General features: G+C 44.4%; 1 protein-coding gene across 1 annotated transcript; it reads left to right on the plus strand.

Moving 5' to 3' along the window:
• The first annotated feature begins 43,227 nt into the window (after nucleotides 1–43,227).
• Nucleotides 43,228–98,239, plus strand: LOC143810205 (opsin-5-like). The gene is made up of 4 exons (XM_077293078.1): nucleotides 43,228–43,415; nucleotides 82,104–82,397; nucleotides 85,658–85,989; nucleotides 96,433–98,239. The coding sequence occupies exons 1-4, from the start codon at nucleotides 43,304–43,306 to the stop codon at nucleotides 96,790–96,792; spliced, it is 1,098 nt and encodes a 365-aa protein (XP_077149193.1). The 5' UTR covers nucleotides 43,228–43,303; the 3' UTR covers nucleotides 96,793–98,239.
• The last annotated feature ends 45,940 nt before the right edge of the window (nucleotides 98,240–144,179 follow it).

Consider the following 144,179-nt stretch of genomic DNA (forward strand, 5'->3'; position numbering starts at 1 on the left):
TTCCTTGCCCTGGGCATGCAATAAAATAATGAGGGAAAGTTTATAGGTGACTTAACATGACGCCGCCTGTGGTGTTCGGCAATGGATGGCCGATGCTGCTTAAGGGGACCGCTGGGGCGGATGGTGATACAGCTGGTATGGTTCTGCTCCCCACAGGTGGAGGAGAGGGACCCCAAGGCTACCGGTACTGTTGTAAGGGATCATGGACGTTGGGGTGCAGGACTGAGGGTGCGAGAAATGACTGGAGGACACAAGGGCTGTAGTTTTCTTTACCTTTACTCGATGGCTAAAGGTGCAGTCCAGGGCACGGATAACAGATGGTAATGGAGATCTGAGCAGCCTGGAAGCAATTTAGGATCCACCTAGCCAGGTGGGTTCAGAGGTCTTCCTGCTGCGCTGTCCTGTTAGGTCCTTGCTGCTTTAAGCTCTGCTAAAGTTTCTCTCACTGTCTGACAGTTAAAATAAAACAGTACCCACATGGCAGGCCGCTTGAGCCTATTACAGGTGTCGCTCCTTCGTGGTGGCTCTGGGCTCTGGGATGCTGCTGTGTCGCTGTATGTTAGATGGGCCAGGAGACCTGCAGTCTCCCGCCCTCCGGATTTAGCTGCCGGGACTTCAGTACCCGCACAACCACGGACTCTGGTGTCCGGTTTTTAGTGCTCAGCTCAGGCGGTGAGCTTGGTTACAGCTCCTCTCCCCAGGTTCTCCTCGACTTCAATCCTCTCCTCTCACTCACCCAGACTCACTAACTCCACCTCCAGTCCAGAACTTTTAGGGAAGCTCCCCAGGTGTTAGAAGTGTTTAGGGAAGCTCCCCCTTCTGGTCTGAAGTAAGGAAAAAGTGTTGGATGCTGGTGTTACCTGGTAAGGGGACCCCTCCTTGCTTCCAGGCATGACATCACCCCCTGTGAGGGAGGCAATGCAACTGTGGCAACCGGGCTCCTGGGGTGCCGCACATGCGTAGTGCACCCGCTGAAATCTGCCGGCCGACACCTAGCAACAATAGGGAATTGTTCCTATTGATTCATTTTGATCGCTGTGATAGACTATATCACAGTGATCAAAATAAAAAAAATTGTAAATAAAGCCCCCCTTTATTAGGTAACAATTATGAAATAAAAAAATATATTTATTTCCATTTTTCCATTAGGGTTACAGTTGGGCTAAAGTGAGTTGGGCTAAAGTGAGTTGAGCTAAAGCTAGGGTTAGGGTTGGGATAAAGCTAAGGTAAGGATTGGGCTAAAGCTAGGGTTAGGATTGGGCTAAACCTAGGGTTAGGGTTGGGCTAGGGTTAGGGTTGGGGCTAGGTTTAGGGTTGGGGCTAGGGTTAGGTTTGGGGCTAAAGTTGGGGTTGGTGTAGGGTTAGGGTTGTGGTTGTGTTTGGGATTATGGTTAGAGTTGGTATTAGGGTTTGGGGTGTGCTAGGGTTAGGTTTATAGTTAGGGTTATGGTTAGGGTTGGGATTAGGGATAGTGGTGTGTTGTAGTTAGGGTTGGGATTAGGGTTAGGGGTGTGGTGGGGTTAGGGTTGTAGTTAGAATTGGGGGTTCCACTGTTTAGGTACATCAGGGCTACTCCAAACCAATTTGAGGGAAGGGACGGAAAAGCTATCAAACGTGTTTAGGAACAGATTAACATTGCACAGACACCTCCATGCAGGTGTTGCTCCATAATTAATAAGTGTCCCCCAACCATTGGCTGGGGACTCTTTAGGATGGCGCGCATGGCTTCTTTAAGAAGGAGGGGATGATGGCACCCTAAGCACAGTGCCTGGGGATGTGCACACCAAGCGCGCATCCCAGGAAGGAGCCGATGAGGAAGGAGGAGGAGGAGGTCGGAATGGAGGCCGTTGTGGTGAGTGAGTCTACGTCCCTGCGGTGGGAGAGGAGCAGCATGCAGGGACGTCGTTGTTACAGTAATATTGGTCTTTGTATAGTGTCTTGTTATAATGTGTTTTAGTATGTAAGTAGTATTCATGATAACTATATATGTATATAATTTTATTTTAAGCGGCGGGGTGTGTGTGCATGAGCATACATATACAGGGTCATAACTATAATAGGTGCAGGTGCTGCAGTCAGGCTCTGGAGCCCATGAAGGGCCTAAAAAGTCCCTTTGGCCCATGTGAAAGGACTAGTACTGTTAAATACCCATAAGGCCATGTTCACACTTCGCGGTTTTTACCGCGGATCCGCGGCGATTTTGATGCTGCGGGTCCGCAGCAGTTTCCATAGCGTTTACATTAACATGTAAACCCTATGGAAACCGCAAACCGCTGTGCACATGCTGCGGGAAAAACCGCGCAGAAACGCAGCGGTTTAAAACCCGCAGCATGTCACTTCTTTGTGCAGAATCGCAGCGATTCTGCACCCATAGAAATGCATTGAACCGCTTACTTCCCGCATGGGGCTGTGCCCACGTTGCGGGAAGTAAGCGGTTAATGTGCAGGTGGTACCAGGGGTGGAGGAGAGGAAACTCTCCTCCAGGGCCTGGGAACCATATTAGTGGTAAAAAAAAGAATTAAAATAAAAAATAATGCTATACTCACCTCTCAGCGCTGCCCGCGGCTGTCCGGTCAGAGTTGCTGTGCCGAGCAGGACCTGTGGTGACGTCGCGGTCACATGACCGTGATGATGCCGCGGTCACATGACCGTGATGACGCCGCGGTCACATGACCGTGATGTCACGAAGGTCCTTTTCGGCACAGCAACTTTGGAATCGGAGCGCCGCGTGCAGCGCCGAGGAGATCCGGACATCGGAGGGTGAGTATAACCAATTTTTATTATTTTTATCATTACTATTGATGCTGCATATTGCTGCATATGCAGCTTCAATAGTACAGGAGTAATCCCGCAGCGGAAACCGCGGAACAAACCGCGATAAATCTGCAGGGATAACCGCAGCGGTTTTGCCCTGCAGATTTATCAATTCCGCTGCGGGATAAACCCGCAGAGCAGGCCGCAAAGTGTGAACCTGGCCTAATAGTTGGGGTCCCTGTTGGGGATTTTGCTTTGGGGATCAAGAGGTTGATGTTACTTGGGCCTTTGAACTTTTACGACCCAGTCAATGCCCCTGGTATTCACATAGTTATTGTTCACTGATGTACCTTATTTTGTTCTACTATGTTGTCTTTAAAAGAACTTCAGGATTGTGATTGACAGATCCATTTGGAATGATGGATGACTTTTCAGATAACAATTATAGAAGATTCTAATCCTTGTGTAGTCCGTGTCAAGCTGATGAGCAGCAATTTCAGACAGATTGCTTCTCTCGTGAAGTTCTTTCTATTTTCATGGTTTAGGCTTTTATTTTGACTGAGACGACAAGGTCTTCATCTTATGGATGACAGGACAATGTGTGATGATGGACAATAATGAGCGACTGGAATAACTGGCACATTTTCTTTCAGAATGTGGATTAAACAGGTAATTTGATTCTTCGACAATCTTCAAAAAGCTTCAGTTTTATTATGATGTCAGAAATGTTACTGACTATTTTAAAGGGAAACAAGGAGGTCAGGACATCTCCCTTTTGATCACAATCCCAAGAATAGATGGTGAAGATGACAGGCAGAATTTTCAAGGTTTTCCCGGATAGCTGTAATCGATGTTTGATTGTTGGAGGACCAACTTCTGGGACCCCCGTGGTTCAGCAGATTGGAGGAGGTTATGGCACTTAAAGGATATCTGCACTTTCAATTCACTTTTCAGAATTCTCTATCATGTATGTACTTAAGGAAAACATTTGCTCTGATCTGGTGAGTCGAGATTCGCTCCTATGATGTCTCCCATACACATCATATCTCACAGAAAGGGACTCATGTTCTTTATTCCTTAGCACACAGACAGAAGCATGATGGAGGCATTTATACAGCGAGTTACACATCAGTCTCGGCTCCAGGGCCAGGCTCTGCTCCCTTCATATACTTCCACCGCTCTATGCTGTGCTCCACATTGGTTTCACAAGTTGCTCAGCAAACTACAGTGACATCATCACCTAGATCACCCATCACCTACGGCCGACTCGGACACTCAAGTATGTCTGAATATGATGTGTCTTTGTGTTCCGTTACCTTTTTTCAACTGCAATCATCTTATCAAACTTCTGTTTTGTTCTTTCTTCAACAATCTGCTCTTACTTCCGGTGTCAGACCTAAAAACTAAACCACTGTCTTCTGTAAATATAACAAACTCTTCTCTGGACATGTTCACACATTTGCATTAGAGTGTGTCTTCTCTACAAGTTTGCCTATTCATCCCTGCTGTCTTCAGCCATCTATTTTTTGCTGGGTAATGCTTTGTCTGTTGTAAGAACTCTTCTCTAGACTTGTTCACACTACAAACACTGCTGCAGTCCCTGAGCTGACTATGCATCTTCTGTCCCTGTGTGTGTCACTCTTGACTCGGTGTACTCTGTTATTCCATACTCCACTTGTTTTCCTGCTGTCCTAGTCATCCCTGTTCCACATGCTATCAGGTAAGTCATCAAGAAACTCCTGCCTGCTGTGCCATCACCTTCAATCAATGTTGTTCACACAGATCTGCAGCTTAACCCCTTTCTGACATGGGACGTACTATCCCGTCGAGGTGGGGTGGGCCCGTATGACCACTGACGGGATAGTACGTCCAGCGGGATCGGCCGAACTCATGGGGGGAGTGCGGCCGATCGCGGCCGGGTGTCAGCTGATTATCACAGCTGACATCCGGCACTATGTGCCAGGAGCGGTCACGGACCACCCCAACACATTAACCCCCGGCACACTGCGATCAGACATGATCGCAGTGTTTCAGCGGTATAGGGAAGCATCACGCAGGGAGGGGGCTCCCTGCGTGCTTCCCTGAGACCCTTGGAGCAACGCGATGAAAAAAATATTATTCCCATAAATACATTTCTTTATCTAAATAAAAAAACAAAACAATAAAAGTACACATATTTAGTATCGCCGCGTCCGTAACGACCCAACCTATAAAACTGTCCCACTAGTTAACCCCTTCAGTGAACACCGTAAGAAAAAAAAAATGAGGTAAAAAACAATGCTTTATTATCATACCGCCGAACAAAAAGTGGAATAACACGCGATCAAAAAGACGGATATAAATAACCATGGTACCGCTGAAAACGTCATCTTGTCCCGCAAAAAACTAGAAGCCATACAGCATCATAAGCAAAAAAAATAAAAAAGTTATAGTCCTCAGAATAAAGCGATGCCAAAATAATTATTTTTTCTATAAAATAGCTTTTATCGTATAAAAGCGCCAAAACATAAAAAAAGATATAAATGAGATATCGCTGTAATCATACTGACCCGAAGAATAAAACTGCTTTATCAATTTTACCAAACGTGGAACTGTATAAATGCCTCCCCCAAAAGAAATTCATGAATAGCTGGTTTTTGGTAATTCTGCCTCACAAAAATCGGAATAAAAAGCGAACAAAAACTCGTACATGTCCAAAAATGTTACCAATAGAAACGTCAACTCGTCCCGCAAAAAACAAGACCTCAAATGACTCTGTGGACCAAAATATGGAAAAATTATAGGTCTCAAAATGTGGAGATGCAAAAACTTTTTTGCTATAAAAAGCGTCTTTTAGTGTGTGACGGCTGCCTATCATAAAAATCCGCTATAAAAACGCTATAAAAGTAAATCAACCCCCTCTTCATCACCCGTTTAGTTAGGGGAAAATAATAAAATTAAAAAATGTATTTATTTCCATTTTCCCATTAGGGTTAGGGTTAGGGCTAGGGTTAGGGCTAGGGTTAGGGTTGGGGCTAGGGTTGGAGCTAAACTTAGGGTTAGAGTTGGGGCTAAAGTTAGGGTTAGGGCTGGGGCTAAAGTTAGGGTTAGGGTTGGGGCTAAAGTTAGGATTAGGGTTGGGGCTAAAGTTAGGGTTAGGATTTGGATTACATTTACGGTTGGGATTAGGGTTGGAATTAGAGTTAGGGGTGTGTCAGGGTTAGGGGTGTGGTTAGGGTTACCGTTGGGATTAGGGTTAGGGGTGTGTTTGAATTAGGGTTTCAGGTAGAATTGGGGAGTTTCCACTGTTCAGGCACATCAGGGGATCTCCAAACGCGACATGGCGTCCGATCTCAATTCCAGCCAATTCTGCGTTGAAAAAGTTAAAAAGTGCTCCTTCCCTTCCGAGCTCTCCCATGCGCCCAAACAGGGGTTTACCCCAACATATGGGGTATCAGCGTACTCGGGACAAATTGGACAACAACTTTTGGGGTCCAATTTATCTTGTTATCCTTGGGAAAATAAAAATTGGGGGGGCTAAAAATCATTTTTGTGGAAAAAAAAGATTTTTTATTTTCACAGCTCTGTGTTATAAACTGTAGTGAAACACTTGGGGGTTCAAAGTTCTCACAACACATCTAGATAAGTTCCTTGGGAGGTCTAGTTTCCAATATGGGGTCACTTGTGGGGGGTTTCTACTGTTTGGATACATCAGGGTCTCTGCAAATGCAACGTGACGCCGGCAGACCAATCCATCTAAGTCTGCATTCCAAATGGTGCTCCTTCCCTTCGAAGCTCTGCCATGCGCCCAAACAGTGGTTCCTTCCCACATATGGGGTATCAGCGTACTCAGAACAAATTGGACAACAACTGTTGTGGTCCAATTTATCCTGTTACCCTTGTGAAAATACAAAACGGGGGGCTAAAAAATCATTTTTATGAAAAAAAAATAAATTTATTTTCACGGCTCTGCGTTATAAACTGTAGTGAAACACTTGGGGGTTCAAAGCTCTCAAAACACATCTAGATAAGTTCCTTAGGGGGTCTACTTTCCAAAATGGTGTCACTTGTGGGGGTTTTAATGTTTAGGCACATCAGGGGCTCTCCAAACGCGACATGGTGTCCCATCTCAATTCCAGTCAATTTTGCATTGAAAAGTCAAACGGCGCTCCTTCCCTTCCGAGCTCTGCCATGCGCCCAAACAGTCGTTTACCTCCACATATTGGGTATCAGCGTACTCAGGACAAATTGCACAACAACTTTTGGTGTCCAATTTCTTCTATTACCCTTGGGAAAATAAAAAATTGGGGGCGAAAAGATCATTTTTGTGAAAAAATATGATTTTTTATTTTTACGGCTCTGCATTATAAACTTCTGTGAAGCACTTGGTGGGTCAAAGTGCTCACCACACATCTAGATAAGTTCCTTAAGGGATCTACTTTCCAAAATGGTGTCACTTGTGGGGGGTTTCAATGTTTACGCACATCAGGGTCTCTCCAAACGCAACATGGCGTCCCATCTCAATTCCAGTCAATTTTGCATTGAAAAGTAAAATGGCGCTCCTTCCCTTCTGAGCTCTGTCATGCGCCCAAACAGTGCTTTACACCCACATATGGGGTATCAGCATACTCAGGACAAATTGCACAATATTTGGGGTCCAATTTCTTCTCTTACCCTTTGGAAAATAAAAAATTGGGGGCGAAAAGATCATTTTTGTGAAAAAATATGATTTTTTATTTTTACGGCTCTGCATTATAAACTTCTGTGAAGCACTTGGTGGGTCAAAGTGCTCACCACACATCTAGATAAGTTCCTTAAGGGGTTTATTTTCCAAAATGGTGTCACTTGTGGGGGGTTTCAATGTTTAGGCACATCGGGGGCTCTCCAAACCCAACATGGCGTCCCATCTCAATTCCAGTCAATTTTGCATTGAAAAGTAAAATGGCGCTCCTTTCCTTCCGAGCTCTGCCATGCGCCCAAACAATGGTTTACCCCCACATATGGGGAATCAGCGTACTCAGGACAAATTGTACAACAACTTTTGGGTCCATTTTCTCCTGTTACCCTTGGTAAAATATAACAAATTGGAGCTGAAATAAATTTTGTGTGAAAAAAAGTTAACTGTTCATTTTTATTTAAACATTCCAAAAATTCCTGTGAAACACCTGAAGGGTTAATAAACTTCTTGAATGTGGTTTTGAGCACCTTGAGGGGTGCAATTTTTAGAATGGTGTCACACTTGGGTATTTTCTATCATATAGACCCCTCAAAATGACTTCAAATGAGATGTGGTCCCTAAAAAAAAATGGTGTTGTAAAAATGAGAAATTTCTGGTCAACTTTTAACCCTTATAACTCTCTAACAAAGAAAAAATTTTGTTCCAAAATTGTGCTGATGTAAAGTAGACATGTGGGAATTGTTACTTATTAAGTATTTTGTGTGACATATCTCTGTGTTTTAAGGGCATAAAAATTCAAAGTTGGAAAATTGTGAAATTTTCAAAATTTTCGCCAAATTTCCATTTTTTTTCACAAATAAACGCAGGTAATATCAAAGACATTTTTACCACTATCATGAAGTACAATATGTCACGAGAAAACAATGTCAGAATCACCAGGATCCGTTGAAGCATTCCAGAGTTATAACCTCATAAAGGGACAGTGGTCAGAATTGTAAAAATTTGGGCTGGTCATTAACGTGCAAACCACCCTTGGGGTAAAGGTGTTAAAGTATCCACATCACCATCGCAGCCAACAACACAATATCTCTGAGCAGTGTAGATGTGAATCCAGATATATTACAAAGTTTCTTATGTTCCCTTTTACCATTGATTTATACAAAATTTCTTCCTTTTCATGGGGGCTCTTCTGACATCTGCACCTCATCTGCTTCCAAGCTGATAGTCATTCCCAAGTCTAGCCACTACTTGGCGGTGCCATTGAGTATCATGACCCACAAAAATACATTATTCTGCAAGAAAAAGTAAGAAGTCTATGAGATTACTGCATGTAAATAAGCCACGGAGACACCATCACGTGCGTTGAGAAACACGTGATGGTGTCTCCGCGGTGTTGGATGTTTTGATCTCCCCGAGGTCATTCATCCTTATGTTTATAGTCATTTTACTAGGCACTGCTCCTAATAGCCAGTTTCCTACTCCACACTGATGAGGGGCAAATACCCCGAAACAGCTGTCTGTGGATGGATGCCATGTTTTGGTATAGGTGGTTTTCCTTATTGGATGCTGCCCATCCCGTGGTTGTTCCTTCCCGGTGAAAGACCTGGCTATTCATTGCTTGCGTTGAGAAACACGTGATGGTGTCTCCGTAGTTTATTTACATGCATTCACTATGAGATTACTAACATTCCATATAAAGGAACAGACAACATTTTTAGAAGTGTATGTCCTCAGCCTATGTATTGTATCATCACAGGCTCACGACGTGGAGCATGATTACAGTGAGGAGTGCGAACACCACTAAAAGCGATGATTCCAAAAAGTTGGTGTAACCTGCAGCACAAGGATGTGTATAATGTACATGTAACCCTAGAACGCGTACCTGGGGCCTCGCAGGCCTGCTAGGTTACTTGTTTTCTATTATCTGTAAAACTACATTAGTTAGAATTTTGAAACTCAAGGTAATCCTCAGGTATATAGTTGTTAGTAATATCCAGTTGTTCATATATTTTTATGTTATAGGCATCTCGTATAGCAACGCTTTTTTTGTGACTACCCCAGATTCACGTACCTGGGGCCTTTGAGGCCTGCTTTGGTTTACATGTACTCCTCAGTCTTTTTGTCTGTACTGTTGTTGGGGAAGAACTTATGACTCAGTCTTTATGACTATTGGTCGATGGCTGTTGCTGGGAAGAGTGTGGATTCTGCCTGACATGGTAATGTGATCCTGGAAGGCAGTTTCCCCTCACAAAGTAACGTGATTATGATGTCAGTACAGGTCCTTTAGTCCTAAATCCTAGTTGCTGGAGAGACTTTGGAGGAAGAAGTCAGCTTTCTTTGGTCTGTAACAAAGAACCTTTCTGAGCTCCAAAACCAGAGGCTTCTACTGCACTTACAAGAAAGTGATCTGTTGAAGGTAAGGGTACCGTCACACAGTGGCATTTTTATCGCTACGACGGCACGATTCGTGACGTTCTAGCGATATCGTTACGATCTCGCAGTGTCTGACACGCTACTGCGATCAGACACCCTGCTGAGAATCGTACGTCGTAGCAGATCGTTTGAAACTTTCTTTCGTCGCTGGATCTCCCGCTGTCATCGCTGGATCGTTGTGTGTGACAGCAATCCAGCGATGCGTTCCCTGGTAACCAGGGTAAACATCGGGTTACTAAGCGCAGGGCCGCGCTTAGTAACCCGATGTTTACCGTGGTTACCAGCGTAAAAGTAAAAAAAAACAAACAGTACATACTGACCATCTGATGTCCGTCAGGTCCCTTGCCGTCTGCTTCCCGCTCTGTCTGTCTGCCGGCCGGAAAGTGAGAGCAGATCACAGCGGTGACGTCACCGCTGCGCTCTGCTCTCACTGTACGGCTGCACTCAGTCAGAGCAGGAAGCAGACGGCAAGGGACCTGACGGACATCAGATGGTTAGTATGTACTGTTTGTTTTTTTTTTACTTTTACGCTGGTAACCACGGTAAACATCGGGTTACTAAGCGCGGCCCTGCGCTTAGTAACCCGATGTTTACCCTGGTTACCAGCGAACCTCGGCATCGCTCCAGCGCCGTGATTGCAAAGTGTGACCGCAGTCTACGACGCTGGAGCGATGCTCATACGACGCTGCAACGTCACGGATCGTGCCGTCGTAGCGACGAAAATTGCACGGTGTGACGGTACCCTAAGAGTAGGGGGGCTGTACTTTACCCTAAGCACACAAACACTAACAAAGTCTTAGCACACACAGTGTATAGTGCACAAGCCTGATTGTAATCTTTATTTTTTACTTTTCATTTTAGTTTACTCACATCTAAGATTACAATGGCACAGTCTACATCAAGGGGATTGACTGTCCAAGAAATTGAGGCGATTATTTTCAATAGTGATGAAGACAGTGACATTTCTTTGTCGGATGAAGAGTATATTCCACCAGCTAATGTATCAACTTCATCGTCCAGCGATTCCTCAGATGATGAAGAAGTAATGGATCCAGCAGAATGTGCAAGTAGAACATCTAAAACAAATGTTTTTTGGAACAGTACTGCTGTGGCTCATGCACGCACCCCATCACATAACATTATTAGAGTTCCTCAAGGAGCTGTCGGAATTTCCCAATTCATGTCCAAAAAAGATGTTTTCAGTAAATTTGTTTCAGATGATATTGCAGATGAGGTAGTTTTGTGTACGAATGTGGAAGGTAAACGTATTGCTTCGGAAAAAAAAAAAACTTGAAAAAATTTAACTAAAGAGGAACTATATGCCTATATTGGCCTTACTCTTCTGGCAGGGTCGACTAAATCATATGATGTGCCAATCAGAGAGTTATTTCTGAACCCATTTGCAGATCCACATTACAAAGCCACTATGTCCGTAGATAGATTTGAGGCTATTCGGAGATGCATTCGTTTTGATGAAAAGAGAACTCGGCCTGTGAGGTTGGCAACCGATAAATTAGCGCCTATTAGCTATATATGGAATCTTTTTATCAAGAAACTGTTACATACTTTACAATTCTAGCGAATATGTGACAGTGGACGAACAACTTCTTGCCTTTAGGGGACGTTGCAAATTTATCCAATATATGCCCAGTAAGCCAGCTAAATACGGCATAAAAATTTTCTGGATGTGCGATTCAGCAACTTATTATGGGATGAATGGCATGATTTACTGTGGAAAAGAAGCTGACGCTCCAGTCCAGAAAGATCTATGTTCCAACATAGTGAAAACACTAGCTTTACCAATTTTCCATTCTGGAAAAAATATCACTATGGATAATTATTTTACTAATTTAGAACTGGCCAATTTCTTGCTTCAGAAACAACTAACACTTGTTGGTACAATGAGACCAAACCGCCGCGAAATTCCACCAATAATGAAGCACAATGCACAGCGACCAATCTACGAGAGTGTATTCGGTTTCTGCAATGAGGCAACAATGGTGTCCTATAAAGCCAAGAAAGTAAAATCTGTGATATTACTGAGCACAATGCATCACGATGAAAGTATTGACCCCAATGACAGGAAACAAAAACCTGAAATTATACTTCATTATAATAAGACAAAAGGAGGTGTCGACAAGATGGACGAAATGATTACTGAATATTCGTGTAAAAGGCAGACTAAACGTCGGCCTGTTGCCCTTTTTTCCAATATCCTTGATGTGTCATCCCTCAATAGCTATATTGTTTATTGTCAAACTAATCCAGAATTCCATGCCAACAGGAAGGACAATAGACGTATGTTTTTGACAGAACTTTGTTATGATCTTTTGATGCCTACTACGCTAGAGAGAAGCAGCACAAAATGCTTATCAAGGCAAATTACAGAGGCAATGATCCGATGTGGAATATGCTTTCAGGAACAGCCAGAGCAAAGAGAAAAAAAAAGAAAGCGCTGCTATATTTGTCCAGCAAAGAAAGAAAGAAAATCGGAGCGTTTCTGTTCTACTTGCGGACAAAATGTATGCAGGGAACATTCTGAAGAAAAAATAATATGCAAGAATTGTCGGGGGAATATGTAAAGTGGAAAATAAATATTCCTGCACCAAGTTTGCTACAGACTTTATGTAAAAACTTTTTATAAGAAAAAATGTATCCATCATAAAAAATTGTACTGAGTGAATATATTGGGCGTGCCCGTTTAGTTACATTTTTGTTGTTTTATGTACATAATTTTTTTGGGGAATTATACACATCTTAGGCTATGTTCCAAGTAGCGCTGGGGTTCACCAGAATGTGATCCATAATGGATCTGACCTCCTGGTAACTCCAGCTAAGGCTGATGGAATGCCGGGATTCCACCAGCCTTAGCTGAGGTCACCAGGAGGTCAGATCCATTACGGATCCCCTCCTGGTGGACCCCAGCGCTAGTGGGAATGCATCCTTACTTTGCAAATTTAAAATAAACTTTGAAAAGTATTTTTATTTGAGTTATTCCATGTTATTTGCACACAGGCCTAAAAGGCCCCAGGCACGTGAATATGGGGTAGTCGAAAAAAAAGCGTTGCTATACGAAATGCCTATAACATAAAAATATACGAACAACTGGAAATTACTAACAACTATATAGCTGAGGAATACCTAGAGTTTCAAAATTGTAACTAAAGTAGTTTTACAGAAAATAATAAAAAAGTAACCTGACAGGCCTGCGGGGCCCCAGGTACGCGTTCTACCAGCCTTAGCCGGGGTCACCAGGAGGTCAGATCCATTACGAAATCCCGTCCAGGCGGACCCCAGAGCTAGTGGGAATGCATGTTTACTTTCAAATAACTTTGAAAAAAATTTTTTTTTGAGTTATTCCATGTTATTTGAAAACAGGCCTCAAAGGCCCCAGGTACGTAATAGTGTAGATTTCTATGGTCACGCATTCTAGGGGTAATTGTGCGACTTTAGGAAGGATTTGAATTAATTTTCCAATTTATTTAGATGCTACAATTTCTGCTAATCTGCAAGACATCAACATGGTAATTACTCCCATGACAAGCCTCATGGCCTCGCGTCTCCACAAAATAAAATGACATGCTGCAGTCTACAGAGACGCACCACATGTCTATCTCCGTGGGTGAGCCGCAGGCATCTGTGTACGCATAGTGGACATGGGATTTCTTGAAATCCCATACACAATGCTGTAACATCTGAATGCTGCAGGTTGGACGCTGCACAAGTTGAAGAATGATGGACACAGATAGTCCTCAATACAGGATAATGCAGGTCCCATATAGTACATATAGTAAAATGCACTCCCCATGGTCCTTGATAGAGTATAATGCAGCCCACCTCAGAGTATAATGCAGCCCTGTATACTGCAGCCCTCAGAGTATAATGCAGCCCCTTCAGAGTATAATATAGCCACCCTCAGAGTATACTGCAGCCCCCTCATAGATTATAATGTAGTTCCCTCAGAACATAATGCAGCCCCCTCAGAGTATAATACAGCCCCCCCCCACACACAGTATAATGCAGCCCCCACACACAGTATAGTGCAGCCCCAACACAGTATAGTGCAGTTCCACCACACACAGTATAATGCAGCCCTCACACACAGTATAGTGCAACCTCCACACACAGTATAGTGCAGCCCCACACACAGTATAGTGCAGTCCCCCACACACACAGTATAGTGCAGTGACCCAACAGTGTAGAGTATCCCCATACAAAGTATAATGCAGCCTCCCACACACACAGTATAGTGCAGCCCCCACACACACACACACAGTATAGTGCAGCCCCCCACACACAGTATAGTGCACCCCCCACACAGTATAGTGCAGCCCCCCATACACAGTCTTGTACAGCTCTTACACACAGCATAGTGCAGCCCCCAAAACAGTATAGTGCAGCCCCAACACATACACAGTATAGTGCAGTCCACCCCACACACTATAGTGAAGCCCACACACACACAGTATAATCCAGCCCCCCCCACACAGTATAGTGCACCCCCCACACAAAATGTAATGCAGCCCCCACACTTACACAGTATAGCGCAGCCCCCACAAATACACTGTATAGTGCAGCCCTCAAACATACACAGTATAGTGCAGCCCCCCAAACACAGTATAATGCAGCCCCCCACACAGTATAGTACAGTTGCCACACACACAGAACACAGTATAATGCAGTCTCCCCACACAGTATAGTGCAGCAGACACAGACAGGCAGATAGACAGACACACACACACTATAATGCATACACACAATACTTGCCTCTCCTCCTCATTCCTCCGCTGCTCTGGCTCCTGCAGAGCATCTGAGCATCTCATCAGCTCCACTGCTGGTCCACACTGAGTCAGAAGCAGAGGAGTGATGGGAGAGGGAGCGTCAGCTGACGCTGTCTCCTCCATCATTGCTTTCAATTGTATTGGTGTCTATGATGACGATAAGTTGAATGCACAATGTGGGGGGGGGGGGCAGGCCCGTCTTTCTCAGGGGCCACTTAGCGGCCACTGGCTGGGGCCCCTGGAGGAGCGGGGGCCCTAGGTAGCTGCCTGCCCTCCTCTTCAGTGCAGTATGCAGGTCAGATTCAAAAGAACTTCTTACGGGGACCTGAGTAGTTAAGCACAACGCGAAGCTTGACCGAGCAGTGCCGAGCACGCTCGCCCATCACTAGTAAGTGATGCAATATTGGTTGTCACCTTTGAATGACTGTTAAATTAAATCTCAGGTTAGATATTATTTACATTTAGAGAGGTCCTGTCACTTGCCAATAATATGAATGTTTTTTCACCCAGTGTAAAGGCCGCTGTTCTCCTGAATCTGTCGTTGTTTTCCATTTGTTGTTGCCCTCCTGCGTTCCTGAGATATAGCCTTGTACATATATCTAGTCTCAATACCTAAGGGGGCATTGTCCTTCATTTTTGCAAGAAAGATTAGAAAAAAGTTTTTTGTTCTAAGCCTTTACAGTTGCTTTAAATTAAATTTGGGCAAAGATCTGAAACAAAAGTACAAATACAGAAGAAATCAAGAAGGTGGGAAACACGCTATCATGGCATAATGTATTCTTTTATTTCTCTGCGCCCTTTGCATACTCTACCTTGATGAGCTTTTGTGCCTGAATTAATAGTACACATCAAGGACATTATGTATTGTGTACAGAAGAACGATTGCTGCCCGCAGCAGACACGTGGCGTCCACATTATACTACTACTGAAAGAAGCAGCAGGTGAGTATTCATGGCTACAATAGAGACTCCTGGGGGGTGAAGGGGGAATAATTAAGGAAATTAAAGCAGATGATTTGTAAAGAATAAATATAAATAAATAATCTTTATATAGCGCTAACATATTCCGCAGCGCTTTACAGTTTGCACACATTATCGTCGCTGTCCCCGTTGGGACTCACAATCTAAATTCCCTATCAGTATGTCTTTGGAATGTGGGAGGAAACCGGAGAACCTGGAGGAAACCCACGCAAACACGGAGAGAACATACAAACTCTTTGCAGATGTTGTCCTTAGTGGGGCTTGAACCCAGAACTCCAGCGCTGCAAGGCTGCTGTGCTAACCACTGCGCCACCGTGCTGCCCAAACCAGACCTGTACATAATAACAGTAATAACACATCATAATGTATGAATAATAATCACTCAAGCTTTTATACTTTTGCTCAATCAAAATATTTTAAATATATTTTAAAAAATATAAAAAAATAAAATGAAAATTTTCTCATACACTAGAGCTTCCATCCAGGGTTGGACTCGGCCAAAAATATGAAGGACTTACAGACCAAAACTTTTTCCAAATTTGCAATCCTGATTTTGCCGGGACAATATCACAACTAAGCTACAAATGGAATTTATGTAAAAATGGGTGGTCCTGGTCATTTGGTGGCAGTGCTGCACAGTATCAGGGTTGGAGAATGAACCTGTCATGACTCTGTTGTCGGGTATTCCGGGACCAGGGGCTCTTTCCCTGTCCCTATTCTAGGGGCGTCGTAGCTCACCCTGTTCCCCTGATTACTTCTGATGGTGGAAATGCCGATGCCATGTAGCTTGCCTTAGCTCCTGAATCCACCCTCAGTCTGTACCCTTCCCACACCCAGGGAAAAAGAGAGTAGTCGTGTACCATAATAAACCAACCCGACTAACAAGGTGATACAAACAGGGGTAACGGAAAATTCCAAACATACAAATATACGCACATATAACAGAGGTATACACTAGGGGTGGAGGATGGGGTTAAACCAAAGTGAAAGAAGAAGGGGAGTTATCACACACTCAAAACTTAGCAAAAGTCACAAATAAATCCACCAAACGCCTTACTTCTCCAATAAAAAAACACCTACAACCTCCAGCCATGCAGCATAAGGTAGCTCTGACAATGAGTGCTAGTCAAGGTCTTGTTTATGTAGGTGATGGGAGTGGCTAACAGTGAACAGCTGAGAGACTTAATGCAGGAAAGCTTCTAGGAGCTCTCAATTGAGCAGAAAAATCCCTGCTCTGCTAAAAGGAACCTGCACCATTTAATATGAAGGTAAAGTGCTTCTAATCAGTGCAGGAGTAGGAGAAATCAGATGCTGAGGTCTTCTGGCTCCTCTTTGTCACAGTAAACTCATGACAGAACCCCTTCCCTAACAAATTTTTATTATTGGGTTAAACCTGTGCTGCCTTCAGAAGGATAAAGAGGAGACAGGAATCCAATATATGCGGTTTATTATTAAATGCATTTCACACTTCTTCATCAGAACAAACCATGGCGCTCATCGTGTTTGTTCTGATGAAGAAGTTTTAAACTTCTAAAAACGTTGACTAATAAACCTCATACTTTGGATTCCTTTCTCCTCATCATCCTTCTGAAGGCATTGCAGTTTTATCCCATTTGTTTCCATCTCTCCATGTTTCCTTCTCCGTGGGTCTGCAGCAACCTAAGATTTTTCAATGGTTGTGAGCACACAAACTGACTAAATGAGCACGATTGTCCATTTTTTTTCATCTTATATCCAGATTAAACCCTATTGCACTTTTTGTCCGTCCAGTTTTTTTACTTCAAATTTTTATTTTTGTGCTTTTGTTTTTACCTCCACTTCTTCCAAGGGTCATATTTTTTTCCTATCACCGTAGTCATTTGAAGAATTGATTGTTGTAGTATGACTCCTTCCATTTTCCATGTTATCAGATAAAGTACTGAGAAAACAGAAAAAAAGTCCAAGTTAAGTGAAAAACAAAACTTTTCTTTATGATTCTCCAGGTCCTTATGATTATCACAATACCAAACTTGTATTGCTTTTATTTTTATTATTATTTAAGTGGTCGGAAAAAAAAATGGAACTTTATATAAAAAATGTGCTTTGCGTTGCTGTTATCGTTTTTCTGTCATGAGGGTTTTTACACGGTGAGCTTTTGTTTTCCTTGGTAATATTTTGTAGTATATACAAGGCGGAGAGCCTTAATGCAGGAAGGCTTCTAAGCACTCTCAACTGAGCAGATTAAACCCTGCACTGCTAAAAGAAACCTGCACTGTTTTGTATTGAGGGTGAAGTGCTTCTAATCAGTGCAGGAGTAGGATAAATCAGATACTGCAGTTTTCTGGATCCTCTCTGTCGAGGTAAACCCGTGACATTAACAAAGAAAATCTCTTCCTATTTCACGCTCTCAGCAATGGCACCACATGGAAGAGAAATGTCTCAAGACCTAGAAAAAAAAATTTCTTTACACAAGAAAGCTTAAGGCTGCAAGAAGGTCAGGAAAGCTTTACTTATCAGTCAGATAGTGGAACAAAAGTGATGCAAAAGTGCAACAAAAATGTAACTGTAACCATCTCACAGAGAAGTCCAGGCCGACTATGGAAGTCAAAACCTGAACAGGAGCATCTACTGATGAGAAGGGTTGAAGAAAATGGACATGCAAGTTCACCGCAGGTAGCTCAAGAAGCAGAAAGGAGAGCCGAGGTGAGGGTTTCACGTGACACAACAATGCAGAGGAATGGCCTGCATGGGGATCATCCATAGAGGAAGCCCCTCCTAAAGTCTATGCACAAAAAAGCTGCCTACAACATGCCAGGGCCAGTGCTGAAAAATCTGAAGACTACTTGGACTCTGGTGGATGAGACCAAAACAATTGTTTTTGGAACTGAAGTCTTCAAAACCGTATGGTGTTGCAAAGGTGAGGAATACGAAGAAAAATGGTTGGTGTCTACAGTGAGGCATGATGGTGGTTGTGTGTTTATGTGAGGTTGCATGAGCTACTGGTGTGGAGGGCTACACTTCCTTGCTGGCATCATAAAGTCACAGATGTACTGCTATACAGTGAGAGAGCAGAAGATGCCGCCATCACTCCATGCTCTCCATGCACTTATCCAACATGACGATGACCCATACACACACCTTTTGCATTTATGAAGAAGAAAAGGGTGAACGTGACTCAATGGTCAAGTGTTTCCTGATCTGACCCCCAACTTGACACCCATGGGGAATTCTGAAGAGACAAGTTGTCATGACCAGCGTCCAGCCTCTAAAATAGCTCGTTCTTGAAGAACATAAAAAGATAGATGTTGCAATATGTCACAAACCTTGCCAAGAACATGACATTCCAGGCCAAGAATATTTGATGTTGTCCTTAAAATCATGGAGGTCATACACAATGCTAGATGTAATGAAAACAAGGAGAATAAAGGAGTATAACGGGTATACAAATTTATTTAATATATAGAGTGCAAATACACACATAATCAAGACAGTACATAAGACTAATATGTTTACAAAAATACAAATACAAAGTGCATAAGGATGGAAAAGAGGAACAGGTATCCCACCGGTGTATGGAGCCCAAGAAATGCACCTGTCTGATAAAATCAGCAGGCTAGTAATATACAAAGCCGCAAGCAACCACCTTAATAATAAGTGCAATGAAGTGACACACAGTTACTAGTAATAAGCATGTAAAGTATGGCGCTTACCGAAAGTAGAGTGGGCTAACCAACACACCGGACTGGAACCAGGACACAAAAACCCCCGACGCGCGTTTCGCTTATATCATTTACCGCTTTATCACTTCCCCTTGATAAAGCGGTAAATGATATAAGGAAACGTGCGTCGAGGGTTTTTTGTGTCCTGGTTCCAGTCCGGTGTGTTGGTTAGCCCACTCTACTTTCGGTAAGCGCCATACTTTACATGCTTATTACTAGTAACTGTGTGTCACTTCATTGCACTTATTATTAAGGTGGTTGCTTGCGGCTTTGTATATTACTAGCCTGCTGATTTTATCAGACAGGTGCATTTCTTGGGCTCCATACACCGGTGGGATACCTGTTCCTCTTTTCCATCCTTATGCACTTTGTATTTGTATTTTTGTAAACATATTAGTCTTATGTACTGTCTTGATTATGAGTGTATTTGCACTCTATATATTAAATAAATTTGTATACCCGTTATACTCCTTTATTCTCCTTGTTTTCATTATTAGTATGGAGTGGGTTGCCTCTGTAGCAGGCTTTGGGTGTTTTGTCACTATTTCGTGCTAAATAGCCCTCTCTTTTTCTCTTCAAAACATGTGCTCTGGTTTTGTTGTAACAATGCTAGATGTAGTAGTTTTTGATGTGGGGTGCACTCATTTTTGTGTTAACTGACAAATTGAAGATTTTGTAAGGAAAGTTATATTAACCTTCCTTTCATGTTATGGATAGTGTTGAGCGATACCGTCCGATACTTGAAAGTATCGGTATCGGATAGTATCGGTCGATACCCGAAAAGTATCGGATATCGCCGATACCGATACCCGATACCAATACAAGTCAATGGGACACCAAGTATCGGAAGGTATCCTGATGGTTCCCAGGGTCTGAAGGAGAGGAAACTCTCCTTCAGGCCCTGGGATCCATATTAATGTGTAAAATAAAGAATTAAAATAAAAAATATTGATATACTCACGTCTCCGGAGGCCCCTGCACCTTACCGCTGTTAACCGGCAGCCTGCTTTGCTTAAAATGAGCGCGTTCAGGACCTTCCATAACGTCACGGCTTCTGATTGGTCGCGTGCCGCTCATGTAACCGCCACGCGACCAATCACAAGCCGCGACGTCATTCTCAGGTTCTCAGGTCCTAAATTCCTAGAATGAGGAATTTAGGGCCTGAGAATGACGTCGCGGCTTGTGATTGGTCGCGTGGCGGTCACATGAGCGGCACGTGACCAATCAGAAGCCGTGACGTCATGGAAGGTCCTAAACGCGCTCATTTTAAGCAAAGCAGGCTGCCGGTTAACAGCGGTAAGGTGCAGGGGCCGCCGGAGAGGTGAGTATATCCATATTTATTTTAATTCTTTATTTTACACATTATTATCGATCCTGATACCGATTCCCGATATCACAAAAGTATCGGAACTCGGTATCGGAATTCCGATACCGCAAATATCCGCCGATACCCGATACTTGCGGTATCGGAATGCTCAACACTAGTTATGGATTAAAAAATGTTCTATGAAACTCAGTCTTGTCAAAATGTTGGAACTTATACATGTGTTCAGTGAGATATTGATTCAAATCTTTCTATTCAAGGGAGGTGTACTCATTTATGCTGAAACCGTACTTGTGCACATGCGCTCGGGGCCCCAGAACAACCTTATTAAAGGGACACTGTCACCTGAATTTGGAGGGAACAATCTTTAGACCTAGGGGCGGGGTTTTCGGGTGTTTGATGCACCCTTTCCTTACCCGCCGGCTGCATGCTGGCTGCAATATTGGATTGAAGTTCATTCTCTGTCCTCCGTAGTACATGCCTTCACAAGGGTAACAGGAGAAAATGGAATCTAAAATTTGTCGTGAAAATTCTCCTGAGATACATATGTGGGGTAAAACTACCATTTAGGCACACACCAGAAAGGATGCGGATGTCATATGGTGTTTGAAGAGACCCTGATGTGCCTAAACAGTGTAACCTCCCACAAGTGACTCCAGTTTGGAAACTAGACCCCTCAAGGAATTTATCTAGTTGTGTAAAAAAAATTAGCCCCACATCTTTTCATTTTCACAAGGATAGTAGGAGATATTGGACCCCGGTACACCGATACCCCATATGTGGTTGAAAACTTCTTTAGAGGCACAATGCAAAGCTCAGAAGGGAAGAAGCACAATATTGGAGATCAGATTTTACTTGACTGTTTTGACAGTGCCATGTTACATTGGCAGAGCCACTGAGCTGCCGGTACAGCAGAAAACCCCCATAAGTGACCTCATTTTACAAACTATGCTCCCCAATGAATGAATCTAAGGGTGCAGTCATCATAATGACACCACAGGTGTGTCACAGAATTTCATAGCACTGAGCGATGAAGAAAGAATAATTACATTTTTACCACTAAAATGTTGCTTTAGCCCCAAGTGTTTCATTTTTTTAATGGCTAATAGGAAAAAATGGACTTCAGTTTCTTAGTAGATTTGGTTTCCAGTACCATCTCTATGCTGATGACACCCAATTATACACCTCTACTCCTGATATCACGCCGACCTTTTTAGAAAATACTAGTGATTGTCTTACCGCTGTCTCTAACATCATGTCCTCCCTCTATCTGAAACTGAACCTGTCAAAAACTGAACTCTTTGTGTTCTCTCCCTCTACTAACCTACCTTTGCCTGACATTGCCATTTCCGTGTGTGGTTCCACCATTACTCCCCAGCAACATGCCCGCTGTCTTGGGGCCATACTTGATTCCGAGATTTAATTCACCCCCCACATCCGATCACTGGCTCGCTCTTGTTATCTGCACCTCAAAACCATTTCTAGAATTCGACCTTTTCTTACTTTCGACTCTGCAGCCAGGACCATATTCCTCACCAACCGTTACACCAATGCCTCTACCTTGTGCCAGTCATTACACTGGTTACCCATCCACTCCAGAATCCAGTACAAACCTATTACCCTAACCCACAAAGCACTCCGTTGCTGAGCACCACCCTACATCTCCTCCCTCATCTCAGTCTACCACTCTACTCGTGCCCTCCGTTCTGCTAATGACCTCAGGTTAGCATCCTCAATAATCAGAACCTCCCACTCCCTTCTCCAAGACTTTACACGTGCTGCGCCAGTTCTTTGGCATGCACTACCCAGGTTAATACGATTAATCCCCAATCCCCACAGTTTTAAGCATGCCCTAAAAACGCATTTGTTCAGACTGGCCTACCGCCTCAACGCATTAACCTAACTATCCCTGTGTGGCCGATTCAAAATTTTTACCATAACCAGGTTCCTCGCATCATGTTCTCACATGCCTTATGCATTTAATAGCCCTCTGTCTGTACTTTAGTTTGTAAGCTTGCGAGCAGGGCCCTCATTCCTCTTGGTATCTGTTTTGATCTACAGTATGTGCTTATTGTTATGCTGTAATGTCTGTTGTCTGTACAAGTCCCCTCTAAAATGTAAAGTGCTACGGAATATATCGGCGCTATAGAAATAAAATTATTATTATTATTTGTAAAAATTTCTCCTGAGTGCGCCAATACCCTACAGTGCAAAGCTCAGAAGGGAAGGTGCACCGTATTATAGTGGAGATATTACTGTTATGGTTTGTAGGTGCCATGACCCACTGGAAGAGCCCCTGTGGGGCCAAAACCGCAGAATCCCTCATAAGTGGTGACCCCATTTTACAAACTACACCTCTTGATAAATTCATCTAGGGGTGCAGTGATCATATTGACACCACAGGTGGGGCACAGAATTTTATACCATTGGGCAGTGAAGAAAGAACAGTTACATTTGTACCACCACAATATTGTATTCACATTTTCACAAGGGGAAATGGGTAAAACTGGCACGAAAAATTGTCACACAATTTCTGCTGAAAGTGGAAATACCCAAATGTGCCTGTATAGTACTGCTCAGCCATGCGGAGAGACTCGGGAGGGATGGAGCGCTATTTGCCTCCTAGAGCTCATATTTTCCTAGAATAGTTTACGGACTCAATATACAGAGCCCCTAAGTGCTAATAGAGCAGATTCCCCACTCAAGTGACCCCATTTTGGAAATGACACTCCTTTGGTATCTACTGGTGTAGTGACTCCATGGGTGTTTTCCAGAAAGAAGCAGAAGTGGATGTTGCTGAGTGAAAATTGCAAACCGTTGTTGTAGTGCCCAGTACATTGTAGTCACCAGTACGTTGCAGCGCCCAGTAAGTTATGCCAAGCATGCTTCTGGAGGCAAGCCCCAATAAATTAGGCAGGCTGTCACAGATGCTCAACTTGTGGACACTAAATGTGGTTCAGGCAATCTAGTGCTCAGAAGGGATGGGGCTATTGGATTTGTTAACTGCCAGGTCACTGAGGGATCAGATTACAGTTGACTATTAACTCCTTAATGTCCAGGGGTATTTCAGTTTTTGAATTTATATTTTTTGCTCCCCTTATTCCTAGAGCCATAACTTTTTTATTTTTCTGTCAAAATGGCCATGTGAGGGCTTGTTTTTTGTGGGACAACTTGTACTGTTGAACAGCACCATTGCTTTTAACATTTTGTGCACTGGAAAACAGGAAAAAAATTCCAACTGCAGTGAAGTTGCACTTGGGACTTTTAATATGCATGGATGAAGCCAAACTGCATGCACCAGAGCAGGGTAAGGCTGTGCTTTATGACTGATGAAGGTCATGTTTTGACCGAAACGTCTCTGATTGTTGTCTAGATTTTCTGCAGTAAAAATCATATCCTTATTTATTGAACCACACAAGTGCTTAGTCTACTACACTAACTTTTTTTTTTACAACACATTAGATGACCATAAAGAATCAATAAGATTTTAAGTGATAGATGACTGCATCCCTTAAATCCTTTATCAAGGCCTTAGCTTCATTCACTGGGAACTGTAAAATGCGATAAATACTGTCATAAAAACCTGTGCAATTTTCTCCAGGCTTCAAAAAAACATGGATGCATCATATTTTAATACAGACACAGAAAAAAGTGCCCCATTTTTTGGACTGTCCAGGAGATCTCAGGCTATTGGCAACCATGCTACTGATGCGGCCACTGAATTGGTGGCTATAAATCTTTTTGATTGTGCCAATCACGATGAGCACTTGCCTGTCATAATGTCCAATACATTTGTTACTTGTTCTTTTCAAACCTAGTTTTTCTACATATGCAATCCCTGAAGATTGCTTCAACATGTTACATAGTATCTATGAAGAATTAGTCCAATCCAAGACTTTAGGTTGATACATTGTTGCAAACTATATGAATAAGGAGGAGAATACAGAGCATTGATGAAGATTAGATGACACATTTTTATTAATCCATATAAAAGTTAAAAATATTATACCACAAAATAACGCGCGTCGGGGTCCCACATCACGCCCCTTTACCAGTAATCCTTGCTCATATACAACAGAATTCTTGCACTTGCTATGATATTTAGTGACCCTTAAAGGGAACCTGTCACCTGAATTTGGCGGGACCAGTTTTGGGTCATATGGGCGGGGTTTTCGGGTGTTTGATTCACCCTTTCTTTACCTGCTGGCTGCATGCTGGCCGCAATATTGGATTGAAGTTCATTCTCTGTCCTCCGGAGTACACGCCAGCGCAAGGCAATATTGCCTTGCGCTGGTGTGTACTCCGGAGGACAGAGAATGAACTTCAATCCAATATTGCGGCCAGCATGCAGCCAGCGGGTAAGGAAAGGGTGAATCAAACACCCGAAAACCCCACCCATATGACCCAAAACTGGTCCCGCCAAATTCAGGTGACAGGTTCCCTTTAACTTTTTAGGAAGTCTGTGGTCATGATATATTGTTGTGCTGACTTATGTGGTATAGACTATTAGTTATTTTGACATACACTGGACTATGGGGGTCCCTTTTGGGGGTGTTTTGGGTGGTTTTTCTACATTTTGACTGGCTTCGTCTTGTTATTGCGTTATTTTGTGGTACAATATTTTTAACTTTTATTTGGATTAATAAAAATAAAATGTGTTATCTAATCTTCATCAATGCTCTATATTCTCCTCCTTATTCATATGATTTCATTGGAGCGGATTGAGTTAGTCTGGGGGTGGGTGTTATTACCCGCCGCATTCTCAACTTTCTAATATGCATTTGGGATTTTTGTTATCAATTATTGCAAACTATCAGGAGAGGATAGTGATTTGCACAGCTCTCCGCTATGTCCTACTGTCCCATAGACAATGTGTGGCTATCGCACGATTCTAACGGAACATATTGGAGCCCATATTGGTAGATACCTGATAATTTGCTACATTTTGACAATTTATTTAAGCTTGCAGTGGATTGCCTTAGCTGGGTATAAGAATAGCAAAACCATGAGCTGGGAGAAATGCATCTGTCCTGATATACTGACAGCAAGCAGACATCTTGAAAACAATTAGAAAGTTGCAGAAACTGTGAAAGGGGTTATCCAGGAATATTAAAAGTTTTTACTATGGGCCTAAGCACTAACAGGCAGGTAGTCACTAACTATCGGCCTGTTGTGCCCGGCACCGTTCTTCGCCAGCACAGAGTGGTCACAGACGGCTCCTGCCAGCGATTCTGACTTCAAAATAACAGAGAAGTGGCTTCTCTTCCATTCTTCTCTGTTGACAGGACGGGACTGCTGATGTCGTACTGATTGTCAGCCAGCTCCCCGCTGCCTAACTGCAGGGAGCCAGCAGTCAGTCAGCATGAAGTCGACTGTCATGCCCCATCAACAGAGCAGCCTGAAAGAAGCAGGGCTTCTCTGTTGAGATGGAGCAGCTGAATCGTTGGCAGGAGCGGTTGATGACTGCTCTGAGCCGACGACAGGTAGAACAGGCAGGTAGTTGCCTCTGTTAACAACAAACTGCCTCTTAGATTTTAGGCCCATAGTAAAAAAAATTAAAATAGTACTGGACAACCCCATTAAATAAGAAATCCCTATGGGATTAGAGGCGAGTAGAGATCTGGCACTGAGCTGCTTGCTGTAACGTGGTGGCTTTCTTCACCCATTATTAGAGGAATGTTAGGAGGGATAAAGGGGTATTCATTTATGTCTTGGAGAATTGGTCTCCATCTAATATGCTGTGCATGGACAGGTAGTCATTGTTACATCTCATGTCACATACCCCTTTGTTTGGGTGACCAGCTGTTATGCAGCACAGACTGGTGATGTTGGTGCAGCAGGGTGATAAGTAGGAACAGCGGAGGCTGAAGAGGAAGAGCTGGAACTACGTCAACGGGAGCAGCAGAGGAAAACTGACCATAACTGGTGCTGCAGAGTTGTAATTCACCCAGTAACTGAAGTAGTAGAGTAGGCACGGCAGTGAGGCAGAGTTAGGACACCGATGAGGCATTGGAGAAGCAGAGCTGAGATGCACAGGCAGTGTGATGTTGCAGAGCTACACAGCTCATTGATGAGGATTCAGACTTGCAAAGGAGGCTACTATGATTGTATAACAGCTCACACAGGAAAGTAGGTAAAACGCTAGAAAACTGCAACTGACTCTGTCAGTTCATGTACAGACTAGAGATTCTGGCACCACACTCCCTAGTGGTTCCTACGTGGGCTAGAATATCCCTAACCACAGACTAAACTATGGCACCTCAGACCTAAGCTGCCCGAAAGGCCGTCAAGCGCTTCACATTCCTCCTTAGGACCCGGAGGGCAAAGCAGAGTGCAATTTACCTACAGAAAAGAAGGATTGCTGAGCTGAGAAAAAAAAAGATCCCAGAGTGAGTTAAAATAAACCAAAAAAATACAAAATGAGAAGATAAGGTATATACCACCTACTTCCTAAACAAGAAACAGAAGATTGGTGCAAGGCGAAAAGCATAATCAGCCGACAGATATACCCTAGCTGGTCTTTCACTGACTGGCATAAACAAGAGCAGTCTTGCTGAACATTCCAGCAGGAAATACCAGCAGGAGGAAAGTATATACAGCCGCACCCGAAAGGTGATAGGGCAGACAGACAAATTCATTTTTGAAAACACCTGTCAACCTAAGAAGAATAAAGCAAGGATAACAGACAATAAACACATGAAGAAAAGGTGTGTCTGCTGTGCCTCAGTGTATAGAGAAGTCAAGCACAAACGCAGTCTTAAGGGTTTGAACCCAGACGAATGACAGAGGCTTAATGTAGTAGAGCCAGCCCAATGATGTAGCAGAGCTAACTCCGTAATGTAGCACAACTGAGTTTGCAGCAGAACCCAATTTGCTATAGCTGCAAGTGGAATATAGCAGAGTTTACTCAGTGCTGAGTTTGCATCAGAGTTCAATATGAAATACCTGGTACAATGGCTTAGCAGACATGCAGCAATGAGAGTTTGGTATTGCATTGCCAAGTTTGTAACAGAGTACAAGTAGAAAAGCGTGAACATCAATATAGCAGAGTTACCCTGCGATGTGAGACAAGAGTGCAGAGCTGGATTTGTCATAGAGTTCAAGTGCTGCTACAGTATCAGCGTAGATATGAACTACCTGAATACTCAGGCTGTGTGATGCCTAGGGAAAAAGAGTGATTTGACAAGAGGGTTTCGGGCTGGAGGAGGAGACGCTGGCACCAGGATATGTGAACAACAGCTATGCATGCACTGTTCTTTCTACTGACTGGAGATACCCACATCTATCAGAGATCTATGGCATATCATGTTATAAACCCGTCTGTGTCACCGTCACTCTGTCTCCCTTTGTTGGGCGGTACAAAGTGACCAGAATCAAAACACAATAACCATAACTAGATAATTATAAAATTCACAATCTTTATTACAACAACAAAACATCACAAGAAAATGTAATAAAACAGATGCTTCTTGTGTGAGGGACGCCTGTAAGTAGGGACCCTATTAAACATCCACTCTGATAAAGGAACAATTTGCGCATATCATTGTGTGATCATGGAGGAAAGTATTGATACGAAAGTAATAATTGCAATACTATTACATGAATGTCTGCCCATAGAATGATTACAAAGAATCAATTATATGAAGGTGCAAGTGCTTAAGGGGTGAAATTCATACAATAAAGGCAATAATAGAACCAATTAAGGCATAATTAGATGCATATAAAAGAATCAGAACAATATATACATAGCAGAATAAAAGAATCAGAACAATATATACATAGCAGAATAAAAGAATCAGAACAATATATACATAGCAGAGTCACAATTTTGAAGTATTTGTCAAATGTAAATCCATTCTAGGACCAGGAACTATCAACTACACCTATTGAATATAGAGGTAGTAAAGCCTAGAGCCTTAGAAAGGATGAGCTATAAGTGAAATGTGTCCCTCAATGTATAATTAATATGAATGCGGGTAAGATTATCCTTGCTAGTTTACTTACAGAGTGGTGCTGGGTCCGTGCTCCTTCGTCCACACTTCTTCAGGGGGAGATTTACGCAGCCTATAAATCCTTTATGAAGGCCTTAGCTTCATTCACTGTGAACTGTAAAATGTGATAAATACAGTCATAAAAATTTGTGCAATTCTCTCCAACTTAAAAAAAAATCATGTGAAGCCAGCCTACATAGAGAAAAAGATTGATTTCACAAGAGGGTTTCAGGCTGGAGGAGGAGAGTCTGGCACCTGGACATGTAAACAACAGCTCTGCATGCACTGTTCATTCTACTGACTGTAGAATTAATACCCATCTATCAGACATTTATGGCGTATAAAATGTCTAATATGGGAATACCTCTTTAAGGATAAAAAGATATATATTTGATTCCCCTGCAGCACTCCCACAGGGAAAAGCAAGAATTACACAACACTGAGTGAAATCAGTAGTCTGTTCATGTAATGCAGTGATGGTCCAGATCCTCCAGAGTGAGTTTCCCTCCTGCTATTTAATTGAGGACCCAAATGTCGCCTGATCCTCCATTAACTCTAAGAGGATACTTCATAAAAGATTTTCTAAATCCATTTAAAGTATTAAATGTCTCAGCACAACTGACAAGTGTAAAATAATATGCTGCCTCCTTTGCCAAGAATAAGAGTTGTAATGCCACACTTGGGTTGGGTGTGTTGTAGTGCCACACTGGGTGTGTTGTAGTGCCAAAGTGGGTGTGTTGGTTTGTTGTAGTGCCACACTTGGGTGTGTTGTAGTGCCACACTGGGTATGTTGTAGTATCACACTGGGTGTGTTGTACTGCCAAACTGTGTTTGTTGTAGTGCCACTCTGGGAGAGTTTTAGTGCCACCCTGTATTGTAATACCACACTGGGTGTGTTGTAGTGCCACACTGGGTGTGTTGTAGTGCCAAACTGGGTATGTTGTAGTTCCACACTGGTTGCGTTGTAGTACCACCCTGGGTGTGTTGTAGTGTCACACTGGGTATATTGTAGTACTGTGAGCAGGTTGCTAGATGCAGTGACAGGCAGGAGACAGAGCAAGGGTTAACTGGGTTTTAATCCACAGTGGGATACTCCACGCAGGGAGGTAAAGGGTTAAACAGGGAATAAAACAGTTCAATATTGAAATTGTGGGTAGGGTTAAAGAACAATGCAGACAGTAGGGACAGTTCTTGTGGGGTTAACTTATCCTATCCACTGATCCTCAGTCCATGGGTGTTGTGAAACTGGAATGGCACCAACAAAGGCTGAAGCGACGCTTGTCCACGTAGATCCTGGAGATAAAGTTGGTCCGTCTTCTGGCGGCAGCGGTTGGTCTCCGGTACCTTCCGCTGAGTCCCTAGTCCATGTACCATTGTGGCTGGAAGGATGAAAGCCACCACACGGTCTAAGTCCAATGTGGTCCGGCAAAAGTATACTGGGGAAGCAGAGCGCTGACAGCAGTTCCACTCTCGGTCTCTCTCGAGTGGCACCCGCATGGTACTCATGGGCCAGGAGCGCTCAGCTTCTTGCTTAGTCACGATCTGCAGGTGCACTGCACTTCTTTTCTCACAAGTTCTGCAGGTAGCAGTGGGGATGCTCCGGCACGGGCCTGCTTCTTGTCGGTGCTCGAGGGAAGGCGCGCCTCCCCGTCTCTTCCCGCCAAGTCTGCCTGTTCCCGCGTGCGCTGTTGCCTCAGAGACTTAGCCACGCCCCCTGTTGCTAAGTGCAAAGGTTGGTCCAGCTCTCTAAGCTTTCCCCCGGACAAAAGAGGAGACAGTCCCGACAGTTCTGGACCTGGCACAAAACAGGCACCCCTGGTACAGTCCTTCTTTTTACACTCCCCCTCTCCTTGTGTTCACCATTCCACGGGCGAGAGTTCTTGCAGTAACCATTGACATTCTCCCATCTCTCGGATGACTCGCTGCCAGATAAATTGGCCTTGATTGTATCAGATGGGGGGTATTCCAGCTGTTGTCCGTTCGGTGCAGCGTAAGTCAGGTTGGGTAGTAGAGTCAGGTTGAGTAGTATAGTCAGGTTGAGTGGGCGAGGACAGGGACGTGCCCAGGTCAAGTGGATCAGCCATTTCAGGAGCTTCAGGCTCCTGTTCCTCTGCTGGGCCAATATGTGTCGGGTCGGGAAATTCTTCTTCATCATAATCAACAGCTGCAGGGGGAAGTGTTTCAGGAACAATTTGTGTGTCTTCTATTTGGTCTTGGTCTCATGACAAGCAAGGACGTAGCATGTTCCGATGAATACTCGGGTACGAGCGTCTTCTTCTCCTTCAGGTTGGACTTCATAGACTGGACCTTCAGCGATGACCCTGCATTTCACCTTATACAGGGTTCTTTCCCACCGGTACTCCAACTTGCCTTGGTGGCGTTTGTCTCGAGCCAACACACAGTTTCCAGCCTTGAGAGCTGTCCCACGCAGGGGGGGGTCACTTCAGGATGTTCAAGTTCACAAATTTTGGTCTGCACAAGCCGATGTAAAGTTTGCAAATGGCGATGTTCACAGACCCAGGTAAACACCCCCGTCCGTGAGTATTCCTCCTCTAGGTCCAACTCCAGCTCGGTGATCTCTTATCCTTTTCTATCTTCCTCTAATGTTCTCAGCATTTGAATCAGCGTCCAATTGAAATGCTCACAGGCCCCATTTCCTTGGGGATGGTACAGCATCGTTCTGGACTTCTCGATCTGGTGCAGGTGACGCAGTTCTTTCATAACCTGTCCCTGAAAACAGGCACCCTGGTCAGAGTGAATCCTCTTTGGACAGCCGTACACTCGGATGAAGTCTCTGCAAATGGCCTGTGCTGCCGATTCAGCAGTCTAATCCAGAGTTGAAGTCACCACAGCAAATTTGGTGAAGTGGTCGGTCATCACCAGGCAGTGTTCGAATCCAAGATGAGCTGGGCCTATAGTCAAGAGGGGCGAAGGTCACAATAGTTTGCATAGGGGTCCTCTGCTCTCGAGGCTTCACTAATTCACAGCTCTTGCATTGTTGACAAACTTCTAATGCTGCTTTCAGCCGAGGATGGTAGACCAGTCTCTGCAGTCACCGAAACATCTTCTCTGGGCCAAAAGTGGGCTCCTCTCTCATGGGCTTTGGTAGCCACCTCATGGAGCAATTTTGCTGGGAGCACCTCTTGCCAGGTTGCTCCCCATTCCTGTGTCAACTGCACCTTCCAATACAGTAAGCCATCTTTCAGTTGTAGCCTCTCCCATTGTCGAAGGATTTGGAAGGTTCCTGGGGACAAGGCATCTCCCTCTCTTTGGTTGGGAAGTTGCTTCAGAGCCACCCATTGTCTCATCTGGGTGAGTTCCTTATCTTCCCATTGAAGCCGTACCCAGTCATCACGGGGTCATCCCAGTGTGTGTTCTCTGGTAGCCCCCTTCGATCTGTCCCTGCATTGCAGCCAGCCTCCCGATGGAATTCCGAAACTCAGGGATCTCTTCAGCCTCCAGTTCTTCATCCCGGTTAGGTCCAGGTCACTCATGAGTCACTTGGGATATAGCATTGGCATGGGTCTTTTCGCCTCCCCTCCGATCGGCAATCTTGTACCGGTATTTGGCCATGTGGGCCACCCATCTCTGCTCCAGGGCTCCTAGCTTCACATTTTCCAGATGAGCTAGAGGGTTGTGGTCAGTGCATACTAAGACTTCGGACCCCGACAGGTACTCAGCGAACTTCTCAGTCATGGCCCACACCAACGCCAGCAGTTCTAGCCTGAAAGAGCTGTAGTTATTATGGTTACATTCATAGTCATGGAGAGACCTACTTGCATAGGCAATCACCCGCTCTTTTCCCTCCTGCATTTGTGACAATACAGCTCCCAGTCCATGTTGCCTTCCGTTGGTGTTTAGGATGAAGGGATGAGAGAAGCCTTCATAGGCCAGTACAGGTGCTTCAGTCAGAGCCATCTTCAGGGCTCAGAAGTCTTCTTCCTGACTATCTCCCCACTGTATGGACTGATTTTTCGCACCAGATGGCACTCCTTTCAACAACTCTAACAGCGGCTTAGCAATGCTGGTGAAGTTTTTCACGAACCGTCGATAATACCCGGTGAGTCCCAGGAAAGCCCATTTATCCTTCAGAGTCTTTGGGGTGGGACAGACCTGTACTGCTGCGATCTTCTCATGTGAAGGTCTTACCTCTTCAGCAGATAACATGTCCCAGGAATTCAATGTGCGAAAGAGGTGACACTTCCGAGGCTTCACTTTCAGGCCATGCCTCTGTAAACGACTCAACACTTGTTCCAGCCTTTGCAGGTGTTCCTCAAAAGTGGCTGCATAAACAATGATGTCATCCAAGTAGATGAGAGTGGCCTTGAAGTTTAAGTCTCCTAAACATCTCTCCATCAATCGCTGGAAGGTCCCGGGTGTGTTGGTAAAGCCAAAAGGCATCCGGTTGAATTTGAACAACCCCATAGGCAGTATGAAGGCTGTCTTCGTCCAGTCACGCTCAGACATTGGCACTTGGCAATACCCACTGGCCAGGTCTAAGGGTGAGAAGTACTTTGCTTTTCCAAGAGCAGACAGTGATTCCTCAATCCTCGGCAGCGGGTATGAATCTCGCACGGTGCAAGCATTCAGCTTCTGATAGTCTACACAAAAGCACAGGGTTCCGGCTTTTTTCTGGACTAGAACAATGGGTGCCGCCCAAGGACTTTGGCTCTCTCGGATGACTCAGCTCTGCAGCATATGCGCCAACATCTCTTTCACCTCCTGGTACTTTTGTGGTGAGATCTGTTGATATCATTCCCTAATGAATGCAGCGTTTCCCATTGAAATGTCATGGGTGATAGCTGTGGTACACTGTTGTGAATTCCGTTCTCGGACTCCCTCCTGTGGTCATGAATGGTACTTTGGTGAGTTCGGTCCTTGGACTCCCTCTAGTGGCTTTGAGTGGAACTGCTGGTCCTTGAGGTTGGCTTTCTCAGCTGCCCTCATTTATTGCTATGCTGGCTTTCCTATTTAACTCCACTCAGATCGTTACTTCATGCCAGCTGTCAATGTCTCAGTATTGGTTCAGATCTCTCTTGGACTTCTCAGATGACCTGTCTACTCCAGCAGAAGCTAAGTTCCTGCTAGTTCATTTGTTGTTACTGCTTCTTGAATATATTTCTTAGTATTGCTTGTTCTAGTCCAGCTTGCTATCATGATATTTCCTTGCTAGCTGGAAGCTCTGGGCTGCAGAGTTGCACCTCCACACCGTGAGTCGGTGTGGAGGTCTTTTTGCATACTCTGCGTGGTTTTTGTAGTTTCTTGTGCTGACCGCATAGTTCCCTTTTCTATCCTCTGACTATTTAGTGAAGACTGGCCTCCTTTGCTAAAACCTGTTTCATTCCTGTGTTTGTGACTTTCCTCTAAACTCACAGTCAATATATGTGGGGGGCTGCCTTTTCCTTTGGGGAATTTCTCTGAGGCAAGGTAAGGCTTCTATTTCTATCTTTAGGGGTAGTTAGCTCTTAGGCTGTGAAGAGGCGTCTAGGGAGAGTTAGGTACGCTCCACGGCTATTTCTAGTGTGTGTGATAGGAGTAGGGTTTGCGGTCAGCAGAGTTCCCACTTCCCCAGAGCTGGTCCCGATTACTAGTTTAACCATCAGGTATTTCCGGGTGCTCCTAACCACCAGGTCCATAACAGTACACCCAAAGTCATCATGTTGAGCAAAGACATCCTGTTACCACTCTAGCACCGCTTCTACTTGTTGCACCTGTTGTGATGAGAGTTCTGTGAGATCGGCCTGCATCTGCTCCAGGACTCGGCGACCCTCCTTTAGGTGATTAGATTCAGACTCTGAGGACACCGATAAGGCCACTGTCCAGGGATCTCCCTGCTTTACTGCCAACTGAACGGCCTCTGGAGGTATCAGCTCTTCCAGCATTTCCATAACCTGAGCTACCTCACTGGGCGGAAGCGTGAGAGCACTGTCTCCAAGGTTGACACACCACACTGGTACACTGCCGTCATGAGCAATGGCTAACGTTCATGCAATGAGAAGCCCTGGAGGTAATTGATCCATACAAGCGGGCTCTATCTGTACTTCAACTCCTTCGAGAGGGGTACAGGCTCGGATGGGCAGGGTGACCATAGTCTTACCTGGTGGTAAGATGATGTTGGCAGAAGCCGGGACGATTACTTTGTACAAGGTTTTCCCTTCACACGATGTATATTGTGCCTAGGCTACTCATATCAGCTGTTGGAACACTTTTTTCTAAGGGGTGCGAGGGCTCCATCGATTCAAGAACACATCTGCTGACTCATTGACTAAGATGTTCCCAAGTTCTTTCAGTACATTCATTCCTTAAGTCACAGTGGGGTCAATGCCGGGGTTCCCAGCGGTTAACACGACTCCTTTAAGGCCAACATCTTTACCGTACATGGTGATTTGCATCCAGACCACCCCTGTGACCGGGATGGGTAACTAATTGGCCGCTGTCAACTTGATCACTAGTCCCAATGCAGGCCACATCACTTCAGGGAAGTGTCTTCTGAAATTAATCTCAGGCATAGTAGTTACATGGGAGCCTGTTATGACCCCAATGGCAGGGGGTCTCAAAGACAAATAGCGAAGTCTGCAAACATAAAACCCAGCTCATAGGGCAGTGGTAACTGGGCTGACCATATACCTGAACCTAGCACACAAATAACAGCAGCCGGGGAACGTACCTACGTTGATTCTAGACGTCTCGCGCCAGCCGGAGAACTAACTAACCCTAGCAGGGAAAAGAAAGACCTTTCTTGCCTCCAGAGGAAATACCCCAAAAAGTTGGATACAAGCCCCCAACAAATAATAACGGTGAGGTAAGAAGAAAAGACAAACGCAAGAAATGAACTAGGTTTTAAGCAAAGAGAGGCCCACTAACTAATAGCAGAATATAGGAAGATGACTTATATGGTCAGCAAAAACCCTCACAAAAACTCCATGCGGAATATTCAAGAACCCCCGAACCGTCTAACGGCACGGGGGGAGAACATCCGCCCCCTAGAGCTTCCAGCAGTATCAGGAATCACATTTAGTACAAGCTGGACAAAAATAAGAGCACAGTAAATAACCAAAAACAAGAAAGCAGGACTTAGCTTAATTTTGCAAAGAACCAGGACCAGCAGAAAGGAGCAAACAGAAGGATCTGATTACAACGATGCCAGGCACCAGACTGAAAATCCAGGAAGTTCAAATAGCGACACCCCTGGACTAACGAGGCCAGGTGGGTACCAAGCAAGGGAAGGAATATCAAAGTGTATATCACTAGTGACCACAAGAGGGAGCCAAAAAGTCTAATTCACAACAAAAGCCGGTATCAACTAAACAGCGGATGGCCCGATCATTTATTTCGGCCCATACGAGAGGACTCAGGGAAGCTAAGCTTGTGGAACTTTTCTCTCTCCTTCTCGGCTGCTCAGGCTCCGGGCGGTCGTAGATGGATCTCCCCCGATGTGGGCATCCTCGAGCATAATGTCCAGGGCTCCCACAGTTAAAACAGGTCGGCTATTCTTCCATGCGGGGTGGCCTCTTTTCTTGACGGGGCCCAGTACCAGTTCGGCTTCCGAGGGAATCCAATGATACGGAAGGCTTCTTCTTCAGGTCAGCCTATTCCTCCCGCATTTCCTGGGTTTCCTTCCCAAGCTCTCCCACCCAACTTGGTTCAGTTTCCAACAAAGTGGTTACCTCTCCATCCGGACCTTCCCTGTTGGGACTGTCACTCCCTGCTCTTGCTCATGTGCACTCGCTTTGTCCCCCACCTCTAAAAAGGACATGCGCGGATTTACTCGCAAGTGCTCGGCTTGCTTAAGCAAGGTGTCCCTAAAGCCTGCCAATAGCTGGTCTCTCAAGACTGTCAAGGGGTCCTACGCCTATGCCATCTTGCTTAGCAATCACAGCATAAATCTCCTGGAGCGCATTCATGTATTGGGTCACAGACTCCCCCTCCCTTTGGACATGGCTAAACAAGTGCATGCGCAATTCTCCGATGTCTGTGGGGTGCATTTCTTCTAGGATTTGCAGCACTTTGGTGAAGGTATCTCGCTCATGGGGGGGCTGGAACATGACCTGAGTTTCTGGAGGATGCCTTGACTGACTGCTTTTGCCACCAATGGTGTCTTCTTAACGGCATCCAAGTCTTCAGCATTTCTAGAGACGGCGTAAATATGTGCACTTATGCGAAGTAAGTCATCCTCTTGTTGGCAGGGTTGTGCTTCAAATTTAATGTTCTTTTCTTTCAAATCCACACGTGCTGTGAATTTCGCTGGGATGTTTGTGAGCACTTTGCCATGAAATTCAATTCCGCTCTGGATCAAGGGGGTGTTGATTCCCATTGTTGAAACACCATGGATTAACAAACTGGGGTTGACATCTGCATTGATCTGCAACTGAGATTCCAGCAACTGAGCAATACTGAAGTCCGGTGTGTAAGCTGGGGTCATCTTCACATCAATGTTCACAGGGGCGTTGGCCACAGCGGTAGAGTACCAACTGAACTCTATTGGAATACCAACAGTAGTTGGGGTGATGTGACGAGCTTCAAATGCCACAATAGCCTTGGCGTATTGTCCAACCAGACCATTCAGAAGCTTGTTAAGGATGCTCTTGATGGCAGCATGTCTTTCTACTGGCTCATTCAATGCCTGAAATAATCCAATCTTATAAGTTACGCCTGACATATGCACAAGATTATATACACTCGTTTGTTATAATCTGGTGACCTTGGAGCCGCATGAGACTTTCTCTGGAGTAGGTGGTACCTGTACTGACCGCAAACCCTAAACTGACACCGCAACTAGAAGTAGCCGTGGGGTGTACCTAACACATCCTAGACACCTCGACACTGCCGGAGGACTAAATACCCCTATAGATGGAAATGGGAATTCTATCTTGCCTCAGAGCAGAACCACAAAGGATAGGCAGCCCCCCACAAATATTGACTGTGAATATAAGAGTAAAGACACACACAGGCAGAAAACAGGATTTAGCAAAAGAGGCACCTCTAGCTAAATAGAAAAGGATAAGACAGAGTACTAAGCGGTCAGTATTAAAACCCTAAAAATATCCACAGCAGATAATACAAAAATACCACATCTAACTAAAGACATGGAAAGTATATCTGCATCTCCTGAGAATCCAACATGACTGAAAAATCCAAACACAGTCTAAGCTGGACAAATAAACACAAAGAATTGCACTAAATTGTAAAGCACACAGCATGTGTGCTGCAGAGACAAAAACAGAAACTTATCTTAGCTGAATTGGCAGCAGAGCAGGAGGAACCAGACAGAGATGAAACACCTCCAAGAACAATTGACAACTGGCACTGACTAATGAATCCTGCATACTTAAATAGCCCAGTCAGAGCTGCAATCAGCAGAAACACCTGCCCAGGATTGCAACCCAGAGGCAACTGCACTACCACCAACAACCACCGGAGGGAACCCAAGAGCAGAATTCACAACAGGAAGCCATCACACGGTCTGAACCCAATGTGGTCCGGCAAAAGTATACTGGGGAAGCAGAGCGCTGATAGCAGTTCCACTCTCGGTCTCTTTAAAGCGGCACCCGTATAGTACTGACAGGCCCAAATCACTCAGCTTCTTGTTTAGTCACGGTCAGCGGGCACACTGCATGTCCTTTTCTCACAAGTTCTGCTGGTAGCAGCGGTGATGTTCCAGCGCGAGGGAAGGCGCGCTCACTCCTGTCCACTGCACGCTGTCTCTTCCCATCAAGTCTGCCTGTTCCCACGTGCGCTGTTGCCTCAGAGACTTAGCCACGCCCCCTGCTGCTAAGTGCAAAGGTTGATACGGTTCTCTAAGCTTTCCCCCAGACAACAGAGGAGACAGCCCCAACAGTTCCGGACTCCACGCAAAACAGGCACCCCTTGTCCAGTCGTTCTTCTTACAGTACCCCACTGGGTGTGTTGTAGTGACACCCTGCATGTGTTGTAGTGCCACCCTGGGTGTGTTGTAGTGCCACACTGGGTGCATTGAAGTACCACCCTGGGTGTGTCTAGTGTCACACTGGGTTTGTTGTAGTGCCATCCTGGGTGTGTGGGGTGCTGTAGTGCCACTCTGGGTGTGCTGTAGTGCCACATTGGGTCAGGTGTACTGTAGTGCCACACTGGATGTGCTGTGATGCCACACTGGTTGTATAGTAGTGCCACACTGGGTGTTCTGTAGTGCCACGCTGGGTGTGTTGCATGGTGTACTGTAGTGACACACAGGGTGTGTTGTAGTGTCACACTGGGTATGTTATAGTGACACACAGGGTGTGCTGTAGTGTCACACTGGGTGTGTTTTAGTGTCACACTGGGTGTATTGTAGTGTCACACTGGGTGTGCTGTAGTGTCACACTGGGTGTATTGTAGTGTCACACTGGGTGTGCTGTAGTGTCACACTGGGTGTATTGTAGTGTCACACAGGGTGTGCTGTAGTGTCACACTGGGTGTGTTTTAGTGTCACACTGGGTGTATTGTAGTGTCACACTGGGTGTGCTGTAGTGTGACACTGGGTGTATTGTAGTGTCACACTGGGTGTGCTGTAGTGTCACACTGGGTGTATTGTAGTGTCACACTGGGTGTGTTGCAGTGTCACTCTGGGTGTGGTGTAGTGCCACACTGGGTGTGCTGTAGTGTCACACTGGGTGTGTTATAGTGTCACACTGGGTGTGCTGTAGTGTCACACTGGGTGTGTTATAGTGTCACACTGGGTGTGCTGTAGTGTCACACTGGGTGGGTTATAGTGTCACACTGGGTGTGTTGTAGTGTCACACTGGGTGTGCTGTAGTGTCACACTGGGTGGGTTGTAGTGTCATACTGGATGTGTTGTAGTGTCACACTGGGTGGGTTGTAGTGCCACACTGGGTGCATTGAAGTACCACCCTGGGTGTGTCTGGTGTCACACTGGGTTTATTGTAGTGCCATCCTGGGTGTGTGGTGTGCTGTAGTGCCACTCTGGGTGTGCTGTAGTGCCACATTGGGTCAGGTGTACTGTAGTGCCACACTGGATGTGCTGTGATGCCACACTGGTTGTATAGTAGTGCCACACTGGGTGTTCTGTAGTGCCACGCTGGGTGTGTTGCATGGTGTACTGTAGTGACACACAGGGTGTGTTGTAGTGTCACACTGGGTATGTTATAGTGACACACAGGGTGTGCTGTAGTGTCACACTGGGTGTGTTTTAGTGTCACACTGGGTGTATTGTAGTGTCACACTGGGTGTGCTGTAGTGTCACACTGGGTGTATTGTAGTGTCACACTGGGTGTGCTGTAGTGTCACACTGGGTGTATTGTAGTGTCACACAGGGTGTGCTGTAGTGTCACACTGGGTGTGTTTTAGTGTCACACTGGGTGTATTGTAGTGTCACACTGGGTGTGCTGTAGTGTCACACTGGGTGTATTGTAGTGTCACACTGGGTGTGCTGTAGTGTCACACTGGGTGTATTGTAGTGTCACACTGGGTGTGTTGCAGTGTCACTCTGGGTGTGGTGTAGTGCCACACTGGGTGTGCTGTAGTGTCACACTGGGTGTGTTATAGTGTCACACTGGGTGTGCTGTAGTGTCACACTGGGTGTGTTATAGTGTCACACTGGGTGTGCTGTAGTGTCACACTGGGTGGGTTATAGTGTCACACTGGGTGTGTTGTAGTGTCACACTGGGTGTGCTGTAGTGTCACACTGGGTGGGTTGTAGTGTCATACTGGATGTGTTGTAGTGTCACACTGGGTGGGTTGTAGTGCCACACTGGGTGCATTGAAGTACCACCCTGGGTGTGTCTAGTGTCACACTGGGTTTATTGTAGTGCCATCCTGGGTGTCTGGTGTGCTGTAGTGCCACTCTGGGTGTGCTGTAGTGCCACATTGGGTCAGGTGTACTGTAGTGCCACACTGGATGTGCTGTGATGCCACACTGGTTGTATAGTAGTGCCACACTGGGTGTTCTGTAGTGCCACGCTGGGTGTGTTGCATGGTGTACTGTAGTGACACACAGGGTGTGTTGTAGTGTCACACTGGGTATGTTATAGTGACACACAGGGTGTGCTGTAGTGTCACACTGGGTGTGTTTTAGTGTCACACTGGGTGTATTGTAGTGTCACACTGGGTGTGCTGTAGTGTCACACTGGGTGTATTGTAGTGTCACACTGGGTGTGCTGTAGTGTCACACTGGGTGTATTGTAGTGTCACACTGGGTGTGCTGTAGTGTCACACTGGGTGTATTGTAGTGTCACACAGGGTGTGCTGTAGTGTCACACTGGGTGTGTTTTAGTGTCACACTGGGTGTATTGTAGTGTCACACTGGGTGTGCTGTAGTGTCACACTGGGTGTATTGTAGTGTCACACTGGGTGTGCTGTAGTGTCACACTGGGTGTATTGTAGTGTCACACTGGGTGTATTGTAGTGTCACACTGGGTGTGTTGCAGTGTCACTCTGGGTGTGGTGTAGTGCCACACTGGGTGTGCTGTAGTGTCACACTGGGTGTGTTATAGTGTCACACTGGGTGTGCTGTAGTGTCACACTGGGTGTGTTATAGTGTCACACTGGGTGTGCTGTAGTGTCACACTGGGTGTGTTATAGTGTCACACTGGGTGTGCTGTAGTGTCACACTGGGTGGGTTGTAGTGTCATACTGGATGTGTTGTAGTGTCACCCTGGGTGAGTTGTAGTGCCACACTGGGTGCATTGAAGTACCACCCTGGGTGTGTCTAGTGTCAAACTGGGTTTATTGTAGTGCCATCCTGGGTGTGTGGTGTGCTGTAGTGCCACTCTGGGTGTGCTGTAGTGCCACATTGGGTCAGGTGTACTGTAGTGCCACACTGGATGTGCTGTGATGCCACACTGGTTGTATAGTAGTGCCACACTGGGTGTTCTGTAGTGCCACGCTGGGTGTGTTGCATGGTGTACTGTAGTGACACACAGGGTGTGTTGTAGTGTCACACTGGGTATGTTATAGTGACACACAGGGTGTGCTGTAGTGTCACACTGGGTGTGTTTTAGTGTCACACTGGGTGTATTGTAGTGTCACACTGGGTGTGCTGTAGTGTCACACTGGGTGTATTGTAGTGTCACACTGGGTGTATTGTAGTGTCACACTGGGTGTGCTGTAGTGTCACACTGGGTGTATTGTAGTGTCACACAGGGTGTGCTGTAGTGTCACACTGGGTGTGTTTTAGTGTCACACTGGGTGTATTGTAGTGTCACACTGGGTGTGCTGTAGTGTCACACTGGGTGTATTGTAGTGTCACACTGGGTGTGCTGTAGTGTCACACTGGGTGTATTGTAGTGTCACACTGGGTGTGTTGCAGTGTCACTCTGGGTGTGGTGTAGTGCCACACTGGGTGTGCTGTAGTGTCACACTGGGTGTGTTATAGTGTCACACTGGGTGTGCTGTAGTGTCACACTGGGTGTGTTATAGTGTCACACTGGGTGTGCTGTAGTGTCACACTGGGTGGGTTATAGTGTCACACTGGGTGTGTTGTAGTGTCACACTGGGTGTGCTGTAGTGTCACACTGGGTGTGCTGTAGTGTCACACTGGGTGGGTTATAGTGTCACACTGGGTGTGTTGTAGTGTCACACTAGCTATGTTGTAGTGTCACACTGGGTGTGCTGTAGTGTCACACTGGGCGGGTTGTAGTGTCACACTGGGTGTGCTGTAGTGTCACACTGGGTGTGTTGTAGTGTCACACTGGGTGTGCTGTAGTGTCACACTGGGCGGGTTGTAGTGTCACACTGGGTGTGTTGTAGTGTCACACTGGGTGTGCTGTAGTGTCACACTGGGTGGGTTGTAGTGTCATACTGGATGTGTTGTAGTGTCACACTGGGTGGGTTGTAGTGTTACACTGGGTGTGCTGTAGTGTCACACTGGGTGGGTTGTAGTGTCACACTAGGTGGGTTGTAGTGTCACACTGGGTGGGTTGTAGTGTCACACTGGGTGGGTTGTAGTGTCACACTGGGTGTGCTGTAGTGTCACACTGGGTGGGTTGTAGTGTCACACTGGGTGTGCTGTAGTGTCACACTGGGCGGGTTGTAGTGTCCCACTGGGTGTGTTGTAGTGTCACACTGGGTGGGTTGTAGTGTCACACTGGGTGTATTGTAGTGTCACACTGGGTGGGTTGTAGTGTCACACTGGGTGTGTTGTAGTGTCACACTGGGTGGGTTGTAGTGTCACACTGGGTGTATTGTAGTGTCACACTGGGTGTATTGTAGTGTCACACTGGGTGTGCTGTAGTGTCACACTGGGTGGGTTGTAGTGTCACACTGGGTGGGTTGTAGTGTCACACTGGGTGTATTGTAGTGTCACACTGGGTGGGTTGTAGTGTCACACTGGGTGGGTTGTAGTGTTACACTGGGATGGGTTGTAGTGTCACACTGGGTGGGTTGTAGTGTCACACTGGGTGGGTTGTAGTGTCACACTGGGTGGGTTGTAGTGTCACAATGGGTTGGTTGTAGTGTCACACTGGGTGAGTTGTAGTGTCACACTGGGTGGGTTGTAGTGTCACACTGGGTGGGTTGTAGTGTCACACTGGGTGTGCTGTGATTGGGCACTGACGCTGTCACAGTCCTGCAGTGTGGGGCAGCCCCTCATTCTCTGGTCTTCCCCCTCCTGGAGTGGATTCATTCTTGCCGTCAGATCTCCAGCTCTGCACATCACTCATCTCCTCAGTCTCTGAGCTCACAGACATCACCCAGCAGGATGGAGACGTCCCCATGGCAAACGGCTTAAAGTTTCCTTCTGCTGCCGGGATGATGGAGGACAAGTTTGCTTCTACCTTACACCCTCTGGTGGATTATGGGGCTGGCACCTTCCTACTGATTGTGGGTAAGTTACAGGCGCAGGGCAGCATGATTTATATTATTATCAGTTACATTACTTCACTTTCTATTATAGTTTTAAACTTCGTTATAAATTCTGTCACTATAATAATATTAAAAATGAATTGAACAGTGATATGGAAGATAATTATAGTGGTCGCGAGTGTAATAATGTAAACAGCACATGTAATTATAGTAATACAAGAGTAATTATAATAATACTTCTCAGCAATAATGAAAAAATAAAGTCATAATATAAAATAATTCCATTGTGATTACGCTACAATTTAGAACAAGAAAGATCTCTTTATCTATCATGTATTTAATTCATCTACTGTTTCTCTATCTTTTATCTATCTATTATCTATCCCATGTCTATCTATCTATCTATCTATCTATCTATCTAAAAATAGTAAAAAAGGAACAGCACACTGGTTTTTTTGATCCATATCTATCTATCTATCTATCTATCTATCTATCTATCTATCTATCTATTATCTATCATCTATCTATTATCTATCATCTATCTATTATCTATCTATTATTATCTATTAATCATCTATCTATTATCTTTCTTTCTATTTATCTATCTATTATCTTTCTTTCATTCTATTTATCTATCTATCTATCTATCTATCTATCTATCTATCTATCATATATCTATCTTTCTATTATCTATTAGCTAGAGAAGGTTTTTTTTTATTGTTTATATAAATGGATATTTGTTTGGAGGGCCCTTAACCCTGATTAACTTAACGGTGCTGTTCCATTTTTTTTCTTCTATCTATCTATCTATCTATCTATCTATCTATCTATCTATCTATCTATCTATCTATCTATTATTATTATTATCTATCTATCTATTATCTATCTATTATTATTATTATTATCTATCTATAATCTATCTATCTATTATCTATCTATCTATTATCTATCTATTATTTATCTAATTTCTATTTCTATCATCTATGTCTCATTTCAGACTAATCTCCATTTGTTGGTCTTTCTTTCGCCTTATTATTAATGTCTATTTCCTTCCTTCCTTATCTATTTATTTCTCGTTTCTATCTAATCTCAATCTATTTATGATCTTGATATACAGATCTCTATCCTATTAGCTGACATGAAGCTTCTCATTCAGACTGACAGTCAGTTTATGAAGAGCTGAGTAATAGCCCCAAATGGTCCTGAAATGGTCGGCGAGTCGTCCTCTTCTGTGATCTCCATGTTCTCTAATAGAGGCAGAGACACAATTTTCTCTCTGTAATTCCCTCACCAATAACACTAAAGTGTCATCTTCACTCTTCTACATGTGACTTGTTGCTTCTTATTTCTCCCTGTCTGGGGGATGATGTTCTTCTCTGGAAGCCTGTGTCTATCAGACATGTATAGCAGATCAGTGTGGAAGATGAGAAGCTCCTTTAAATCCTATTGTACGTTGGACCCAAGTAAATAAGTAAGCACCCCCTCCTAATAACCATGGTCTGCATATTGAACTGTATGAATTGATATAAAAGTATACAGCCCCCCATACTAATGAATTTATGACAATGAATGTAGTAGTGTTAGATTGCAAGCTCTTTAGCCAACAAGCTTCCAATGTCGTAGTATGTTCTGTACGTCCTGTATCCATAAGTAATAGAAAGTACATCCTTTACTTAAAGGACCCTGTCAGCACATTGTTACATATGGAAGTAGGAGTATTGTTTTATAGACATTTTTCTCCCAATAACAATGCTACCTTTTGTGCAGAGATCCGATATGCCGGTCATGAGAAATCTAGTGTAGAAGACAAGTGAAAAAATGTCAGGAAGTGCTCTGGGGGCGTGTCACTGAATTTGGAAGCTGAATGCACTGACACGCCCCCAGAGCACTTCCCCCAGAGCATTCATTGGCACACTCCACAAGGAGGGGAAGCCACAAAAGGTAATTGCTAAAGAAGCCGGCTGTTCACAGAGTGCTGTATCCAAGAATATTAATGGAAAGTTGAGTGGAAGGAAAAAGTGTGGTAGAAAAAGGTGCACAAGCAACCGGGATAACCGCAGCCTTGAAAGGATTGTTAAGAAAAGGCCATTCAAAAATTTGAGGGAGATTCACAAGGAGTGGACTGCTGCTGGAGTCATTGCTCCAAGAGCCACCACACACAGACACATCCAGGACATGGACTACAAGTGTCACATTCCTTGTGTCAGCCACTCATGACCAATAGACAACACCAGAAGAGTCTTACCTGGGCCAAGGAGAAGAAGAACTGGACTGTTGTCAGGGGTCCACGGTGTTGATTTCAGACAAAAGTAAATTTTGCATTTCATTTGGAAATCAAGGTCCCAGAGTCTGGATGAAGAGTGGAGAGGCCACAATCCAAGCTGCTGGAGGTCTAGTGTGAGGTCTCCACAATCAGTGATGGTTTGGGGAGCCATGTCATCTGCTGGTGTAGGTCCACTGTGCTTTATCAAGACCAAAGTCAGTGCAGCCGTCTACCCGGAAATGTTAGAGCACTTCACACTTCCCTCTGCCGAAAAGCTTTCATTCATTTCATTCTCCAGCAGGACTTGGCCCCTGCCCACACTGCCAAAAGTACCAATACCTGGTTTATAAACAACAGTATCACTGTGCTTGATTGGCAGCAAACTCGCCTGATCTTTTTGTAGCGCCCCCACTGCCGCAGGGCCGAGGGGTACCCGGTACCGGGCCTCTGAGTCTCTGTTCTGGGGTTGTCACGGTGGCTAGACCCGGCCCGTGACCCTGCTGAGGGGGGCCCAATTAAAGGTGTGGATGGTAGTGTTGTCGTGGTGCGGTGCAGGTCACAGTGAATAACAAGGACACCAGGTTGCAGTCTCTTTACCTCTTTACTGAAGGTTTCAAGGTGGTCAGTCCGGAGCACTGTTAACTGGGCTGCCTGAGACCGGCCGGTCTGAGAGCACATCCGGAGTTTCCTTAACAGGTGGGAATCAGTGCCTTCCTGCTAGCGCTATGTGTTGTAGTCCTTCCCTGCTGAGCTCCCGGGATAGTCCTCACAACTGGTTCTGTCTGTCTCTGATGTTCTGGTTCTCTCCGTCCCCCAGATGATATGGTAGGATGCACCCGTATGACGGGGTAGGCCTGGAGTTCTTCCGGGACCCTAGAGTCGCCCCTCTCCCACAACTGCCTCCGTTGTCTGCTTAGGTGATATATGTGAGACAGCCAACCTATAATTGGCTGTCCGGCCGTGGTTTGCAGTATGGCTTAAAGTCTCTTACTTGCTCGGCGTTCCAGTCACCGACTGCTGCGCCTCAGAAGGATGTTGCCTCGGTCTAACAGCACGACTCCTTCTGGTCCTATTGCCTCTTAACTGTATTCCCGTTGCTCACTGGTTTGTTCTGCTCTAAGGAGTCTGCCAGGATCCCATCCCTGACAGGTCCTCTCTCCAGCTCTCCCCAGTTACTTCTCACTCTCTTCCTGTCCAACCCCCAGTTTTACCAGAGTGTGAGGAGTGGCCTACTAGATAGAACCACCCCCCCTGGTGGCCGGAGTGTGAAGTGTAGTGTGTGTTACCTGATCAGGTGAACTCTTTTAGTGCAATCAGACGTAACATTACTCCCCTTAGTGGCAGAGCGACGTTACTGCAACGACCAGGACTCTGGGGCGCTGCACTCCCCATCGGTTAAATCCAGTACTCCCGGACTGGGAAAAACAAAAACAATAACACATGTTAACAGCAAACACACCACATTTTGAAATGTTGTAAACAATCTAACATAACAGAGCTTCCCTTATGGGAGGTGAGGACTCTTGAACGTTGCAAAAGTTAGGTCATGAACAGTTTATGACTCTCAGTTCAATGATTGAAACAGCGGGGACCCCGGGTAAACAAAGGGGTCCCCCCTTTGGAAAGTTTTTGAGCAATTCACCGTCCATTACTCTATTGTCCATTTTACAACCTGTAACAAAAGATATGTACACAAACATTTTCAACTAAATAGCAGCCCTTATTAATACCTCCAAGTTTTGTAGCGGAGGGGAGTTTGATTCTGAGTGCTGCGCGTGGACCTTCGCAGCGCAGGGGTTGCTATTGACCTAACAGGGCCCGCTATGCTTGCTACCGCTGGTGTAGTGCACTGTCTTCTGGCTACACTTCTAGTGAGTCTGGGTAGCACTGGCAGGCTAGAGCTCTCAGGGCTGCTGCTAGCAACAGTGGGTACGGCAGGCTCACCGATAGCAGAGGGAGGATTTGCCAGTTCGGCGGTCGGCAAAGCATCTTCAGGTAGGGCTTGTTGAGGTTGCGGGGCCGGATGGTCTGGTACTACCATTGTTTCTGGTGGGTCCGGCTGTTGGAACGTTAGAACAGGTACCACGATGGCGTGATTTATCTGAGTCCAGGACTGGGGAAAGTCTCCATGGACGGTGTGGATCATCTTCTCCTTTTCCACCGGTGGGGAGATTTCTGGGGCCGCGTCCCTCTCTCTCAACTTATCGGGGCAGACCTTAAGGTGATCCCTGGATATCGCTGTCGAGGTCTCCCCTCCGTCCTTGCTGATGAGACAGACCTTCGTGTTGTCGAAATCGGATGGCAGGATGGTATACGGTTCCGCTTCCCATTGGTCATCGAGCTTGTGTAGCCTCCTCTTTCGCTTGAGTGCTTGCTCACCAGGTGACAGGGGAATCGCAGGAGCATGCTGGTTGTAGTCCCTTTCTTGTTTCTACCTAGCCTGGGCAAGACTTCTTTCCTCGCACTCCTGTACTTGGTGGTACCTTCGCTGCCTTTCTGCATCCCAATCCGCATCCGACGAGGTATCTTCGGGGACTAGGACCCCCATGTCCAGATCAACAGGTAACTGGCTAGATCTTCCTCGCATCAGGTACGCTGGAGTGCAGTTGGTGGAATTTACTGGGATGTGGTTGTACATATCCACCAAGTCAGGCTACTTGGTCGGCCACATGTTCCGTTCCTCTACAGGTAAGGTCTTCAATAAGTCGATCACCACTTGGTTCATCTTTTCGCACATCCCATTGGTTTGAGGATGGTACGGGGTGGTTCTGATCTTCTTACATCTGTACAGTTGGCAGAACTCTTGGAACACTTCTGCTTCGAATGCTGGTCCCTGATCGGTCAGTACCTTCTCCGGATAGCCGTGGGGCCGACAAAAGTACTGCTGGAAGGCTTTGGCGGCAGTCCTAGCCGTTAGATCCTTAACAGGTACGACCACCAAAAATCTGGAGTAGTGATCTACGATGGTAAGGGCGTAGATATAGCCTGACCGGCTAGGTGTCAGTTTCACATGATCCAGTGCGACCAGTTCGAGCGGCCGTTTGGTGATGATAGGCGACAGGGGAGCCTGTTGACTACCACTGTCCTTCCTGCGTAGACTACATGGACCACACTCCCGACACCACTTCTCAATGGCTCTCTTCATGCCAATCCAATAGAACCTCCCTCGGAGTAGCCTCTCTAGCTTCCTCCATCCGAAGTGTCCGGCTCCATCGTGGTAGGCTCCCAGAACCATGGGCGCATCTCGCCTTGGCACCACTATCTGCCACACCAATTCATGAGTACGTGGGTCGATGCTCCTCCTGCACAGCTTGCCATCATGGATAAACAGTTTGCTTCTCCCCTTCCACAGCTGTTGGGTTTCCTGTGGATCATCTGGGCCAGGGTGCAACTCTGCCTGCGTCAAGAGCTCTTTCACCCGATGGACCGCGGGGTCACCATCCTGGGTTTCCGCCCATCCGTGATGGGGCAGGGGATTCAGCGTGGCATCCGGTTGGTTCTTGTGCCTGTTCTTCACATGATGAGAGTTCTGAGTGGCTTTGGGGCGATGGAATGCAGGCAGCTCCACCTCTTCAAGTGCCTCCGGGTCTTCTCCCATTTCTGGCAAATTGGGCATTCGGGACAAGGCATCGGCATTAGCATTCTTGTGTCCTGCCCGGTACTTGATGGTGAAATCATAGTTGGACAGCCGGGCCATCCACCGCTGTTCCAAGGCCCCGAGTTTGGCAGTGTCCAGATGCGTTAGCGGATTGTTGTCCGTGAAGACGGTCAATTTCGCGGAGGCCAGGTAGTGTTTAAACCTCTCTGTCACTGCCCAGACGATGGCAAGGAATTCCAGCTTAAAGGAACTGTAGTTGTCAGGGTTTCTTTCCATGGGATGGAGTTTCCTGCTGGCGTAAGCGATCACCCTCTCTTTGCCTTTCTGGACCTGGGACAGCACGGCTCCCAATCCCACATTGCTGGCATCCGTGTACAGCACAAACGGTTGGTCGTATTCGGGGTAGGCCAGTACCTCTTCGCCCGTCAGCGCCGACTTCAAACAAGTAAAGGATCCCTCCGGCTCCTCATTCCAATCAAATGGGGTGTTCCTCCCCTTAGTCTTCTTTGGTTGTCCCACCAACAGGTTTTGCAAGGGCGCGGCCTTCTTGGTGAAGTCCTTAATGAACCTACGGTAATAGCCTACCAGCCCGAGGAACTGCCGGACTTCGTGGAGGTCACTGGGCTTTGGCCAGTCCTTGATCACCGTGACCTTGTCTGGGTCTGGGGCCACTCCTTCAGCGCTCACCACATGGCCCAGGTACTGCACTTTAGGTTTCAGCAGATGACACTTGAACGGTTTCACCTTTAAGCCAAAGTTGGACAGAGCTTCAAACACCTCGGCCAGGTGCTTCAGATGGTCTTCGTAGGTCTTAGAGAAAACAATAACATCATCCAAATACAGCAGCACGGTTTCAAAGTTCATGTGTCCCAGGCAGCACTCCATCATCCTCTGGAACGTCCCTGGAGCATTGCACAATCCGAAGGGCATGTAATTGAATTCGCAGAGACCTATTGGTGTCGTGAAGGCCGTCTTCTCTTTGTCCGACTCCGCCACAGGAACCTGCCAGTACCCACTGGTGAGATCTAAGGTAGAGAAATAGTTAGCAGATTTTAAAGCAGCCAGAGACTCCTCTATCCTGGGCAGTGGGTATGCGCCCTTATGTGTAATGCGATTCAACTGCCTGTAATCAACACACATCCTCATTGTTCCATCTTTCTTTTTAACAAGGACTAACGGAGCTGCCCAGGGACTACAGCTGTCTCTCACCACCCCAGCCTCCTTCATTTCCTGCAACATGTCTTTGGCACACTGGTAATGAGCTGGGGGTACAGGACGATATCTCTCTTTTATGGGTCGGTGATCTCCCGTGGGGATATGATGTTGGATCCCTTTCACCTGCCCGAAATCTAAGGGGTGTTTGCTGAATACCTGCTCGTACTCGTGTACCACCCTGTAGGCCCCCTGTTTTTGATAAAATGGGGTAGAATCAGTGCCCACATGCAATTCCCGACACCAGTCTTTCGAGTGCTCTGCAGAAGCGTTGTCCCCTGCCACGTTTGACGGGACCAAGGGTTCAGGTGTCTGTATCACACTATTATTAACAGTGAACAATTTGGCGAGTGTGGCATACTTGGTGAGGTGAACTTCTTCCTCCCCACAATTGAGGACACGTACAGGCACCCTCCCCTGGCGAATGTCGACCACCCCCCTGGCGGTTAGAATAGTAGGCCTATTGTCTGAATATACGGGTTCTACCAAGGCCTGGTAGTCCTTTCCCCTGAGGCCTATGGCTGCCCAACACCATATTAACATTTCACTCCTGGGGGGTATCGCGATGGGGTTTGAATCACTCACAGTGACACGACCAATCTCACCACCAGTCAGCTCTACCTGCTGTCTCTGCATCAGAGCTCTGATTTCCTTCTGCAGGGCACATTGCTCACTGTGGCCAGCAGTTTCTGCCACCTGTTGCAACAAAACAATAACTTCTGCAAGACAATTTTCTATAACATTAGTACCAAGAGTCATCATGGGATTACATTCTCGACGATCAATATCAACAATCACAATCCCTTGGGCTTTCAATTCCACCCGCCCCACTTTGATGGTGACCTCCTTATACCCCACTTGTGGTAACGGCTGACCATTACTGGCTATTATGGTGAAATCATCGTCAGGGCCACGAGTAATATCGGTGTCCTCCCAATACCGTTTATAAAGCACGTAAGGTATAGTCGTCACCTGAGAACCGGTGTCCAGCAAAGCGTTCAAGGGGATTCTATCAACCACTACAGGGAAAACTGGTCGTCCTCCAATGTATTTGGTTCTCCAATGCTGCGGGCCTGACCGTCCTACTCCTGGGGGTTGGCCCTTTGCCCCAGGGGTTGCTCGTTTAAAGGACAGTACCTTGCAAGGTGGCCCACCTGATGACAGCGGCGGCAGATGGGTCGTCCATCCTGATGGAAGCGATCGTCGGCCCGGCCTCTGGTCGGCGGAGTCCTCCTCTGTCGCATCCAAGGAACATCCTCCGGTCTGGAGGCCAGCTGGATCTTCTCCTTGGGGGCCTCCTGTAGGGACTGTACCGTCCGGGCCAGGGCAGCAACGCTCTTGGTCAGCTCCTGCATCTGGAGGCGGAGTCCTGCAGGGGAGTCGTCTTCTAGGCTCTGGGCATCGGCGGCGACTGGAACATCCGACGCCACCTCCTGGTGGTATGTGAGAGCGGAACGCCTGAGAGGTGCTGCAGGGCTAGGCTGTCGCTCCTGCAATGCCTGGATAGCTTTATCCTTGAATTGCGCAAAAGTCAAGTCTGGATTTTGCATGGCCAAGAAGTACAATTGGCCCCGTTGGTGACTGCACAGGAGCCCCTCAATGAACCGCTCCTTCAGGAGTTTATCCTCATCCTGCATGCTGTCGGGGTCACTCTGCTTAATGGCCCGCATCGCCTCCTGGAGATTAAGGGCATAGTCCCGTAAGCTATCCTGCGGTCTCTGTTTACATCCATAGAAAGTCAATTTAATTTCTGTAGCTGTACGGGTATCGAAGGTGGCTTTAAGCTTTGCAAAAACCTGCTGTGCCGTTCCCTTATCCGCGGCGGGCCAGGACTTCACTTCTCTCAGAGCTGCTCCAAAGAGTTGGCCGATTATCATATGAACCTTCTGAGGCTCGGTCAGGGGATAGAACTCGAGCAGGCTGCAGAGCCCTTCTTTAAAGTCAGTGAATGTATGTGACTCCCCGGAGTATCGCGGGAGCCAGGCCACTCCGGGCAGGTATGGCATAGAGAAGGGCATTATGGCCTTTGTGGTAGCGGCGGTGTCCGACTGGCTGATGGGGGGAGCGGGCTCCGGGGCCGCCAGTGGTGGTATTAGGACCGCGGCTTCGCCCGCTGCGGGGACTGGAGCTGCCCCTGCGTCCGCGGCTGCGGCCGCCACCTCCTCTCCTCCCGACTCGGACATGGCTGTCCCTTCCTCCCACTAACCTGCTGGAGGTCGGAGTTCCTCTTCCGGGATTGGCGCCTTACCGCGCTTTCCGTTCCGTGCTTCTTTTGGCCGGTTCTGCCCACGAAGCTAAGGCTCCTCCCTCCGTGCGCAGCAATGGCGAATTTTGGCGGTAAATGGCAATACACAGTCCAAGCACAATAAATCACAGTTCCAAGGCACACATGACCTGATTCTTCAGGCTTAAGTAGATCCTGTTCGTGACGCCAAGTTGTAGCGCCCCCACTGCCGCAGGGCCGAGGGGTACCCGGTACCGGGCCTCTGAGTCTCTGTTCTGGGGTTGTCACGGTGGCTAGACCCGGCCCGTGACCCTGCTGAGGGGCGCCCAATTAAAGGTGTGGATGGTAGTGTTGTCGTGGTGCGGTGCAGGTCACAGTGAATAACAAGGACACCAGGTTGCAGTCTCTTTACCTCTTTACTGAAGGTTTCAAGGTGGTCAATCCGGAGCACTGTTAACTGGGCTGCCTGAGACCGGCCGGTCTGAGAGCACATCCGGAGTTTCCTTAACAGGTGGGAATCAGTGCCTTCCTGCTAGCGCTGGGTGTTGTAGTTCTTCCCTGCTGAGCTCCCGGGATAGTCCTCACAACTGATTCTGTCTGTCTCTGATGTTCGTTCTCTCCGTCCCCCTGATGATATGGTAGGATGCACCCGTATGACGGGGTAGGCCTGGAGTTCTTCCGGGACCCTAGAGTCGCCCCTCTCCCACAACTGCCTCCGTTGTCTGCTTAGGTGATATATGTGAGACAGCCAACCTATAATTGGCTGTCCGGCCGTGGTTTGCAGTATGGCTTAAAGTCTCTTACTTGCTCGGCGTTCCGGTCACCGACTGCTGCGCCTCAGAAGGATGTTGCCTCGGTCTAACAGCACGACTCCTTCTGGTCCTATTGCCTCTTAACTGTATTCCCGTTGCTCACTGGTTTGTTCTGCTCTAAGGAGTCTGCCAGGATCCCATCCCTGACAGGTCCTCTCTCCAGCTCTCCCCAGTTATTTCTCACTCTCTTCCTGTCCAACCCCCAGTTTTACCAGAGTGTGAGGAGTGGCCTACTAGATAGAACCACCCCCCCTGGTGGCCGGAGTGTGAAGTGTAGTGTGTGTTACCTGATCAGGTGAACTCTTTTAGTGCAATCAGACGTAACATTACTCCCCTTAGTGGCAGAGCGACGTTACTGCAACGACCAGGACTCTGGGGCGCTGCATTTTCCCCATAGAGAATCTATGAGGTATTATCAAAAGGAAGATGAGAGACAACAGAGCCAACAATGCAGACAAGCTGAAGGCTGCTATCAAAGCAACCTGGGCTTCCATAACCCCTAAGCAGTGCCACAGGCTGATCGCCTGCATGCCACGCCACATTGATGCAAAAGGAGCCCCGACCAAGTATTGAGTGCATTTACTGAACATACATTTCAGTAGTCCAACATTTCGGAGGTTAAAATAATTTTTCAAGCTGGTGTTATACAGCATTCTAATTTGCTGAGAAAATGACTTTTGGGTTTTCATTGGCTGTAAGCCAAAATCATCAACATTAACAGAAAGAAACACTTGAAATAGATCAGTCTGTTTGTAATGACTCTATATAATATGTGAGTTTCACTTTTTGTAGTGAAGAACTGAAATAAATGAACTTTTTGATGATATTCTAATTTTGTGAGAAGCACCTGTATGCAGCCAGACCATTACTTACTATATCTAATAATGTATGTACATGTTTCCTTTAAAGGGGAACTTTATAAAGACATATCAGCTTCATCGGAATAGCCCACACTCATGGACGTTCAGTTTGGCTGAGTGTTCATGTGTTTCCAATGGTGAGAGTGGAATAGGTGGCTGTCAGACACCTCTGGGAGCCTCTCTTTCCCCTTAGAACAAAGAAGATTGTTTTTTTTTAATTCAAATTGGCAGATTCCTAAGGATTTGTTGGGGTACAGTTGGGTGGTCCCCATATAATTGAGATAGTTAACTGATTCCACAGAATTTAAGGGGTTGTAGAGTTGTGTAGTATAGTGTATGCAACCAGAAAAACATCCTTACAGATTTCACTACCAGTCTTATCTCATGGTACAATATTTTGAAATCATAATTCCCTTTTAACTGGAGTTGAGCGAGATGAAATTTAAATATTTACTCTGTTGTCCAAAAACAGCGCCACATTTGTACGCAGGATATGACTGGTATTACAGCTCATCTCCATTCAAGTGTATACTCGCGCTCTAATCCCAGGCACTGCCAATAAACAAGAGTGGCGCTGTTTTCTTTAAAAGCCTTTAAAATAAAAGACTAAGTCTAGTCTCCTTTATATTCACACCTAACATCTCATTTTTCCCACTTCTCTGACATCTGTTGCTACAAATTCATCATTTAAACATCAGGGGAAATTTAATACTATGAGTGAAGAAATTACGGTGCTCAGCAAGCTGCATAAAAAAACCCCTTTGATTTATTTCCAAATTAAGTGCATATCACAGGGGAGGGGTATAGGGTGTTTTGCCTTCACTTACGTTTCATCAGGCGAGATTTACTAGAACTGCGGCTGCATATTCTAGTCATGTACTGGATTACTTGCATGCCTCCAAATAAATATGTGATTTTTTGCACCAAAAACAGAACTGTACTCCAGCTGTGAAAAGGCATATACAGTACAGACCAAAAGTTTGCACACACCTTCTCATTTAAAGATTTTTCTGTATTTTCATGACTATGAAAATTGTACATTCACACTGAAGGCATCAAAACTATGAATTAACACATGTGGAATTATATACTTAACAAAAAAGTGCGAAACAACGGAAAATATGTCTTATACTCTAGGGTCTTTAAAGTAGCCACCTTTTGCTTTGATGACTGCTTTGCACACTCTTGGCATTCTCTTGATGAGCTTCAAGAGGTAGTCACCGGGATTGGTCTTCCAACAATCTTGAAGGGGTTCCCAGAGATGCTTAGCACTTGTTGGCCCTTTTGCCTTCACTCTGCGGTCCAGCTCACCCAAAACCATCTCGATTGGGTTCAGGTCTGGCGTAGCACCCCATCACTCTCCTTCTTGGTCAAATAGCCCTTACACAGCCTGGAGGTGTGTTTGGAGTCATTGTCCTGTTGAAAAATATGATGCAACTAAACGCAAACCGGATGGAATAGCATGCTGCTGCAAGATGCTGTGGTAGCCATGCTGGTTCAGTATGACTTTAATTTTGAATAAATCCCCAACAGTGTCACCAGCAAAGCACCCCCACACCATCACACCTCCTCCTCCATGCTTCACGGTGGGAACCAGACATGTAGAGTCCATCCGTTCACCTTTTCTGTGTCGCACAAAGACACGGTGGTTGGAACCAAAGCTCTCAAATTTGGACTCATCAGACCAAAGCACAAATTTCCACTGGTCTAATGTCCATTCCTTGAGTTCTTTAGCCCAAACAAGTCTCTTCTGTTTGTTGCCTGTCCTTAGTAGTGGCTTCCTAGCTGCTATTTTACCATGAAGGCCTGCTGCACAAAGTCTCCTCTTAACAGTTGTTGTAGAGATGTGTCTGCTGCTAGAACTCTGTGTGGCATTGACCTGGTCTCTAATCTGAGCTGCTGTTAACCTGCGATTTCTGAGGCTGGTGACTCGGATAAACTTATCCTCAGAAGCAGAGGTGACTCTTGGTCTTCCTTTCCTGGGGCGGTCCTCAGGTGAGCCAGTTTCTTTGTAGCGCTTGAAGGATTTTGCCTCTGCACTTGGGGACACTTTCAAAGTTTTCCCAATTTTTCATAAAAGAAAGAACCTTGCACTCGACTTAATGCTTGTGTAATTTTAATGTAGTACCCAAAACGTTTCGGTCCGTAATCTGAGACCAGCGGGGGAAACCGCGTCTGATTCGGCACATGTCTCAAAGTCCTCCTGATACAGTTAATAATCCCTCAGTCCAGCGCATTAACCAGACGCTGACCATAAGTGTGCCTTGAGACATTCTTGTCTCCTTTACCCAATTTTCATTAAAAGTACGTAACTGATGAAGGTCCAGATTACGGACCGAAACGTTTTGGGTACTACATTAAAATGACACAAGCATTAAGTCGAATGCAAGGTTCTTTCTTTTATTTATATGGTGTGGGAACCTACCTGTGCACCTTCAACAGTAGTGCACACGCTCTTTTTTGTATACTGCATTCCCAATTTTTCAGACTGACTGACCTTCATTTCTTAAAGTAATGATGGCCACTCGTTTTTCTTTACTTAGCTGCTTTTTTCTTGCCACAAATACAAATTCTAACAGTCTATTCAGTAGGACTATCAGCTGTGTATCCACCATACTTCTGCGCAACAAAACTGATGGTCCCAACCCCATTTATAAGGCAAAAAATCCCACTTATTAAACCTGACAGGGCACACCTGTGAAGTGAAAACCATTCCCGGTGACTACCTTTTGAAGCTCATCAAGAGAATGCCAAGAGTGTGCAAAGCAGTCATCAAAGCAAAAGGTGGCTATTTTGAAGAACCTAGAATATAAGACATAATTTCAGTTTTTTCACACTTTTTTGTTAAGTATATAATTCCACATGTGTTAATTCATAGTGTAATAATTATAGGGGATAACTCAGGAGACTCTTTGCGTGGAACAAGACAACTACAGGACACAGTTTTATAAGTGGTAAAGTCTATATTATCACACGGTGATTCAAACAGGTGCAGAGAAAAACTCAAGTCCACAACACTTGGTGCAAATATCAAATGCAGCTCAGCAGTCTATAGGAAACTTCAGAGGAAAATGCAATCACGCAGAAAGTCTATGAAGCACAATTATTCTTGAGGATACTTGACACGAATAAGTCCTTGCTTAGTCCACCACACAGATAGATATGCTTATAAGGCAGTTCAAAAATATCTTAGCTCAACCAGGGAGGTCTGGTTAATAGTCTCAGGTTCTTGCAGAGCAGAAACAGCTTACATGTCCAGCAAATGCAGATGGAAGCAAACACGAGCAGCAGATGAAGGAGGATTACTGGAACTCGTGTATGCAGCAGGAACTCAGAGCAGAGTAGCAGGATAACCCCACAGGTTCACATGAGCAGGTATATAGCCAGGGAGTAACCAGAGGTCAGGAGCTGGATGCAAGGGAGAATACTCTAGCACAGACTGAAGGCTGGGGTGGAGTTTTATAGCAGGAAGACACAGTGCACATGAGACCAAAGACGCCATTTTGGAAAAGGGCAGTAATGCACAAAAAGGTAATAAAAAAATGTTCAGAGTCCTGACATTACTCCCTCCTTAGAAGCGGCCTCAGGACGATCCTGGACTTGGTTTCTCAGGGAATCTCTGATGAAAATGAGAAATCTTCTGTTGGGCATTGATGTTTTCCACAGGTTCCCAAGAGTCTTCCTCAGGGGGACATCCCTGCCATCATATCAGATATTGGAGCCGATTCCTGCGAATCCTGGAATCAACAATTTCCTCCTCCACAAATTGTTCTTGCCCATCAATTACCACAGGCTGCGGAGGTGGCACAACACGTCCCTGTAAGGTATTAGGAGATACAGGCTTTAGTAAAGATACATGAAAAACTGGGTGTACCTTCATAGTCCTAGGCAGCTTCAGCCGGCAGGCCACAGAGCTCACAATACCGTTGATCTTGAAAGGGCAAATGAATTTCTGTCCAAGTTTTTGTGAAGGAACGTTTAACTTCAGATTCTTAGTTGCTAACCACACAGAATCTCCTACCTTGAACATGGGTGCAGGTTTACGGAATCTATCAGCCGATCTCTTATAACGTTCTTGATTCCTTCAGAACCTCCAGATTTTGCCTCATCGCAGTCAGCCTTTCCTCCACTGCCGGAACCGGAGAATTAATTGGAGACCTAGGTAAGATACACGGATGATAACCCAGATTGGCAAAGAAAGGTGTAAATTTAGTGAAGGCGCTCTGAGAATTGTTATATGAAAATTCGGCTAACGGCAGCAACTCCAACCAATCATCCTGGGGATGGCTGACATAGCATCTTAGATATTGTTCCAGTGTCTGGTTGGTAAGCTCAGTCTGACCATTTGTCTGGAGATGGTAAGCGGAAGAGAGACAGACATTAATATTGAGTGCAGAGCAAAACCCCTTCCAGAATCTTGAAGTGAACTGCACTTCACGGTCAGAGATGATCTCATCCAGAACCCCATGCAACCGAAAGACATTCTGTATAACCAAGTTCACTGTATCTTTAGCTGAGGGGAGGCTGGTGCACGGAACAAAATGAGCAGCTTTAGTCAGGCGATCAACTACCACCATGATTGTATTCATGCCCCCCGATGTAGGCAGCTCCACAATAAAGTCCATTGATATAGACCCCCAAGGGCGGGACGGAACAGGTAATAGTTGTAGAAGACCCGTAGGTGCCACATGAGGAGTCTTGTAACGAGCACATACCTCGCAAGAGAGAACATAGTCCTTGGTATCCTTCAGGCAAGTTGGCCACCAGAAGAATCGGCTCAGGAACTCTTGTGTCTTCTGTACCCCCCTGTGACCAGCCAACTTGGAGTCATGTACCAACTTGAGGATCTGCAGACGGACGACCTCAGGGACGTAGATACGTCGATCTCTGAACCACATGCCACCCTTAAAGACAAGATTAATATCCACAGGTGGGTTGGCCAGAAATACATCACCGTCATAGGCCTCCCTGCACTCCTTCCACAAGTCCTGATCGTGGATAACTCCAATGAAATTGGCATCAGATAGAATGGTCTTAGACGGGGCTCCAGGTACGGAATCTGCAGCATGGATTCGGGATAAAGCATCAGCCTTCCCATTATAAGAACCTGGACGGTACGAGATAACAAAGTTAAATTGATTTAAAAATAAGTTCCAACGAGCCTGACGAGGAGAAAGACATTTAGCGGATCTAAGGAACTCTAAATTGCGATGATCAGTTAGCAGTATGATCTGTTGTGCAGCTCCTTGCAGATGATGCTTCCATTCTTTGAAAGCCGCAATAATAGCCAGCAATTCCTTGTCTCCCATGTCGTAATTCTTCTCTGCTGAGGTTAGTCTATGGGAAAAGAAAGCACAAGGATGTAGCAGACCCTTCTCTCCAGTTCTTTGGGAGAGAATAGCCCCCAAAGCATTATCAGAAGCGTCCACCTCCACAATAAAAGAAAGTGTTGGATCTGGGTGTATCAACAGCGGAGCTGATGTGAAACAGATCTTAAGCCGATCAAAAGCTTCTTGAGCCTGTGATGACCACTTAAAGGGCTTTTCCTTCTTTGTCAAGGAAGTAGTGGGACGGACAATATCAGAAAAATTTCGAATGAAGTGTCTGTAGAAATTTGCAAAACCAATAAAACGTTGGACCTCCTTAATGTTCTTGGGTGCCGGCCAGTCAAGGATAGTCTGAATCTTACCAGATTCCATGTTCAGCCCCTGGGGAGAGATGATATAACCTAAGAACTGTATCTCAGAACGATGGAACTCGCATTTCTCCGGCTTAATATACAGATGGTTCTCTTTCAGACATCTTAAAACAGTTTTGACATGTTCTTCATGTTCCTGTAAAAGATTATTATATTGTCCAAATAGATCACTACAAACTGGTCCAACAAATCTCTGAAAATGTCATTAGCAAGGTGTTGAAATGTTGCAGGGGCGTTACAAAGCCTGAAGAGCATCACAAGAGATTCAAAGTGTCCATACCGGCATCTGAATGCTGTCTTCCACTCATCCCCTGGACGAATGCGCACCAAATTATAAGCCCCACGAAGATCCAGTTTAGAGAACACCTTTGCATGGCGGACTCTTTCCAGTAATTCAGGAATCAGAGGCAAAGGGTAACAGTTTTGTACGGTTACCTTATTTAGTTCCCGATAGTCAACACAGGGTCTCAGGGTCCCATCCTTCTTCTTTACAAAAAAGACAGGTGCCCCTGCTGGTGAGGAAGAAGGACATATGAAGCCTTTGGCCAGATTTTCATCAATATACTCCTTTAAGGCTTGAAGCTCAGGTGCCGCCAAAGGGTATACATTACCAAAAGGAATAGCTGCCCCAGGAAGCAACTCAATGGGACAGTCATAATGCCTGTGTGGAGGAAGCTGATCTGCTTCTACTTGTCACAGATGTCAGAGAACTCTTTATATGCTGGAGGTAAAGAAAATACCTGTACATGTGGTTCCATAGCCGTGGACTCAGGGACAGCTTCTGTTAACGCTGAGTTGCTCCTTGTTGGAAAGATAATATCCTTGGTCTCCCAGTTGATAATTGGGTTCTGAGAACGCAACCAAGGAATGCCTAAAATCAAAGGAAAATGAGGAGAAGAAATTAGCAAGAAAGAAAGTTGCTCCTGATGATTAGGCTCCAACAAAATTTCAAGGGGTACGGTCTCCTGATCCACAGGCCCAGAGATTAAAGGTGACCCATCCACTGTTTCCATTGGAAATAATTGGAGAGGCTCTTTGCTGAATTTCAATACCATGTTCCTTGGCAAATGGGATATCCATGAAATTGCCACCTGCACCAGAGTCAATCATAGCTGAACCAGAAATCCACTGTCCTGAACACAGGATCTTAATAGGGAGAGAACAGTGAGAGTTATTTTCCTTCAGCTCCTTGGGGGGTGAAGTCATACTGTAGAAAGTGAATGGAATACAGTGTTTAAAGGCAGGCTACATTCAGAGATGTCAGATTCATCATCACAGTTGTCATACTCCCCTATTGCTGCTAGCACCTTGTTAGGTCGTCTAGGACACTTAGGGCAATTGATCAAGAAGTGGTCAGACTGGCCGCAGTAGAAACATAGACTTTCACGAAGGCGATGCTCCCGCGCCTCTGAACGGAATCAATTTGCATGGGCACCTCCTCCACCTCCCAAGAGGTTTTACCTGCAGGCTCTTTGGAAGGAAGGGAAAAGTTAGAAATACGGTTATATGCAGCAAACTTCTCCTGCCTACGCTCAGTAAGGCGAATGTCAATGCGCACACAATGCTGTATAAATGTCTCTAGCTCTTGTGGTGACTCAGAGCAAGCTAGTTCATCTTTTACAATACTAGACAGACCCCTTTTAAAAATAGACAATTGTGCATAACTGCTAATCTCCTGAATTCAGTAGTATACTCAATAACAGAACGTTTAGCCTGGCGTAAAGACAATAAAGCAGATTCAGTGGTTGCACGGCAATTAGGATCATCAAACATTAATGCCATAGCGGCCAAGAAATCATCCAAGTTATTTAACCGTGGGTCACGAGACTCAATCATCGGATTCACCCAGGCAAGCGCTCGTGAGGTCAGTAGCATTATTACACACAATACTTTGGATCTATCAGTAGGAAAACGGTCAGCATGCACATCAAAATATAGCATACATTGATTCACAAAGCCACGAAATTTGTCGTGATCACCATTAAATCTGAATGGGGGCAACTTAGGTGGGCTAGCTGGTGGCGGTAGCCCAGAGGGAAAAGTCGCTTGTGCAGCTATTTGCGTGCTTATGTCCTGAAAAGCCCGTCCATACTGGGACTCTATGCCAGCAATGTCATGATCTCCATGGCCAGAGAACTAGCATAAGCCTCAATAGGAACAAGCTCTTGGAAGATGTAACTATACTGACCATGAACTAAACCTACCGCATCATCTAGAAGTAGCCAGGTAGCATGTCCTACTTTTTATCCCTATATGCCCAGCGCCGGCCGGAGAACTAAATAATGCTAGCAGAGGGAAATATAAGACCTGACTCACCTCTAGAGAAATGCCCAAAAAGGAGACAGAGGCCCCCCACATATATTGGCGGTGATATGAGATGAAACAACAAACGCAGCAGGAAAATAGTTTTAGCAAATTTGAGGTCCGCTTTCTAGATAGCAGAAGACAGAAAGCATACTTTCATGGTCAGTAGAAAACCCTAACAAAACACATCCAGAAATTACTTTAGGACTCTGGCATTAACTCATAATACCAGAGTGGCAATTCCTGATCAACAAGAGCTTTCCAGACACAGTAACGAAACTGCAGCTGTGAACTGGAACCAAAATACAAAAACAAAACATGGACGAATGTCCAACTTATCTAGTAGATGTCTGGGAGCAGGAACAAGCACAGAGAGGCTTCTGATAACATTGTTGACCGGCAAGCATCTAACAGAGAAGCCAGGTTATATAGCGACACCCAGATCTAATCAGAACAGGTGAACAGGGAAGATGATGTCACAAGTTCAATTCCACCAGTAGCCACCGGGGGAGCCCAGAATCCAAATTCACAACAGTACCCCCCCCTCAAGGAGGGGGCACCGAACCCTCACCAGAACCACCAGGGCGATCAGGATGGGCCCTATGAAAGGCACGAACCAGATCAGAGGCATGAACATCAGATGCAGTGACCCAAGAATTATCCTCCTGGCCGTATCCCTTCCACTTGACCAGATACTGGAGTCTCCGTCTGGAAACACGGGAGTCTAGGATTTTTTCCACAACGTACTCCAACTCACCCTCAACCAACACCGGAGCAGGAGGCTCAACGGAAGGCACAACCGGTGCCTCATACCTGCGCAATAACGACCGATGAAAAACGTTATGAATAGAAAAGGATGCAGGGAGGTCCAAACGGAAGGAAACAGGGTTAAGAATCTCCAATATTTTATACGGACCGATGAACCGAGGCTTAAACTTAGGAGATGAGACCCTCATAGGGACAAAACGAGAAGACAACCACACCAAATCTCCAACACAAAGCCGAGGACCAACACGACGGTGACGGTTGGCAAAAAGCTGAGTCTTCTCCTGGGACAACTTTAAATTGTCCATCACCTGCCCCCAGATATGATGCAATCTCTCCACCACCGCATCCACTCCAGGACAATCCGAGGATTCCATCTGACCGGAGGAAAATCGAGGGTGGAACCCCGAATTACAGAAAAACGGGGACACCAAAGTGGCAGAGCTGGCCCGATTATTGAGGGCGAACTCCGCCAATGGCAAAAAAGCAACCCAATCATCCTGGTCAGCAGACACAAAACACCTCAGATATGTCTCCAGGGTCTGATTAGTCCGCTCGGTCTGGCCATTAGTCTGAGGGTGAAAAGCAGACGAAAAAGACAAATCTATGCCCATCCTAGCACAGAATGCCCGCCAAAATCTAGACACAAATTGGGTTCCTCTGTCAGAAACGATATTCTCAGGAATACCATGCAAACGAACAACATTTTGAAAAAACAGGGGCACCAACTCGGAAGAAGAAGGCAATTTGGGCAGGGGAACCAAATGGACCATCTTAGAAAAACGGTCACACACCACCCAGATGACAGACATCTTCTGAGACACAGGCAGATCTGAAATAAAATCCATCGAGATGTGTGTCCAAGGCCTCTTAGGAATAGGCAAGGGCAACAATAATCCACTAGCCCGAGAACAACAAGGCTTGGCCCGAGCACAAACGTCACAAGACTGCACAAAGCCTCGCACATCTCGTGACAGGGAAGGCCACCAGAAGGATCTTGCCACCAAATCCCTGGTACCAAAAATTCCAGGATGACCTGCCAATGCAGAAGAATGTACCTCAGAGATGACTCTACTGGTCCAATCATCAGGAACAAACAACCTATCAGGCGGACAACGATCCGGTCTATCCGCCTGAAACTCCTGCAAGGCCCGCCGCAGGTCTGGAGAAACGGCTGACAAGATAACTCCCTCCTTAAGAATACCTGTGGGGTCAGAGTTGCCGGGTGAATCAGGCTCAAAACTCCTAGAAAGGGCATCCGCCTTAACATTCTTAGAACCCGGTAGGTACGATACCACAAAATTAAACCGAGAGAAAAATAATGACCAGCGCGCCTGTCTAGGATTCAGGCGCCTGGCGGTCTCAAGATAGATCAAATTTTTGTGGTCAGTCAATACCACCACCTGATGTCTGGCCCCCTCGAGCCAATGGCGCCACTCCTCAAACGCCCACTTCATGGCCAAAAGCTCCCGATTCCCAACATCATAATTCCGCTCAGCGGGCGAAAATTTACGGGAAAAGAAGGCACAAGGCCTCATCACGGCGCAGTCAGAACTTTTCTGCGACAACACTGCCCCAGCCCCGATCTCAGAAGCGTCGACCTCAACCTGAAAAGGAAGAGTCACATCAGGCTGACGCAACACAGGGGCAGAAGAAAAACGGTGCTTAAGCTCCTGAAAGGCCTCCACAGCATCAGGGGACCAATTAGCAACATCAGCACCCTGTCTAGTCAAATCGGTCAATGGCTTAACGACATCCGAAAAACCAGAAATAAATCGACGATAAAAGTTGGCAAAGCCCAAAAATTTCTGAAGACTTTTAAGAGAAGAGGGCTGCGTCCAATCACAAATAGCTTGAACCTTGACAGGATCCATCTCAATGGAAGAGGGAGAAAAAATATATCCCAAAAAGGAAATTCTCTGAACCCCAAAAACGCACTTAGAACCCTTGACACACAGAGAATTAGACCGCAAAACCTGAAAAACCCTCTTAACTTGCCGGACATGAGAGTCCCAATCATCCGAAAAAATCAGAATATCATCCAGATACACTATCATAAATTTATCCAAAAAATCGCGGAAAATATCATGCATAAAGGACTGGAAGACTGAAGGGGCATTAGAAAGACCAAAAGGCATCACCAAATACTCAAAGTGGCCCTCGGGCGTATTAAATGCGGTTTTCCACTCATCCCCCTGCCTGATCCGCACCAAATTATACGCCCCACGGAGATCAATCTTAGAGAACCACTTGGCCCCCTTTATGCGAGCAAACAAATCAGTCAGCAACGGCAATGGGTATTGATATTTAACCGTGATTTTATTCAAAAGCCGATAATCAATACATGGTCTCAAAGAGCCGTCTTTTTTTGACACAAAGAAAAAAACGGCTCCTAAGGGAGATGACGATGGACGAATATGTCCCTTTTCCAAGGACTCCTTTATATATTCTCGCATAGCAGTATGTTCAGGCACAGACAGATTAAATAAACGACCCTTTGGGTATTTACTACCCGGAATTAAATCTATAGCACAATCGCACTCACGGTGCGGAGGTAGTGAACCCAGCTTGGGTTCTTCAAAGACGTCACGATAATCAGACAGGAACTCAGGGATTTCAGAGGGAATAGATGATGAAATGGACACCAAAGGTACGTCCCCATGAGTCCCCTTACATCCCCAGCTCAACACAGACATAGCTCTCCAGTCAAGGACTGGGTTGTGAGACTGCAGCCATGGCAATCCCAGCACCAAATCATCATGTAGATTATACAGCACCAGAAAACGAATAGCCTCCTGGTGATCCGGATTAATACACATAGTCACTTGTGTCCAGTATTGTGGTTTATTATTAGCCAATGGGGTGGAGTCAATCCCCTTCAGAGGAATAAGAGTCTCCAAAGGCTCTAAATCATACCCACAACGATTGGCAAAGGACCAATCCATAAGACTCAAAGCGGCGCCAGAGTCGATATAGGCGTCCGTAGTAATAGATGACAAAGAGCAAATCAGGGTCACAGACAAAATAAATTTAGACTGTAAAGTGCCAATGGGAACGGATTTATCAAGCTTTTTAGTACGCTTAAAGCATGCTGATATAACATGAGTAGAGTCCCCACAATAGAAACACAACCCATTTTTCCGTCTAAAATTCTGCCGCTCGCTTCTGGACAGAATTCTATCACACTGCATGTTTTCTGGCGTCTTCTCAGTGGACACCGCCAGATGGTGCACTGGTTTGCGCTCCCGCAGACGCCTATCGATCTGAATGGCCATTGTCATGGACTCATTCAGACTTGCAGGCACAGGGAACCCCACCATAACATCCTTAATGGCATCAGAAAGACCCTCTCTGAAAGTAGCCGCCAAGGCACACTCATTCCACTGAGTAAGCACAGACCATTTACGGAATTTTTGGCAGTAAATTTCAGCTTCATCTTGCCCCTGCGATAGGGACATCAAAGTTTTTTCTGCCTGAAGTTCCAAATGAGGTTCCTCATACAGCAAGCCCAAGGCCAGAAAAAACGCATCCACATTGCGCAACGCAGGATCCCCTGGTGCCAATGCAAAAGCCCAATCTTGAGGGTCGCCGCGGAGCAAGGAAATCACAATCCCAACCTGCTGTGCAGGGTCTCCAGCAGAACGAGATTTCAGGGACAAAAATAACTTACAATTATTTCTAAAATTCTGAAAGCTAGATCTATTCCCTGAGAAGAATTCCGGCAAAGGAATTCTCGGCTCTGATACCGGAGCATGAACAACAAAATCTTGCAAACTTTGTACTTTCGTGGCGAGATTATTCAAACCTGCAGTTACACTCTGTAGATCCATTATAGACAGGTGAACATAGAGCCATTCAAAGATTAGAAGGAGAGAGAAAAAAAAGAAAGACTGCAGCATAGACAGACTGGCAAGTGATCCAATTAAGAGCACACTAACTACTAGAGAAAAAAAAAAAAAAAAAAAAAAAAAATTTTCAGCAGACTTCTTATTTCTCTCCTTTCTCAGCCAAGGATCTTAACCCTTTAGTGGGCCGGTCAAACTGTCATGATCTCCATGGCCAGAGAACTAGCATAAGCCTCAATAGGAACAAGCTCTTGGAAGATGTAACTATACTGACCATGAACTAAACCTACCGCATCATCTAGAAGTAGCCAGGTAGCATGTCCTACTTTTTATCCCTATATGCCCAGCGCCGGCCGGAGAACTAAATAATGCTAGCAGAGGGAAATATAAGACCTGACTCACCTCTAGAGAAATGCCCAAAAAGGAGACAGAGGCCCCCCACATATATTGGCGGTGATATGAGATGAAACAACAAACGCAGCAGGAAAATAGTTTTAGCAAATTTGAGGTCCGCTTTCTAGATAGCAGAAGACAGAAAGCATACTTTCATGGTCAGTAGAAAACCCTAACAAAACACATCCAGAAATTACTTTAGGACTCTGGCATTAACTCATAATACCAGAGTGGCAATTCCTGATCAACAAGAGCTTTCCAGACACAGTAACGAAACTGCAGCTGTGAACTGGAACCAAAATACAAAAACAAAACATGGACGAATGTCCAACTTATCTAGTAGATGTCTGGGAGCAGGAACAAGCACAGAGAGGCTTCTGATAACATTGTTGACCGGCAAGCATCTAACAGAGAAGCCAGGTTATATAGCGACACCCAGATCTAATCAGAACAGGTGAACAGGGAAGATGATGTCACAAGTTCAATTCCACCAGTAGCCACCGGGGGAGCCCAGAATCCAAATTCACAACACAGCAAGTTTGTTTTCCTGGGCTGCCATGCGGGTGCTTAAGTCCTGCAAAGTCTGTCCAAACAGTTGTTGATTGAGTTCAAAGCTTCCAAACTTCTTTTGCAGACCTTCCACATCTTTCTGCAGTGATCTAATTATGGAAAACTCCTGCTCTAGTGTGCTTTCTGCAGTCATTGTTCCAGCAGTCTCCTTTTTTTTTTTTAGGCTAGAGTATCCTGTAATAATTATAGGGGATAACTCAGGAGACTCTTTGCGTGGAACAAGACAACTACAGGACACAGTTTTATAAGTGGTAAAGTCTATATTATCACACGGTGATTCAAACAGGTGCAGAGAGAAACTCAAGTCCACAACACTTGGTGCAAATATCAAATGCAGCTCAGCAGTCTATATGAAACTTCAGAGGAAAATGCAATCACGCAGAAGATCTATGAAGCACAATTATTCTTGAGGATACTTGACACGAATAAGTCCTTGCTTAGTCCACAACACAGATAGATATGCTTATAAGGCAGTTCAAATAATATCTTAGCTCAACCAGGGAGGTCTGGGTAATAGTCTCAGGTTCTTGCAGAGCAGAAACAGCTTACATGTCCAGCAAATGCAGATGGAAGCAAACACGAGCAGCAGATGAAGGAGGATTACTGGAACTGGTGTATGCAGCAGGAACTCAGAGCAGAGTAGCAGGATAACCCCAATGGTTCACAGGAGCAGGTATATAGCCAGGGAGTCACCAGAGGTCAGGAGCTGGATGCAAGGCAGAATACTCTAGCACAGACTGAAGGATGGGGTGGAGTTTTATAGCAGGAAGACACAGTGCACATGAGACCAAAAACGCCATCTTGGAAAAGGGCAGTAATGCACAAAAAGGTAATAAAAAATGTTCAGAGTCCTGACACATAGTTTTGATGCCTTCAATGTGAATGTACAATTTTCATAGTCATGAAAATACAGAAAAATCTGTGAATGAGAAGGTGTGTCCAAACTTTTGGTCTCTACTGTATTTCCACTACAATATTCCCATATTTAGGATGAAAAGTCTACTGGTGACCAGGCCCTCTTCCCAGTTTTCTCACTTCTGTTGAAAAATAGCATTATGTGGGATGAGGTAACGGTTGTTTCGCATTGTTGACCGGCAAGCATCTAACAGAGAAGCCAGGTTATATAGCGACACCCAGATCTAATCAGAACAGGTGAACAGGGAAGATGATGTCACAAGTTCAATTCCACCAGTAGCCACCGGGGGAGCCCAGAATCCAAATTCACAACACAGCAAGTTTGTTTTCCTGGGCTGCCATGCGGGTGCTTAAGTCCTGCAAAGTCTGTCCAAACAGTTGTTGATTGAGTTCAAAGCTTCCAAACTTCTTTTGCAGACCTTCCACATCTTTCTGCAGTGATCTAATTATGGAAAACTCCTGCTCTAGTGTGCTTTCTGCAGTCATTGTTCCAGCAGTCTCCTTTTTTTTTTTTAGGCTAGAGTATCCTGTAATAATTATAGGGGATAACTCAGGAGACTCTTTGCGTGGAACAAGACAACTACAGGACACAGTTTTATAAGTGGTAAAGTCTATATTATCACACGGTGATTCAAACAGGTGCAGAGAGAAACTCAAGTCCACAACACTTGGTGCAAATATCAAATGCAGCTCAGCAGTCTATATGAAACTTCAGAGGAAAATGCAATCACGCAGAAGATCTATGAAGCACAATTATTCTTGAGGATACTTGACACGAATAAGTCCTTGCTTAGTCCACAACACAGATAGATATGCTTATAAGGCAGTTCAAATAATATCTTAGCTCAACCAGGGAGGTCTGGGTAATAGTCTCAGGTTCTTGCAGAGCAGAAACAGCTTACATGTCCAGCAAATGCAGATGGAAGCAAACACGAGCAGCAGATGAAGGAGGATTACTGGAACTGGTGTATGCAGCAGGAACTCAGAGCAGAGTAGCAGGATAACCCCAATGGTTCACAGGAGCAGGTATATAGCCAGGGAGTCACCAGAGGTCAGGAGCTGGATGCAAGGCAGAATACTCTAGCACAGACTGAAGGATGGGGTGGAGTTTTATAGCAGGAAGACACAGTGCACATGAGACCAAAAACGCCATCTTGGAAAAGGGCAGTAATGCACAAAAAGGTAATAAAAAATGTTCAGAGTCCTGACACATAGTTTTGATGCCTTCAATGTGAATGTACAATTTTCATAGTCATGAAAATACAGAAAAATCTGTGAATGAGAAGGTGTGTCCAAACTTTTGGTCTCTACTGTATTTCCACTACAATATTCCCATATTTAGGATGAAAAGTCTACTGGTGACCAGGCCCTCTTCCCAGTTTTCTCACTTCTGTTGAAAAATAGCATTATGTGGGATGAGGTAACGGTTGTTTCGCATTTACTCACGCTTCATCAGGGGAGATTTACTAGAACTTCTGTTCAATAAACTAGTCATGCACTGGATTACTTGCACACATCCAAATAAATTTGGCATATAATTGCACCACAATTTGAGCCAATTTCTGATGAAAAGTCTACAGGTGACCCGGCTCTCTTCCTACTTTTCTCCACACTTTTGAAAAGTGGCAAGAGTTGGGAAAAGTCACAAATTTTAGCACATACTGCACCTTGGTCTGCTCCATCACTTGACATATCATTGAGAAATCCTTTTCCTCAGGCTTTGTGCACGAAGCAATGAGCTCTATCATAGTGCAGGGCCCCTTCCCATTCTCAGTGTTACCATCTCACTAGGAGTACCCATGTATCCTACATTAGCAGAGAAGAATTTGAAGTTTATGACAAGAAAATTAGATAAAATTAGCTGTAATGAGGGCACAGGAGGATGACACTGAAGCCTCCTGTGAAAGCTGCTATCACGGCTAAGGCCTCTTTCACACTTCAGTTATTTGGCGTCAGTCTAAATCCGCCATCTTCCTCAAAAAACGGATCCGTTTTTTTTTCGACGGATCCGTTTTTTTCCCCATAGACTTGCATTAGCGACGGATTGTGACGGATGGTCTTCCGTTCCATCCGTCATGCGACGGATCTGTCAAAATTTGGCGGACGTCGTCTAGACATTGACGGTCATTGCAACGTTTTTTGTCTGCGTTGAAATGGCGGATCGCGACGGATCCGTCGCGTCCGTCATTTCATAGAATGGCCACCTATGGGCGACGGATCCGTTGCGACCGTCATTTCGGCGGATCCGTCGCCCCAATCCGTTTTTTCAATTTTTTTCAATTGCGCATGCTCCAAAAAGTATATACGACCCCCGAGTAACGGATCCGTCAAAAAAACGGATCCGTTACATCCGTTTTTTCAACTATTGTGACGGATCCGTCGATCCGTCATTATGTCGGAAGTGACTGACGCCAAAAAACTGAAGTGTGAAAGAAGCCTAAGCGGGCACAGATCATCCGGTAATGAGCACTTTCCATTTATCTTGGTGGTGCGGTACAGTTCTCGCCCCATCAAATGCCTGCAAAACAAAGATCAAAGGAAACAATATCACAGTCCCTAGACTCACAGATGAATTGCTTTATTTTTTTCTAGAAAATCTGACAATCCGGCAACTCCTATGACTACCTGATAATTAAAAATATTTTTGCAGCTTTGATTTATTTTTCCATTTGTTTTCTATTGATGCCTGGAAACCATCAGCAGGCTGATATTAAAGGATCCTACTAAAATGACATATTAATGTATATCACGGATCAGAGACAGGATAGAGATACAGGATCCAACATGCCATGCTTTTTGGTGCTGTATTATCTATCCAGATCTATAATACAAACTTGAGCATCAAACCTAAGTTCAATATGCATGCTTTTTGATGTTTTCATTTTATTAATATAAAATTATAATATATATATATATATATAATATAAATTAGAATATCATCAAAAGGTTAATTTATTTCAGTTCTTCAATACAAAAAGTGAAACTCATATTATATAGAGTCATTACAAACAGAGTGATCTATTTCACATGTTTATTTCTGTTAATGTTGATGATTATGGCTTACAGCCAATGAAAACCCAAAAGTCATTATCTCAGGAAATTAGAATAATTAACAAAAACACCTACAAAGGCTTCGTAAGTGTTTAAAGAAAGGTTCCTTAGTCTGTTTCAGTAGCTCCACAATTATGGGGAAGACTGCTGACGTGACAGATGTCCAGAAGGCAGTCATTGACATACTCCACAAGGAGGGTAAACCACAAAAGGTCATTGCTAAAGAAGCCGGCTGTTCACAGAGTCCTGTATCCAAGCAGATTAATGGAAAGTGGAGTGGAAGGAAAATGTGGTTGGAAAAAAGTGCACAAACAACCGGGATAACCGCAGCGTGGAAATGATGGTTAAGAAAAGGCCATTCAAAAATTGGGGGGAGATTCACAAGGAGTGGACTGCTGCTGGAGTCATTGCTTCAAGAGCCATCACACATGGACGTATCCAGGACATGGGCTACAAGTGTCATATTCCTTGTGTTAAGCCACTCATGACCAGTAGACAACGCCAGAAGCGTCTTACCTGGGCCAAGGAGAAAAAGAACTGGACTGCTGCTAATTGGTCCAAAGTGTTGTTTTCAGATAAGTAAATTGTGCATTTCATTTGGAAATCAAGGTCCCAGATTCCGGAGGAAGAGTTGGGAGTAGTGAGAGCGAATAGCATTGTGCTCGGGTTTCCCTGAGCATGCTCGGGTGATCTCCGAGTATTTGAATGTGATCGGAGATTTAGTTTTCATCGCCTCAGCTACATGATTTACGGCTGCTGGACAGTCTGAATACATGTGGGAATTCCCTAACAAACAGGCAATCCTCACATGTATTCAGCCTGGCTAGCAGCCGTAAATCATGCAGCTGAGGCGCTGAAAACTAAATGTCCGAGCACTACAAAATGCTTGGAGATCACCCAAGCATGCTCCGGGAGACCCAAGCACAATGCTATTTGCTCATCACTAGTTGAGAGGCCACAATCCATGCTGCTTGAGGTTTAGTGTGAAGTTTCCACACTCAGTGATGGTTTGGGGAGCCATGTCATCTGCTGGTGTAGGTCCACTGTGTTTTATTAAGACCGAAGTCAGCGCAGCCATCTACCAGGACATTTTAGAGCACTTCATGCTTCCCTCTGCAGCCAAGATTTTTGGAGATGGAAATGTAATTCTCCAGCAGGACTTGGCACTTTTCCACACTGCCAAAAGTATCAATACCTGGTTTAAAAATAACAGTATCACAGTGCTTGATTGGCAGCAAACTCGCCTGACCTTAACCCCATAGAGAATCTATAGGATATTGTCAAGAGGAAGATGAGACACCAGACACAGCAGACGAGCTGAAGGCTGCTATCAAAGCAACCTGGGCTTCCATAACCACTCAGCAGTGCCACAGGCTGATCGCCTCCATGCCACGCCGCATTGATGCAGTAATTGATGCAAATGGAGCCCCGACCAAGTACTGAGTGCATTTACTGAACATACATTTCAGTAGGCCAACATTTCAACATTTAAAATCATTTTTCAAGCTGGTGTTATAAAGTATTGCAATTTACTGAGATAATCGGATTTTCATTGGCTGTAAGCCATAATCATCAACATTAACATAAATAAACACTTGAAATAGATCACTCTGTTTGTAATGACTCTATATAATATATGAGTTTCACCTTTTTTATTGAAGAACTTAAATAAATTAACTTTTTGATGATATTCTAATATTATGAGAAGCACTTGTAGTATAAAACAAACTGAAAAAAGTAAACTGCAAATGTTTGAACTATTGATGTTGGTGTATAACTTTTTTAGTAAGATATTTCTAGGAAAAATGAACATAGCGGGAGTGTTCTTGTGTATTTTCCGTGTGTTCTCCTCAGGGAAAATTTTGACAGGTTGCTTCGAGATTGTGGTTTGTGACTTGGGGACATGTTATTAGTAGGGATGAGTGGAAAGCTCCAAAGTTCGGTTTAGGTACCAGAACTGTACCTGAACTTGAACAAGAACCTGAACCCCATTGAAAACAATGGGGACCTGAACTTTTGAGTTGGAAAATTCTCTTTCTCTCCCCAAACAGACTTCCTCAGAATTCAGAACATTGCAATGGACTTCCGGGAGAAGTCCGTGTTCGGCGATTAACATTGGACAATAACTGTCCGGTACAAACCCCGAATTTCAGTTCGGGTTTGCTCATCTCTAGTCATTAGTCATCAGAACTGGCAGTATCAGTCGTATATACAATGGGGAAAATAAGCATTTCATACACTGCCGATATTGCAAATTTTCCAACCTACAAAGAATGGAGGGTCTATAATTTTTAACGTAGATACACTTCAACTGTGAGAGACAGAATCTTAAAAAAAATCCAGAAAATCACAGTGCATGATTTTTACTTAATTAGTTTGCATTTTATTGCATGACATAAGTATTTGATACAATAGAAAAACAGAACTTAATATTTGGTACAGAAACCTTTGTTTGCAATTACAGAGGTCAAATGTTTCCTGTAGTTATTGTCCAAGTTTGCACACACTGCAGCAGGGATTTTGGCCCACTCCTCCACACAGATCTTCTCCAGATCTTTCAGGTTCGGGGCTGTCGCTGGGCAACATTGAGTTTCAGCTCCCTCCAAAGATATTCTTTTTGGTTTAGATCTGGAGATTGGCTAGGCCACTCTAGGACCTTGAAATACCACTCAATAAGTTGATTACAAGGGGTCCTATTGCTTGGACTCAATTCAGTTAGAAAATCCATGTGTTCAATTTTTCTACAGCGCCACCTAAGGAGAAGTAAAAGTATTACGCGGTTTCACTTAAAATGAATAGGCTCTTTATGCAATCCACAGAGAAGATAAGTCCTCCAAAGTGAGAGGGGCTTTTTATAGCCATTCCAGCAGATAGAAGAGGATTCAGGACAGCGACCACCCCCTGTTTTAACTCACAATTTCCAAATACGGCGTTTAAAATGCATTTTTTACTTCTAAACCAGACAATCGCTTTAATAACACACAATAATTGTAACCATATTACGGATTTATAACCGAGATTTTTTACGATGCTTCTATATTCAAATTCCAAAGTAATAGCTACCATAAGAAGAAATGTATAAGGAATGTAACAAAACAGTGTAAACTGCCATGTGAACCACCAGCAGTACTGGGGCGTCTCAGACTAACGAAAAATACTGATGGCAATATCACAGTTCACAAAGTGTGATTAACAGAAAAATCAACTGATTACTAGAACTGAGCTCACGGAGAGAAGACCCTTAACCACCAGGACTGTTTGGACCTTAAGAATCAAGTTTTTTTTAATTACTGCATATCAAAACCAATACATTTTTATTTTTTTATCTATGTATTTGCTTTACTGTGAAATGAGTTGTATTTTAGGGCACCAGATTAGGCTACATCTAAGAAAAGGGAGTACGTATCTAGGATCCCGGGAGATTCCAAAACGCCATCCAGCACAAGTCTGAGTAAAAATTTCTTATTTATCGGTTAAAATTGGACAATAACAAATCATGGTGAAATATTCAGCAAAAATGTAAACCGAAACCGTTTTGGACAAAATACCGTAAGTCTTAATCATTATTGTTATTCTGCCATGATTAAGAACTAAATTGTTCGAAATGCGTAGGTTTCAAATTTTGCTGAATATATCCCTGTAGTCCTTGATTTGTTATCGTCCTATTTGAACCAATAAATAAGGAATTTTTACTCACACGTTTGCTGTATTGTGTTTTGGAGTCTCCTGGGATCTTGGATGATTCCTCTTTCTTTCTAGCTTCACCTTTGAGCCGGCAGGTTCCTTGCATTGTGCATGAGTGGGACGCCTAAGGAATTATTCTGGAGGGCAACATCATTTTCTTTTGTTTAGGTTACATCTATCTTTATTTATTTTCTTAACAATTTCTGGAGAGGAAGGGAAAAAAACACAACAACTTCATAATTTTTTTTACATTTTCAACGTTGTGCTGATCACTACTAGAGCACTTTTTGGGTGCATTAAGAGGGCAAACATCTAGACCACTGTTCGACCCCCTGGTACAGCAGCACTTTATTGGCACCTTGTGATCAGATGCCAGAGGTGGAGGAAGTGACTGAAGTTCTGTCTAACTGCTTAGATGTGGAATAAAAGTCCAAGACCGGAGCTATCTCTGATCACGGCCAACATTTTGAGGCTAAGAGAAAATATTAGACACTGTGCCGAGCCTAAGGGGTGGACCACCATGAAGGAGAACCTCTGCCTTGCTCTACTCTCTTTTTCCTACCTTTGCCATAACCCATGAATACTTTTTTACTAGGGTGTCCCTTTTTAACTCCATAAATACTGGTGGAGCATCAGACCACAGATACATTTATGGAACATGCCTTAAAGTTACACTCATAATTCACGTTAGAAGAAAGGGTGGCCCTGGCTGTTACCAGCTCCTGTAATTAAGAATGGAATTAATTAATATTTGCAAATGGGTTTCTAAAACCACACATCCCCTTTACGTCCAGACCTCTATTGAACAACACATCGAAAGTATGACCTTTTTTCTTAATTAAAGATAGGAATATAAGCATGTCATCTGCTGGTATTTTATTTATAAGACTTGATGCCTGAGGTGTGAAAGGAAGATGCAGAAATTTTCAGCACAAAAGACACATGAGAAATATAAAAATAACATCTATGAGAGAATATTGCGAGCATGCTCTGTGACCTGTGCAGGTGTCCCTGTGCAAGGAGACGGGAAGAGGGAGAAGGAGCTTTCTTCATCCTCTATTGTGAAATATGTGGTACTGAGCTTTCTGCCCCTAGCTTTACCTTCTATGTTATTTTCCATTATAACCCTACCTGTAGTAATAATAATAATAATAATAATAATAATAGCACCTGGCAATCTACTATATGAGCTGAGTGACAACATTACATAATTTTTTTTTCACATATATAACAACCATTAAAACTTACAGGAGTAGTTATGCTAAAAAGAAAATACTACTAATAATAATGTGCTTAAAATAATTAATAATGCTGATATAGTTCAGGTCTTAAAGGGTTTATCAGACTATTTTTTTTCTATGGGCCTAGATACTAACAGGCTGGTACATGCTAACTACCTGCTTGTTGTGCCCGGCGTCAATCTCTGCCAGCACAGAGTGATCACAGAGATTTCCTGTCGGTGAGGTCCGCTGGCCTCACACTGACCCTGCAGCGACATCTTTTCCACTCTGCTCTGTTGACAGGGTGTGACTGTTGATGTCATGCTGATTAACAGCCGTCTTCCCGCTGCCTAACTGGAGGAAGCCAGCTGTCAATCAGCATGACATCACCAGTCATGCCCCATCCACAGAGCCGAAGAGGAAGAGCTGCTCTGTTGATTTGAGCACCTGAATCGCCAGCGGTAGGAGAGTCTATGACCGTTCTGGTGCCGGATAGAAAAGGCAGGTAATTAGCAACTATGTACCTGTTATTTTTTAAGCCCATTGTAAAAAAAATAAAAATCCTGGATAAACCGTTTAAAAGTACCATGATTTTAGCTACAAGCTCTAGTTCCGGTTTGTGTCTAACATCAGACACCATTTCTAGTGTGGGCATGTGTGAAGGGGACTGGCCGACGGCTCATTTTAATAGCCAAGCCAGCCCGTTTCTTTTTCCCAGTGTATAGACAAAGAAGACGGTTGGCCAATTATTGAATAACCCCCAGACTAAAAATCAGATGTAAACAACATTCATAATTTTCAGTAATTCAATTTTGCTCAAAACAGATGTCAGCTTTGCAATTTTAATGTAAAATTTCAATTGTTATCACCTTGTTACCGTTGTTTCTTGTCAAATAAATTCATCAACTGCAACGAACATAAAGAATAATTTAGCATCCGTCCCGTAAAATATCTCCACGTGGGGCCTCACTTGTAAGGATATTCAGCCTCCTTTTGACAGGCTTCTAATTTCTTTTATTATTTCTTTTTTCTATGGAAACGTCCTGCTGGTCGGCTGATGGTTCGTGCGCAGAACCTCCACCCAAGAATTGTTAATAATGGAAGTCTTTTGATAATGTAGAATACGTCAATGATTACAATGCTTCATACAGTTGCTATTTTTCTTTCTAGTGCATAATTTATTTTTATTTTTTATATACAATCATGGACAAAAGACTCAGAAAATTGTTTTAAATTATCATCACTACCTTTGTAGTAAACCTCTTCTCCTTACTGGAGACATAGTGAAGGGGATGCGGTTGGGGTCTGTAATCTATTTAGAAGGAACCTCTTTAGTGGAGTAATTATGTGTAGTAAATTGAAAAATTCCAAGCTTAATCCTTCAAAGGGTTTACATACAAAATACAATTATAGATTGCAATGAAAAATCTAACAATGATAGACTGGTATAAAGGGGAGAGGGTTCTGCCCTTGTAGGTTTACACAGTAGGCTGGGGGTTTGACAACTCTGGGGGCGGTGATGTGGCAACGGGGTCATTGCTGGCTGTAAGCTTTCTTGAAGAGATTGAGTTTTCGATTAAGTATGAAAATTCCAAATGTGGACATGTTGGGGCACAGAATTCCAGAAGATTGGGAATACTAGGGCAAAGTTTTGAAGGCGATTGGATGAGGAATGTATAAACGTGAAGGAGAGAAGGAGGTCTTGGAAGGACTGGAGATTACATGTTGGAAGATATTGGTTCAGAGATTTATGGCGGACACAGATTATGGACGGCTTTGTAGGTCAGTGTTAGTAAGTTGAACTGGATATATTGGGGAATTGGGAATCAAAGAAGGGATTTGCAGAGGGGCGGAGCAGAGAAGTAGTAAGGAGAGAGGTGGATTAGTCCTTCAGAGTTAAGGATGGACTGGAGAGGTGTGAGAGTGTTAGAAGGTAGGCCACAGAGGAGGATATTGCAGTAGACGACACGGGAGAGACTGAGGGCATGGACTAACATTTTACTAGATTCAGGGTTGAGGAAAGGACAGAATCTGGAAATATTTTTGATTTGGAGCCTGCAAAAGCTTGGATGTGTGGTGTGAAGGACAAGGCAGAGTCGAGGGTTACTCAGAGGCAGCAGACTTCCGGTACAGGAGAAAGTGTGATGTCATTTGTATTGGTAGATACTTCAGGTAGTGGAGTTAGGTGAGATGGAGGAAAGATGATGAGTTCGGTTTTGATGTTAGCCAGATAGTTTGGTGTCTACTTGTTTCTTTGGAAGATGAAAGCCTGACAATGGACCTAGTTAAATCTACTTCTCTCCCTGCAAAAAAAATCCCCTGGCACAGGTACGACTACATTAAAATAAAATTATTAGGGATGAGCTAATGTGTTTGGTGATACTTGGATATCACTTGAGTATCTGGATGCTAGGATGTGCTCGGCACTTGATGAGCTTTGGCTGGTGCTCAGATTTGAAGCTTCAATCCCTGCCCCGCATGCTTGGCACTTGTTACACAACCAATAAGCATGCGGGGATTGCCTGCCAGTCATACAGGCTCTCCATGCATGTGTCGTGACTGTCACACAGCCACCACACATGCAGCTGTGGAGCCGAACAGGTGATCAGCCGGAGATCCAGGAAGCTGCAGCTTATTTGGTAAGCACTATAGTTTGCACTAAATGAATAAGCCCTGACCTGATCATCTTTGCTCATCTCTGCTATCAACATAGCTTATTCAAATGCAGCATGCAGCATGACACATGATTATGGGCTGTTACTCATAGCAAAGGAGTGCATACTAAAGAGCCAGATGACAGCAGCACCTAAAGTGTTTTAAATCAGTTGTTGCCTTCAAAGGTCTATGGATTACTGTATTACCATCCTTATTATTTTTTTCCTGGATTTGTACTTTTTGCAAAGCCTTTATGAGTATAGGAATACATCAACTGTACTTTCAATATATTTTACTGAGGCCAGCAAGTTGTTGCCTTCAAGGGTCTATGGATGACCCTCCTTATAATATTTTTCTGGCTTTGCACTGTGTGCAAAGCCTTTATAAGTATAAGAGTACCACAACTACACTTTCTTATTATTTCAATGAGTCACTACAGTTGGTGCCTTCAAGGGTGTACGGATTACTTATTTTTGGAAGGTTTGTACAGTGTGCAGAGCTATTTGGGACTAGTAGTACCACAACTACACTAAGTTCACAATATTTGAATGAGGAAATACAGTTGTGCTTTCAAGAATGTATGGATGACCCTGCTTGTAATTTTCAGCAGGCTTTGCACTTAGTCCATAGCCTTTATGAGAGTCTAGGAGTACCACTACTTATCGATTTAAACATAATGTGTTTGGGCCCTCATTTATCTAATACAGGGTGTATCTGAGTCCCTAATTTTTGCCACTTCTTGCTTCCTTCATAAATTACACTGAATTTTCCATTTTTTTTTTTAAATTCAATTCTGGTTTACTTTTTTTTAAAATCTTTTTTAAATTTTGCATTATATACAAGTCACTATACAAGAAAGAAATTTTCTTAACATTTTTTTCCTGAATGTTTTATTGTCAGGCTTTAAAGTGGCATAAACATGTTCTCAGTAGCGATCTGAGAGTCAGAGATACTTCCAGAGGTCTTCCTCATGCTGTTCTCCTTCCATTCAACACTTTTTCCATCCATTTCAACACTTTCTCTGCCCCCCCAGACCTCCTTGTAGTGTCTGCCGGAAAAAAGCTTGGCTTTCCCGTGGACTCCCATTATACTTGTTGCTCGAGCATTTTAGTGCTCCCTCATCCCTAAAAATTGAGTCTCACAATATATAGAGACACAGAAATGTTTTTTTTTTTTTTTTTTTTTAACATACTGAGCCAGGATGCAGCTGTGATCTTCTCTGTCTGTCTTTCCTTTTTTCCTCTATGACATAGACGTGTTTTGATTGGCTGTGTCATAGATGAGAAAAAGCAATGCTTGAAGAGAAGTGCTATGCTATACACCAGAGGTGTCAAACTGCATTCCTCGAGGGCCGCCAAAAGGTCATGTTTTCAGGATTTCCTTGTGATGCACAGGTGATAATTTAATCACCTGCACAGAATGATTCCAGCACCTTGTGGACTGCTAAGGAAATCCTGAAAACATGACCTGTTGGCGGCCCTTGAGGAATGCAGTGTGACACCTCTGCTATACACCCAGTTGACTGATTAGAACATTTGCACCTTTATTTCCGGTGGGCATAACTGTGGAACTAAGGGGCACAGAAGGAAAATAAAAACTGGTCCAGAATCAGTGAACCAGCTGTATTCAAATTGCTTCTTCAGAGAAAAAGAGGGCTTGAACTCTATAGCGCCACCTGTTGGAAGTAGCGATCCTACAAGTCACAATCAACCCTTTAACGAGTCTTGTAATATGACTTAGGATAAAAGCCAAATCAGTATCTCAATTCGCAGACACGGTGTTTCGGGCTGTTGGCCCCGTCAGTGCAAAGCATGAGAACTGATTTGGCTAGGTGAGAGGCTCTGGACTGAGGTCTAAGGGGTAACGTTTCTCCTTATGGAGAGTGACATACCATCTCTGGCTTGTCAAGCTAAGGAGGCTTATTCGCCGTGCAATGCTCCTCTGGGAAACTTAATATGCAAATTGCCTATTCAGAGAAAAAGAGGACTTGAATAATTTTAATTATTAAATGAAAAATCCTCTATAAAGGTCACCTATCATTTATTATTTTATGTTTGTTTCATTATATATTGTTCTTTCATTTAACGTATAAAAGTAAACTATTCTGAAAGATATTTTTTCAGGTCTCTATATTGTGCGTTTCCTGTGTTACTCCTTCTAGAAAGGTACGGGAACCCTCTTAGCTCCGTTGACATGTCTGCTATAGTCAAAACTTGTATCTCCAAAATTCTAACTATTATGAGGCATATATATATTTTTTTTATAAAAATCTGCTTTTTGATGTTCCTTGGTTATTCCTCCAAGTAATGTATAAAGAAATACATTGGCTACTGGTTGCCTCCATTCTATTGGTCAGTAAGGGGTGCACTTACGATTTCAGTGCTGATTGGACCCTATTGACATGGAGAATGACAACACCCAGTTGTCAATGTATTAATTAATGCATTTCCAGGAGGAATAACAAAAGGAACGCTTCAATGTAGTTTTTGTAATGCAGATATGTTATAATTTTGGGAATGCAAGTATTTACTAAATCTGACGTGTGAGGGAGCTAAGGGGGTCCCAAACATTCCTACAAGGACTAACAGTGGAACAAACAGCAACTTACGTACAACTTCCATATATTTTCTGTCACTTCCAGCTATACTCAGTGTGGTGGGTAATGTCTCCGTGCTCGCTACAGCAGTGAAATGCTCTTCCCACCTGAAGTCGCACGATCTCCTGTCTATAAACTTGGCTGCCACAGACCTGGGAATGGCAGTGAGCATGTACCCACTGGCCATTGCCTCTGCATGGAACCACTCATGGATCGGGGGGCATCCCACCTGCCTGTATTATGCCCTTATGGGATTCTTTTTTGGAGTAGCAAGTATGATGACTTTAACAGCAATGGCGGTGATCCGGTATCTGGTGTTCAGCACGACTACGACCAACCGTGAGTAACTCAGATTTTATTGAATATATATGGAAAAAAAGGACTTCTCCCCTTAGAGACATCCACCGTACATGTAGGGTGCAAGCTGGTAGCGGTTTTATGAAGCAGGATCATCGGGTGAGCCCACGCCACACCTGGCAGATAATGGCCGTGAGTTACATCCAGGATCTGCCTCTAACAACTGCAGGTGGCGTGAAGATCACTGATGGGTTGCTATCACAGCATTGGGTTGGTTCTAGACCTCCGTGTTTGTCATTACGGAGCTTCCTTGGAACCCACCCTGTGACCGAGCTTCAAAGGACACCGTGATTTTTACTAACTGCAGTAGTACTGTGGTTTCGCTGTATGTAACAGAAGTGATCAGACGGTAGCAGCATCAAGTCCCCTAAGGGGACTAACAAACTCAGTGAAACGTTAAAAAAAAAACCTTTGAAAAATAGGAGTAATTAAAAAATATATATACAAGTTAAAATCCATCTCCTTTTCCCCCATGAAAAGTAAAGATAAAGAAATACAGATATTTGGCATCACCACGTTCACAAAAGTACGATTTGTCGAAATAAAAAAATAATTAACCCATTTGGTAAACACCATAAATGAGAAAATTTCAAGAACGCCAAAAGTAACGTTTTTTTGGTTGTTGCAATACCTCGAAAAATCAAAAAAATCAAAAAAAAGCAACAGATCAAAATGTCATATCTGCAGCGCCCCAGAATCCTGGTCGTTGCAGTACTGATGCTCCGCCGCTAAGGGTGGCTATGGTACGTCTGATGGCACTGAAGGAGTTCACCTGACCAGGTATCACAGACACCAATACATTTCACAGTCTGGCCTCCAGGGGGAGCTGTTGTGAATTCTGCATTTGGGCTCCCTCCGGTGGTTGTTAGTGGTAGTGCTATGGTCTCTGGATTATAGGCCGGGCAGGTGTTTCTGCTTATTGCAGCTCTATTAGGTATTTAGGTTTGTAGGATCCATCAATCCCTGCCAGTTGTCCATTGTATCTTGGAGGGATTGCATCTCTGTCTGGCTCCACTTGTCCTGCAGTCATTTCGGCTAAGATAAGTGTCCTGTTTTTGTTCTCTGTAGCACGCATGCAGTGTGCTTTTATGTGCAGTACAATCTATTGTGTTTTTGTCCAGCTTTGACTTGTTTGGATTTTTCAGTCATGCTGGTTTCTCTGGAGATGCAGATATACATCCTATGTCTTTAGTTAGATGTAGTATATTGTATCTTCTGCTGTGGATTTTTCTAGTGTTTTAATACTGACCGCTTAGAACTCTGTCCTATCCTTTCTATCTAGCTAGAAGGGCCTCTTTTGCTAAACTCTGTCTTTTCTGCCTGTGTACGTATTTCCTCTTAAACTCACAGTCAATATTTGTGGGGGGCTGCCTATCCTTTGGGGCTCTGCTCTGAGGCAAGATAGGATTTCCCATTTCCATCTTTAGGGGTATTTAGTTCTCCGGCTGTGTCGAGGTGTCTAGGCCTGGCTAGGTACATCCCACGGCTACTTCTAGTTGCGGTGTCAGTATTAGGATTGCGGTCAGTACAGGTACCACCTACTCCAGAGATAGTCTCATGCGGTTCCAGTGTCACCGGATCATAACAGGGAGCTAAGGGTAGTATGTATTAGGCCACTCCTCACAGTCTGGTAAAACTGGGGGTTGGATAGGAAGTTAGAGAGAAGTCTAGCCACCGTGACAACCCCAGGACAGAGACTCAGAGGCTCGGTACCGGGTACCCCTCGGCCCTGCGGCAGTGGGGGCGCTACAATATCTAACCTAAAATGGTATGTTTCATCCTGTAAAACATAAGCCGGTACACAGCCGACTGAAAAATTAAAACGTTACCGATCTCGAATTATGGCGACACAACCCCCCAGATTTTTATTTTTTTTTCAGATTTTTTTTCACCACTAAAATAATTAAAAAATACTGGACATGTTTGTTATCGCCGTAATTGTACTGATGAGCAGAATCATATTTCAAGGTCATTTTTATCATAAATTGTAAGATGGAAAAAATACATACCCAAAAACAATGTCAGAATTGCGTTTTTTCACAACACTTGGAATTTTTTTCCTCTTTTAAATATTTTATGTTGGAAAATGAATGGTGTCATTCAAAAGTACAACTCGTCATGTAAAAAAGAAGCCATCACATGTCCAGGTGAACAGAAAAATAAAAAAGTTACGGTTTTGAGAAGGGGAGGAAAAAACTAAGACGTAAAAATGGAAATTAGCCACAATGCAATAGGGGTTAAATTCTCAAGTCAATTCCAGAAAAACCTGTATTTATAGGGAACGTGTCAATTTTTGTGGTAAATATATATTTTTTTACTTTTTTTTCATATCATAATCTGCATAAAAAATCTAAATCAAAACCTTACAATTCTGATAAACTATGTCGATGTTTATCTATGGATTAGCTGCACCAATATAAGGGATATTCTCATCTTAGAATCTGCCATCACTTATTGATTGCTCTGGGTCCTCCACAGATCTGTGAGTTGCAGCTTTCCACCACAGTGATGCTCCCGACCATCTTGAATATGCAGAAAACTGCAATTTGCCCCATTTTCCACAATAGAGCAATACTGCGCAGGGTGGCCAGGAACGCCCCTGAGGGATGGAAAAACTGTGAAGCGGGTGCATCATGGACCTCAAGATCAGAGGAGGTTTCAAAGTTCAGATCTCCACACATTGTCCACATTTGGGGCCATTTGTTTTCTTAAATGCTTATGTGTGGGGCTTCAATTCATTTTTTATGAAAAATGTTGCACCGTTTGGCTTCGAAAATGTCTTGGTTTACCTCAACATTTCACTTTAATGTGGTCTGTGGTCATAATTTAGCTGAAAAAAGCTGAAAAAGGATGCATGAAAGAGATAAAACCTTTCATTGGATCATTAGAATGAGCACACTGATAATTTCTTAGTTCTGTAGCCAACAGTAGACAGAGGAGCAGAGAGGCTATAATGGCAAAATATGCAAAATTTTTAATGAAACCCCATTATAAAAATCATTTTTAGAATTAACTTAAAACATTAAAATTGCCTCCAAAGCAGCACAACCCCTTCAAGTAGCTAGGAGAAATAAGACACCAGAGAAAGAAATATCTCTTTCAGTCAATTTGCGGATACATGGTTTATTAGCAGAATCCTATTGTTGCCTTGATCTGAACATTGTCACCACGCGTTTCGCCATCTCCATTCCTGTGATAGAAACAATTATTAACAATTTCCATAATTTTTTTTGCACTTCCAGGCAATACAATGAATAAAAAAGCAGTATACTTCGTGATCATGTGCATCTGGCTGTACGCATTGCTCTGGGCAATATTCCCTTTGGTCGGATGGGGTCACTACGGCCCAGAACCATTCGGAATTTCTTGCACTATTGCTTGGGCCGAGTTCCAGAATTCCACCAATGGATTCTCGTTCATTGTCACCATGTTCATCCTGTGCACGATTACTCCGGCCATGACAATCATCTCCTGTTATACGGCCATAGCCTGGAAACTTCATAAAGCCTATCAGGAGATACAGCACTACGACAAGATGCCGAATGCAGCCAAAGTGGAGAAGAAGCTGACACTGGTGAGTGACGGCGGATCTTATTTTATTCTTGACCTTTTCTGTGGATGCTTTGCACTTGTCAATCAGAAATCTCAACTTTCCTTCTTAGGACAGAACTGCTTACCTTACTCATACAGACTTTACTCCAGTTGTGGACACTCAAGGTGGCCATATTACGGTTGCAATGAAAATTATTCACCCTACTTGCATATAATTAGTAACATTTCTAAACTTTTCGCTGTTTGCAATAAACCAATCAAACAATTAAAACAGCTGAACAAAACTAATGTAACCAAGTTTTACACAAAATTCCACTTTTACTGAATACTGCAGTCTCATGTTTTGGCAGCGTTCCTGAGGAATCTCCACCCATTCCTCATGGGCAAAGGAACTCAGGTGACTAAAAGTATAGCATTTACATAATGAAACCATCTTCTTCACATCCCACCAAAGATTTTCTATGGATTTCATGTTAGGAGACTGTGATGGCAGCTACAGAATCTTTGAGGACTTCTGAAACAAAGACTTGGTGGACTGTGAGGTGTGCCTGCATGGCATTTCTCCTACAATTTCCAGATAATTGATTAAATATGCAAATTGTTTCTTCAGAAAGGAAGAGGACTAGGACGCTATTGCCACCTATTGGAAGTAGCAATCCAAAGAGTCAATATTGACTTTTTAACGAGCCTTTCCACATGACTTAGGATAAAAGCCAAACCAGAATCTCATGTTGCAGACACTGTTTGGGGTACTGCCCCTCATCAGTGCAAAGTGTGAGATCTGGTTTGGCTTGGTGAGAGGCGTCTGACCAGGATCCAAGGGGTAACTTTTCTCCTTGTGGAGAGTGACATGTCAAGCCAGCCATGCCAAGGTGAGGAGGGCTCCCGGCACATTAACCCCCGGAACACTGCGATCAAACATAATCGCAGCATTCCGGCGGCATAGGGAAGCATAACGCAGGGAGGGGGCTCCCTGCGTGCTTTCCTGAGACCCTCGGAACAACGCGATGTGACCGCGTTGTTCAGAGGGTCTCCTACATCCTCCTCCCTGCTGGCCCTGGATCCAAAATGGCTGCGGGGCTCCTTCCGGGTCCTGCAGGGAGGTGGCTTGCAAGCGTCTGCTCAGAGCAGGCGCCAGCAAGCCTCCCTGCAGTGCCTGTCAGATCCCTGATCTGACACAGTGCATTGCAAAATGTCAGATCAGTGATCTGACCCTAAAACATGATGCCCCCTCCTGTGGGAATGTTATAAAGTAAAAAAAAAAATAATTACATGTGTAAAAAAATAAAAATAAATAAATACTAAATAAAGAAAAAAAAATATTGTTCCAATAAATACATTTTTATAAAAGTACACATATTTAGTATCGCCACGTCCATAACGACCCGACCTATAAAACTGTCCCACTAGTTAACCCCTTCAGTGAACACCGTAAAAAAAAAGGAGGCAAAAAACAACATTTTATTATCATACCGCCAAACAAAAAGTGGAATAACATGCGATCAAAAAGATGGATATAAATAACCATGGTACCTCTGAAAACATCATCTTGTCCCGGAAAAAAAGAGCTGCCATACATCATCATCAGCGAAAAAATAAAAAAGTTATAGTCCTCAGATTAAAGTTATTATTATAGTTTTTATCGTATAAAAGCGCCAAAACATGAAAAAAAATATAAATGAGGTATCGCTGTAATCGTACTGACCCAAAGAATAAAACTGCTTTATCAATTTTACCAAACGCGGAACAATATAAACGCCCCCCACCAAAAGAAATTCATGAATAGCTGGTTTTTGGTCATTCTGTCTCACAAAAATTGGAATAAAAAGCGATCAAAAAATGTCACGTGCCCGAAAATGGTACCTATTTCGTACCATCAACTCGTCCTGCAAAAAACAAGACCTCACATGACTCTGTGGGCCAAAATATAGAAAAATTATAGCTCTCAAAATGTGGAGACGCAAAAACTATTTTTTGCAATAAAAAGCGTCTTTTAGTATGTGACAGCTGCCAATCATAAAAATCCGCTAAAAAACCCTCTATAAAAGTAAATCAACTACCCCTTCATCACCCCCTTAGTTAGGGAAAAATATAACAATTAAAAAAAATGTATTTATTTCCATTTTCCCATTAGGGTTAGGGTTGGGGCTAAAGTTAGGGTTACAGTTAGGGTTGGGGCTAAAGTTAGGGTTAGGGTTGGGGCTACAGTCAGGGTTGGAGCTAAAGTTAGGGTTTGGGTTGGGGCTAAAGTTAGGGTTAGTTTTGGGGCTAAAGATAGGGTTAGGGTTGGGGCTAAAGTTAGGGTTTGGATTACATTTACAGTAGGGATTAGGGTTAGGGGTGTGGTTAGGGTTATGGTTGGGATTAGAATTAGGGGTGTGTTGGAGTTAGGGGTGTGGTTATGGTTGGGATTAGGGTTAGGGGTGTGTTGAGTTTAGGGGTGTGGATGGGATTAGGGTTAGGGGCATGTTCGGGTTAGGGTTTCAGTTAGAATTGGGGGGTTTCCACTGTTTAGGCACATTAGGGGCTCTCCCAACGCGACATGGCGTCCGATCTCAATTCCAGCCAATTCTGCGTTGAAAAAGTAAAACAGTGCTCCTTCTCTTCCGAGCTCTCCCGTGCGCCCAAACAGGGGTTTACCCCAACATAAGGGGTATCAGTGTACTCAGGACAAATTGGACAATAACTTTTGCGGTCCAATTTCTCCTGTTACGCTTGAGAAAATACAAAACCTGGGGCATAAAAATAATTTTTGTGGAAAAAAATGATTTTTTATTTTCACGGCTCTGCGTTATAAACTGTAGTGAAACACTTGGGGGTTCAAAGTTCTCACAACACATCTAGATAAGTTCCTTGGGGGTCTAGTTTCCAATATGGGGTAACTTGTGCGGGGCTTCTACTGTTTAGGTACATTAGGGGCTCTGCAAACGCAATGTGATACTTGCAGACCATTCCATCTAAGTCTGCATTCCAAATGACGCTCCTTCCCTTCCGAGCTCTGTCATGCACCCAAATGGTGGTTCCCCCCACATATGGGGTATCAGTGTACTCAGGACAAATTGTACAACAACTTTTGGGGTCAAATTTCTCCTGTTACCCTTGGGAAAATACAAAACCGGGGGCTAAAAAATAATTTTTGTGGAAAAAAAAAAGATTTTTTATTTTCACGGCTCTGCGTTATAAACTGTAGTGAAACACTTGGGGGTTCAAAGCTCTCACAACTCATCTAGATAAGTTCTTTGGGGGGTCTAGTTTCCAATATGGGGTCACTTGTTGGGGGTTTCTACTCTTTACGTACATCAAGGTCTCTGCAAATGCAACGTGACGCATGCAGACCATTCCATCTAAGTCTGCATTCCAAATGACGCTCCTTCCCTTCCGAGCTCTGTCATGCACCCAAATGGTGGTTCCCCCCACATATGGGGTATCAGTGTACTCAGGACAAATTGTACAACAACTTTTGGGGTCCAATTTCTCCTGTTACCCTTGGGAAAATACAAAACTGGGGGCTAAAAAATAATTTTTGTGGAAAAAAATGAATTTTTATTTTTATGGCTCTGCGTTATAAACTGTAGTGAAACACTTGGAGGTTCAAAGTTCTCACAACACATCTAGATAAGTTCCTTAGGGGTCCACTTTCCAAAATGGTGTCACTTGTAGGGGGTTTCAATGGTTAGGCACATCAGGGGCTCTCCAAACGCGACATGGCGTCCCATCTCAATTCCAGTCAATTTTGCATTGAAAAGTCAAATGGCGCTCCTTCCCTTCCGAGCTCTGCCATGCGCCTAAACAGTGGTTTACCCCCACATATCGAGTATCAGCGTACTCAGGACAAGTTGCACAAAAACATTTGTGGTCCAATTTCTCTTGTTACCCTTGGTAAAATAAAACAAATTGGAGCTGAATTAAACTTTTTGTGAAAAAAAGTTAAATGTTCATTTAATTTCTGCGAATTGAGATACTGATTTGGCTTTTATTCTGTCATATTGCACGACTCGTTAAAGGGTTGATTGTGACTTGTAGGATCGCTACTTCCAACCGGTGGCGCCATAGAGTTAATTCCTCTTTTTCTCAGAAGAGGCAATTTGCATATAGGAGTCTCCAGACACTTCCTGCTCTCCCAGAAGTGAAACCTCCTTAAGTGCAATGATTGCATAAGTATTTTTTTTTTTTTTGCTCCATCATCTTGGTAAGGTGGGGTCCAAGGCATAGGCGAGGAGTGAGGTACAGGGGCATGGATTTGAAAGGAGGCATGGTCATAGTCACACATTTTTAACCCCCGATAGGAGGAGTGATGATGATTTCTCTGTCTCCTTTTAAAACGGATACCAAAATGAATTGGTTTTCATAACGGGATAAACCTTTCCCATTTTCTGTAGATTTTTTTCTGTTATTGATCTCCGAGGCATTTAATACTGAGGTTTCCATGGAAATAATCAAAATTCACTGACAACGATAGTAAGAAGGCAAAAGGGTTCACTGATAAAAAAATGTCAAAAGCACAGGAATATCTCACAAATTATGACCTTTACCTCCATGAGCCCCATCAGTCATACAACAATGTGCGGGTGCTAGAATATCTGTAATCACGTAATCATTATTATTATTTAAAATGGCATTTGTTACATAAGCCACACAATCTAAAGATCTTGTGCAAATTGTAATCAAATTTTATGAGCCCACCTGCCACCATTAAATGACCTCACTCAGTCGGTGAATATTGATGCGACAGCATGGCGTCTAATATTGGCAAGCGGACTGTAACGCTGGTTGGTGTGGACCCACTGAGTCACAGACCGGGCTTACCCTGAAGGAGCATGACTAAATGTCTACCAGGTTTTAACTAGAGCCTCTAATGGTGAAGATATATTGGGCCGGTGGTGGACACCAGGTACTACTCCAGGGACCCGTTGAAGCAATTACTGTGAAACGGCCATCGTCCACCCCTGCATTCACCGCACGCCTCTCTAGCCTGCATGTGCTCATTAAAGTTTTTTGTCGCATAGATGAAATAAAAGAACTTTGATATCCTTCTCAACGTGGTGGGTGCCGCAAGCTTTTTTTCTTTGCATCTACTATTCCAGGGCAGTCCTGGGGACTACAGCAGCTGACCAGATTGTCAGAGACTGAAATATGGGGTACATGTGGGTGAGACAAAAGCGGGGCAAGCAGCACAGGTTAAGAGTTAGTATCTGAAGTCAAGACTCGATTAGCTAACTACTTCAATGCAAATCATGCATAGTGGACAGCGTCTCCCTTCTTCTGCCCTCAGAGACCTCCATCTATACACTTCTCTCCCCTGCACTGTGAGCGGCCAAGTACATTTTCACCCCAGAGATAAGGGGTCTCGCTCAGTCTCCATCTTCAGCAAGGCGGCTGTGTTTCTCCTCTTCAGCAGCTGCTCCAGAGTTCAGCAGAAGACGTCACCAAGAATAATTTTGGCTTCTTTCAGAAGGGACTATATTGTTGAAGTGACAGCAACCATCGAATCTCCTTTTGCACAGGCGAGAAGAATGCAGTCACCACTGCACATGTACAACATAAAATGCCAAGTTAATCAGCAAACCCCAATAAAGTAAAATATATGTAAAAGTTAAAACAATGCTTTGATTGCAATGTAAAATTACATAGATACGGTGACACCCTGCGGGCGCTTGGATATAGTATATGCAGACAGTCCTATAACACAATCCTTTATTTCTCTTCCTAATTTTACTGGGCTCCTTCCACAGGTCTCATTTCTTTTATGGAACTGTCCCACAAAATAGATTTGTGAAAAAACTTGATTGAGGGCAAATGTGACCTCCAAGAGGACATTTATATGTCTATTTGAGCCCTGATTGAATGACTGTAACCCCTAACGTGAACTACAGATCTGCACTGGACAAGAATTTCTCCTAGTGGATGGAGCAGAAGACCTGTCCCAGTCTCAACTTAAAAAAGCTTTGCTCCTCAGAGGCACAGTCTTAAACAACTTTTGCACTTTGACTGTATGACTTTCCCTTGACCACTCACTCTCACGGGACTATCCCAGTCCAATCCTCCAGTCTTTTCTGGTCTCCTCTGCTGGGTCTTCACATTCTTACTTCAGCAGGAACTCTCTCACTCACACCAGATTCATTGTGGTGGTAATCTCTTTATCCACAGATCTTGGCCTTCTTGGCTGTGGCTTAAGTATCTCATCTTCCTGGAGGCTATGAAGGCACTTTCCAACAGGCACTTCCATTTTGAAGCTGTTGATATGATTCCATGTTAAGCCTCTAACTATCCGCAGCGCTTGACTGACTACGGAGGGTGACTGCTCCTGCTTAAGGCACTTTCTACATGTTTCCTCATGAGCAGACACCCGTTCCTATGCCCAGGAAAATTAAGAGAGGCAAACCCTGGTAACTGTGGAATGCCCCAATGGCTAGTGTACCCACCCCCCACTTCACTATATTTCAGCACAACTGATAGCAGTCTACTCTTTGGCCATTTGATACTGATCTGAACTGCTTAACTAACCTGTGACAAATGCCCAGGCATTGCTACACTTCTCCAGGCAAGTGTGCACTCCAACCAGTCTCCTCACCTCCAAATAATAGTGGGAGCAAAGTGTTTTATATAAACAGAACTACAAAAGTGCCTCCAAGAAACAATAGTGCCAGCATAATGCCCCTTGTTAGGTATTGCCAGCGGAATGCTTCAAAGAAAAGTTAGAGCCAGCAGAGTACCTCCGAGAAACAGTAATGCCGACATTATGCCTCCTGTTACATAGTACCAATAGAGTATCTCGGAGAAACAGTAATGCCAACATCATGCCTCTTGTTGCATAGTGCCAGCAGAGCACCTCCGAGAAACAGTAATGTCGACATTATGCCTCATGTTACATAGTGCCCGCATAGTACCTGCGACAAACAGTATTGCCGACATTATGCCTCCTGTTACATAGTACCTCCAAGAAACAACAGTGCTGGCATTATGCTACCTTTTGCATAGTGGCAGTAAAGTGCCTCCTGAATATAATAGTGCCGGTATAATGTTATGCAGTGCCAGCAGAGTGCCCACTTTTTTCTTCCATTTCACTAGACTTTACCTCCCGAGTAATAAGTAGAGTCAATGATTGCAGCCAACTGATTGACTATTGTCCCCACTAGTTCAACTTCAGAAACAAGCAGTAAGAAAACAATATGGAGGGAAGGGGGCACTTAATTCCCCAGCCTCAGGAAAAGGCTAATTATTATTATTGCTATTTCTGATGAATGATTATAACAATGACCCCCCCCCCCACACACACACACACACAATAAAGGGGAAACCAGGTCACGGGGATTTGCTCTCTATCCAGAAATCTAGGAAAATAATTAGTCTTCCATGTAATATAATTATTCATTTGCCAGCATGGAAATATTCTGGGAATTATATCAACTGGGGGCATAAATATTCTGTTTATGTAACAATAATAGAAAAAAAAAAATACAACCAAGACATGAGACGCTGTACAAATGGAGAATTCCTTGCTGCTTTCCATGAGTCGCAGATGCTGATCCATCCATAATGACATCATCTGACTGTGAAACCGTCATCATGGATAAAAACTGTGGAAAACAGATATACGGGCATGTATACGACCAAGAAAGAGGAGGAGAGGCAGCTGCAAGATAAATCTATGAAGGGTCACTCAGGAGCGGCCATCCGACAGGACGTTCCCACAGTCATCACATATTTTCTGCTTCTCTTTTCCATCCGAATATGTGAAAAATAATTTAATAACCTTTAATATCATCAGTGTTTCTGTAATAATAATCTGAGCCCATAACTGTGTTCACAAACTTCTGAAAATCAGAGTTGAAAATCAGCATCAACTCCATATTTCGCAATGTCACCCTAAGGCTACATTCCCACGATCTGGAAGTAGCAGCATTTTGGATGTAGCGTATTTTTGCTGCCGTTTATTGAACCCAGGTAAATCCTCATGTGATCACTGAACTGTGCAGATTTACCACATCCAATACTTTCTATTGATCAAATTTCTGTTGCTGAGACTAGCGTCTCTGCAAGAGAAATTGACCTGTTGCAGTTCTGAAAGACGCGCCACATGTCTCCGAGAGTGAGCCGCTGGCGTCTGTGGATTTCTAGAAATCCCATCCACTATGCTGTAACATCTGGCTGCTGGATAAATAGGCAGCTTCAAAACTGAAGCAATTCCTGTTCGCGGGCATAGATTATCTACAGTGGGTAAGGAAAGTATCCGGAGCCCTTTAAATTTTTCACTCTTCCTTTCATTGCAGTCATTTGATAATTTCAAAAAAGTTATTTTTTTTCTCATTAATGTACTCTGCACCCCATGTTGACTGAAAAAAAACAGAAATGTGGAAATTTTTTGTAAATTTATTAAAAAAAAAAAACTGAAATATCACATGGTCATAAGTCTTCAGCCCCTTTGCTCAGTATTGAGTAGAAGCACCTTTTGAGCTAGTACAGCCATGAGTCTTCTTGGGAATGATGCAACAAGTTTTTCACACCTGGATTTGGGGATCCTCTGCCATTCTTCCTTGCAGATCCTCTCCAGTTCCATCAGGTTGGATGGTGAACGTTGGTGGACAGCCATTTTCAGGTCTCTCCAGAGATGGTCAATTGGGTTTAGGTCAGGGCTCTGGCTGGGCCAGTCAAGAATGGTCACAGAATTGTTCTGAAGCCACTCCTTTGTTATTTTAGCCGTGCGCTTAGGGTCATTGTCTTGTTGGAAGGTGAATCTTCGGGCCACGTCTGAGGTCCAGAGCACTGTGGTAGAGGTTTTCATCCAGGATATCTCTGTCCTTAGCCGCATTCATGTTTCCTTCAATGACAACCAGTCGTCCTGTACCTGTACCCCATAGCATGATGCTGCCACCACCGTGTTTCACTGTTGGGATTGTAGGATTGTATTGGGCAGGTGATGAGCAGTGCCTGGTTTTCTCCACACATACCGCTTAGAATTATCACCAAAAAGGTCTATCTTCATCTCATCAGACCAGAGAATCTTATTTCTCATAGTCTGGGAGTCCTTCATGTGTTTTTTTTAGCAAACTATGCGGGCTTTCATGTGTCTTACACTGAGGAGAGGCTTCCGTTGGGCCACTCTGCCATAAAGGCCTGACTAGTGGATGGCTGCAGTGATAGTTGACTTTGTGGAACTTTCTCCCATCTCCCTTTTGCATCTATGGAGCTCAGCCACAGTGATCTTGGGGTGGTTCTTTACCTCTCTCACCAAGGCTCTTCTCCCACGATTGCTCAGTTTGGCTGGACGGCCAGGTCTAGGAAGACTTCTGATGGTCCCAAGCTTCTTCCATTTAAGGATTATAGAGGCCACTGTGCTCTTAGGAACCTTGAGTACTGCAGAAATTCTGTTGTAACCTTGGCCAGATCTGTGCCTTGCCACAATTCTGTCTCTGAGGTCCTTCGCCAGTTCCTTTGACCTCATGATTCTCATGTCGTCTGACATACACTGTGAGCTGTGAGGTCTTATATAGACAGGTGTGCGCCTTTCCAAATCAAGTCCTATCAGTTTAATTAAACACAGCTGGCCTCCAATGAAGGAGTAGAACCATCTCAAGGAGGATCACAAGGAAATGGACAGCATGTGACTTACATATGAGTGTCTGAGCAAAGGGTCTGAATACTTATTACCATGTGATATTTCCGTTTTTCTTTTTTATTAAATTTGCAAAAATTTCTACATTTTTGTTTTTTAGTCAAGATGGGGAGCAGAGTGTACATTAATGTGAAAAAATGAACTTTTTGAATTTACCAAATGGCTGCAATGAAACAAAGAGTGAAAAATTTAAAGGGTTCTGAATACTTTCCGTACCCACTGTAGTTTCCAAAATAGGGTCACTTGCGTTTGTTTATTTTGCTGCTGTGGCACCTCATTGGCTCTCCTAATTTTGACATGGTGTCTGAAATCTGTTCAAACCAAAATTTTACTGTAAAAGATATGTCACTCCTTCCGTTCGGATTCCTGCTGTGTTTGAGTGAAACTGAGTAACAAGATATGTGGTCCATTTTCCCCTTTTACTTCTCGTGAAATTGAAAAATTTGGGACTAATCAACAGTTTAGTGGAAAAAATTACATTTTCTTTCACGTTGTTCCAGTATATTATTCTGTTAAGCACTTGTGGGTTCAAAATGCTCACTGCAATGGCAGATACATTTTCAAAATGTTATTTACGCATTTTGGTAGGTCGTGAGCTCTGCACATGCAATTTGGGGCCACACTCTATTGCACCCCAAAAGATCTGCTTAGCCTTGTCGTGTACCCAAACTGTAGTTTTTGACCACATAAATTATGTAACAAATTGTGGTTTCCATTTTCTCCTATTTTGAAAATTAATTAAAAAAAAACATTGAGGCTGATGCAACATTTTATTTTAAAAAAATTTTTTTTCACTTCACTTTGCAATAATTCATGTGAAGCACATTGAAGTTTTTATTTTCCTTCTTCTAGATGGCGGTACTGGTGAGTCTTGGATTTCTTGTGGCTTGGACACCCTATGCCATTGTCAGCTTCTGGTCTATTTTCCAATCTAGCGCCAGCATCCCTCCGACTGTCTCTTTACTCCCCTGCCTCTTCGCCAAGTCATCCACAGCCTTCAACCCCATCATCTATTACATCTTCAGCAAAACCTTCCGGCAAAAAGTGAAGCAGCTGAAATGTTGCTGCGGCTGGAGGATCCATTTCTTACAACAGGAAACCTCAGGAGATAACCCAGCCGTGTCTGTCATCTGGTCGGGTAGGGACAACATTCAAATCCCCTCAGTTCTTAAGTTTAACAAGAGACATTCAAGTTCAACGGTGACCCAATGAAGGAAACCTTAAGTAACCCATACACGTAAGATAAAATTTGGCCAAAATGGCTGATTTTGACATGCTGGAAGAAAGAGCTGAGCCTAAAGTGAGTGACATCAGGCATTGAGTGATGGTTAATGGCCCCGTATTGATATTTCGAGTTAGGGCAACCAATACTCTCTATTACGACAACCAACGGTTGCTGTGACGGTACTGTGAGGGTTCTTTCTTAGGGAAATATGCCATTGAGCATGAAACATGTTCCGTTTTTGACTTCATAATGTACCTATACTGGAGCTCAAAATGTTTTGCTTTTTTGTTTTCCTTTCCATCTTCCTTCCCCCCACATTTTTTTCTCACTTCTATTTGTTTTTGTCTACAATATTTTTGCTTCATTTTGTTTTTATTCTCTGTAATTTGCTTATTTTCAATAATTTATTTTTATCGTTTTTCATCTTTTTGTCTACATTATTGTTCTCTCTTTTCAGCTTTATATTGTTCTGTTTTTGTATTTTTTTTAATCTATTTTCTGTATTATGGTATTTTCCCCTAAAGTATTTTTTTTTTCTTTTTGTCTGTACACCTTTTACTTTTTTTATTTTCTATGTTTTGTTTCCTTTGTTTTTTTCCTGTTTTTCCCCTCTATAATATTTTGTTGCTTTGTTTCTTTCTTTACTGTATTTTTTTGTCTATTTTCTTTCTTTTTCAGTCTTGTTTTTTTCTTATTTAAAATTTTCACTAAACAATGTTTAATGATAAGGACGGAACTGCTGCACCACTGGTAAAAATGTAATTTCTCTACATTATCAGTAAAAAAATGTATACATATTTTACTTGCTTCCGAGATCACTATGGTATACAATAAAATGCACCATTATATGCTTTTATGTTTTTTTTTCTGTTCAATTTATTTATCCAGTTTTTTGTCTTTTTTCTTTTCTTTATATTTTATTTTCCCTAGAGAATTTTTATGTTTTGTCTTTAACTCACTTTTATAGGCAAAAAAGTGCAAAATGTGTAAATATTTTCTTGGCTTCTCTTGTTTCAGAGATTACTAGGGTCTATTATAAAATGCACTATGTGGACTCAAATTTTTAGTGGATAGTTTTATTTTCATAAATGGTACTACAGAAGTGACTTCACGATGTTTAGTGCTGGTCTGACGTTCAGTGTTAGCTCATCATTAGAGGTGACATCTCCACTTACAGAGCATTATGGACAATTTTCTGATGGGACATATAAACCTATGATATCATCAGCCCCATCTGTGTCATGAAGGTCGGACTTGACTCTGGTTGTTCCTGAAGATGACATATTGTTGGGGTTCAGCAAAAGAGACGCTGATTCTGAAAGCCACCCGCTACTAGGAAACAACACTTTTTGATTTGTGTCGGTTAATTCACCAAACATTCCATCTGTCCTCGATCGTAGTACACCTTGTATATGCACTAACAATAAAGTTTACAAAGGAATTAAATGTTTCACTTTTTCTTTTAGACTTTCTTTGTTCAGAGTGTGTGCGCACGAGCGGACGACTTGCTGTTCATTTGTTTCATCAGTTGTAAATTCTTGTAACTGCTTCAGGCTTTCAAACAAGCTGACAGAAGTGACCTGTCCAGTCTTATGGTGGTTTCAGTTTTTATATGTAGGGTGTAAATAAAAAGACGAAGGCTGTAAAAGTGTCACAAAATACGGTAGATCCAAAAAGCTTTCCTGAAGTGTCTTTCCAAAAACTATGCGGATTCTCTGGCATCTAAAAGACGCTCTGTGCTCATATCATAAGGAAAGAATGGATAGATAGATAATAGATAGATAATAGCTAGACGATAATAGATGATAGATAATAGATGATAATAATAATAATAATAATAATAATAATTTTATTTATATAGCGCCAACATATTCCGCAGCGCTTTACAACTTATAGAGGGGACTTATACAGACAACAGACATTACAGCATAACAGAAATCACAGTTCAAAACAGATACCAGGAGGAATGAGGGCCCTGCTGCTCGCAAGCTTACAATCTATGAGGAAAAGGGGAGACACAAGAGGTGGATGGTAACAATTGCTTTAGTTATTTGGACCAGCCATAGTGTAAGGCTCGGGTGTTCATGTAAAGCTGCATGAACCAGTTAACAGCCTAAGTATGTAACAGTACAGACACAGAGGCTATTAACTGCATAAAGTGTATGAGAACATGATGGAGGAACGTGATTATGTTGTTGTTTTTTATTAATAGGCCACACAGGGATAATTAGGTTAATGCGTTGAGGCGGTAGGCCAATCTGAACAAATGAGTTTTTAGTGCACGCTTAAAACTGTGGGGATTGGGGATTAATTGTATTAACCTAGGTAGTGCATTCATAGATAGATAATAGATGATAGATAATAGATAGATAATAGATAATAGATAGATAATAGATGGTAGATAGATAGATAATTGATGATAGATAGATAATAGATGGTAGATAGATAATAGATAGCTAATAGATAAATAATAGATAGATACATAATAGATGGATAACAGATAAATAATAGAGGTATATGAGATAGAGCAGAGGGAGTCACACCCTCCAAATCAGCTATACAAAAAAACTTGACCAGCACCTTCTAAGTGTGAATAGGTGCAAGCTGTAGTTACTGCAAAATATGTATAAAAAAGGTGTGACTCCCTCTGCTCTTGCACTGTACTCCTCCCCATTGGTCTGCAGGTGTTCTCAACCAATTCTACTTGCCCATTCAAATTATAGGCTTGCAGCCCAGGAGAGACATGTTTGTCCATTATTGTAGGCTTTTTAGTCCGAAAGTGGCATGTACAATAGGACAGGGAAGGGTTATTATAGGACCCATCAGAGAAGTGACACCTTGCTGTGGTCGATGGGTTCACATGAATTGGTCAATTTATGCGCTAAGAACCTTCGCTTTTTTTTGCAAGTACATGTTGCTGAAGGACAATGCGGTTGGAAGTTGTTATTTCCATTGACACTATATGTCTTGGCATTCACTGAGTGCTGTGCTGTTTTATATATATGTATATATATATATATATATATATTTATATATATACAGTGGGGCAAAAAAGTATTTAGTCATTCAGCAATAGTGCAAGTTCCACCACTTAAAAAGATGAGAGGCATCTGTAATTTACATCATAGGTAGACCTCAACTATGGGAGACAAACTGAGAAAAAAAAATCCAGAAAATCACATTGTCTGTTTTTTTATCATTTTATTTGCATATTATGGTGGAAAATAAGTATTTGGTCAGAAACAAAATTTCATCTCAATACTTTGTAATATTTCCTTTGTTGGCAATGACAGAGGTCAAACGTTTTCTGTAAGTCTTCACAAGGTTGCCACACACTGTTGTTGGTATTTTGGCCCATTCCTCCATGCAGATCTCCTCTAGAGCAGTGATGTTTTTGGCTTTTCGCTTGGCAACACGGACTTTCAACTCCCTCCAAAGGTTTTCTATAGGGTTGAGATCTGGAGACTGGCTAGGCCACTCCAGGACCTTGAAATGCTTCTTACGAAGCCACTCCTTCGTTGCCCTGGCGGTGTGCTTTGGATCATTGTCATGTTGAAAGACCCAGCCACGTTTCATCTTCAATGCCCTTGCTGATGGAAGGAGGTTTGCACTCAAAATCTTACGATACATGGCCCCATTCATTCTTTCATGTACCCGGATCAGTCGTCCTGGCCCCTTTGCAGAGAAACAGCCCCAAAGCATGATGTTTCCACCACCATGCTTTACAGTAGGTATGGTGTTTGATGGATGCAACTCAGTATTCTTTTTCCTCCAAACATGACAAGTTGTGTTTCTACCAAACAGTTCCAGTTTGGTTACATCAGACCATAGGACATTCTCCCAAAACTCCTCTGGATCATCCAAATGCTCTCTAGCAAACTTCAGACGGGCCCGGACATGTACTGGCTTAAGCAGTGGGACACGTCTGGCACTGCAGGATCTGAGTCCATGGTGGCGTAGTGTGTTACTTATGGTAGGCCTTGTTACATTGGTCCCAGCTCTCTGCAGTTCATTTACTAGGTCCCCCCGCGTGGTTCTGGGATTTTTGCTCACCGTTCTTGTGATCATTCTGACCCCACGGGGTGGGATTTTGCGTGGAGCCCCAGATCGAGGGAGATTATCAGTGGTCTTGTATGTCTTCCATTTTCTAATTATTGCTCCCACTGTTGATTTCTTCACTCCAAGCTGGTTGGCTATTGCAGATTCAGTCTTCCCAGCCTGGTGCAGGGCTACAATTTTGTTTCTGGTGTCCTTTGACAGCCCTTTGGTCTTCACCATAGTGGAGTTAGGAGTCAGACTGTTTGAGGGTGTGCACAGGTGTCTTTTTATACTGATAACAAGTTTATACAGGTGCCATTACTACAGGTAATGAGTGGAGGAAAGAGGAGACTCTTAAAGAAGAAGTTACAGGTCTGTGAGAGCCAGAAATCTTGATTGTTTGTTTCTGACCAAATACTTATTTTCCACCATAATATGCAAATAAAATGATAAAAAAACAGACAATGTGATTTTATGGATTTTTTTTTCTCAGTTTGTCTCCCATAGTTGAGGTCTAACTATGATGTAAATTACAGACGCCTCTCATCTTTTTAAGTGGTGGAACTTGCACTATTGCTGACTGACTAAATACTTTTTTGCCCCACTGTATATATATATATATATATATATATATATATATATATATATATATATATATTAGATACATAGATATGAGATAGATAATAGATAGATGAAAATGTAGACCGTGTACCGGGGTGGTCTCTCCTGGAATACAACGGGCTGAGGACAAAGGACATGACCGGGCAATTTGTTGAGGAACTAGTTTTTAGTAACAACGAAAACTGTGATACCCCAGAAACAGCAAGAAAGATACACACTTAACTACCACACATACACCTAGCTCGGATCAGCTAGGACCCCTGCGCTGCACAACTGATAGGCCCAGTATATTCTATAGGGTACACTATAATTTGCCTGACTTGTGGTTCTGCCTATTGCGGTAATCGTGAGTTACCCAGAGCAGGGGTGTAATTAGATGCCTAATGACCGCATTATTGGGCAAGGAGCTGTATTTTGATTGCCACAAGCTCATTCATTTCTTCTTGCCCTGTTATCACACACATGCAGTGTTCATTACTGAACACTGAAGGGCATGCAATGAAAGATTACGTCCTGACACCAGTGCCAGAGTCAGGATGTGCTTTGTATGCGGAGTTTGTACGGCCCCCGAAGGATGGTATAAATATCCAAATGGCCCTCGGCAGAAAAAAGATTCCCCACCCCTAATCTACAATTACAATTCTGTGATGCTATCTACACACAAGCTCACACACTGAGAGGAGTATCTAACCAAGGTTCACACAGCCCTCCTAGCAAACAATGTCTCTGAGAATCTAGGTTTGGGGCCAAACTTTCTCTAAAGTCTGCGTGCACGCTCCCACCGGGACCCCTGTGGTGGGGCCTGAGCTCAGGACCTACCGGCCATTAACTGAACACAGAAGTGGCTGTCTAATTGTCCAAATGGCTGTTTAGCTGGGAGACCATGGAGTGGATCCTGGCTTGTCACCTGGAGCACAGTTTTTGCCTGGCAGGCTAGGAGAAGGCCATTCATGTCACAGCTAGTGATGAGCGAGTGGACTTGTTGCTACGGTTTTCCCGAGCACGCTCTGGTGATCTCCGAGTATTTGTTAGTGTTCGGAGATTTTGTTTTCATCACCACAGCTGAATGATTTACAGCTACTAGCCAGCCTGAATACATGTGGGGGTTGCCTGGTTGCTAGGGAATCCCCACATGTAATCAAGCTGGCTAGTAGCTGTAAATCATCCAGCTGCCACGATGAAAGCTGAATCTCCGAACACTAACAAATACTCAGAGATCAGCAGAGCGTGCTCAGGAAAACCCAAGCAACGAGTACACTCACTCATCACTAGTCACAGCCGATGCTTTGGGTGGAATCTAACTCTGTATTCAACCGTAGTCATCCACCCAACGTGATTCTTCTTCTCTGACAGGAATCACCAAAACAGTTACACTTTTCCTCAGTAATATGACCAGCTCCTAGCACACTGCACGCACTTGTTCTTCTTAACTCTCCTCTGCTCCTGTCACATCTGTCTCTTACTTACTGCACTCCAAGATGGCCGCCTGCAACTCTCAGTCATCCTTCAGTTTTCCAACTGTCGCTGGCGGAGGCTCAAACTGCTTATCTCCCTGTGTGCCAACTGACAGGTGACAGTCGTATGTATCTGCAAACCGCTGCTATCTAGTGGCTAAAACACCAATATCAACTTTTATGTTTACACAAGTAATCATCTACTAAATCGGCTATAGAAGGGGTGAGGAGTGGGAATCTTCAACCACCCCCTCACAGATAGATAAAGAAATAGATAGATAGATAGATAGATAGATAGATGGATGATACATAGATAGATAATAGATAGAAAGATAGATAATAGATAGATAGATAATAGATAGATAATAAAAGAAAAAAGTGAAAAGCAGCACAGCCAAATGGCATTCCTGGGTGCTGTGCCTCCAAGGCAACAACCATACTTCCATACAAAGACAAAAAATGAAAGCAGCACACCAGTCCAAGGTGAAATAATTTTGGTTATTTAATTGCCTAAAATGGTGACGTTTCGGCTCAGGATTGTGAGCCTTTCTCAAGCAACAAACAAGTGGCAGCGTTCACCTTTTATAGGTATATACATTTACATACTTGATATGTGAGTTATAAAACAATTAAAGAGCATTTAATAAAACATATATGATAGTCAACTGAATGTGACAATATATAATAAGTATATCATACAGATGTACATATAAAGTGCATATAGTGTACATACAGCGGTAGGAACATTTAACCTCCCCTGCTGCGCTATGTTGCGGTGGCCTCCACTTCACCCACACGCCTTGCCCTGGCAACAAACATGGTGGAGGAGTGGGCCTTCTCCTTTCTTCCAACTGTACCTTTAACCCAATCCCACCTCTACCCTGCCTTATCCTCACCTCCTTTGAAGTCCACTCTGTCTGCATCGACTCCCCCTACAACCTCCAAATGGCCATCATATACCGACCTCCGGGCCCGACCACTGCCTTTATTGACCAATTCTCCACCTGTCTCCTTCACTTTCTGTCTGCTGACATTCCCAACATCATCATGGGTAACTTCAACATCCCCATTGACACCCACCAGTCAGCAGCCTCCAAACTCCTGTCCCTTACTTCATCTTTTGGATTTAATCAGTGGTCCTCCTCAGCCACCCACACAGACGGACACACATTAGACCTGGTCTTCACCTGTCTCTGCTCCCTATCTAACTTCACAACCTCCCCTCTCCCTCTAGCTGACCATCATCTACTCACTTTCTTATCACTGTCCTCCTCGCCTGTCACCCATGTCCAGCAACATGTGCACCCCCACAGAAACCTCGCACACCTTGACACCCACACGCTCTCTGACTCTATCCTACCACTAGCATCCATATCCTCACTCCACGACAGACACTGCCACTGCTTTCTACAATGCCACTCTTGCAACATCCATCAACTGTCATGCATAGCAGAGTGCGACAAACCAATAGACGACCCTGGCACAATAACATCACTAAAAAGCTTTGGCAAGTATCCAGAATTGCAGAACGGCATTGGAAGAAAACGCATTCACAAGATGATTTCACTGCACTCAAATAAGCAACACTCGCATTCAAATCAGCTCTCACCTCTGCTAAACAGGCCTACTTCACAACCCTCGTATCTTCTTTATACCACAACCCCAAAGAGTTGTTCAACACTTTTAACTCCCTCCTCCGCCCACTACTGTCCCCTCCGAGTTTCCTAATCTCTGCAGAGGACTTTGCCACGCACTTCAAAAATACGATAGACCAAACAAGGCAAGTCCTTTGTCAAACCACCGCAACCCCTTTGTATACCAGACCAATGCCCAAACCCCATAACTTCCCTCTCCAAAATCACTGAAGGGGAGCTTGCGCATATTCTCTCCAAATCACTCCTCACCACTTGTCCGCTTGATCCTATCCCATCCCACCTCCTCACTAAGCCCATCCCTAACCCATCTCTTCAACCTATCACTAACTACTGGTACCTTCCCCTCTGCTTTCAAACATGCCACAATCACACCTATCCTCAAAAAGCCATCCCTTGACCCAAGCGCTATGTCCAGCTATCACCCCATATCTTTGTTCCCATTCGCTTCCAAACTTTTGAGCAGCACGTCCATGCTGAACTTTCCTCTCACTTTGCATCTAACTCTCTTTGACAACCTACAATCTGGCTTCTGTCCCCACCATTACACTGAGACTGCCCTGACCAAAACTACTAATGACTTACTTATAGCCAAAGCTAACAGACAATTCTCTGTACTCCTCCTCCTAGACCTGTCCTCTGCCTTCGACACAGTTGACCACTGCCACCTACTACAGATCCTCTCTTCCTTTGGTGTCAAAGACCTTGACCTATCTTGGGTCTCCTCATACCTTGCCAACCGCACATTTAGCGTTTCCTAATCCCATACTACCTCTTCATCTCGCCCCCTCTCTGTTGGTGTCCCTCAAGGCTCTGTCCTTGGACCCTTACTCTTCTCAATCTATAACCTTGGCCTGGGACAACTCAAAGTCCCATGGATTCCAGTACCATCTATATTCTGATGACACTCAGATGTACCTCTCTGGCCCAGATGTCACCTCTCTGCTCTCCAGAATCCCAGAGTGTCAGCCATATCCTCCTTCTTCTCCTCTCGCTTCCTCAAGATCAATGTGCACAAATCTGAACTAATTATCGTTCCTCCATCTCGCATATCTTCCCTACCTGATGTATCTATCAAAATAAATGAAATCACACTTTCCCCTGTCCCTAAAATCCGCTGCCTCGGAGTAACCCTTGACTCTGCCCTGTCCTTCAAACTGCACATCCAAGCTCTCACCACCTCCTGTCGCCTCCAGCTCAAAAATATTTCCAGAATCCGTCCTTTCTTCAACCGTCACCAAAATGCTTGTGCATGCCCTAATCATCTCCCGCCTTGACTACTGCAACATACTCCTCTACCTTCTAGCACTCTCGCACCCCTCCAGTCTGTCTTTAACTCTAGAAAAAGAAACAAAAAGCCAGCTCACCGATCCTGAAGAGAAGCACGGAACCCAGTCCTGATGAGACGTAAAAGTACAATGAAATAAAGCGAATGTTCCAGCTTCTTCTGAATAAAATATAAATCTTTAATCCAAATGGTTAAAATAATGCATGCTCCTAGGACTTCACCATGAGCCCCGTGAGGAAAGTGACGCGTTTCGACTGCAACGACAGTCTTTATCCAAGCTAGTCTATCAGGTTTAAACACCGGTATAAAAGGACCCAAATGCCAATAAAAAGTCTTAAACGAATCACATGATCGAAAGGTCCTAAAAATGTACAAACTAAAATAAAGCGGATCGAACATACTTAACAAATAGAACACAATATGCTACGTAACATACCAAAAAGAAATATGTAAAAACCATGTGAAAATGAATACATGCTGCAATATAACAAGTACTAATAATGAAACATTATTTCATTCTTACAATTAAGACCGTCAGGAAACCTGGTGCCCCTCACAAAAATCCAATAAGCTTCACGGGTAAGTAAAAGTCTATGCATGTCATCACCGCGATATGGTTTAATCACCCTCTCTATGCCAGTAACCCGAAAAGATAAAATATCACGTGAATGGTTATCAATAAAATGTTTGGCTGCGGAGGAAACGTTACAATTGGTATTCCTTACATTGGAAATGTCATACAAATGCTCCGAGATACGGTTTTTCAGTTTGCGGATGGTGCACCCTACATAAGCCTTGTTGCATAAAATACAATCAATTTTATACACAACAAAACGTGTGTTACAATTAATAAACCCTTGTATATTAAAGGTATTTATGTTGTTATAGTCATTAAAAGATTTAGTAACAATCATTTGTCTACATGTGGAACAATTCAAGACGTTAAATTTATAACTACCTTTGCAACTTAACCAAGTTGATTGCGGTCTACCTGAAACAACCCCCGACCTACTGATCCTTCCCCATAATCCTGTAGAATATAAACCCGCACCCACATTTGTAAAAAGGGAATCAGAGCATTAAACTGTGCATGCGCTGTTCACATCAAGCGCCTGGAAGCTGATACACTGATACAAGCATATTGAGCCGGTATCCCATACATGGACGTATCTTTAGGACCAATTCTCATCTATTCATTAAAGGCAGTTAGCACAGACATTCTATATCATTAAAAAATCCTTTAAAAAATACTTTTCTTTTTTTGTCATTGCTCTACAATTACAATTCTGTGATGCTATCTCTACACAAGCTCACCCACAGACAGGAGTATCTAACTAAGGGTACCGTCTCACAAAACGATTTACCAATGATCACGACCAGCGATACGACCTGGCCGTGATCGTTGGTAAGTCGTTGTGTGATCGCTGGGGAGCTGTCACACAGACAGCTCTCCAGCGACCAACGATGCCGAGGTCCCCGGGTAACCAGGGTAAACATCGGGTTACTAAGCGCAGGGCCGCGCTTAGTAACCCGATGTTTACCCTGGTTACCGTCATAAATGTAAAACGTCACCGCTGTGCTCTGCTTTCACTTTACGGCCGGGAGTCAGTCAGTGCGGGAAGCAGACGGCAAGGGACCTGACAGACACCGGAATGTGAGTATGTACTGTTTGTTTTTTTTTACATTTACGACGGTAACCAGGGTAAACATCGGGTTACTAAGCGCGGCCCTGCGCTTAGTAACCCGATGTTTAGCCTGGTTACAAGCGAACGCATCGTTGGATCGGTGTCACACACACCGATCCAACGATGACAGCGGGAGATCCAGCGACTAGGGTTGAGCGACTTTCATTTTTTTAAGATCGAGTAGGGTTTTGGGAAACCCGATTTTGTCCAGAGTCGAGTCGAGTGCAGTCGGCCGATTATCGCTAAAAGTCGGGGATCGACCGAAACACGAAACCCAATGCAAGTCAATGGGGAAGCATAGTCGGCAGTGAGTGGAGGCCAGGAAAACACCTACAGTGCCCATTTTAATGCCAAAAACATCCATTCTTGTTTCTGAAGCTTGCCAATCTTAATTAACTGTATAATAATAGTTGGGCATAGGGAATTGGGGGAAAGTTGTGGGGGGAGTAGGGCTGGCTCAAGTTTTTCGTGGGCCCAGGAAATGCGGACTACGTCACGGCGGTGTTGCAGGGAAAGGTAAGTATTTAAAAGTTGCAAGTGCTGTGATCCTGAGCAAGCAGGGGGGGGGCCCACTCGTTCGCATTGCCACTGGCACAGGGCCCCTCAAAGTACGGCGGTGTGTTTGCATGGCGGGGGCGCCTCCCACCAGCAGCGACACTTTTGCGTACTCTGAGGGGCCCTGTGCCAGTGACGTCGCCAACGAGTATGCCCCCCCACCTGATGAAGGAACCTGCACTTTCATCTGCACCTTCCTCTTTGTCCCTGTGTAAGGTGGTATAACATGCGGGAAGGGGAACCTTACTTTCAGCAGGGACAGATTCTGGCTGTGTAGAGTACAAGGGGAATGTAGTGGTCTAGGTCAATGTACCAGCAGACTCATTTAGCAGTGGCTGGGCAATGGGCAGGATGAGGAGGAAACAGATATAGGGCCAAAGAATAAAGTAGGCTACATGCAGTTCAAAATTGGTAACAGGACTAAACAGGCGGCATTGCTTTGTTCAGTGGAGTAGCAAACCCAAGAGCAGCAGACACTGTTTCAAGGGCCTAACCACACTAGTAGGCCAAATGCAGTTTAATATCTGATAGTATAGGGCGAAAGCCAGAATGTGGAAGCTCAGCTTTGTTCAGTTGAGGACAACACCAGGGAGGGGCAGACACCTTTAGTAGGCCGGAAAAGCCTATTGCATTTTTTAAAATGGTAATTTGGAGCAGAAGGTTGAAGCTCAGCTTTATTTAGTTGAGGGCAACACCAGGCAGGGGCACACAGACAGACACCTTTAGTAGGCCGGAAAAGCCTATTGCATTTTTCAAAATGGTAATTTGGAGCAGAAGGTTGAAGCTCAGCTTTATTTAGTTGAGGGCAACACCAGGGAGGGGCAGAAGCCGTTAGTAGGCCCTAACCACCATTTTTTTTTTAAAACCACTTAATGAGAGCCGGAAGGTTGAAGCTCAGCTTTATTTAGTTGAGGACAACACCAGGGAGGGGCAGAAGCCGTTAGTAGGCCCTAACCACCATTTTTTTTTTTTAAAACCACTTAATGAGAGCCGGAAGGTTGAAGCTCAGCTTTATTTAGTTGAGGACAACACCAGGGAGGGGCAGAAGCCGTTAGTAGGCCCTAACCACCATTTTTTTTTTTAAAACCACATAATGAGAGCCGGAAGGTTGAAGCTCAGCTTTATTTAGTTGAGGACAACACCAGGGAGGGGCAGAAGCCGTTAGTAGGCCCTAACCACCATTTTTTTTTTTTAAAACCACTTAATGAGAGCCGGAAGGTTGAAGCTCAGCTTTATTTAGTTGAGGACAACACCAGGGAGGGGCAGAAGCCGTTAGTAGGCCCTAACCACCATTTTTTTTTTTTAAAACCACTTAATGAGAGCCGGAAGGTTGAAGCTCAGCTTTATTTAGTTGAGGACAACACCAGGGAGGGGCAGAAGCCGTTAGTAGGCCCTAACCACCATTTTTTTTTTTAAAACCACATAATGAGAGCCGGAAGGTTGAAGCTCAGCTTTATTTAGTTGAGGACAACACCAGGGAGGGGCACACAGACAGACACCTTTAGTAGGCCGGAAAAGCCTATTGCATTTTTCAAAATGGTAATTTGGAGCAGAAGGTTGAAGCTCAGCTTTATTTAGTTGAGGGCAACACCAGGGAGGGGCAGAAGCCGTTAGTAGGCCCTAACCACCATTTTTTTTTTTTAAAACCACTTAATGAGAGCCGGAAGGTTGAAGCTCAGCTTTATTTAGTTGAGGACAACACCAGGCAGGGGCACACAGACAGACACCTTTAGTAGGCCGGAAAAGCCTATTGCATTTTTTAAAATGGTAATTTGGAGCAGAAGGTTGAAGCTCAGCTTTATTTAGTTGAGGACAACACCAGGCAGGGGCACACAGACAGACACCTTTAGTAGGCCGGAAAAGCCTATTGCATTTTTCAAAATGGTAATTTGGAGCAGAAGGTTGAAGCTCAGCTTTATTTAGTTGAGGGCAACACCAGGGAGGGGCAGAAGCCGTTAGTAGGCCCTAACCACCATTTTTTTTTTTAAAACCACATAATGAGAGCCGGAAGGTTGAAGCTCAGCTTTATTTAGTTGAGGACAACACCAGGGAGGGGCAGAAGCCGTTAGTAGGCCCTAACCACCATTTTTTTTTTTTTAAAACCACTTAATGAGAGCCGGAAGGTTGAAGCTCAGCTTTATTTAGTTGAGGACAACACCAGGGAGGGGCAGAAGCCGTTAGTAGGCCCTAACCACCATTTTTTTTTTTTAAAACCACTTAATGAGAGCCGGAAGGTTGAAGCTCAGCTTTATTTAGTTGAGGACAACACCAGGGAGGGGCAGAAGCCGTTAGTAGGCCCTAACCACCATTTTTTTTTTTAAAACCACATAATGAGAGCCGGAAGGTTGAAGCTCAGCTTTATTTAGTTGAGGACAACACCAGGGAGGGGCACACAGACAGACACCTTTAGTAGGCCGGAAAAGCCTATTGCATTTTTCAAAATGGTAATTTGGAGCAGAAGGTTGAAGCTCAGCTTTATTTAGTTGAGGGCAACACCAGGGAGGGGCAGAAGCCGTTAGTAGGCCCTAACCACCATTTTTTTTTTTTAAAACCACTTAATGAGAGCCGGAAGGTTGAAGCTCAGCTTTATTTAGTTGAGGACAACACCAGGCAGGGGCACACAGACAGACACCTTTAGTAGGCCTGAAAAGCCTATTGCATTTTTCAAAATGGTAATTTGGAGCAGAAGGTTGAAGCTCAGCTTTATTTAGTTGAGGGCAACACCAGGGAGGGGCAGAAGCCGTTAGTAGGCCCTAACCAAAGTTGAAGGCCAAATGCAGTTTAATTTCTGATACTATAGGCCGAAAGCCAGAAGGTGGAAGTTCCGATTTAGACAGTGGAGGACAATTTGAATTAGGGACTGCAGACAGACTTAGTAGGCTGTCCCCTGTGGACCATGCATCCACCACATTAACCCATTGCGCCGTAATGGACACGTAATCTTCCGTGGCCATGCCTACAGGTCCATGCGTCTGTTGTCAGGTGCACCTTTGTACTCACAGATTGCCAGAGTGCATGGACAATGCGGTCTTCTACATGCTGGTGGAGGGTTGGGATGGCTTTTCTCGCAAAAGAAGTGTCGACTGGTTAGCTTGTAGCGTGGTACAGCGTAGTCCATCATGGCCTTATTAATAGTAAATAAAATATATAACTAGGCTCTATGAACTTTTAAATAGGTTCCAGGGGTACACGGGCAGCATTGGTGTGGTCAGTGGAGGAGTATTGCAAGTAGGGGCTGCAGACAGGCTATCAAAGGCCTAAAATAACAAACAGTAGGCAGTCATGGCAGTTTTACATCGGTTACATGGATACACAGGCAGGCACTCCAGGCAGCATTGTGGTCAGTGGAGGAGTATTGCAAGTAGGGGCCGCAGACAGGCTATCAAAGGCCTAAAATAACAAACAATAGGCTCATGGCAGTTTTACAGCGGTTACATGGATACACGGGCAGGCAGCTTGGTGGTCAGTGGAGGAGTATTTAAAGTAGGGACCGCAGACAGGCTATCAAAGGCCTAAAATAACAAACAATAGGCTCATGGCAGTTTTACAGCGGTTACATGGATACACGGGCAGGCAGCTTGGTGGTCAGTGGAGGAGTATTTAAAGTAGGGACCGCAGACAGGCTTCAAAGGCCTAACATAAGAAAATGGGCTGGCTGTAGGCACTTTATAATTGGTTCCAGGGGTACACGGGCAGCAGTGGTCTGGTCAGTGGAGGAGTATTTAAAGTAGGGACCGCAGACAGGCTTCAAAGGCCTAACATAAGAAAATGGGCTGGCTGTAGGCACTTTATAATTGGTTCCAGGGGTACACGGGCAGCAGTGGTCTGGTCAGTGGAGGAGTATTTAAAGTAGGGACCGCAGACAGGCTATCAAAGGCCTAACATAACAAACAATAGGCTCATGGCAGTTTCACAGCGGTTACATGGATACACGGGCAGGCAGCTTGGTGGTCAGTGGAGGAGTATTTAAAGTAGGGACCGCAGACAGGCTATCAAAGGCCTAAAATAACAAACAATAGGCTCATGGCAGTTTTACAGCGGTTACATGGATACACGGGCAGGCAGCTTGGTGGTCAGTGGAGGAGTATTTAAAGTAGGGACCGCAGACAGGCTTCAAAGGCCTAACATAAGAAAATGGGCTGGCTGTAGGCACTTTATAATTGGTTCCAGGGGTACACGGGCAGCAGTGGTCTGGTCAGTGGAGGAGTATTTAAAGTAGGGACCGCAGACAGGCTATCAAAGGCCTAACATAACAAACAATAGGCTCATGGCAGTTTCACAGCGGTTACATGGATACACGGGCAGGCAGCTTGGTGGTGGTGAGTGGAGGAGTATTTAAAGTAGGGACCGCAGACAGGCTTCAAAGGCCTAACATAAGAAAATGGGCTGGCTGTAGGCACTTTATAATTGGTTCCAGGGGTACACGGGCAGCAGTGGTCTGGTCAGTGGAGGAGTATTTAAAGTAGGGACCGCAGACAGGCTTCAAAGGCCTAACATAAGAAAATGGGCTGGCTGTAGGCACTTTATAATTGGTTCCAGGGGTACACGGGCAGCAGTGGTCTGGTCAGTGGAGGAGTATTTAAAGTAGGGACCGCAGACAGGCTATCAAAGGCCTAACATAACAAACAATAGGCTCATGGCAGTTTCACAGCGGTTACATGGATACACGGGCAGGCAGCTTGGTGGTCAGTGGAGGAGTATTTAAAGTAGGGACCGCAGACAGGCTATCAAAGGCCTAAAATAACAAACAATAGGCTCATGGCAGTTTTACAGCGGTTACATGGATACACGGGCAGGCAGCTTGGTGGTCAGTGGAGGAGTATTGCAAGTAGGGGCCGCAGACAGGCTATCAAAGGCCTAAAATAACAAACAATAGGCTCATGGCAGTTTTACAGCGGTTACATGGATACACGGGCAGGCAGCTTGGTGGTCAGTGGAGGAGTATTTAAAGTAGGGACCGCAGACAGGCTTCAAAGGCCTAACATAAGAAAATGGGCTGGCTGTAGGCACTTTATAATTGGTTCCAGGGGTACACGGGCAGCAGTGGTCTGGTCAGTGGAGGAGTATTTAAAGTAGGGACCGCAGACAGGCTTCAAAGGCCTAACATAAGAAAATGGGCTGGCTGTAGGCACTTTATAATTGGTTCCAGGGGTACACGGGCAGCAGTGGTCTGGTCAGTGGAGGAGTATTTAAAGTAGGGACCGCAGACAGGCTATCAAAGGCCTAACATAACAAACAATAGGCTCATGGCAGTTTCACAGCGGTTACATGGATACACGGGCAGGCAGCTTGGTGGTCAGTGGAGGAGTATTTAAAGTAGGGACCGCAGACAGGCTATCAAAGGCCTAAAATAACAAACAATAGGCTCATGGCAGTTTTACAGCGGTTACATGGATACACGGGCAGGCAGCTTGGTGGTCAGTGGAGGAGTATTGCAAGTAGGGGCCGCAGACAGGCTATCAAAGGCCTAAAATAACAAACAATAGGCTCATGGCAGTTTTACAGCGGTTACATGGATACACGGGCAGGCAGCTTGGTGGTCAGTGGAGGAGTATTTAAAGTAGGGACCGCAGACAGGCTATCAAAGGCCTAAAATAACAAACAATAGGCTCATGGCAGTTTTACAGCGGTTACATGGATACACGGGCAGGCAGCTTGGTGGTCAGTGGAGGAGTATTTAAAGTAGGGACCGCAGACAGGCTTCAAAGGCCTAACATAAGAAAAAGGGCTGGCTGTAGGCACTTTATAATTGGTTCCAGGGGTACACGGGCAGCAGTGGTCTGGTCAGTGGAGGAGTATTTAAAGTAGGGACCGCAGACAGGCTATCAAAGGCCTAACATAACAAACAATAGGCTCATGGCAGTTTCACAGCGGTTACATGGATACACGGGCAGGCAGCTTGGTGGTCAGTGGAGGAGTATTTAAAGTAGGGACCGCAGACAGGCTATCAAAGGCCTAAAATAACAAACAATAGGCTCATGGCAGTTTTACAGCGGTTACATGGATACACGGGCAGGCAGCTTGGTGGTCAGTGGAGGAGTATTTAAAGTAGGGACCGCAGACAGGCTTCAATGGCCTAACATAAGAAAATGGGCTGGCTGTAGGCACTTTATAATTGGTTCCAGGGGTACACGGGCAGCAGTGGTCTGGTCAGTGGAGGAGTATTTAAAGTAGGGACCGCAGACAGGCTATCAAAGGCCTAACATAACAAACAATAGGCTCATGGCAGTTTCACAGCGGTTACATGGATACACGGGCAGGCAGCTTGGTGGTGGTGAGTGGAGGAGTATTTAAAGTAGGGACCGCAGACAGGCTTCAAAGGCCTAACATAAGAAAATGGGCTGGCTGTAGGCACTTTATAATTGGTTCCAGGGGTACACGGGCAGCAGTGGTCTGGTCAGTGGAGGAGTATTTAAAGTAGGGACCGCAGACAGGCTTCAAAGGCCTAACATAAGAAAATGGGCTGGCTGTAGGCACTTTATAATTGGTTCCAGGGGTACACGGGCAGCAGTGGTCTGGTCAGTGGAGGAGTATTTAAAGTAGGGACCGCAGACAGGCTATCAAAGGCCTAACATAACAAACAATAGGCTCATGGCAGTTTCACAGCGGTTACATGGATACACGGGCAGGCAGCTTGGTGGTCAGTGGAGGAGTATTTAAAGTAGGGACCGCAGACAGGCTATCAAAGGCCTAAAATAACAAACAATAGGCTCATGGCAGTTTTACAGCGGTTACATGGATACACGGGCAGGCAGCTTGGTGGTCAGTGGAGGAGTATTGCAAGTAGGGGCCGCAGACAGGCTATCAAAGGCCTAAAATAACAAACAATAGGCTCATGGCAGTTTTACAGCGGTTACATGGATACACGGGCAGGCAGCTTGGTGGTCAGTGGAGGAGTATTTAAAGTAGGGACCGCAGACAGGCTATCAAAGGCCTAAAATAACAAACAATAGGCTCATGGCAGTTTTACAGCGGTTACATGGATACACGGGCAGGCAGCTTGGTGGTCAGTGGAGGAGTATTTAAAGTAGGGACCGCAGACAGGCTTCAAAGGCCTAACATAAGAAAATGGGCTGGCTGTAGGCACTTTATAATTGGTTCCAGGGGTACACGGGCAGCAGTGGTCTGGTCAGTGGAGGAGTATTTAAAGTAGGGACCGCAGACAGGCTATCAAAGGCCTAACATAACAAACAATAGGCTCATGGCAGTTTCACAGCGGTTACATGGATACACGGGCAGGCAGCTTGGTGGTGGTGAGTGGAGGAGTATTTAAAGTAGGGACCGCAGACAGGCTTCAAAGGCCTAACATAAGAAAATGGGCTGGCTGTAGGCACTTTATAATTGGTTCCAGGGGTACACGGGCAGCAGTGGTCTGGTCAGTGGAGGAGTATTTAAAGTAGGGACCGCAGACAGGCTTCAAAGGCCTAACATAAGAAAATGGGCTGGCTGTAGGCACTTTATAATTGGTTCCAGGGGTACACGGGCAGCAGTGGTCTGGTCAGTGGAGGAGTATTTAAAGTAGGGACCGCAGACAGGCTATCAAAGGCCTAACATAACAAACAATAGGCTCATGGCAGTTTCACAGCGGTTACATGGATACACGGGCAGGCAGCTTGGTGGTCAGTGGAGGAGTATTTAAAGTAGGGACCGCAGACAGGCTATCAAAGGCCTAAAATAACAAACAATAGGCTCATGGCAGTTTTACAGCGGTTACATGGATACACGGGCAGGCAGCTTGGTGGTCAGTGGAGGAGTATTGCAAGTAGGGGCCGCAGACAGGCTATCAAAGGCCTAAAATAACAAACAATAGGCTCATGGCAGTTTTACAGCGGTTACATGGATACACGGGCAGGCAGCTTGGTGGTCAGTGGAGGAGTATTTAAAGTAGGGACCGCAGACAGGCTTCAAAGGCCTAACATAAGAAAATGGGCTGGCTGTAGGCACTTTATAATTGGTTCCAGGGGTACACGGGCAGCAGTGGTCTGGTCAGTGGAGGAGTATTTAAAGTAGGGACCGCAGACAGGCTTCAAAGGCCTAACATAAGAAAATGGGCTGGCTGTAGGCACTTTATAATTGGTTCCAGGGGTACACGGGCAGCAGTGGTCTGGTCAGTGGAGGAGTATTTAAAGTAGGGACCGCAGACAGGCTATCAAAGGCCTAACATAACAAACAATAGGCTCATGGCAGTTTCACAGCGGTTACATGGATACACGGGCAGGCAGCTTGGTGGTCAGTGGAGGAGTATTTAAAGTAGGGACCGCAGACAGGCTATCAAAGGCCTAAAATAACAAACAATAGGCTCATGGCAGTTTTACAGCGGTTACATGGATACACGGGCAGGCAGCTTGGTGGTCAGTGGAGGAGTATTGCAAGTAGGGGCCGCAGACAGGCTATCAAAGGCCTAAAATAACAAACAATAGGCTCATGGCAGTTTTACAGCGGTTACATGGATACACGGGCAGGCAGCTTGGTGGTCAGTGGAGGAGTATTTAAAGTAGGGACCGCAGACAGGCTATCAAAGGCCTAAAATAACAAACAATAGGCTCATGGCAGTTTTACAGCGGTTACATGGATACACGGGCAGGCAGCTTGGTGGTCAGTGGAGGAGTATTTAAAGTAGGGACCGCAGACAGGCTTCAAAGGCCTAACATAAGAAAATGGGCTGGCTGTAGGCACTTTATAATTGGTTCCAGGGGTACACGGGCAGCAGTGGTCTGGTCAGTGGAGGAGTATTTAAAGTAGGGACCGCAGACAGGCTATCAAAGGCCTAACATAACAAACAATAGGCTCATGGCAGTTTCACAGCGGTTACATGGATACACGGGCAGGCAGCTTGGTGGTCAGTGGAGGAGTATTTAAAGTAGGGACCGCAGACAGGCTATCAAAGGCCTAAAATAACAAACAATAGGCTCATGGCAGTTTTACAGCGGTTACATGGATACACGGGCAGGCAGCTTGGTGGTCAGTGGAGGAGTATTTAAAGTAGGGACCGCAGACAGGCTTCAATGGCCTAACATAAGAAAATGGGCTGGCTGTAGGCACTTTATAATTGGTTCCAGGGGTACACGGGCAGCAGTGGTCTGGTCAGTGGAGGAGTATTTAAAGTAGGGACCGCAGACAGGCTATCAAAGGCCTAACATAACAAACAATAGGCTCATGGCAGTTTCACAGCGGTTACATGGATACACGGGCAGGCAGCTTGGTGGTGGTGAGTGGAGGAGTATTTAAAGTAGGGACCGCAGACAGGCTTCAAAGGCCTAACATAAGAAAATGGGCTGGCTGTAGGCACTTTATAATTGGTTCCAGGGGTACACGGGCAGCAGTGGTCTGGTCAGTGGAGGAGTATTTAAAGTAGGGACCGCAGACAGGCTTCAAAGGCCTAACATAAGAAAATGGGCTGGCTGTAGGCACTTTATAATTGGTTCCAGGGGTACACGGGCAGCAGTGGTCTGGTCAGTGGAGGAGTATTTAAAGTAGGGACCGCAGACAGGCTATCAAAGGCCTAACATAACAAACAATAGGCTCATGGCAGTTTCACAGCGGTTACATGGATACACGGGCAGGCAGCTTGGTGGTCAGTGGAGGAGTATTTAAAGTAGGGACCGCAGACAGGCTATCAAAGGCCTAAAATAACAAACAATAGGCTCATGGCAGTTTTACAGCGGTTACATGGATACACGGGCAGGCAGCTTGGTGGTCAGTGGAGGAGTATTGCAAGTAGGGGCCGCAGACAGGCTATCAAAGGCCTAAAATAACAAACAATAGGCTCATGGCAGTTTTACAGCGGTTACATGGATACACGGGCAGGCAGCTTGGTGGTCAGTGGAGGAGTATTTAAAGTAGGGACCGCAGACAGGCTTCAAAGGCCTAACATAAGAAAATGGGCTGGCTGTAGGCACTTTATAATTGGTTCCAGGGGTACACGGGCAGCAGTGGTCTGGTCAGTGGAGGAGTATTTAAAGTAGGGACCGCAGACAGGCTTCAAAGGCCTAACATAAGAAAATGGGCTGGCTGTAGGCACTTTATAATTGGTTCCAGGGGTACACGGGCAGCAGTGGTCTGGTCAGTGGAGGAGTATTTAAAGTAGGGACCGCAGACAGGCTATCAAAGGCCTAACATAACAAACAATAGGCTCATGGCAGTTTCACAGCGGTTACATGGATACACGGGCAGGCAGCTTGGTGGTCAGTGGAGGAGTATTTAAAGTAGGGACCGCAGACAGGCTATCAAAGGCCTAAAATAACAAACAATAGGCTCATGGCAGTTTTACAGCGGTTACATGGATACACGGGCAGGCAGCTTGGTGGTCAGTGGAGGAGTATTGCAAGTAGGGGCCGCAGACAGGCTATCAAAGGCCTAAAATAACAAACAATAGGCTCATGGCAGTTTTACAGCGGTTACATGGATACACGGGCAGGCAGCTTGGTGGTCAGTGGAGGAGTATTTAAAGTAGGGACCGCAGACAGGCTATCAAAGGCCTAAAATAACAAACAATAGGCTCATGGCAGTTTTACAGCGGTTACATGGATACACGGGCAGGCAGCTTGGTGGTCAGTGGAGGAGTATTTAAAGTAGGGACCGCAGACAGGCTATCAAAGGCCTAACATAAGAAAATGGGCTGGCTGTAGGCACTTTATAATTGGTTCCAGGGGTACACGGGCAGCAGTGGTCTGGTCAGTGGAGGAGTATTTAAAGTAGGGACCGCAGACAGGCTATCAAAGGCCTAACATAACAAACAATAGGCTCATGGCAGTTTCACAGCGGTTACATGGATACACGGGCAGGCAGCTTGGTGGTGGTGAGTGGAGGAGTATTTAAAGTAGGGACCGCAGACAGGCTTCAAAGGCCTAACATAAGAAAATGGGCTGGCTGTAGGCACTTTATAATTGGTTCCAGGGGTACACGGGCAGCAGTGGTCTGGTCAGTGGAGGAGTATTTAAAGTAGGGACCGCAGACAGGCTTCAAAGGCCTAACATAAGAAAATGGGCTGGCTGTAGGCACTTTATAATTGGTTCCAGGGGTACACGGGCAGCAGTGGTCTGGTCAGTGGAGGAGTATTTAAAGTAGGGACCGCAGACAGGCTATCAAAGGCCTAACATAACAAACAATAGGCTCATGGCAGTTTCACAGCGGTTACATGGATACACGGGCAGGCAGCTTGGTGGTCAGTGGAGGAGTATTTAAAGTAGGGACCGCAGACAGGCTATCAAAGGCCTAAAATAACAAACAATAGGCTCATGGCAGTTTTACAGCGGTTACATGGATACACGGGCAGGCAGCTTGGTGGTCAGTGGAGGAGTATTGCAAGTAGGGGCCGCAGACAGGCTATCAAAGGCCTAAAATAACAAACAATAGGCTCATGGCAGTTTTACAGCGGTTACATGGATACACAGGCAGCTTGGTGGTGAGTGGAGGAGTAGTGCAAGGAGTGTCTGTCCCAGTACTCCCAAAATATAAATAGATGTTAATGTCTCGCAAAACAACCAAAACAAAAAAAAAAGGTGGCATACTTAGGTACAGGGGTGGGCTCATCTACTGAGTTTCTGACATAGTAATTTGGCAGTAACTATTTAATGGTGCCAATATAGGACACAGACACAGACTACTTTAAGTTGCATCATAGATGTCTACAAATTTGTATTGTCAGTGCCAGACATTGAATGATGTCAGCGAATAGACTAAAGATTGGTGGAGCTGTGCGACATAATTTTGCACGTGGTAGAGCACATTTTGAGCTGGGGTAGGGGGGAACTCTCTTGAGGCCGGCGGGACCGCCCCAGGGCCCCTCATGTTACAACGGTGTGTCTGACGTTGGGTGCGCACCACCACCGCCAGAGACACTACATTGTACTATGAGGGACCCAGTAGCAATGCCGTCAACCAAAAGCGAGCACACCCACCTCTTCAGACAAACAGCAGTCTCACGGGTGCTTGCGCCAAGTCGCGATACCACGGCCCCGTGTGGGGAGTTTTGCCATTTAGGGAGGTGTAAACATGTCGTATGCTGTACAATCAGCTGCAGCAAATTAGACATTAGAAAAGTAATTCACAGGCAAGAGCTTTTCATAGGAAAGCTAGGTGTCGGCCGGGCAAGGTGGGGCAAAAGATTTCGAAATCCAGTTGTGGTTCATTTTAATGAATGTTAGATCGTCAACATTTTGGGTAGCCAGACGAGTCCTTTTTTCGGTTAATATTGAACCTGCAGCACTGAATACTCTTTCTGATAGGACACTTGCTGCCGGGCAAGCAAGCTCCTGCAATGCATATTCTGCCAATTCTGGCCAGGTGTCTAATTTGGAGGCCCAGTAATCAAATGGGAATGACGGTTGAGGGAGAACATCGATAAGGGATGAAAAATAGTTAGTAACCATACTGGACAAATGTTGTCTCCTGTCACTTTCAATTGATGCAGCAGTACCTGTCCTGTCTGCGGTCATAGCAAAATCACTCCACAACCTGGTCAGAAAACCCCTCTGTCCAACGCCACTTCTGATGTGTGCACCCCTAACACTCCTAGTCTGCTGCCCCCTGGAGCTCGTGTGAGAACGATCACGTGCGCTGTGTGCTGGGAATGCCTGAAGCAAACGGTCAACAAGAGTTGATTGTTTGGTTGCTAATATTAGTTCCAAGTTCTCATGTGGCATAATATTTTGCAATTTGCCTTTATAGCGTGGATCAAGGAGGCAGGCCAACCAGTAATCGTCATCGTTCATCATTTTCGTAATGCGTGTGTCCCTTTTTAGGATACGTAAGGCATAATCCGCCATGTGGGCCAAAGTTCCAGTTGTCAAATCTCCGGTTGTGATTGGTTGAGGGGCAGTTGCAGGCAAATCTACGTCACTTGTGTCCCTCAAAAAACCAGAACCCGGCCGTGACACGCAACCAAATTCCTGTGCCCCCGGGAAAGGTTCGGCATTAAAAATATACTCATCCCCATCATCCTCCTCGTCCTCCACCTCCTCTTCGCCCGCTACCTCGTCCTGTACACTGCCCTGACCAGACAATGGCTGACTGTCATCAAGGCTTTCCTCTTCCTCTGGTGCAGACGCCTGCTCCTTTATGTGCGTCAAACTTTGCATCAGCAGACGCATTAGGGGGATGCTCATGCTTATTACGGCGTTGTCTGCACTAACCAGCCGTGTGCATTCCTCAAAGCACTGAAGGACTTGACACATGTCTTGTATCTTAGACCACTGCACACCTGACAACTCCATGTCTGCCATCCTACTGCCTGCCCGTGTATCCTCCCACAAATAAATAACAGCACGCCTCTGTTCGCACAGTCTCTGAAGCATGTGCAGTGTTGAGTTCCACCTTGTTGCAACGTCTATGATTAGGCGATGCTGGGGAAGGTTCAAAGACCGCTGATAGGTCTGCATACGGCTGGCGTGTACAGGCGAACGTCGGATATGTGAGCAAAGTGCACGCACTTTGAGGAGCAGGTCGGAGAACCCAGGATAAGTTTTCAATAAGCACTGCACCACCAGGTTTAAGGTGTGAGCCAGGCAAGGAATGTGTTTCAGTTGGGAAAGGGAGATGGCAGCCATGAAATTCCTTCCGTTATCACTCACTACCTTGCCTGCCTCAAGATCTACTGTGCCCAGCCACGACTGCGTTTCTTGTTGCAAGAACTCGGACAGAACTTCCGCGGTGTGTCTATTGTCGCCCAAGCACTTCATAGCCAATACAGCCTGCTGACGCTTGGCAGTAGCTGGCCCATAATGGGACAACTGGTGTGCAACAGTGTCATCTGCCGATGGAGTGGTTGGCAGACTGCGTTCTGTGGAAGAGCTGTAGCTTCTGCAGGAGGACGAGGAGGAGGAGGAGGAGGGGGTGCGAACGCCTACAGCCAACTGTTTCCTAGACCGTGGGCTAGGCACAACTGTCCCTAAATTGATGTCGCCTGTGGACCCTGCATCCACCACATTCACCCAGTGTGCCGTGATGGACACATAACGTCCCTGGCCATGCCTACTGGTCCATGCATCTGTAGTCAGGTGCACCTTTGTACTCACAGATTGCCTGAGTGCATGGACGATGCGCTGTTTAACATGCTGGTGCAGGGCTGGGATGGCTTTTCTGGAAAAAAAGTGTCGACTGGGTAGCTCGTATCGTGGTTCAGCGTACTCCATCAGGGCTTTGAAAGCTTCGCTTTCAACTAACCGGTAGGGCATCATCTCTAACGAGATTAGTCTAGCTATGTGGGCGTTAAAACCCTGTGTACGCGGATGCGAGGATAAGTACTTCCTTTTTCTAACCAGAGTCTCATGTAGGGTGAGCTGGACTGGAGAGCTGGAGATCGTGGAACTTTCGGGTGTGCCGGTGTACATGGCAGACTGAGAGACGGTTGGAGACGGTATTGTTTCCGCCGGTGCCCTAGATGCAATATTTCCTCCTACAAAACTGGTGATTCCCTGACCCTGACTGCTTTTGGCTGGCAAAGAAACCTGCACAGATACTGCCGGTGGTGCGGAAAATGGTGGCCTTACAGTGACGGAAGGGATGTTGCGTTGCTGACTAGCTTCATTGGCCGAGGGTGCTACAACCTTGAGGGACGTTTGGTAGTTAGTCCAGGCTTGAAAATGCATGGTGGTTAAGTGTCTATGCATGCAACTAGTATTTAGACTTTTCAGATTCTGACCTCTGCTTAAGCTAGTTGAACATTTTTGACAGATGACTTTGCGCTGATCAGTTGGATGTTGTTTAAAAAAATGCCAGACTGCACTCTTCCTAGACTCGGATCCCTTTTCAGGGATTGCAGACTGAGCTTTAACCGGATGGCAACGCTGTGCTCCAACAGGTTTTGGCTTTGACACGCGTTTTGGGCCAGATACGGGCCCGGCAGATGGAACCTGTTGCGATGTTGATGCCTGCTGCGGCCCCTCCTCCACCTCCGCTTCTGAACTACTGCCGCCTGCACCCTGTTCCCCCAATGGCTGCCAATCGGGGTCAATAACTGGGTCATCTATTACCTCCTCTTCGAGCTCGTGTGCAACTTCGTCTGTGTCACTGTGTCGGTCGGTGGTATAGCGTTCGTGGCGGGGCAACATAGTCTCATCAGGGTCTGATTGTGGATCTGTACCCTGAGAGGGCAATGTGGTGGTCTGAGTCAAAGGAGCAGCATAGTACTCTGGCTGTGGCTGTGCATCAGTGCACTCCATGTCAGAATATACTTGTAATGGGCATGGCCTGTTAAATGTTTCACTTTCTAAGCCAGGGACGGTATGTGTAAAGAGCTCCATGGAGTGACCCGTTGTGTCGCCTGCTGCATCCTTCTCTCTTGTTGTAGTTTTTGCTGAGGAGGACAAGGAAGCGACTTGTCCCTGACCGTGAACATCCACAAGCGACGCGCTGCTTTTACATTTACCAGTTTCGGAAGAGGAGGCAAAAGAGCTAGAGGCTGAGTCTGCAATGTAAGCCAAAACTTGCTGTTGCTGCTCCGCCTTTAAAAGCGGTTTTCCTACTCCCAGAAAAGAGAGCGTTCGAGGCCTTGTGTAGCCTGACGACGAAACTGGCTCCACAGCTCCAGACTTAGGTGGAATATTTTTATCCCCACGACCACCTGATGCTCCACTACCACTACCATCATTACCAGCTGACAATGAACGCCCACGACGACCTCTTGCACCAGACTTCCTCATTGTTTTAAAATCTTAACCAAAGTAACTTTATTTGTTGCTGTCAAACAACTTACACGGTGAGCTATAACTTCAGTATGATTTCAATATCCCTTAACAGGTTGGTGAGACCACAAGGAAAATCAGGCACAATGTTACACACTCTGTTTTCTGTGGCACAAAATCACAGAGATGACACACACGCAGGACTGTCACTCAAGCACTAATGTCAATATTAATCTCCCACCTAATTTATTTATTTTTTTTTCTCAGGGAGACTTTAGAAACCAAATAATATTAAAAAAAAAAAAAAAAAAAAGGCTTTCTATGGCCCACAATTAGAGAGAGAGAGGTGGCACAACCAGGAGTCAAGACTGGCGCACAAGCTGAAAGGGCAATATTACTCTCCCACTGTTTTTTATGTTTTTTTTGTTTTTTTCAGGGAGACTTTAGAAACCAAATAATATTAAAAAAAACAAAAAAAAAAAAGGCTTTCTATGGCCCACTGAATGAGAGGGAGAGAGGTGGCACACCCAGGAGTCAAGACTGGCACACAAGCTGAAAGGGCAATATTACTCTCCCACTGTTTTTTTAGGTTTTTTTTTTTTTTTTTCAGGGAGACTTTAGAAACCAAATAATATTAAAAAAAAAAAAAAAAAAAAAAATAGGCTTGCTATAGCCCACTGAATGAGAGATAGCACACACAGCAGTGGCACACAAGCCCTGACTGAGGCCAATATTTTTCTCCCACTGATTGATGTAGTGTTTTTGTGTTGAGGTAGAATTTAGAACACAAATCACGGAAAAAATAAATAGGCTTTCTATGGCCCACTGAATGAAAGGGAGAGAGGTGGCACACCCAGGAGTCAAGACTGGCACACAAGCTGAAAGGGCAATATTACTCTCCCACTGTTTTTTTATGTATTTTTTGTTTTTTCAGGGAGACTTTAGAAACCCAATAATATTTAAAAAAAAAAATAAATAGGCTTTCTATGGCCCACTGAATGAGAGGGAGAGAGGTGGCACACCCAGGAGTCAAGACTGGCACACAAGCTGAAAGGGCAATATTATTCTCCCACTGTTTTTTTAGGTTTTTTTTTTTTTTTTCAGGGAGAATTAGAAACCAAATAATATTAAAAAAAAAAAATAAATAGGCTTTCTATGGCCCACTGAATGAGAGGGAGAGAGGTGGCACACCCAGGAGTCAAGACTGGCACACAAGCTGAAAGGGCAATATTACTCTCCCACTGTTTTTTTAGGTTTTTTTTTTTTTTTCAGGGAGACTTTAGAAACCAAATAATATTAAAAAAAAAAAAAAAAAATAGGCTTGCTATAGCCCACTGAATGAGAGATAGCACACACAGCAGTGGCACACAAGCCCTGACTGAGGCCAATATTTTTCTCCCACTGATTGATGTAGTGTTTTTGTGTTGAGGTAGAATTTAGAACACAAATCACGGAAAAAATAAATAGGCTTTCTATGGCCCACTGAATGAAAGGGAGAGAGGTGGCACACCCAGGAGTCAAGACTGGCACACAAGCTGAAAGGGCAATATTACTCTCCCACTGTTTTTTTATGTATTTTTTGTTTTTTCAGGGAGACTTTAGAAACCCAATAATATTTAAAAAAAAAAATAAATAGGCTTTCTATGGCCCACTGAATGAGAGGGAGAGAGGTGGCACACCCAGGAGTCAAGACTGGCACACAAGCTGAAAGGGCAATATTATTCTCCCACTGTTTTTTTAGGTTTTTTTTTTTTTTTTCAGGGAGAATTAGAAACCAAATAATATTAAAAAAAAAAAATAAATAGGCTTTCTATGGCCCACTGAATGAGAGGGAGAGAGGTGGCACACCCAGGAGTCAAGACTGGCACACAAGCTGAAAGGGCAATATTACTCTCCCACTGTTTTTTTAGGTTTTTTTTTTTTTTTCAGGGAGACTTTAGAAACCAAATAATATTAAAAAAAAAAAAAAAAAAAAAAAATAGGCTTGCTATAGCCCACTGAATGAGAGATAGCACACACAGCAGTGGCACACAAGCCCTGACTGAGGCCAATATTTTTCTCCCACTGATTGATGTAGTGTTTTTGTGTTGAGGTAGAATTTAGAACACAAATCACGGAAAAAATAAATAGGCTTTCTATGGCCCACTGAATGAAAGGGAGAGAGGTGGCACACCCAGGAGTCAAGACTGGCACACAAGCTGAAAGGGCAATATTACTCTCCCACTGTTTTTTTATGTATTTTTTGTTTTTTCAGGGAGACTTTAGAAACCCAATAATATTTAAAAAAAAAAATAAATAGGCTTTCTATGGCCCACTGAATGAGAGGGAGAGAGGTGGCACACCCAGGAGTCAAGACTGGCACACAAGCTGAAAGGGCAATATTATTCTCCCACTGTTTTTTTAGGTTTTTTTTTTTTTTTTCAGGGAGAATTAGAAACCAAATAATATTAAAAAAAAAAAATAAATAGGCTTTCTTTGGCCCACTGAATGAGAGGGAGAGAGGTGGCACACCCAGGAGTCAAGACTGGCACACAAGCTGAAAGGGCAATATTACTCTCCCACTGTTTTTTTAGGTTTTTTTTTTTTTTTCAGGGAGACTTTAGAAACCAAATAATATTAAAAAAAAAAAAAAAAAAAAAAAATAGGCTTGCTATAGCCCACTGAATGAGAGATAGCACACACAGCAGTGGCACACAAGCCCTGACTGAGGCCAATATTTTTCTCCCACTGATTGATGTAGTGTTTTTGTGTTGAGGTAGAATTTAGAACACAAATCACGGAAAAAATAAATAGGCTTTCTATGGCCCACTGAATGAAAGGGAGAGAGGTGGCACACCCAGGAGTCAAGACTGGCACACAAGCTGAAAGGGCAATATTACTCTCCCACTGTTTTTTTATGTATTTTTTGTTTTTTCAGGGAGACTTTAGAAACCCAATAATATTTAAAAAAAAAAATAAATAGGCTTTCTATGGCCCACTGAATGAGAGGGAGAGAGGTGGCACACCCAGGAGTCAAGACTGGCACACAAGCTGAAAGGGCAATATTACTCTCCCACTGTTTTTTTAGGTTTTTTTTTTTTTTCAGGGAGACTTTAGAAACCAAATAATATTAAAAAAAAAAAAAAAAAATAGGCTTGCTATAGCCCACTGAATGAGAGATAGCACACACAGCAGTGGCACACAAGCCCTGACTGAGGCCAATATTTTTCTCCCACTGATTGATGTAGTGTTTTTGTGTTGAGGTAGATTTTAGAACACAAATCACGGAAAAAATAAATAGGCTTTCTATGGCCCACTCAGTGAGAGATGGCACACACAGGGATGGCACTGTAGCAGAAATGCCAATCTTAATCTCCCACAAAAAAAAAAAAAAAAAAAAAAAAAACTGTCCTACAATTACTATCTCCCTGCAGTAATGTAAGCCAGGTATGGCAGGCAGCAATAGGAGTGGACTGATGCACAAATTAAATAAAAAGTGTGGACAAACAAAAAAGATAGCTGTGCAGAAAGGAAGGAACAAGAGGATATGTGCTTTGAAAAAAGCAGTTGGTTTCCACAGTGGCGTACACACAGCAATACAGCTATCACGGAGCCTTCTAGGGCAGCCCAATGAGCTACAGCGCTGAGGGGAAAAAAAAAAAAAAATAGCTTCCACAGTCCCTGCACACCGAAGGTGGTGTTGGACAGTGGAAATCGCTGCAGCACAAGCGGTTTGGTGGTTAGTGGACCCTGCCTAACGCTCTCCCTGCTTCTGACGAAGCGGCAGCAACCTGTCCCTAAGCTCAGATCAGCAGCAGTAAGATGGCGGTCGGCGGGAACGCCCCTTTATAGCCCCTGTGACGCCGCAGACAGCAAGCCAATCACTGCAATGCCCTTCTCTAAGATGGTGGGGACCAGGATCTATGTCATCACGCTGCCCACACTCTGCGTTCACCTTCATTGGCTGAGAAATGGCGCTTTTCGCGTCATTGAAACGCGACTTTGGCGCGAAAGTCGCGTACTGCATGGCCGACAAGCACAGGGGTCGGATCGGGTTTCATGAGACGCCGACTTAGCCAAAAGTCGGCGACTTTTGAAAATGATCGACCCGTTTCGCTCAACCCTACCAGCGACGTAAGAAAGTTCCAAACGATCTGCTACAATGTACGATTCACAGCAGGGTCCCTGATCGCTGCTGCGTGTCAGACACAGCGATATCGTATGGATATCGCTGGAACGTCACGGATCGTACCGTCGTAGCGATCAAAGTGCCACTGTGAGACGGTACCCTTAGGTTCACACAGCCCTTCTAGCTAACAATGTCAGTGCTAACTGCTTTTCATGAATAGATGAGAATTGGTCCTGAATTGATGTCCATGTTATCGACATCCCTCAGACCCGGGTGGTTGCGGTCTCTGTCCTTATCCATCTATGCATCTAGCTTTTGATAAAGAAAATAATCATAAAGCTATTAGAATGTATAAGTTGCCAATATTGTTCAGTTTAAGTATTAGCACAGAGGCTTCTAGTCTATAACTGAAGGACAAATGCTTATCATAAGAACAACATGTTGAACCTTTAGGCATAAAATGATACTCAAAATACTTGAAATTGTTTATACAAAACTGACTTTTTGAAATCTGCAATGTTATTTTATTTTGGACATGTGTAAAAGCCTCATGCCGTGTGCCAGAATATTAAATACTGCACATTTTATGGGATAAGCCAGACGTCTATCACTACGGTCTCTCTGTTTCAGTTTCCTATTATCTTCATCTCTTTGTAATTATTTTTAGTTATAACTTTTCTGCTACATAAATTTCATGTTTATTCAAATTACTTGTAAAAAAGCAGATGTTTTGCTAGAAGCGTAGATTTCCAAGTGAAGTAGTGGAGAATGCGGGCATTGCCAGCAACCTTAGTTCACTGAGGGCGGACAAACGCAGCCTCAGGTGAGATTTTACACCAGTCTCTCCTTTTCTCTTCTTCTGTAGGTCTTGCTTTGGGGACTTTGGTTACAAGAGATCTCTCTCTTAAGTTACTATTTCACTTTACTTGTTTGTACAATTGTATGTGTTTATGTCCTATTAATTGCAATATGTAGTGTTGAGACAATTTTCACTTTCTATATCTGGCCCTTGAACGTCAGTGACCACTACAGCCCCATAGTGGTCTAATGCTGAGTACGTGGACCCTTTGGCCTCCCTTAGTTGCACTTCAGTAAGGTTGTTTGCTTTTTACTTTAATAAGATTTAGAAGTTTGGCATGAATAAGCTTAGGTTTATTTGATCTCCACGGACAATCAGCACTCCACTGTGGTATCCCAGAACCCGGTCTACTGCTGCTAACTTTTTATATACTCCATTGTATAAAGCAATCTCTGATTCTGCCATGAAATCTGTATCTCCTTTATGGCCATTGAGCCACATAGTAAATTCTATAGGTAATTGCAGCTGTATGGGGTAAATTAGCACAAATACAGTGGTATGAAAAGGTTTGGGCGCCCCGGTCAAAATTACTGTTATTGTGAACTGTTAAGCAAGTTGAAGATGAAATGATCTATAAAAGGCCTAAAGTTACAGATGACACATTTCCGTGGTATTTTAGGTATATATATATTCATCTTTTACATATTAAAAATTCAAAAAGCAAAATGGGTCGATGCAAAAGCATGGTTAGTACCTAGTAGCACCCCCTTTTTGCAAATATCACAGCTTGTAAACACTTTTTATAGCCAGACAAGAGTCTTTCAATTTTTGTTTGAGGGATTTTCATCCATTCTTCCTTGGAAAATTCTTCCAGTTCTATGAGATTCCTGGGGTGTCTTGCACCGTCTGCTATTCGGAGGTCTAGCCACAGATTTTCAATGATGTGCAGATCAGGGGACTGTGAGGGCCATTGTAAACCTTGCGTCTTTGGAGGTAGTCTTATTGTGGATTTTGACATGTGTTAAGAATCATTATCCTTTTGTGGAAGCCATCCTCTGTTATGTTTGCATAAAGAATTTGTTGAAATTTAATTTAATCCATTCTTCACACTATCCATGAAATGTTCTCCATGAATCAGGCTTGCTTAGATGTTCTTCTGCATAGTTCTGACGCTGAATTTTATGGTGAGGACCCAGGAGAGGTTTTCTTCTGATGACTCTACCATAGGCAATATTTGTGCAGGTGTCTCTGAACAGTAGAACGAGGTACCACAACTCCAGAGTATGCTAAATCTTTGTCAAGGTCTTTTCAAGTCAGGCGGGGGTTCTTATTTGACTTTCTAGCAATCCTATGAGCAGCTCTCACTGAAATTTTGCTTGGTCTTTCAGACCTTATCTTGACCTCCACGGTTCCTGTTAACTGCCATTTCTTAATTACGTTTTGAATTGAGGAAAGTGCAAATTGAAAATGCTTTTCTATCTTCCTATAGACTTCTGTTGCTTTGTGAGCCTCCACCATTTTTATTTTCAGAGTGCTAGGCAGCTGCTTAGAAGAACCCATGGCTGCTGTTTTTTTGGCACAAGGTTAGAGGAGGCTGGTTTTTCCTAAGGCTGTGAAATCTGCATCAAACTCTCCAAGGGTGCCCAAACTTTTGCATTGGCCTATTTTGCTTTTCGTGTTTTTTTAAATGTAAAAAAGTGACAATATTTTTTTTTTTAACTCAAATACAAAGGAAATGTGTCAATCTTTAGGCCTTTTAGAGAATATCTTATCTTCAACTTGCTTACCTTTTCACAACAACAATAATTTTGACCAGGGGTGCCCAAACTTTTACATGCCACTGTATATAGCGTAGTTTTATAATAGGCTAGCGGATGAGTTTTCACCAGCACAAACATCTCAGATAGCGGAGTCAAGTGTTAACACCCAACGAACGACATCCATTTCTTGGATTGCTTCCATAAGAGCTTGGCTAAGCGAATTCCTTGGCCTTTTCCTAAACCGGTTGTTGAAATTCTTGTTTTTCATCCTTATTTCATTGCATTTTCATGTGTATTTGCAAACAATGTACTTACAGCTCGTAAAAGCAACTACTGATTATCATTGTTCTGTACTGTATATGTAGAAACAAAAAAGGGGCCTGATAAAGAAAATAATCAATACATCCATAATAATCTATAAGTTGCCAATATTGCTCTGCTTAAAGCAGCACTCCCGTCAAAATTTGTATCCCCTTAATATTTTACAATCATATTATACAGCACTGTGCACTTACAATTGCTCTTTTACCTTTCTACACAGTTAATTCTTCTGTTCTCCAATAAGTCTATGACATCATGTGATTATAAAATTGACTAACTTAATCCTTCTAAGCTCTATGTAGAAACAGGAGGTCAGTTCTCCCTTCATGATTCAGGAGTCAGTTATGCTAGTTTAACAACTCACTCAAGAAAATAGGTAGACTCAAAAACTGCAACTGACCCTGTCGATTCCTGTATAGACCAGAGATCCTGACCGATAGTGGTTCTTGCGTGAGCTGAGATAGCCCTAACCAGAGTCTAGACGACCAATGCTGGGTGATGGACCTATGATGCCTGAAAGGCCACTGAGCGCTTCGTGTTTCTCCTAAAGAACCGGAGGGCAAAGCAGAGAACAAATTACCTACAGAAGGGCCAACTGTGCTGAGATAGAAAGAGATCCAAGAGTGAGTAAAGCAAACCATAAAATACGAGACTGTTAGAAAAATATGACACATACTTCCTAGAAAGAAACAGAAGCTAGGTACTGAGTAAAGAACATAAACAGCAGAGAGATAAACCCTAGCTGGTCTTTCACTGACTGGCTTAAACTACAGCAGTATGGCTGGACATCCAAAGGAGACCATCGTCAGCAGGAAATACCAGCAAGGGGAAAGAATAAAAAGCCGCACCCTAAAGGTGATTGGGCAGATAAATGAGTAACTCTAAACATCTGTTACCCTAAAAAGACTGCAGCAAGGATAACAGAAACTAAACACCAGGAGAAAAGGAGTATCTGCTTGTGGCTCAGTGGACAGAGAAGCTGACCACAAAGCCCGGGCTCAAGGGTTCAAACCCAGATGCATGACAGAGTCACTGCAAAAGTCCCTGGCAAGAGGGAAGAGGAAGTAGTTGGGTCAACAGTTGAAGAGGGGAGTGATCAATGCAGGGACAAGAGACTTGAAATCCTTCAAATGGCTTATACAAAACTGACTCTATGTAATATACAATATTACCTTGGTTTGGACATGAAGAAAAGCCTCCAGGGTTGTGTGCTAGAATTTTGAGTTAAATACTGCACCCTTTGATGGGCAAGCCAGACATCTATTACTACGGTCTTTGTTCTGTTATTTATATTCTCTTATCTTTATCTATCACTTTCTAATTAGACTTTTATGCTAAATAAATGTAATTAATACAAATCACTTGCGATGTTGAGATCTTTTGTGATGAGCGCAGATTTCCATATGAATATGTACCTACAGTAGAGAAACCATGGACATGTGCATAAATAAATGCAGTTATTGTCCCCAAGGATTATTAGTCTCATCAGAATTTATAATATCCACTTGTAAACTGTAGTTTATAATGTACTTGTAAATATGCTTCTCATTATGGGAGTAAATATGGGCCCCCGCTCCGGCCTCTCCCCATTTATGGCCCTCTTACTACAAATAAATAGTGCTGTAATGAGAGGACGAGATATGGGGTTTTGTGTTATTGTTGGATTATCACCGCCAGGCGTCTTCCTCCTGGCCGCTGACAGCTAGCGCTGCCTAAAATGGATTTAAACGTGGAATATCAAAACATGTGAAGACTGACAAGATACGTTATTTTATCATTCCTGCTTGAAGATCTTTCTTAAATCACATACGTCTATAATTTTTATCTGTTCCTGGAAAAGCTGGGTGATGAGCCATAGGGTGGTTATTACAGTTAATACTGCATAAGTGCATAGATTTGCTACAAAACAGACTTCCCATCCTGTTGGTGCAATCACTGCTTTAGGGGAGATGCAGAAGGCTGTCGTTTGGAGGCACAGCTAGATGACTGATCTGGTCCCTCTGCCACATATGGGAGTAGTGCTGCACTATAGTACTAAAAAGGTGTTCTGATATATTTCTAGACTTAAAGTATTAAAGGGATTGTTCAGCATTGAGACATGAATCCTTAGGATGAGTCAACAATATCTATGCACTGCGTAGTGATCGTTCTCAGGTACAAAAGCTCAGCTCTTATTGAAGTGAATGGGAACTGAGCTGCTGAAACTTCTGAGGCTGGTAACAGCCCATTTGTTTGGGTGAACTGTTTTTTTAATAGTTGTCATAGGGAAAATTAAAATGCTTACAGAGATGTTAGACAGAGATTGCACTCTGTGTGGCTGATCTCATTTGAAATTAGGTAATAAAGGAAACTCCCAATGGATAACAGATGTGAGGTCCTGCTTCAGGAATCTGAAGCAGATTTACTACCGAGATAAGACTTTGAAAAAACATAAAGATCTTGGATCTCTTTGTCTGCTTATTAGAAAGGGAGGTTTGCATGAACTTCGTGGATCCAATCATATTTTCGGAAATGGGATGAAGTTGCAAAGCATGGTTTCACTTCACTAAGCGATGATCAAAATTAATATTTGGTCTCTATGTAAAGCTAAAATCATGATAAAAAAATATGACGTTGATATTGAGTACCTGCGATTCTCAAGAGCAAAGATATCGTCAATGTAGGGAATCTTATGAACTGAAGTCACATCCCATGTCTACACCTGTAAGGAGTCATCGGGGGGGGGGGGGGGAACTTAGGAGATAAATAAGGCAAATGCCAAATTTTGGGCATTATCATATCTTAGAGTCACAGTTCACTGTGGGTGCTGTCTGTCTTCCTGGATTGCTTCCCTCCATAAGCCTGAAGTCATTGCTCAGATGACAGGTTTGGTAACTTTCTTTTATTTATTCTCTACAATGTTTTGTACATTTTTAAAAAAAATAAACACTGCCTATCATTCTGGATTAAATATAAAATGTAATAGTTCTGTTCCTTTTGTTCTACAAACCATACTCTGAAGTCATACGGTACAAGAAATTACGCGTCCAGTCAGTCTGTATAAAAACGACTGGTGGCCGCAGCGAGTAGTTCTTGGGTTATCGTGGAGTTAGCAGTGACCGTACCGGCGGTATATACAGTTGTGGCCAAAAGTATTGACACCCCTGCAATTCTGTCAGATAATACTCAGTTTCTTCCTGAAAATGATTGCAATCACAAATTCTTTGTTATTATTATCTTCATTTAATTTGTCTTAAATGAAAAAACACAAAAGAGAATGAAGCAAAAAGCAAAACATTGATCATTTCACACAAAACTCCAAAAATGGGCCTGACAAAAGTATTGGCACCCTCAGCCTAATACTTGGTTGCACAACCTTTAGCCAAAATATCTGCGACCAACCGCTTCCGGTAACCATCAATGAGTTTCTTACAATGCTCTGCTGGAATTTTAGACCATTCTTCTTTGGCAAACTGCTCCAGGTCCCTGATATTTGAAGGGTGCCTTCTCCAAACTGCCATTTTTAGATCTCTCCACAGGTGTTCTATGGGATTCAGGTCTGGACTCATTGCTGGCCACCTTAGAAGTCTCCAGTGCTTTCTCTCTAACCATTTTCTAGTGCTTTTTGAAGTGGGTTTTGGGTCATTGTCCTGCTGGAAGACCCATGACCTCTGAGGGAGACCCAACTTTCTCACACTGGGCCCTACATTATGCTGCAAAACTTGTTGGTAGTCTTTAGACTTCATTAACCCTTTTCTGACATCTGACGTACTATCCCGTCAAGGTGGGGTGGGCCCGTATGACCACCGACGGGATAGTACGTCATGCCCTTTAATGCAACACCGCGACTTAAGTCGCGGTGATCGCATTAAAATTCCGACGCCATCTTACCTTATGGAAGATGGCCTCGGCATCTTGGGGTATGGCGCCCCCCCCCGGCCTCCCGATCGCTGTGATTGGTTGTTCAATTCTGAACAGCCAATCACAGCCTTTCTCATTGTTTCAGCCAATCAGATTGGCTGAAACAGTGAGGTCCCAGGCTAGGATCAAGTACCGATGTACTCGATCCTGGGGCCGGTGCCTGGCAATGCCAGGCACCGGCCAAAACCCCCCGGATTGGCGCGATCGACGATCACATCGATCGCGCCAATCACAGGGCACAGCGGCGGTGTTACCGTGCTATTCCCTGCTGGTAACTACCTGCTCCGGTGCCTGCCTCCCGTGCCCTGTGTCTGTGCCCAGCTCTGGAATCTGCAGCTCTGATTGGCGCGATCGATGTGATCGTCGATCGCGCCAATCACAGGGCACAGCAGCGGTATGACCGTGCTGTGCCCTGATGGTGACCTGCCGGTCACCTGCCGGTCACTTGCTAGTGACCTGCCAGTGACCAGCCTATGACCGGAGCTGTGAGCTCCGATCATAGGCTGGTGCCTAGCAACACCGGCATCACCAGGGCCTCCCCTGATTGGTGGGATCGATGTGATCATCGATCCCACCAATCACAGGTCACAGCAGCTGTGTGACCGCTCTGTGACCTGTCTCACCTGCCCCTCATCTGTCTGACTGCTCTGCAGGAATCCTCACACTTGTTGAGGGTTCCTGCAGAGCGGTCATGCTGACAGATACCCCTCCTGTGCTGAGACTTGTGGTGCCACAGTAGCCTGTGACACCATAATTCTTGCTAAAAAAAAAAAAAGAAAGAAGACAGAAGAAAGAAGACAGAAGAAAGAAGAGAGACTACAAAGGTAAGTGTTCATCCCCGATCCCGGCCCGATCTTTCTTCCTCCCCTCCATCCCCCCCCTTCCCCCTCCACTTTGCGCCGCGTCCGTCCGTGCCCAAATTTAGCAGCCGCCGAGCGTTGATTGGTGACGCAGTTCACCGATCAACACTCGTGCTCACTTTTCTTCTCCACATCCCCGTCTGCGCACCCAGCCGCGGCGTCTAAACCCGTGCCTTTCGTTTCTTTTTTTTTTCCACATCCCCATCCGCGCACCCAGCCGCTGCGTCTAAACCCGTGCCTTTCGTTTCTTTTTTTTTTCCACATCCCCATCCGCGCACCCAGCCGCTGTGTCTAAACCCTGTGCCTTTCGTTTCTTTTTTTTTTTTTCCACATCCCCGTCCGCGCACCCAGCCGCTGCGTCTAAACCCGTGCCTTTCGTTTCTTTTTTTTTTCCACATCCCCTTGCGCGCACCCCGCCGCTGCGTCTGAACCCGTGTTTTTCTTTTCTTTTTTTTTTTTCACATCCCCTTGCGCACATCCCGCCGCTGCGTCTGAACCCGTGCCTTTCTTTTCTTTTTTTTTTCACATCCCCTTGCGCGCACCCCGCCGCTGCATCTGAACACGTGCCTTTCTTTTCTTTTTTTTTCACATCCCCTTGCGCGCACCCTGCTGCTGCGTCTGAACCCGTGCCTCTTTTCTTTTTTTTTTTTTCACATCCCCTTGCGCGCACCCCGCCGCTGCGTCTGAACCCGTGCCTTTCTTTTCTTTCTTTTTTCACATCCCATTGCGCGCACCCCGCCGCTGCGTCTGAACCCGTGCCTTTATTTTCTTTCTTTTTTTTTCACATCCCCTTGCGCGCACCCCGCCGCTGTGTCTGAACCCGTGCCTTTCTTTTTTCACATCCCCTTGCGCGAACCCCACTGCTGCGTCTGAACCCGTGCCTTTCTTTTCTTTCTTTTTTTTTCACATCCCCTTGCGCGCACCCCCATGCTGCGTCTGAACCCGTGCCTTTTGTTTCTTTTTTTTTCCACATCCCAGTACGCGCACTCAGCCGCCGCCGAACTTTGATAAGTGACGCGGTTCACTTATCAGAGCTCTTGTGGCTGCCGTTTTTTTCACATCCCAGTTCACACACCCAGCAGCCGCCGAACTTTGATAAGTGATGCAGTTCACTTATCAGAGCTAGGGCCTGCTGTTTTAGACTTTTCCTTTCACAGGTATTTTTTTTCCCTATTTGCTTTTTTCCTTTAGCTTTTTCTTTTCAGAATGGTTTGCACCAAACACTATCCCCCCCAACACGTACACATAGTTACCAATAAATTACACCCAAGCACCATACTCACAAAAAAATGTCCCGTTCGTCCCAGCAGCGCTATTCAGCATAGGAGGCATATTCTTTCCTTGCCTCCGACACTGATAGCGAGAGAGAGGATCCCACATTCCTTTACTCTTCAGATTCTTAATCCTCTTCCTCCTCCTCCTCCTCATCTTCCTCCTCGGGTCCTGCGGAACCGCCACGCAGACGCCCCAGGAGAGAAGATGAGGCAGCGCCCACTCCTGAAGATGAACCAGCACGCCCCCCTTCGGACCCCATATGGACCTCGCCCCCCGAAAATTACCAGCCACTGATTCCTGATTTTGTGGCAGAATCAGGAATCAAGTTTGACACCACCGGCCTCACAGAAATACACTCTGTTCCAAATTATTATGCAAATAATATTTCCTCATATTTTCTCTAAATTACCTATCTGAATTGCAGTCTTTGTTATTTTCCAGTCATCTACTATTCTAGTATAATTGCAATGTTTTGGAACAAACTGCCTATGAAAACAGTATATTTTTTAAAAAAAATAAACACTCAAAATGCATGTTCCAAATTATTATGCACAGCAGAGTTTTCAACCTCTTTTTTTTATTTTGAACAAAAAAATGGCCAATTGTAAGTTATAAGCATTATCAGCTTATTACAAAATGAAATCAAACAGTTTTCAAGTGAAAACTTTATTCTAGGTGATGTTACATTTGCACATAGGACCCCTTGTTTGAAAGAAGCTTCTGAACTCTCTCGTCCATTGAATTTGTCAGTTTTTGGATGGTTTCTGCTTCAATTGTTTTGCATGTGGACAGAATACCCTCCCAGAGCTGTTGCATAGATGTGAACTGCCTCCCGCCATCATAGACACTCCTTTTGATGATGCTCCAGAGGTTCTCAATGGGGTTGAGGTCAGGGGAAGATGGTGGCCACACCATAAGTTTCTCCTCTTTTATGCCCATAGCAGCCAGAGATGCAGATGTGTTTTTTGCAGCATGAGACGGTGCATTATCATGCATGAAAATGATCTTGCTGCGGAAAGCACGGTTCTTCCTCTTGAACCATGGCAGGAAGTGTTGTTTTAGAAACTCCACATAGATTATGGAGTTCATCTTTACCCCTTCAGGGATCATAAAGGGGCCGACAATCTCTCTTCCCATGATTCCAGCCCAAAACATTACTCCACCTCCTCCTTGTTGGCGCCTTAGCCGTGTTTTCATGGGGTGTCCATCAACCAGCCATCCTCCACTCCATCCATCTGGACCATCGAGCGTTGCACGGCACTCATCGGTGAACAAAACAGTTTGGAAGTCAGTCTTCATGTATTGTTTGGCCCACTGGAGCAGTTTCTGCTTGTGTGCAGTGGATAGAGGTGGTCGACAGGATGGCTTACGCACAGCTGCAAACCTCTGAAGGACCCAGCATCTTGTTGTTCTGGGGACGTTGGAGGCACCAGCAGCTTCAAAAACTTGTCTGCTGCTATGACAAGGCATTTTTGCAGCTGCTCTTTTAACCTTACGCAATTGCCTGTTGGAAAGAGTCCTCAATTTTTCCTTATCAGCACGCACACGTGTGTGCTGGGAATCAGCTACATACTTCTTGATTGTGCGATGATCACGATGAAGTGTCTTGGCAATGTTGATCGTAGTCATGCCTTGACCTAAATACTCCACAATTTGTTGCTTCTCAGCAGCCGACACATCCTTTTTCTTTCCCATTTTGGCAAAAAATGTAGGCTGCTTAATAATGTGGAACAGCCTTCTTAAGTAGTCTTGCCTTTATTTGGACACACCTGCCAAACTAATTTGCACAGGTATCTGCAATTGCTTTCAGTGATATAAAGAGCCCTGACACACATCACCATCAATGAGTTTAAATGACAAACAAAAAAATTCTAACCTTATCACTCCTAAACTCTTTGTGCATAATAATTTGGAACACAGTGTAGACTTTTTTAAAGTCTTTTTCTCTGAGGATTTTATTAACCTCATGGTGGAGCAAACTAATTTGTATGCTCGGCAATTTTTGGAGCAAAACCCCGGTTCATCATTTTCTAACTGGTCTCCTGTAGACGCAGTTGAAATGATGCAGTTTTGGGGCCTGGTCCTCCACATGGGGATCGTGAAGAAGCCAGAAATTCGGCAATATTGGAGTGTAGATATTTTATATAACACTCCAGTGTTCCAAATGGTCATGGTTCGGACTTGTTTTGAGGCCATCCATAAGTTCCTGCATTACAACGATAATGCACGGTGTCCTGCACAAGATGACCCCAATTTTGACCGTCTGTTCAAAGTTCGGCCGGTCATCAAACACTTCAGCAAAAAGTTTGCTGAAGTGTACATGCCCAAAAGGGACATCTGCGTGGATGAGTCCTTGGTTCATTTTAAGGGGCGGCTCAGATTCCATCAATACCTGCCCAACAAGAGGGCCAGGTACAGAATCAAACTCTACAAGCTGTGTGAGAGTACCTCAGGGTACACCCACAGCTTTAGAGTTTACGAAGGGAAGGACAGCAGGATTGAACCGCCTGAGTGTCCTTCTATCCTGGGAGTGAGTGGGAAAATTGTGTGGGATTTGGTGCACCCACTGCTGGATAAAGGTTATCACCTCTACACCGATAACTTTTATTCCAGCATCCCACTCTACAAATCTCTCTCTGCGCGAGGTACCGCTGCCTGCGGTACTGTCCGCAAAAATCAGAGAGGCCTCCCGAAGACGCTACTTGGGCAGATGCTCAGAAAAGGTGAGAGCAAAGCCCAATGTAGCGACCACCTGCTGGTGGTCAAGTACAAGGACAAGAGGGATGTCCTTCTCTTGACCACCATACACGGTGATGGCAGTGCCCTCAGCAGTGTACGGGGTACCTCTACACAGGTCTGCAAACCGGACTGTGTACTGGGGTACAACAAAAACATGGGGGGCGTTGATCTCTCCGATCAACTCCTCCAACCGTACAGTGCTTTGAGGAAGGCCAAGGTGTGGTACAAAAAGCTGGCCGTGTACATCGTACAAATGGCAATGCTCAACGCTTTCCTGCTGTCACGATGTGCACGACACACTGATACATCGTACCTTCAGTTCCAGGAGGTAGTGGTTAAGGCCCTGATGTTTGGCACGAGGGAAGGAGCGGGCCCCAGTACTTCCAGAAATGAGGGTGCTCGTATTGTACCAGGTCAGCATTTTCCGGGGGTGGTCCCGCCAACTGATAGAAAAGGTAAGCCGCAAAAAAGGTACCGAGTGGGCTACAAACGAGGAGTACGCAAGGACACCATCTATCAATGCGACACCTGCCCCAACAAACCTGGCCTGTGTATGAAGGACTGCTTCAAATTGTACCACACCTCCATGCACTTCTAATTTACTTAACAGGAACCAGTAGATTAGTTCCAAAGAGGGGGCACATCTAAGTAAGTTCCTTGGGGGTCTAGGTTCCAAAATGATGTCACTTGTGGTTTTTTTTTACTGTTTAGGCACATCAGGGGCTCTGCAAACGGAACATGACGCCCTCAGAACCAGTCCATCAAAGTCTGCATGCCAAATCGTCACTGCTTCCCTTCTGAGTCCCGAAGTGCCCAAAGTTTTTTCCCACATATGGGGTACCAGCGTACTCAGAACAAATTGGACAGCAACTTTTGGGGTCCAATTTCTCTTGTTACCCTTGGGAAAATAAAAAATTGGGGACTGAAAGATCATTTTTGTGGGGAAAAAAATAGAATTTTTTATTTTCACCCCGGGCGTCATAAACTTTAGAGAAGCACTTGGAGGTTCAAAATTCTCACCACACACCTAGATAAGTTCCTTAGGGGGTCAAGTTTCCAAAATGGGGTCACTTGTGGGGAGTTTCTACAGTTTAGGCACATCAGGGGCTCATCAAATGGAACATGATGCCCGCAGACAATTCCATCAAAGTCTGCATTCCAAAACGTCACTACTTCCCTTCCGAGCCCAGAAGTGTGCCCAAACAGTAGTTTTCTCCCACATATGGGATATCACCGTACTCAGGACAAATTGGACAACAACTTTTGGGGTCCAATTTCTCCTTTTACCCTTGAGAAAATAAAAAATTGGGGACTAAACGATCATGTTTGTGGAAAAAATAGGATTTTTTATTTTCACACCCGGGCGTTATAAACTTTCGTGAAGCACTTGGGGGATAAAAGTGCTCACGACACATCTAGATAAGTTCCTTAGGGGGTGTAGTTTCCAAAATGGGGTCACTTGTGGGGGGTTTCCACTGTTTAGGCACATCAGGGGCTCGCCGAACACGACATGGCATCCGATCTCAATTCCAGCCAATTTTAGCTTGAAAATGTCAAACGGCGCTCCTTTCCTTCTGAGCCCTGCCATGCGCCCAAACAGTGGTTCCCCCCCACATATAGGGTATCAGCGTACTCAGGACAAATTGGACAACAACTTTAGGGGTCCAATTTCTCCTTTTACCCTTGAGAAAATAAAAAATTGGGGACTAAACGATCATGTTTGTGGAAAAAATAGGATTTTTTATTTTCACTCCCGGGCGCTATAAACTTTCGTGAAGCACTTGGGGGATAAAAGTGCTCACGACACATCTAGATAAGTTCCTTAGGGGGTCTAGTTTCCAAAATGGGCTCACTTGTGGGGGGTTTCCACTGTTTAGGCACATCAGGGGCTCGCCAAACGCGACATGGCGTCCGATCTCAATTCCAGCCAATTTTAGCTTGAAAATGTCAAACGACGCTCCTTTCCTTCTGAGCCCTGCCGTGCGCCCAAAAAGTGGTTCCCCCTCACATGTGGGGTATCAGCATACTCAGGACAAATTGGACAACAACTTTTAAGGTCCATTTTCTCTTTTTACCCTTGGGAAATTAAAAAAATTATTGCTGAAAGATCATTTTTGTGACTAAAAAGTAAAATGTTAATTTTTTCCTTCCATGTTGCTTCTGCTGCTGTGAAACACCTGAAGGGTTAATAAACTTCTTGAATGTGGATTTGAGCACCTTGAGGGGTGCAGCTTTCAGAATGGTGTCACTTTTGGGTATTTTCTGCCATATAGACCCCTCAAAATGACGTCAAATGTGAGGTGGTCCCTAAAAAAAATGGTTTTGTAAATTTTGTTGTAAAAATGAGAAATTGCTGTTCAAATTTTAACCCTTGTAACTTCCTAGAAAAAAAAAATTTTGTTTCCAAAATTGTGCTGATGTAAAGTAGACATGTGGGAAATGTTATTTATTAACTATTTTGTGTCACATAACTATTATTTAACAGAATAAAAATTCAAAGTTGGAAAATTGCAAAATTTTCAAAATTTTGCCAAATTTCCGTTTTTTTCACAAATAAACGCAAGTTATATCGAAGAAATTTTATGACTATCGTGAAGTACAATATGTTACAAGAAAACAAACTCAGAATCGCTAAGATCCGTTGAAGCGTTTCGGAGTTATAACCTCATAAAGGGACAGTGGTCAGAATTGTAAAAATTGTCCCGGTCATTAACGTGCAAACCACCCTTGGGGGTGAAGGGGTTAAGCCATGCACACGGTCAAGCAGTCCAGTGCCAGAGGCAGGAAAGCAACCCCAAAACATCAGGGAACCTCCGCCATGTTTGACTGTAGGGACCGTTTTCTTATCTTTGAATGCCTCTTTTTTTCTCCTGTAAACTCTATGTTGATGCCTTTGCCCAAAAAGCTCTACTTTTGTCTCATCTGACCAGAGAACATTCTTCCAAAATGTTTTAGGCTTTTTCAGGTAAGTTTTGGCAAACTCCAGCCTGGCTTTTTTATGTCTCGGGGTAAGAAGTGGGGTCTTCCTGGGTCTCCTACCATACAGTCCCTTTTCATTCAGACGCTGACGGATAGTACGGGTTGACACTGTTGTACACTCGGACTGCAGGGCAGCTTGAACTTGTTTGGATGTTAGTCGAGGTTCTTTATCCAACATCCTCACAATCTTGCGTTGAAATCTCTTGTCAATTTTTCTTTTCCGGCCAAATCTAGGGAGGTTAGCCACAGTGCCATGGGCTTTAAACTTCTTGATGACACTGCGCACGGTAGACACAGGAACATTCAGGTCTTTGGAGATGGACTTGTAGCCTTGAGATTGCTCAAGCTTCCTCACAATTTGGTTTCTCAAGTCCTCAGACAGTTCTTTGGTCTTCTTTCTTTTCTCCATGCTCAATGTGGTACACACAAGGACACAGGACAGAGGTTGAATCAACTTTAATCCATGTCAACTGGCTGCAAGTGTGATTTAGTTATTGCCAACACCTGTTAGGTGCCACAGGTAAGTAACAGGTGCTGTTAATTACACAAATTAGAGAAGCATCACATGATTTTTCGAACAGTGCCAATACTTTTGTCCACCCCCTTTTATTTAAGACAAATTAAATGAAGATAATAATACCAAAGAATTTGTGTTTGCAATCATTTTCAGGAAGAAACTGAGTATTATCTGACAGAATTGCAGGGGTGTCAATACTTTTGGCCACAACTGTACACATATTCCATGCATTGGAATCAGAGGTGTTTATATCATATGCTCACGGTTAGTTTTCCAATAATGGATCTTACTGGAAACAGCCGCATCCTCCTCCATTAGTCAATTGCATAATTGTCTGTTGTCTGGACGATAGAGGGCAGCAGAGGGTTATTTGTGACAACTAAACCCACCACACTGTTATATTTTTATGACCCCTCTGGCTATAATCTTTGACAATTATTTATTTCTTTTACACTGTCCCTACGCTAGTCAGAGCACAATAGTGGCACCACCTGTGATCCGGCGGCTATGTAAGTCGGGTATCGTTTGGCACCAGCCCAATCACAGTCATGCCAGGAGTGCGTACAGCCTTACAGCTTGTTGATTGGCTGGGGTGCAGCTTTCCAACAAGCTTTATACGGCTGGTGAACCCGAACAGTAAGGCTAGGTTCACATTGCGTTAGTGCAGTCCATTCAGCGCATACGCTAACGGACTGCGCTAATGCAAGTGCCGACTTTGGCACAGCGCTAGCGCAGATAGAGCATCTGCTAGCTCCATCTGCGCTAGCAGTGACGGACCTGGAAACGCTGCAGCCCACGTCTCGGGTCCGTCACTCAATGACGGCACATCGCCTAGCGCACGCCCATTGTGGTCATGCGCTAGCGATGCGTCCGACATTGCTTTCAATGGCGGCGTTAACGGACTACGTTACACCGCGGTTTAACGTAGTCCGTTTAACATACAGACATAACGCAATGTGACCCTAGCCTAACACTGACTTCCGTTTAGAAGTCCATGTTCGGGGATCTGCACCAGACACTTAGTGTCCAGTGCCGAATCCCGAACTTTACCTTTCGGGTTCGCTCATCTCTACTAGCGAGATGCACCTAATCAAAGATTGAAGAGCTAGGATTTAACCCTAGCCTACCTGGCATTGAAAGAAGGGATAATAAACAAAGTGATGTCACAGTACATAGTTGATAAACACAGTGATGTTACAG

This window comes from Ranitomeya variabilis, chromosome 2 (genome assembly GCF_051348905.1).
Source record: "Ranitomeya variabilis isolate aRanVar5 chromosome 2, aRanVar5.hap1, whole genome shotgun sequence".
Lineage (NCBI taxonomy): Eukaryota > Metazoa > Chordata > Amphibia > Anura > Dendrobatidae > Ranitomeya > Ranitomeya variabilis.

Bases quoted from the DNA above. Each gene is read 5' to 3' on its own strand.
- LOC143810205 (XM_077293078.1), top strand. From the start codon at position 43,304: ATGGCAAACGGCTTAAAGTTTCCTTCTGCTGCCGGGATGATGGAGGAC. The intron at 43,416-82,103 runs GTAAGTTACAGG...TGTCACTTCCAG, and splicing joins CACCTTCCTACTGATTGTGG to CTATACTCAGTGTGGTGGGT. The intron at 85,990-96,432 runs GTGAGTGACGGC...TCCTTCTTCTAG, and splicing joins TGGAGAAGAAGCTGACACTG to ATGGCGGTACTGGTGAGTCT.